Source organism: Pyrus communis, chromosome 11 (genome assembly GCF_963583255.1).
Source record: "Pyrus communis chromosome 11, drPyrComm1.1, whole genome shotgun sequence".
NCBI classification, from domain to species: Eukaryota; Viridiplantae; Streptophyta; class Magnoliopsida; order Rosales; family Rosaceae; genus Pyrus; species Pyrus communis.
Window position 1 is genome coordinate 23,231,022 of NC_084813.1, and position 140,840 is coordinate 23,371,861.

At 37.8% G+C, this 140,840-nt stretch overlaps 14 protein-coding genes and 4 pseudogenes across 23 annotated transcripts; 8 read left to right on the forward strand and 10 right to left on the reverse strand.

Annotated features, from left to right (window-relative positions):
• Positions 1–8,621: 8,621 nt before the first annotated feature.
• Positions 8,622–13,075, forward strand: LOC137707582 (probable galacturonosyltransferase 14). Of its 2 annotated transcripts, none has more exons than XM_068446483.1 (6): positions 8,622–9,301; positions 10,254–10,309; positions 10,455–10,613; positions 10,776–11,366; positions 11,522–11,824; positions 12,068–13,075. In XM_068446483.1, the coding sequence occupies exons 1-6, from the start codon at positions 9,091–9,093 to the stop codon at positions 12,350–12,352; spliced, it is 1,605 nt and encodes a 534-aa protein (XP_068302584.1). In that variant the 5' UTR covers positions 8,622–9,090; the 3' UTR covers positions 12,353–13,075. The 2 variants fall into 2 exon arrangements, with proteins under 2 accessions (XP_068302584.1, XP_068302585.1); XM_068446484.1 differs by having other exon boundaries at positions 8,623–9,301; positions 10,458–10,613.
• Positions 13,076–15,157: 2,082 nt separating this feature from the next.
• On the forward strand, positions 15,158–18,446 carry LOC137708373 (membrane-anchored ubiquitin-fold protein 1-like). 2 transcript variants are annotated; one of them, XM_068447431.1, is made up of 5 exons: positions 15,158–15,464; positions 15,923–16,139; positions 16,988–17,152; positions 17,772–17,866; positions 17,946–18,446. In XM_068447431.1, the coding sequence occupies exons 2-4, from the start codon at positions 16,007–16,009 to the stop codon at positions 17,825–17,827; spliced, it is 354 nt and encodes a 117-aa protein (XP_068303532.1). In that variant the 5' UTR covers positions 15,158–15,464; positions 15,923–16,006; the 3' UTR covers positions 17,828–17,866; positions 17,946–18,446. The 2 variants fall into 2 exon arrangements, with proteins under 2 accessions (XP_068303532.1, XP_068303533.1); XM_068447432.1 differs by having other exon boundaries at positions 18,026–18,446.
• A 2,148-nt stretch (positions 18,447–20,594) lies between these two features.
• Positions 20,595–25,632, forward strand: LOC137708037 (chaperone protein ClpB3, chloroplastic-like). Its single transcript, XM_068447005.1, has 10 exons — positions 20,595–21,075; positions 21,183–21,401; positions 21,799–22,036; positions 22,169–22,364; positions 22,589–22,643; positions 22,814–22,964; positions 23,210–23,518; positions 23,639–23,904; positions 24,161–25,087; positions 25,177–25,632. The coding sequence occupies exons 1-10, from the start codon at positions 20,815–20,817 to the stop codon at positions 25,504–25,506; spliced, it is 2,952 nt and encodes a 983-aa protein (XP_068303106.1). The 5' UTR covers positions 20,595–20,814; the 3' UTR covers positions 25,507–25,632.
• A 5,785-nt stretch (positions 25,633–31,417) lies between these two features.
• On the reverse strand, positions 31,418–33,834 carry LOC137707780 (EID1-like F-box protein 2). Of its 2 annotated transcripts, none has more exons than XM_068446704.1 (4): positions 33,644–33,834; positions 33,348–33,570; positions 32,005–32,779; positions 31,418–31,781 (listed from the first exon to the last, which is right to left on the reverse strand). In XM_068446704.1, the coding sequence occupies exon 3, from the start codon at positions 32,768–32,770 to the stop codon at positions 32,024–32,026; it is 747 nt and encodes a 248-aa protein (XP_068302805.1). In that variant the 5' UTR covers positions 32,771–32,779; positions 33,348–33,570; positions 33,644–33,834; the 3' UTR covers positions 31,418–31,781; positions 32,005–32,023. The 2 variants fall into 2 exon arrangements, with proteins under 2 accessions (XP_068302805.1, XP_068302804.1); XM_068446703.1 differs by having other exon boundaries at positions 33,450–33,570; positions 33,644–33,833.
• Positions 33,835–35,032: 1,198 nt separating this feature from the next.
• Positions 35,033–38,797, reverse strand: LOC137709316 (uncharacterized). Its single transcript, XM_068448401.1, has 2 exons — positions 38,589–38,797; positions 35,033–37,310 (listed from the first exon to the last, which is right to left on the reverse strand). The coding sequence occupies exon 2, from the start codon at positions 37,256–37,258 to the stop codon at positions 35,318–35,320; it is 1,941 nt and encodes a 646-aa protein (XP_068304502.1). The 5' UTR covers positions 37,259–37,310; positions 38,589–38,797; the 3' UTR covers positions 35,033–35,317.
• Positions 38,798–42,455: 3,658 nt separating this feature from the next.
• On the reverse strand, positions 42,456–47,490 carry LOC137708227 (uncharacterized). Its single transcript, XM_068447259.1, has 7 exons — positions 47,372–47,490; positions 44,791–45,209; positions 44,189–44,338; positions 43,798–44,056; positions 43,497–43,715; positions 43,218–43,360; positions 42,456–42,947 (listed from the first exon to the last, which is right to left on the reverse strand). Exons 2-7 carry the CDS (start codon positions 45,154–45,156, stop codon positions 42,648–42,650), a joined length of 1,437 nt encoding a protein of 478 aa, XP_068303360.1. The 5' UTR covers positions 45,157–45,209; positions 47,372–47,490; the 3' UTR covers positions 42,456–42,647.
• On the reverse strand, positions 45,628–47,508 carry LOC137708228 (uncharacterized). The gene is made up of 2 exons (XM_068447260.1): positions 47,372–47,508; positions 45,628–46,994 (listed from the first exon to the last, which is right to left on the reverse strand). The coding sequence occupies exon 2, from the start codon at positions 46,880–46,882 to the stop codon at positions 46,073–46,075; it is 810 nt and encodes a 269-aa protein (XP_068303361.1). The 5' UTR covers positions 46,883–46,994; positions 47,372–47,508; the 3' UTR covers positions 45,628–46,072.
• An 11,432-nt stretch (positions 47,509–58,940) lies between these two features.
• LOC137708621 (topless-related protein 1-like) lies at positions 58,941–61,413 on the reverse strand. Of its 5 annotated transcripts, none has more exons than XR_011064817.1 (7): positions 61,271–61,413; positions 60,933–61,159; positions 60,756–60,817; positions 60,467–60,621; positions 60,182–60,276; positions 59,752–59,817; positions 58,941–59,656 (listed from the first exon to the last, which is right to left on the reverse strand). XR_011064817.1 is itself a non-coding variant. In XM_068447740.1 (5 exons), exons 2-5 carry the CDS (start codon positions 61,067–61,069, stop codon positions 59,630–59,632), a joined length of 345 nt encoding a protein of 114 aa, XP_068303841.1. In that variant the 5' UTR covers positions 61,070–61,159; positions 61,271–61,413; the 3' UTR covers positions 58,941–59,629. The 5 variants fall into 5 exon arrangements, 1 of the variants encoding a protein (XP_068303841.1); XR_011064814.1 differs by having other exon boundaries at positions 60,162–60,276; XR_011064815.1 differs by lacking the exon at positions 60,756–60,817 and having other exon boundaries at positions 60,162–60,276.
• Positions 61,414–66,876: 5,463 nt separating this feature from the next.
• Positions 66,877–70,504, forward strand: LOC137707573 (cyclic nucleotide-gated ion channel 2-like). The gene is made up of 7 exons (XM_068446472.1): positions 66,877–67,004; positions 67,104–67,749; positions 68,343–68,558; positions 68,652–68,974; positions 69,065–69,176; positions 69,399–69,722; positions 69,799–70,504. The coding sequence occupies exons 1-7, from the start codon at positions 66,976–66,978 to the stop codon at positions 70,285–70,287; spliced, it is 2,139 nt and encodes a 712-aa protein (XP_068302573.1). The 5' UTR covers positions 66,877–66,975; the 3' UTR covers positions 70,288–70,504.
• A 3,633-nt stretch (positions 70,505–74,137) lies between these two features.
• On the forward strand, positions 74,138–76,894 carry LOC137749210 (phosphatidylinositol 3,4,5-trisphosphate 3-phosphatase and protein-tyrosine-phosphatase PTEN1-like). The gene is made up of 7 exons (XM_068489323.1): positions 74,138–74,347; positions 74,456–74,764; positions 74,871–75,047; positions 75,219–75,332; positions 75,521–75,709; positions 75,809–76,147; positions 76,658–76,894. The coding sequence occupies exons 2-7, from the start codon at positions 74,483–74,485 to the stop codon at positions 76,799–76,801; spliced, it is 1,245 nt and encodes a 414-aa protein (XP_068345424.1). The 5' UTR covers positions 74,138–74,347; positions 74,456–74,482; the 3' UTR covers positions 76,802–76,894.
• A 1,329-nt stretch (positions 76,895–78,223) lies between these two features.
• On the forward strand, positions 78,224–84,180 carry LOC137708383 (probable ubiquitin conjugation factor E4). The gene is made up of 16 exons (XM_068447441.1): positions 78,224–79,180; positions 79,709–79,913; positions 80,118–80,269; positions 80,350–80,602; positions 80,752–80,904; positions 81,247–81,450; positions 81,551–81,663; positions 81,750–81,864; positions 81,986–82,075; positions 82,198–82,401; positions 82,495–82,590; positions 82,750–82,872; positions 83,174–83,266; positions 83,355–83,519; positions 83,592–83,681; positions 83,776–84,180. The coding sequence occupies exons 1-16, from the start codon at positions 78,339–78,341 to the stop codon at positions 83,953–83,955; spliced, it is 3,078 nt and encodes a 1,025-aa protein (XP_068303542.1). The 5' UTR covers positions 78,224–78,338; the 3' UTR covers positions 83,956–84,180.
• A 933-nt stretch (positions 84,181–85,113) lies between these two features.
• On the reverse strand, positions 85,114–86,811 carry LOC137708384 (phenolic glucoside malonyltransferase 2-like; annotated as a pseudogene).
• A 1,458-nt stretch (positions 86,812–88,269) lies between these two features.
• LOC137708609 (uncharacterized) lies at positions 88,270–91,111 on the reverse strand. Of its 3 annotated transcripts, none has more exons than XM_068447728.1 (5): positions 90,914–91,111; positions 90,353–90,836; positions 89,985–90,123; positions 89,439–89,491; positions 88,270–89,108 (listed from the first exon to the last, which is right to left on the reverse strand). In XM_068447728.1, exons 2-5 carry the CDS (start codon positions 90,652–90,654, stop codon positions 89,039–89,041), a joined length of 564 nt encoding a protein of 187 aa, XP_068303829.1. In that variant the 5' UTR covers positions 90,655–90,836; positions 90,914–91,111; the 3' UTR covers positions 88,270–89,038. The 3 variants fall into 3 exon arrangements, with proteins under 3 accessions (XP_068303829.1, XP_068303828.1, XP_068303827.1); XM_068447727.1 differs by having other exon boundaries at positions 89,815–90,123; XM_068447726.1 differs by having other exon boundaries at positions 88,270–89,491; positions 89,815–90,123.
• On the forward strand, positions 90,881–92,047 carry LOC137709246 (UDP-glycosyltransferase 708C1-like; annotated as a pseudogene).
• Positions 92,048–99,465: 7,418 nt separating this feature from the next.
• LOC137709248 (UDP-glycosyltransferase 708G1-like) lies at positions 99,466–101,478 on the forward strand (annotated as a pseudogene).
• A 5,071-nt stretch (positions 101,479–106,549) lies between these two features.
• LOC137709249 (uncharacterized) lies at positions 106,550–107,107 on the reverse strand. The gene has a single exon (XM_068448342.1). It carries the CDS (start codon positions 107,105–107,107, stop codon positions 106,550–106,552), a length of 558 nt encoding a protein of 185 aa, XP_068304443.1.
• A 17,774-nt stretch (positions 107,108–124,881) lies between these two features.
• Positions 124,882–127,235, reverse strand: LOC137709250 (uncharacterized; annotated as a pseudogene).
• Positions 127,236–138,257: 11,022 nt separating this feature from the next.
• LOC137749283 (phenolic glucoside malonyltransferase 2-like) lies at positions 138,258–139,931 on the reverse strand. Its single transcript, XM_068489384.1, has 2 exons — positions 138,407–139,931; positions 138,258–138,304 (listed from the first exon to the last, which is right to left on the reverse strand). The coding sequence occupies exons 1-2, from the start codon at positions 139,929–139,931 to the stop codon at positions 138,258–138,260; spliced, it is 1,572 nt and encodes a 523-aa protein (XP_068345485.1).
• Positions 139,932–140,840: the final 909 nt, after the last annotated feature.

Genomic DNA, 140,840 nt, shown 5'->3' on the forward strand with positions numbered 1-140,840 from the left:
TCCTGTCACAAAAAATCATCTCCAACCGAGGGTCATAGAGCCAAATATAATTTTTATGTTGTTTAATGTTATTTAATGTTGTTTAATATTGTTTAATGTTGTTTCATGTTACTTAATGTTATGTAATTTTTAATGGTTTAGGAAGTTATAGAGAAAAAAAATTTACAATTTTTAAAACAAATTTTGTAATTAAAAAAAAAGTAAAAAAATATATAAAAAAAAAACGGCTACCTAACGTCAACTAGTTACCGTTGGTTTTCAAATTCTGGCCTGGCCCCGGGCCGGTTGGCCCTTTGGCTGTTTTTTTGTCCAGTGAGACCCATGAGCCCTTTGGCTTGACCCTCAGTTGGAGATAGTTTTCAGGTTATTTTTGACCCTCTGGACCCTTCGGTTGGAGATGGCCTTATATTACTTTTGTAGGCTTTGATTATCCGGATCTGTTTAATTATGAGAATTGTTTCAGTTCCGAGTTAGGTCAGTTGGTTGAGATTTGCGTCCAACTCTTTTTTCACAAGTTCAAAATCCTCTCATGTATTTGATTGTTCTAAAATATCACATGTATTTGTTTAATTATAAGATTTGTTTCAATTTAGATAAATTTTGAAATAGGTCCAATTTTATAGGCCACCTTTTGAAACATGTCCAAATTTTAGTGACTTTTGACTTTTGACATAGGTTCAATTTTTAATTACTTTGGACCCATATCAAAAGACCGTTAGATCAGTTGGCTTCTGCCTTTTTCTTCATGAGTTCAAATTCCTCGATAGATTTGATTGTTCTAAAATATCACATTTGTATCCAAATAAAATTGTAAGGATCGTTTTTCTTGTCCTTCCTTTTGGCATTGCTTCAAAATTCAAGACTATTCATTGACCTAAATCAAATTTTCAATTTAAGAATATTTAGAGCAAGTTTAAAGAAAAGGTGGTTGTAATTAATATTTAACGATGTGATTATCTAAATCTTAAGCAAAGATAAATTAAGAACTCTTCGGGATCTAGATGATCTTTTCTATTAAACTTTGTATTACTTGAAGAACAAGTTATTCTCTCATCCTGATTACTATAAATAGGTCACAACAAAGATAAACTAGTAAAAGCCACCATTTTTAGAAGATTTCAATCACGTCTCCAATGAATTCTACTATTGCAAATTCATTGATGCTTTTGAAATTCGAACTTCAAATCCTCACCAGAAGAAAGGTTATAAGATCATTCTTTATTGCAAAAAAAAAATGCAAACAGATATTCCTCTAGGGTACTCAAAATTCATAACTAATTACACCTTTAAACCGAAAAACTCAAACTTAAAGGCTTAAAATACAAATTCCTCTCATATATTTGCGTCCCACTCTTTTTTCACGTTCTGAGTTAAGTCAGTTGGCTGAGAATTGTTTCAGTTCCAAGTTAGGTCAGTTGGCTGAGATTTGCATCCAACTCTTTTTTTTTTCACAAGTTCAAATTCCTCTCATATATTTGATTGTTCTAAAATATCGCTTGTATGTCTTTAATTATGCCATTTGTTGCAGTTCTAGGTTAAATTGGTTGGCTTCGCCTTTCTTTTTTTATTGAGTTCAAATTCCTCCGATAGATTTGATTGTTCTAAAATATCACTAGTATCCAAATAAAATTGTAAGGATCGTTTTTCTTGTCCTTTTTTTTTGCATTGCTTCAAAATTCAAGATTATTCTTTGACCTAAACCGAATTTTCAATTTAAGAATATTTAGAGCAAGTTTAAAGAAAAGGTTGCTAGTAATTAATATTTAACAGTGTGCTTGTGTAAATCTTAAGCTTCTTTGGGATCTAGATGATTTTTTCTATTAAACTTTGTTTTACTTAGAGAGCAAGTTATTCTCTCATCCTTATTACCATAAATAAAGAAAGTGTAAATTACACAGAATTACCTTAATTATTGGGTCATTAACAGTTTCATACCTTGTTTTTTAAAAGTTTCAATGTCATACCTTATCTACGAATTTGTTACAATTTCATACCGTCCGTCAATTTCTCCGTTAAAATGCTGACATGGCATGAGGCGGGGCACACTTTATATTAAAAAAATTAAAAAAAAATTAAAAAAAAAAAAAGCCAAACCCAGATCCCATCACCCCCATCCCCTTCATCATCTTCATCTTCCCGTCCACCCCCCCCCCCCCCCCCCCCAAACCCCCTAAAAAAAAAAAACAGTTGAGGTGGTCTGGGGAAGGAAGGGTTGGGTGGGGTGCGACGATTTGGACAATTTGGGTTCAGATTTGTGAATTTTTTTTTTTTTTTTGGTTAGATTTTGAATGGGAGGGAAGGTGAAGAGAGTGGAGGAGAGGGAGGTGGGTGGAAGGCTCGGGAGGGAGAAAGGGAGGGGTTGCGGTTGGGGTTATGGGTTTGGAAGGAAGGTTTTTTTTGTTGGGGGAAGGGGGGGTGGACGGGAAGATGAAGATGATGAAGGGGATGGGGTTTCGGGGGTGAAGCGATCTGGGTTTCGTTTTTTATTTTATTTTTATAATTAATATTTTTAATATAAAGTGGGCCCTTCCTCATGCCATGTCATCATTTAACAGAGAAATTGACAAACACGGAAGGTATGACATTGCAACAAATTCAAAGATAAGGTATGATATTAAAACTTTTTAAAGACGAGGTATGAAAATGTTAATGACCAATAGTTGAGGTAATTCTGTGTAATTTATCCATAAAGAAATCATATTCCTGAATTCCTCAAGTCATTCTCCATCTTTCTCTTTCTCACCTGCCCCTCTCCAGTTGAGCTTTCTCTCCCTTCAGTAAAATTGGTCACAACAAAGGTAAACTAGTAAAAGCCACCATTTTCAGAAGATTTCAATCACATCTCCAATGATTTATACTATTGCATAATCATGATGTTTATGAAATTTGAACTTCAAATCCGCATCTGAAGAAAGGTTATAAATTTGTTCTTTATTGCAAAAAAATGCAAACAGATATTCCTCTAGGGTACTCAAAATTCATAACTAATTACACCTTTAAACCCAAAAACTCAAACTTAAAGGCTTAAAATACAAAGCTTAAGCCCCAGAAGTCCAATGAGCTACAGCATTACAAATGTTCCCTGAAATCGCTCGTCAACAGAAGTGAAAATTTCGCAAACCTGCACAAATCAAAGAATTGCAGCAACAATACGTCATGACTGCTACAAACATTCAAAGTATAAAAATTACGCTCATATAGAGAGATCCACAAGATATAAGTAGCCACCCATCAGGAGGTCACAAGGGGAACAAGTCTCAAATTGGGTTGGTCATGTGCAAAGAACAACAGTTATCAGTATTGAGAAACAGTTGGCTCAACCATACGCAGCAATGTGAGTTGAGAGTTGAGGTTTAAAGCTATATATAATCTCAATTATCAGAGTCTTGTCATGAGTCATGACTCATGACCACTGAATAGAACTTTTCTTTGCAAAATCAATGCTCGTTGTACAGTTTAGACAAATCACACAGCAGCATTCAGTCTGATATCAAAGTATCATGTTTTATGGTTAGAAGTTAAGAGCGTCTTAAGAAACCGGATTGTAAAATGGATTATAGATAGAACTAGTCTTTGCAAAACGTTGGCTCGTAAGGATCCTTCATTGAGTAATGTACTGAATATCTTAGAACTTATTTCGATGATTTTGTCATAAACAAAACTGGATTGTAAAAAGGCTTAAAGTTAGAACTTGTCTTTCCAGATGGCAAGGGTTTTTTTGGAGAGTAAGTGTACTGAACATCCCCGAACTTATTTCAATATAACTTGTCTTAACAAAACCGAATTGTAACGATACTTTGGAGTGTAAATGTACCGCACCTATTTGAACTTGTTTTTGAAAAACTGACTAACAGGGAGTACTGCTCAATCGCATTTGGGAGGACATGACATCTTTCTAAACATTGACCCAAATCAAACACCGAGAAACCAAATCACAAGAAGGAGAAAAACAAAGGCAAATAAGCCTTGAACATAATATTTTTGGATAGTTCCGGCCAAATCAAGAACTCACCTCACATTTCACAACCTCTAACTTCACTAAATAATTTATGATTCGATATCTATTTGTGCATTAAGTTTGATATATAATCTTTCATGACAAAAAACGAAACACTCTGAAATAAAATATGCTTAGGACCATTTGATAACCATTTCATTTACGGGTTTTGGTTTACAATTTTCGGTTTTTTTTTTATAAAAAAAGTAAAAACTGAAAACGAAATGGTTATCAAACAGCCGTAGATAAGTTAATCCAGTTTAAGCATTTTCACCATCAAAGAGGGAAAACACTACCTAACAATTTCGATTATCAAGATATAATCTTTTCATCAAAGAAGCAAAACAGTCAGTCACTCACATCATGCAGGATAAGTTGGAATTAAGAAATAAAGGAATTTTAGGATTCCCAGTAATTCCTATAGTGATTGAGACCTAAAGTTTCAATTTTTATTTCTTTACCCAAAATTACTCAGAAACAGAGAAAGCATCATTCATCCTCATTAATTAATAATTAAAGACCAAATTATGCATACAAACCCATTAATCAGACAACCAAAAACCCTAATAAAACCCAGACTAACAAAAACCCAACAAATTGAAGACCTGTGCGCACGCAAGTTCGAATTAGATTACAAACACCCAACAAAATTAAGGAAAAATAATCATATTTAGTGTAGATAAGAGTCGATTTTACCCCGGAAATGAATCAATTTCGGTGCTTGATTGGGTTCTGAACCTCCATGACGCTCTTGAGCTTGGGGGCGTAGAGAGAGTAAATAACAGCCTGCCGCTTGGCGACCTCCAGCTGAGCCTTGCCATCTGAGAACGCGGCGGATATGGCAGACGGGTCCGAAAGGTTCCGATTCTGACGAAACGCGTCGACGGCTCTGCGTTTCGTGTACTCCCTGATGTTGTAGTCGGTGAATTTGCGAGCCACTCGGAGAAAAGAGCGGAACATCGTGAGCACCTCCACCCGAGAAGGAACTCCGGCCGCTGCACTCATGGCGGTTGTTATGGCGCCTCCTCTGAGCTTTCTCGAGAGCAGAAGAAAGGGCGAGAGAGATTGAGAGGGTATGAGAGACACTTCGAACACGCTCTGAAGAAACGAAAGTTTGCGGCTTTTTGCTTATTAGCTTCCTATATTGGTGGAACAAGACGGTGCGTTTAATGGATACAGGATTATAAAGGTGGCGGACCGCGAATGTAGTATGCTTTCTTGTGGAGAGATTTTTTGTATGTTCAGAAGATAGTAATCATAGTATAAAAACGATATTCTTATACAATTAGAATGACATATGAAAAAAAAAATTTACCGTCTTGTATTTCGAATACATTAAAAAATCTATACTTCTTGTGGATGGGGCAAGAGGCGGTGAAGAACGACTTATCCATACACCTTTTGAAATGAAATATTGGCAATGCTTCTCTTCTCAACAGCTTATTCTATTCCAAATTCCTACTCAATGTATTCTTTGGCTTTGTGACTAAGTATAGGCTGTAGGGCTTTGATTGTTTCATTGTCTAATTTAGAAACATTAGGCAATTTACTTTAAATTCCCCACTAACTGACTATATAGGAGAGAGTACAAATGATCGAACAACCAATAATAGAACAACCTATTCTTGGACAAGATGGGATTGTGCGTGTTTATGGATTGAACCAAATTCAAGCTTATGGACACACGTTTTAACTTTATCACATGACGTTACATGATTAGTTTGGAACTTATCAACTTTGAGCCTTCATTTCATGCGAGTCCTTTTCATGGAGGTGTTTTTATGATACACGATATTGGTGTTGTAGAGATTGAGCACAATGTACGATGAACGGATATAATTGCGGAATCCCTAAGATCCCTAAAAAAAGAATCCGGCGAAGATCCTTTTTCTCACTCCTAGGCTCGATATCTGTCAATTGGAGATGTGGCCGCACTTCCTTGCGCCTCGGTGGTTTGTCATTGACGACATGCATATTTTTATGTATGTGTGCGGCGCATGGGCTTTGGGCATCAACGTCGTTAGCGGCGACTTTGGCCATTTGTAGGAAATTCGAAATGTTCAGCACATCAGTTCACAATTTCTTGTTCCTCTAACAATTGTTACCATCACACAGAACACAAGTGTGTACGTGGTTCATCCAACTCGACTTCAAATATGAGCTATGTACTGGTATTTATATGAAATGAATTATAATTCGAGTGGTATGTTTACCAGCTCGAGAGCTTAAAGCATTGAAAGAGTGAAAGCAGGTGGAGAGACGTTACAATGAGGAAGATTATCCCTTCCACACGGTATATATAATCCGCCCAAGGGTTCGTGAAAACCATATGAACATGTATGGGGTTTGAACCTAAAAATTTATCAGAATTTTAAGATACATTTAAGCTTCTTTCTGAAAATCCATGTAGGATTGATTCGGTGTAAAAAGTTAAAAAAATATCGAATCAGAATCGGAACTTCCAATCTAACTTACACGATTACTTAGAGCGTACGCTTGCAACTAATTTCATGCTCGCTATATCGTTGGACAATCCTTGTCGGTTATCACATCATCTTAAATTCTTCAGCACATAAATTAGGCGCAATAACAGCTAAAGTTTGCACTACTTTGCCCTAAAAAGAGCGAAACAGCATATAGTCCACAAACCACATACAGAAAGGTTCCATTCCATGGCCCAGTAAAGCATCTGCTCCCTCTATATCTATATCTCAACTTAATTAGAAGCTTCCATGCTAATTACCAAATTAATGGATTTACTACTGCTAATCACCTTTCTATTAGAGTGGCGTTATTCCCATCCAAATGTCTTATCTTCACATCCATTTTGTAATGAAAATTTTAATTACAAATTTGCTTATATGTAAAATGACCGATAAAGACCTTAAAAGATAGCTCTCGTTCACAAACTATTTATCTATCCTTAAAACCTCACCTAATAAAATTCCATTGCTACTCAACTTGAAATCGTTATGATTCCACACTATTTTCTACATTTTCTGCAAATTAATTCTCATAAAAATCTAAAATTATTTCTTACTGGTGCAATAATTTTAGAGACAAACTCGGAGTGGAGCGAGAGTGCTAATGAGGATATTTTAGGAGGAAAGAGCATTTTAATATTTTAACTTTTTATAGCGGATGAGATTATAATGTGGGTGGAGAAATAGGACAATGGGTGAGTCTAGTAGCTCTCTTCTATTATTGCTAATCAAATTTACTTAGTGCATGAGTCGGGACAAGGGTGAGAAATCAAATGCGTCATGGATTTGCAGCTACAGCATTCAGAAAGCACCATTTATATTAGTTTAACTACTTTTGTTAATTACTTTAATTAGCAAAGTTTATTTGCATAAGAAGCCGGCTACTTGCAGAATTCGAATCCCCGGCCGGCGGTCAAACCCGGCAACTGGATGCCAAAAACGACATAATCCCCTTAACAATGTGCCCAAAGTGTCGGCAAAGCGAAAACGGTATCGAACACAACACGAACAAAATGAAAAGTCCAACTTCTAGATCTAGATATTTGATTAAGAAATTGAACGAGAATTCGTTAGATTTAATTTAATAATCAATCATGACACGCGAATATACAATTTAATTCATAACCGCAAAAAAATAAAAATAAAAAAATCGAATTTCTTGACATCTCTCAAATTAAGAGCTAGTACGCAACAATTTGATATTCTGGAACAGGCAATGAGAGAAATGGTACTGCGCTTGATCCGGCCACACAATAGTAACTACGAGGCCCACTTTGAAGAGGGGTTTGATTTTGATTTTGGTTTGAATTTTCCTTTCTTGTTGTGCTAAAACGCCTAACAATCTCATTCAATTTCTTGGCAATCCGTGGTATATTAATTTGATTTGATTAATGACTTAGATCCTATCAATAAGTGACTTTTGTATCATTCTCTATTTTTCATCTTTATTTTCTTGAAAACAAAAGCAATAACTCAATAGTTGGTGGTGGTGTATGACCACGTCATTTATAAATAACTATTAATAAAAGCGTAAGATTTCCTTGTATTTTAATACCATTGACCCCATCCCACTCAGTGTAAAAGCTGCATAAACAGGCAGCCTTACTGAAGCTTCTCTTGTATAACCCATGTTAGACTCCAGTCGAAATATTTTGATTTGTGATGCTATCAATATATCATCCCAAATGTTACATCATCTTGAGTTACGCATAACAGTGGATGCTTTATTTCTATAGGCGAATAATGCGATTTTTTTTTTAACTTATACAAAATGATATACCTAGCCGTTCTAACATACTAATTGTAATTTATCTTCAATTTTAACCTAATTAAATTTGTTAACGCCCAACTAATTATCTTAATCAACCACAATCAACCATCAACCACATAACCACAATCCTCCCATCTTAAACATAGGAAGTTTAGGAACACCATTTCTCAATTTAGCCCCAAACTTATCCTCAAAGGTCAAACCTTCCCTCCCCAATTCTCTCTCTAAAGCCCAACACGGTTTTGTGTTTTGACTTTAAAAATAAAAAAATTGAAGAAAATCAAATATTAAATTAATTAACAAATTAATTATTAATTAGTGATTACTTTATTATTTTCCCGGAAAACGAAATTAGATCGGACTAATCGAGTCGATCAATCAAAGACGTCCTCACAAATTCGGAAGGAAAGCTTTTGCACAAAAACAAAAGCAAAACCCAAAAAACCAATTTTTTTTTTCCCTCTCTTCTTCCTTTCTCTCTCTTGATCCATGCTTCCCGACCCAGAAAACCACAATAGATTGTTTGGTTGAGATCTGAAATTAATTAATTAAAAAAGGGGGGAAGAGGAAGGAAAGATTGCCCATTTTTCGATTTCGTCGAATCTCCAATGCGGTCTTCGCGAAGGCCCAGAAGAAAGAGCAAAGATTTGAGCAGGAGGAGCGGCAGATCTGACTTGGGCAGCGTCGAATCTCGTTGTGGGTGGGGATTTGGAGTCGGGTTTGGTGGGTTTGGATCTAATGGTGAGGTGGGCATGGGCGGCGGTGGCATTGAGTGGCGGTAGGGCGGGCGGTGCTATTGAGTTGCAGAAGAATAAGAAGGAGGGGCTGCATAGACGACGATGCAGCTTCACTTCTCGCCTAGTATGAGAAGCATAACGATCTCGAGCAGCAATGGGTTTATTGACTTGATGAAGATCAAGGTCGGAGCTCGCCACATCTCTTATCGAACGGTTTTCCACACCATTCTAATCCTCGCTTTCTTATTGCCTTTCGTCTTCATTCTCACTGCTGTTGTTACTCTTGAAGGTGTCAACAAGTGCTCCTCATTTGGTACTCTTTTTATTTATGTATTCATTTTATTTATTTTTATTTATTTTGTCAATCCCAATTGATTTTTTTTTTCCTTCAGGTTTTGTTTGCGTTTAATTGCTTGTTTATGATAGTTATTGATGGATCTTGACTTGCCCATTTGATTGTTATTGTTAATGCTGGCTTGATTGGATCAATCCGATTGAATGGTTCTATTAACCGGGTCCATTTGATTCGCAACGAAATCTAAATCAAATCAAATCAAATCAAATCAAATCAAATCAAATTTTGATTGATGGGTCTCCTCGTATCGATTCCTGTGTTGGCAATCTGTTAGTTTAGGAATTCAATGCCATTGGGTTGGTTTGCTTATGCAGTTCTGCAGTTTATCATATATTTTTTGCGAGATTTGAGGTGGATCAAATTGTGCATTTCATTGTGATGATTGGTTCGATATGAATTAAGATTTGAGATGTTCTGTATAGGATGACTATTGTCAAATCAACTATTCATTTACGAATATCCATTGTTCATCTAAGCTAGCTATTTGTTTAATCTAAAAAGTCGAGATTGAAGAGTAATAAGATTTCCCACTTAGTTTACCAAGTCAAGTACACCCAGAAAGGATTGTATGCTTACTATTTTATTTAATGTGTTCAAGGATTATGGAATAGGCTAGGTGATCTCTGGTACTTAAACCTTAATTAGAATTGTAGGCGTAACACCGATTCTCTAAGTTTGTCCCTAAAGAGATCTATGTTCTTCCCTTATCTTGTGATACTGTAACCATCTATAACTCTTCATGATTGATCATCTGGTTTCTTAGATTTTCAACTTTTTTATTGTAACTTTGTGTTTGCTTTCTATGCCTGCTTTTATTATCTATATGTTTCTTAGGTTATGCACCGCAGCTTTTCTCTAACACTTTTGACATTGAATTTGTGACTATTGTTGCTTTACTCCTGTGCTTCAGACTGTTTAGGTAGGCGCTTGGGACCAAGGCTTCTGGGTAGGGTTGATGATTCAGCGGTAAATAACTTTTTTCTCCAGTTGCTATAATTTTTTTTTCCCTGAGGTTACATCAACCAATTCTGTATTTAAGTTTTGATTTCAGTCAGTAAGTTTAATGTATGATTATCTAATCTGGATCTTTGTGGTTGTGGTGACGACACAGCAGAGACTGGTTAGAGACTTTTACAAGGTTCTAAACCAAGTGAACACTGAAGAAATCCCGGCTGGTCTAAAGCTTCCAGATTCATTTAATCAACTTGTTTCCGAAATGAAGAACAACCAGTATGATGCAAGGACCTTTGCTTTCATGTTAAGAGCAATGGTACGTTGTGTTCTATAAAAATAAAAATAAAAATAAAACGTAATTTGGGTCATGTTTAGTATAGTGCATTAATAATTTTGGAGAAACCCTTGTTAACTGTTAGCACCCTAAAAATAATGTTGTTTTTTTTTTTTTTTTTTTTTTTTTTTTTTTTTTGTGTAGATGGAGAATTTTGAAAAGGAAGTCAGAGAGTCTAAGTTTTCAGAGTTGATGAACAAACACTATGCAGCAAGTTCTGTACCCAAAAGTATTCACTGTCTGTCTCTGCGTTTGACTGATGAATATTCATCCAATGCTCATGCACGCAAACAATTGCCTCCTCCAGAATTACTGCCATTGCTCTCTGACAACTCCTATCACCACTTTATTCTATCAACTGATAACATTCTGGCTGCTTCAGTTGTTGTTGCTTCTGCTGTCCAGTCATCTCTACAACCTGAAAAGATAGTCTTCCATGTCATTACTGACAAGAAAACCTACGCGGGTATGCACTCATGGTTTGCACTCAACCCTGTGTCCCCTGCTATTGTTGAAGTGAAAGGTGTGCACCAATTTGATTGGTTAACAAGAGAAAATGTTCCAGTCCTTGAAGCCGTAGAAAACCAATATGGAATCAGGAATTATTACCACGGGAATCATATTTCAGGGGCCAATCTTAGTGCTACAACTCCACGGACATTTGCATCAAAATTGCAGGCTAGAAGTCCAAAATACATATCCTTACTCAACCATCTCCGGATTTATATTCCTGAGGTAACCCTCTTCTTTAAGTTGGAGACTTTGAGTCGATTGCAGTTCTTTTATCTTTTTGGACAGGTGTTCTACATTTATTTGATAAATTTTATAAGATTTTCTTGTACTTGTATTATGTCGAAGTGTGTTTCCTGATCATCTGTATATTGTGACAGCTATTTCCCAACCTTGATAAGGTGGTTTTCCTAGACGATGATGTTGTGATTCAACAAGATTTATCACCACTTTGGGAAATTGACCTTGGAGGAAAGGTCAACGGAGCTGTTGAAACTTGTAGAGGTGAAGATGAGTGGGTGATGTCCAAGCGATTCCGGAACTACTTCAATTTTTCCCATCCCCTCGTATCAAAGAATTTGGACCCTGAAGAATGTGCATGGGCTTATGGGATGAATATTTTTGATCTCAATGCCTGGAGGAAAACAAATATTAGAGAGACTTACCATTCCTGGGTGAAAGAGGTAAAATCGAAGCAGTAGAGCTTCCCTTACTTAGGGTTCTGTTCATTTTTTTCATTTTCTGGTGGAATGATGAATGTGGTGATAATTGTGATGTAGAATACATATGCAGTCATGGTAATTCTTTTGTTAGTTTCATTTTCTTCGAAATCATCTTCAACTGCATTTTACTTTTCCTTGGAAGTCAGTTCTTAGCTCTTAACTTGTGCATTGTTTTAATTTACTGTAATTGGTTTTCCTGTGCAGAATCTGAAGTCGAATCTGACAATATGGAAGCTTGGGACCCTGCCACCCGCTTTAATTGCATTTAGAGGTCATGTTCACGCAATTGATCCAAAGTGGCACATGCTTGGGTTGGGTTATCAAAGTAAGACTGATATTGAATCTGTGTCAAGGGCTGCAGTTATACACTATAATGGTCAGTCAAAACCATGGTTGCAGATTGGCTTTGAGCATCTTCGGCCATTTTGGACCAAGTATATCAACTACTCGAATGACTTTGTAAGGAACTGCCACATCTTGGAGTCATAGCGGTTGTCTAGAGGTGCTCAAACAGGAGATAGAACAAGAAAAGACATGATTATATGGTATTCATGAAGTTTTTTTTGCAGCTCGAAATTTTTCGAGATATATTTGAGAAGACAAGCAGAAAATTCACCGTCGGGGTAGAACTTCCCAGTTCCGGAATCAATTTCATCCCCTGAAATTCTGCAGACAACAACCAGCATCCTCATTATAACAGCATGAGATTCATTCTTTCATTCTGTAACATAGCAATCTGTCCTCATTTTTTGGTTCGGAGAAAGGATAGTATTATTGGTCTTCCTGGCGGGGGGTTTTGCTTGATTTCTTTGCACACATGAGAATAAAGTGAAATTCAGACGACAAGGTGCCTTATGTCAATAGCATCATACTGGTTGGTGTAGGGAAGGGAAAGGCTAGGACAGGTCTTTTGTGAGGCTCTCCCATTAGCCCAGATATGTTTCTTTTCGCTCCATTTTTTTTCCTTCCGAAAATATTCTCTCGTATTCATTTTTGTTAGTAGCCATTTCTTTCCCCCCTGTTTATTTGATATCACGATGTTGAACTTTAGGAGTAGGACATGGAGATTGCTCTGTTACAGGTCCCATTGAATTGGGGAGCTGTTTTTAGGTACATCGATATCGGTATTTGTTTATGTACTGTTCACGATAGACATTTAAAATGTGCACATAAATTCTTTTTTCCCGGATTCTATTGTTCATGTTTATGGTATTTCTATATTCTTGCTTTACAAGTTTGGCATCCTTGATTAGTCATGTCATCTTGAAGATTGAGTGATGAGTATAAAACCCTAGAGGGTTGTTGGTTCAACTCAGGCAACCGTCGAAAATATTTCTAGACGGCCGACGACCGATGTTTTCTTGTCCCGCCACGGAAACGATGTCGTTTTCGTTGTCTTTGGCGTGGCGCTTTGGAATGCATCAAATTTTAAACCCATGATTATTTACTAATTAAGGATTCTTACAAGTGGAGTGTTCTAAGTTGGTGATGACAAGGAACTCATAATCTTCTTTAGCAATTTTGATATTTATTTTGCACTTTTCATTTACGAGAGATTTTCTAGTGAATTTTTTTTTCTAATTATATAATTACATGTGGCATATCGTCTCGAAAAAGAATCTCTCGCATTAGAGGGGGAAATGATTGTAGTTTCTGATATTTCAATGTCTACGTTTCTAATTAATTAATTTGGCCCACATTTGATTAGACCCTTTTGGCATTTTGCGTTTATATATAAATAAAAATCTATTTTTTAAGTGCATGATTAGCGATGTATTAGTGGCACTTAGTTGTTAATTGTATAAAAAATGAATTTGATTATTCCAAAGCCTAACAATTTAATTGGAAGAATCTGAAAACCTCTTGGACATACATGCATGCCATGATATCAACTACCCACCTACCCAAAAACCATACACAAATGTACATTGTATGTAATTCATGCGGCATTCACATCTTACTGTCGATCAAAAATCACTCATCTGTGAACGATTTATTTAAACTGACATCTTACTAATAATTAGAAATCTCCGACGTGTTTTTGACTCGTGTGAATCTCACATTTCATCAACAGTCAAAAATCATTTACGGACGTTCAGGCCAGCCATAACAAAATCCTCAATACATGACCAAAAAGCCAGAGGCCAAAAGGAGGAATGTTGATGTACCCAAAACCACATACAAATGTACACTGCATCTGTATGCAACACGTGCAGCTCAAAATTCGGATCCTTGCTTTGCTAAATGGGGAATTAACGTCTTATCATCAATCATAAATCATTTATTAAGCGTGGATGATTTATATTAAATTGACATCTTTTCACGTGCATGTTTGACTCGTATGAACCTCACATTTCATCAACGGTAAAAAATCACTCTACCGACGTTCAGGGGGCGGGGCCGTAGCTAAATCCTTATTACATGACCAAAAAGCCAGAGGCCAAAAGGAGGAATGTAAACATTAAAGACAGTAATGTCTTGTTCTCCATCATCTCAGCCATCAGCCATAATTCATCTACAGATTTTGAGATAACGACCTTTCTCCCACTACCTCCCTTTCAATTTTTGGGCCACCAATCCATTCTGCCCGGAACCTTACTATTTTTTTTTGTTTGTTGAACAAACGATATTAATTTTTTCTTATATTTTAAAATTATTTTACAATGCTAATTAGCATTTAATGAAAACGCATTAGATTGATAGACTCGTCGTTCTCTACTACTACGATATAAATTAATCACAAGTCGTTGAATTAATATCATCATTAACTGTGAGTCCCTTGTGAAAATGCAGACCTTATTTTGTGGTTATGGTTCGTGAACAAGACTAAAGGTAACATGTACATGAGAGAGAGAAACTTATGTTGAAGATGTTATCGTGACTGCATCATAGTCAATCAAGTATTGTCATGTATTTTCTTTTGAGTAAACTACTTGATCGGTGATCGTCTTATTTACTATATTATCAGGTATAATAAAAAATTTGAGATACCTGACAAGTGAAAATATAGTAAATCGAACAATCACAAACTTACCTTACCAAGAAAATATAGTAAATCAAACAGTGCCCAGCTCATCTTATGGAAAAAAAAAAAAAGTCAGTGTGTCGGGAATACGACTTAGTACACAAAATATTATAACACAAATGGTTGGATACTTAAAAAAAAAATTTCAAACACTAATTTTATAACACTTAATATACCGTGACATGTTTCCGACACAATAAAAATTTCTCCACCTTACCTTAAAAGAAAATTGAAATAAGACGTTGGAAGAAGTGGAAGAAGTGGAAGAAGTGGTAGGTCGCAAAAGCCAAAGGTGACTTCAAAAAGAGAGAAAAATGTGTCCAGTTCCATGGCTATAGGAGATTGCAAGGAGCAAGGAAATGGAGGCATTGACCACAGATTTGGAAGACTTTGAAAACTCCGAAACACCCTCGTTTGTTTCCAGGACCTTCTTATTTGATCTCTTCTTCCTCTCTGACTTCCCTCTCTTTTAATTAAATCCAATAAACTCCCATTCCATTTCTTCTACCGGATTTCTGAACCACCGCTCATCAGACTCTGCAGAAAGAGGAGAACCCAGATCAGTTTTGAAGCCAAGTAAGCAAAAACCCATCAAAGTTATTCCATATTTTCTACTGTTTTGCTTTGTTTTGTGGTTTTTTAAGACTTTGGAGACCACCCAGTTGGGAATTTTTTATTTTTATTTTTGGATTTAATCAGCGCCCATTTGATCAGTTTTTGAGCCAAGTGAGCAAAAACCCATCAAAGTTCATCCATTTTCTTTACTTTTTTGATCTGTTTTGTGATTTTTTTTTTTTTTTTGACTTTTGAGTATTTTTAAAGTTATTTGGATTTAATCGGCACCCATATGAAGCTTTTAGCTGGATTCGTGGATGCTGACAGCTAAACCACAGCTGTTAGTGATTTCCATGCTGTAAAATAGCAAGCCTTTTGGCTTACTTTCCATTTGAAGATTGCTGTAACTTGTTTAGTTTCCTTGTATATTTTCTTGCTGACCAATTTAAGAATCTGGTGTATTGATTGCTTGCTTGTAGAAAAAAACCAAGATACTTCTGGGATTTTCAATTCATTTGAACAAGTAGAAGAAAAAAGCCTTTGGAGTTGTGAGATTGTTGGAGATGGCAGGGGTGCAAGATCAATTGGAGATCAAGTTTCGGTTGACTGATGGATCAGATATCGGCCCCAAAAGCTTTCCTGCTGCTACCAGTGTTGTAAACTTGAAGGAAAGCATTCTTGCTCAATGGCCTAAAGGTTGGTTCTTCTTTTTCGTTAAAATCAAAAGAAAAATTAAGTCCTTTGCCGTTTTGGTATTTGATTGCAAAACAATCAGTCTCAGCAGTCAGAAAGATTGTATGGAAAAGTTGCGGGAGGGAATTCGAATTGGTTGATATCGGATCATAGTTCATAACCCTAATCTGTGTTTGAATTTTCTGTGAAGTGATACCTTAACCGGACCATCATCTGATTTACAATTGACTACAGTCTTAGGAACATACTGTGAACTTGTTATTTCATTTGAAAAAAATAATTGGCGATCAGCGTGCTTTTTTGTTATTTCACTCAAATTTTTAATGTCATGGGTTTAATTGATAATATCTTTGTTCTTTCTTGCTTCTCTTCCCCTCTTTTGGTCTTGAACTTTTTTTTCTGAATTGCGTAACCAAATACTATCGTACTCTCTTTGGGGAATTCGAGGGTGACAAGTTAAGGTTGTTTTAAATTTCGATTGCATTTTTGGTTCGTATGAACATGATTAAAAGCACCCTTGGGATGCTTATGTTACATGGGCGAGCGATTGATGACATATCCTGTTCCTTTTATAGGCAGCCTTTTCGAAGGTGCTTATGTGATTAAACTGATGATTTTTATTTCAGACAAGCTAGCTAGCTGTAATAAGGGGCACGACCTAGGAGCATTAGAAGATGAAGCAATGGCACTATGAAATCTTTGAATCTCACATGTTTTTCATGCTCTTTAACTGTTCTCATTTACCATCATAAGATCACTCTATTTTGTTATTTATTTCCATGCATGATGAACTTCGGTCGCTTGATTAATGTGTTTGACATATTTAACCACAATAAGATTGTTTTTACCAGAGAAGGATAATGGACCGAGGACTGTCAAAGATGTCAAGCTAATAAGTGCGGGACGAATACTGGAAAACAACAGAACAGTTGCAGAGTGCCGGAGTCCATTATGTGACGTCCCTGGTGGAGTTACAACTATGCATGTTGTCGTTCAACCACCTTCACAGGAGAAAGGTACACCATATTTATGAGATTTACAAAACTATAACCAAAGCTTTCTGTATAAAGAATTTCTTGTTTCGCTTGTAGCCAACATCTCAAAGAAGATAATCTCGATCACTTTTTTTCTTTTGGCAACAACTTAGAAGTGAAAAAGTAAACATGGTCCTTCTGTTTTGAACAGCACATGCTTCTTCTTTCCGGAAGCGGGGTGGGGAACATCTGTTTTCCAAACTAAGCAGTTTCTTTAATTTTTTTCACTTGCTATTTAATGGAATTCATGTTCATAACATAAAGAAGATACCATTTTGTCCATTAATATTCAGTTTATTTTCCCTTTTGTACGTGATTATCACTTTTCGATTGTGCCCAATTTTTCTCCTACCCATATTTGATTAAGAATGTATGTGGCGGAAATGGAAAAGACAAGATTTGATAGATTATTTCGATGTTTGCGAGTATATGTCATTCTCACTAAAGTTTGTTAAGCCTGCACTTTTGTTATTAGCCACCTTTTGAGTAGGAAAAACACCGAAAAAGTGCTGCATCATCTTAACCACCTGTCATGACTAGAAGAGATTGTTTTGCTTATATGCTTCCACATGATCTAAAATTTAATGTGTACCTTTAACAGAAAAGAAACCGATGAGCGAGCCAAAGCAGAACAAATGCGTTTGTGTTATATTATAACTTTTGCAGCTCAGATAGTGGGGATAACATCATTGTTAGGTGAGTGTTCATTGCTTCTCTTTCGTGCCTCCTCTAAATCTTATCGAATCCGCCTTCACATTGCCTCTCTTATCGCTAGGTGAAAGAGAGTTGGAGCTAATAAAAGAAAATGAAATGGATAAAATTGCTGATAGATTCAGCTCCATTGGAATTATGCAGGCTTCTTGTCATATGTCATGCGTTGGTGAGGTCCGTCATACTTTATTTGCTGTTAAGTCCGTCGGACTATGCTACATCACACATTCATATCTAAAATTTCTATGTAAAGAGTTCTTGTGCTGCATTTGTATTCACGTTTTACAATCGAATTTGTTTCATTCACCGTGTATAATTTTCAACCGTACCATCTTGGAAGTCATATTATGTCAAGGAATTGGCAAAGCTCTTGACGGGGTTGCCATGGTGCTGCGTTTTGCACTCCGTTGTGTGGTGCGACAAAATGCTATGCCTCCACAGCTTGGGCCATAAACAAGGGTTTTAGTTTAGGTATAGAGGTTGAGAACTACATAACTTTTGCCTTGTAATCAAACCACCCATGGAGGGTCAAGCTAAAAAATATGTGTTCTTCGTTTAGGTTGGATTTGATCTGGAAATTTATCGATCGATTCACAATGGAGGTTTTGGAATTGGGTAGTGATTTCAACATACTCTGTTTTACCTTGTGCACAACCCCTGTTAATCATGACCGTTGATTTTACTTTGTAATTTAAGGGCTACATAATCATAAGGGTGTGTATGAAGTGAGAAAGGGCATGTGGAAAGCATTATCCTTTGATATTTATCCTAACCCCGTTTGTATTCAAGATTATGAAGCAAAGCAACTTGCCTAGCTTAAATTTTTGACATGGTCTAGGCAGTCATTCACTAGGCTTAATTACCAAGAAATGATTTTTCCAGCTACCGAGCGGTACTTCATGTGTTATACCATTTGAATACCAAAAAATTTGAAAAGTTTCTCGTAGGTATGCTCTTCGGGAGTTGCCTCTTACTTTCTTGGACATTTTATAGTTAATTTCTAGTGATTAAGAGTATTTATCTATCCACGGATGAAGTTATTATGCTTGATAACTCTTTTCCTTCGTATCTTTTGTGTGTGTGTGTGTGTGTGTGTAAAAACGTACATGATTAAAAATAAAAAAGAAGAAGTTTTCGTGTTTTTGTGGAGACCCCAAAGTGCCCATGAAAAAGAGGAAATGTATGTTGGGATTGGATCATGTTCCTTCTTGTGGGTTTGGATTGAGCAACATGTTACACCTTAAACAACACATAATATCATATGACATTGTAGTATCCATTGTAGGCCTATTTTACTGAGAGAAACGAGAGGGAAAGGGACAGTGGTAGATAGAGAGAGAGAGAGAGAAAGAAGATCGTGAGAAATTATGTGTGTTATTTTTTCATGGCTTGTGCTTTTATTTATAGAAAAACTTGCTCTTTAAGTAATACAAATTGTACAAAGAAATATCTTCTTAAAGATATTGTAGAACACATAATTTACTAAAATTTGCACAATTACACTCCTAATAAAAATAAAATTGTGTTTCACAAGCATATATTACCTACTCTAGAAAAACATACACATCCATACATTTTGGTTAATCCGGCCCCCACCCGTGACAAACGTGGCAAATTTTAACAAGTCCAAACCAGTGGTGCTCTTACTGGAGGAGACGGACAATTACTTCACTACCATAGCGTCTCGCGTACCTTGTGCTTGTTGAGGCCGATCAAATGCTATACGGGATGCTAGAACGGCCTCATCCAGTACTAGTTACATAACACTAACATTAACTAGTTGATACCAAACGACATTGAGGTGCTACACTATGAGGGATTGTTCAATGTAACCGGAGCATAAGGCTATAGTCACATGTTATTTATATAATTAGGGGAATTTTTTTTCATGTATCTTTCTAATTGTATAATGATATGTGGTGTAACGCCGTGTGTTCGGTCTATAAATATCTTCTACACCAGTGCCACAAAAGTTATTATCGTACATATCTTCTCATTTGTTATAAGGTCGACGATATGTGTGCAGTAAAATAAAGTAAATAAGACACAATATTTACGAAGTTCGGCAAGTGTGCTTACGTTCTAGAGGCATTAGTAATACTTGCTTTCATCATCTGAAATAGTAAGAGTGCAAAATAATTCTCACTATTTTCTCTTTTATTTCTAGCTTAGTTCACTAGTAATTTCTTCTGCATTTCTTTTCTTTCCTCCTCTCTTCCTTTCCTCCATAAATCCTCTTTCTTTCCTCTATATGTTTTTCTCTCATCTCTTTCTTCTTCTTCTGACTTTTTCCTATATGCTCCCATTAGGCAAAAGATTATTATAACAACACTATTCACTTTACAAACTTTCCTCAAATGAATAATGAAATACTGTGTATGAATAGTAATCTATTCATTTTTCTTCATATGAATAATAATTCATCAGATTTTTCTTTAAATAAACAATAATAAAATATTCATGTGGGTCATTCATATATTATATTACAACATTATTCAATTTGTTAGTCCCCATATTCATCAGATCCAATGGTGCATTAAACAACGCCACGTGTACGATCCGCAGAAGTAGGCTTATCACCTACACTATAGATGCTACAGTACCAAATAATTCTCGACGATTCCAGACGTCTCTTCTCTTTCTTTTCGGTGACGAAATAATAATAATAATAATATAAATTAAATTCGAAATTTGCGCTTCGTTCGTTCGCTTCACTCTCACTGAGCCTCGCTTCACGGGAAGCTGCGAGAAAGCTCTCCACAGAGTCCGCGTCTTTTCTCAATTCCCACGCAAAGCCAAATCTCCTTCCTCCTTCCTCCTTCTTCCTCCCACCATTTCAAAGCAACCTCCCTTTTGCTCCTCCTCTGCAAAGCCGGAACCCACTTCCCACAACGCTCCCACAGCAATCACAACCTTTTCTTCGAGCTCCTCCAATGGCGTCGGCGACCTCCCTCGCTTCTGGGGTCGCTCTTGTTCATCTTCCCCAATCGGGTTTTCCCAAATGCTGCGATAAGGCTTCCGTCTTTGCCCGCCCCCACTACTCCCTCAGCTTCAATCCCCGAGCCGACTCCTTTCGGGCGTTAATTTCACGGCAATTGACTCCGAACGGTTCGTTCCGAACCGGGTTGTGGAGAACTAATCGGAATTCGAGGCCTTTCGTCGTGCGCTGTGAAGCTTCAACTGGAAGGGGAAGGGTATGGTTTATTATTTATGTTGTTTTGGCTTAAACGACGTGTTGGGTTTTTTATTTTTGTGTGGAAGGTGTGGACGTGACGGGGTTTTGGTATTTATGGAGTGACAGATTACACAGCAGGATTTTACAGAAATGGCGTGGCAAGCGATTGTTTCGTCGCCGGAAGTGGCGAAAGAGAACAAGCATCAGATAGTGGAGACTGAACATCTGTTGAAGGCACTCTTGGAGCAGAAGAATGGTCTTGCTCGTCGGATTTTTTCCAAGGTTGGGGTGGACAGTACCCGGCTTCTCGAGGCCACTGATAAGTATATTCAGCGCCAACCGAAGGTACCTTTCGGATTTTCGCTGTAATGATTCAGCACACGAATTTGGTTTTGTTTATGAACTTTGGGGTTGCTTGTTTCACTCTTGAATTTACGAATGCGTAATGGGATATTAGATTAATGACCGAGGATAGCTGTGAGCCCTGCAAACTTAGATTATGATCTGTCTGAGTATGCGGTTTCTAGATTGTTGTAATTAAAAATTACGGCTTTGGGAGGCCATTAAAGCGAAAGATGGCGTTGGAGTGAGGTTTCCATCATGGTTTTCAGGCGGTGTGTGAGATACTAGAAACACGTATTCAATTGACTGATAGGATGACATAGTACATACATTCGCTACTTTGGTATTTTTATGCTGAACCTGTGATTGACTTATGTCCGTTTCTGTCTAATTACAATAGGTTTTTGGTGAATCTGCGGGCTCAATGTTGGGACGTGATTTGGAAGCCTTGATTCAGCGAGCCAGGGATTACAAGAAAGAGTATGGGGACTCATTTGTGTCTGTCGAGCATTTGATACTTGGTTTTTCTCAAGATCAACGGTTTGGGAAGCAATTACTTCGGGATTTTCAAATATCCAAGGAAACTTTGAAATCAGCTATAGAATCCGTAAGGGGGCGCCAATCAGTTATTGACCAAGGTTGTACTGTATTTCATTACTTTTTCGTTGCAGTCTTCTCATGGTGCTTGATAGCCACTTCAGCGTTCTGTTTCTTATGCTATCCTTTAATATCTTGTTGTACGGGATTGTGACTCTCCATTTATGTTGCAGATCCTGAAGGGAAATATGAAGCACTTGAAAAGTACGGAAAAGATTTAACAGCTATGGCAAAAGTAGGAAAGCTTGACCCAGTAATAGGAAGAGATGATGAAATTCGCAGGTGCATCCAGATTCTCTCCAGAAGAACAAAGAACAACCCGGTGCTGATTGGTGAACCAGGTGTCGGAAAAACTGCAATTTCTGAAGGGTGAGTACCTAGTTGTTTGCCTGTGTATATGTGCATATAGATATATGAAAGCATTATTGGCTTCCCGCATAAAAAGCTATCCAGTTCTGGCATATCTTACGTTATCTGTAAACTTAGTTATTCCACAGCTTGCTCAAACCTTAATCTATGTTGACCTTCTTTGGAGGCCTTGTAGCGACTTAGTCTCTTTTGTGTACATCAATCTAACTCTAGCTCTTCAATAGGCTTGCTCAAAGAATCGTGCAAGGGGATGTCCCACAAGCTCTGATGAATCGTAAGGTGTGTGCTCTATCTTGAGATTGATTCCTCCTACCAGTAATATGTGCTTTCCCCTCACCGCCTTGTGCATATGCTCTGCTATTGATAAATTAGTTATGGGGAAAGTAGTAGCACAGTTCTGATAAATTGGTTGCAAAATCTGGATATTTACATGACCAATTCCTTTACAGTTAATATCCCTTGACATGGGCGCACTAATTGCTGGGGCAAAGTATCGGGGAGAATTTGAGGACAGGCTGAAGGCAGTACTCAGGGAAGTAACAGAATCAGAGGGCCAGATAATCCTTTTTATCGATGAGATCCACACAGTTGTTGGAGCAGGTATTAAGCCTTCTAATCTAAGGTTATTTTCATATATTTTGGTGGTATAAGCATTTAATGATCAATCTTTTAATATCTTTTTTTCTTCTGTTCCCGGTTGTCCTTTGTTATTGAGTTTGTTTGGTCCATTGAATTTAATCCATTAACGTATTTGAAATCTAGTAATAGTTCCATTCAGGGGGTTTGGTTCGTTGAAAAATAATGATATTGGCTTTAGGGAGATGATGATGTATTGTTACGATCAGGTGCTACAAACGGTGCAATGGATGCTGGTAATCTCTTAAAACCCATGCTTGGTCGAGGAGAGTTGCGGTGTATAGGTGCAACAACACTGGATGAGTATCGTAAATATATTGAGAAAGATCCGGCATTGGAGCGTCGGTTCCAGCAAGTTTATGTTGATCAACCTACAGTGGAAGATACCATTTCAATACTCCGAGGACTGCGTGAGAGATATGAGTTGCATCATGGAGTCCGCATTTCTGATGGTGCACTGGTGGAAGCTGCAATTCTTTCAGACCGTTACATCAGTGGGCGATTTTTACCTGACAAAGGTAATACTATCACAACAGATACAATAAACATATTGAACTACTGCTTGAACTAGAAATTTATCCATGCACTTGTGTGAGATGTCAGTGTTACATGGATCCTAATATTCTCTTTGATTGCAGCTATTGACTTAGTTGATGAAGCTGCTGCTAAATTGAAAATGGAGATTACATCAAAGCCCACAGCCCTTGATGAGATCAATCGTTCGGTGTTGAAACTTGAAATGGAGAGGTTATCTCTTACAAATGATACAGACAAAGCTTCAAAAGAGAGATTGAACCGCCTTGAAGCTGAGTTAGCTCTCTTAAAAGAAAAACAATCCGAGTTGACTGAGCAGTGGGAGCATGAAAAATCTGTCATGACTCGCATTCAGTCAATCAAGGAAGAGGTATGTACTTTTCACATGTTTTCCTCGTAGGTTTTGTTTTTTGAAATTCGTTAAGTCCTGTTTATGTATAATTCTGTTCTCTTAGACCAGTTAACATGACAATTATTTATATTTTTTCCAAAACGTATAAAGATATATAATTCTGAAAGAGAACGACTAATTATTAATTAACTGGGTTAATAAGTAAAAAATGGGAAGATAATTTGAAAGAATTTGGCTATTAAGTAATAACTGACAAGTCTGTGTAATATTACAGATTGACAGACTAAATCTTGAGATCCAGCAAGCCGAACGAGAGTATGATCTCAACCGTGCAGCTGAGTTGAAGTACGGGAGTCTGAATTCTTTGCAGCGCGAACTCGTTGATGCAGAAAAAGAGCTCGATGAGTATATGAGGTCTGGGAAGTCCATGCTGAGAGAGGAAGTTAATGGAAGTGATATTGCTGAAATAGTAAGTAAGTGGACTGGTATTCCTGTTTCCAAGCTTCAACAATCGGAGAGGGAGAAGCTCTTACATTTGGAGGATGAGCTGCATAAACGTGTTGTAGGTCAGGAGCCTGCAGTGAGATCAGTGGCTGAAGCTATTCAGCGGTCTCGGGCAGGTCTCTCAGATCCTCATCGCCCCATTGCTAGTTTCATGTTTATGGGTCCCACTGGTGTTGGGAAGACAGAACTAGCTAAGGCCCTCGCCTCCTACTTGTTCAACACGGAAGAAACACTTGTAAGAATCGATATGAGTGAGTACATGGAAAAGCATGCTGTTTCAAGATTGATAGGAGCTCCACCTGGTTATGTGGGGTATGAGGAGGGAGGACAGCTGACAGAGGTGGTTCGCCGGAGACCATATTCAGTTATTTTGTTCGACGAGATAGAGAAGGCACATTCTGATGTGTTCAATGTGTTCCTTCAAATTTTAGACGATGGGAGAATAACTGACTCGCAGGGTCGTACTGTGAGCTTCACCAACACTGTCATCATTATGACCTCAAATGTGGGTTCACAGTACATACTAAATGCTGACGATGACGACACTCCTAAAGAGTTGGCTTACGACACTATAAAGCACCGGGTACTGGAGGCTGCAAGATCAATATTTCGCCCCGAGTTCATGAACCGTGTTGATGAGTACATAGTTTTCCAGCCCCTGGACCGTGATCAGATAAGCCGTATTGTCAAGCTACAGGTAATTCGAAAGTGCTTTTGGCTGACTAACTCTCGTTGTTGACATATATATCATCAATCTTGCTCACATCTTTTACATTTTTATCGCAGTTGGACCGAGTGCAAAAGAGAATTGCAGACCGCAAGATGAAGATCAAGGTGAGCGATGCAGCTATCGAGCTTCTCGGAAGTCTTGGGTATGATCCAAACTACGGCGCCAGGCCAGTGAAGCGGGTGATACAGCAGTATATCGAAAACGAGCTTGCCAAGGGCATACTGAGAGGAGAGTTTAGGGAAGAAGACACAGTGGCCATAGACACAGAGGTGACGACATTTTCCAGTGGCCAGCTCCCCCAGCAAAAGCTAGTGTTCAGGAGGTTGAAAACTGACTCAGAATCTCCGGCTACACAGAACCAAGAGGCTTTCTCGGAGGCTCGGTAGACGATGACAAAGTTAGGCAGAAAATATAGTCGGAAGTTTTCTCTTGTACATGACCTTTTTTTTAATAGAAAATTATAAGCTTTAAAATACGCTTTAATCTTTTGGTTCCCAATAAATATTTCACATTCCCGACATCTTATTTTTCACGGATTTTGTTGCCTACCCTTTATCAAGGTTGAAGATTTGTGGTTTTTAACTCTCTTGAATGCCGATGTGTTATTTGACGTGAAAATTGATATAAAAGATGTAAATATTTGTGTATACTAATAAAAAAATCCGAAATCACTTGAGTAACATCATTTTGCGTCCTTTAGTAATCAATAACGGTTGGGGTAAGCATATACGAAGTTGAGGTATCTTCTTAAACTTTGACGTATTTACTCAACTTTATCAATAGAACTGGCATTAGACAACTATCATGCATGTAATAGAAGGAAGGAGAGGAGACTCATTAAGTGTGGCCTTTCTGGAAATAAATGTGGTTTTATATACGTATATTAATTTGAGCTTATCTTTATTTCAAAAGAAGTTTTACCGAAATTTCAGTAGATTTTATTAGTATTTTGTTTTCATGCACATCATGGCTTCGTTATTATCCGAATAATGACCGGCATGTCTCGGTTTCCGTGCACACTGGACATCGGGATGGAATTTGTTGGGCGACGGACACCGTTTGATTAATAAATACACACGTGACCTTTCTTGATTAATCACGTGACCATCTGCCAAGCGTAATGGTAAAAGACCCTTCTCGGAGAGCCGTTGGACAAATTCAATAGTGTCTGTACCGTTGGATTAAACAACAGTGGGACGGTGGTTGGATATTTGAGTGCAAATTTGCCGACGGGTAGTCAGAAGTACCGCGTCAACACTTAACGCTCTTGAGAAGGTGCAGAAAATTGAGGCGAAGGAGCCAAATTGAAATGGGTACTCCGTCCACCGAGCTCCAAGAACAAATGCGTAAATTCCCATTTTTTTAAATTTATTTGTTGTTAATTTTTGTTATTTTTTTTTCTTGGTGGCAGATGAAAGGGACGAGGAAGTGGTGGAGGAATCAGAAGGAGGTAACTTTGGAGAGGCGATGGAAGGAGTGGCCTCAATAGCACTTTTACCATGTGGGTCTCTCTCCGGCCACTTCATCCACCGTCAGGACGCCAGTAACGTCTGCTTCGGCCTTCAGGGAACCGGTAACTCCTTTATCTGTCGATTTACCCTCTTGCCACGGTAAATTTCGATGCTTGCTTGCTGCTGATGAAGTTTTATTCACCGCGGTGGTCAGAGTTGGCATGTGAAAAGGAGTGCAGCAGGGGCGAGGATTACCGTCTGATCAAGCTTGCAATCATAGATTACAACGTATGATGGATTTTACGTTGTTCTTTTACTCTGTAAAATTTACCCTTTTCATATTTTTCTAATCTTATGGGGATTTTTTTATATATTTACCGAGGAAGAAAGAAAGGGTTGTAGTTGTGGAGCAGAGGCCATGATGCTGCCCGGTTGCAGAGCATTGATCATGCTCACGGGTAAATCCTTTTTATATTTTCTTGCTGATTTTTCTTTGATAACAGATATTTTTACCCAATTTTTGTTAAAAGTTGCACGCAAGCTTTTGTTGAACAAGCCCGATTAATAACTTTTTTGTTTTCAGTTTTTATGTTCTTGTGCGCTCGAGAGTTTGATACAACTCAGTCGTTTTTTCTTTTACGAAGAATAACGTCTGCTTACTGCCTCGCTACAATTTCGTGTAGTTTCATTTTGTGATTTCTGCTTTCGTGTATAATTGCTGCTTTCGTGATTGACCATTGCTTGTAGATGACATGTTTTGTGTTTTGTTTGCGGTCGTTGGTAGGCAGTTGGGAGGAGGATGTTGTGGATCTGGTTGAAGAACAGCATGGGTAGAACAAGGTTTTGGTTTCCCTTAACAGTGAGACTGTTGGAGTGAAATTTCCTACGGAAAGAAATACCTCCACAGATTTGTTGACCGCAATCCTCACATTCGCCGAATCCTTCATAAGAGGCGTCTCTGAACAGTCTTTCTCCGTAGCTTGTCTGGACGGAGTACCTGCAAGAGATACTCCGACGCTTAAGTCAATCGATTGATTTTCTATTCTCTGGTTTCTCTCGAGCTCTGATTGCGTACCTTGCTCCTTGGCTTCTCTCCATATTTATAGGACTACATGTTAGGGGAACCAGTACCACGACTTGTCTTCCTCTCCCTCTTCCATGGTGGTCATCCGTAGCGGAGGTAGTTATATAGACACAGACTACATGCTTGGAAAACAAGTACCACAACTTGTCTTCCTCTCCCTCTTCCTTAGTGGTCCTTCGTAGTGGAGGTAGTTATCTAGACACGTTTCCCTTCTATTGCGTCTGTATATTTTGTGTGAGCTTTCCTCACAGTTTATCCTGCACAACATCATCTCTTTAGATGATTGGTATTGGCCCATGAGTCGAAATCAGATTTTATTCTGCCATAATGCCCCATTTTTTCGTTTTTTACGTATGCAAAATAAGAGAAAACTGAGTTTTTCGATCGCATGAGGCCTTGAAACTATTTTCTTTAAGTCAAATTAAAACTTCAAGCATTTCTTTCTAAAGCCCAATTTGTGGAAGCCATTTTTTCAAGGCCTAATTTACTACAGCCTTTGCCTAACTCTCGAATGCTCTAATATCTTCGTAAAATTTAGGAATTATCATCTTAAGCATAATTTACGAGAGTAAATTGACACCTAAACCATAATTCAAGAAAGTTGACTGTCACGTAACTTGCGATAATTAGCTGACTCATTCGTATAATTTACCGACATCATAGCTTAATTTATGAACTTGGAACACCTTTGCATAGTTTACGAACGTGGACTATCTTCGTATGACTTACTAAAGTGGTCTGACTCTTTTTGTAACTTTACGAATGTGGACTATCTTCGCATGATTTACAAAAGTGGACCGACTTTTTCCGTAACTTTATGAATGTGGACTATCTTTGCATACTTATGAAAGTGGACTGACACCTTCTGTAACTTGCGAACGTCTACATTGCATGTCTATAGGCTGCATACTTGCACCTATGTTGGTTTAGGTTTATACATATATATATATATATATATATATATATGTATATATAGAAGCAGGTGCACAATTGTCAATGTCGGTTTATGTATGTATGTATGTATGTGTGTGTGCGCACGCGCACCTACCTTTCTCTCTCTTTACACACACGCACACACACAGGCATATATTGGAACACCGACATACTTACACGCAACGTATATGTGCATATCTTCGCATACCGACATGCGAATCTCTGCACACATTTTTCATTTATATATATATATATATATATATATATATATATCTCTATGCACACATATATACATATTTATGTGTCATTACCTTGGGTTCAACGTGTTTCATAATTTTATGGCTAGTTAAATTCTATCGTCACGTACGCTTTTTCACCTTTGAACATGTGCTCCGAAACAAGCTCTCTTCTTTCAATATTCTTGTCAAATCGTCGTCTCTCGTCACTAGATTGTGACTACACACTGAAATATATATATATATATATATATATATATATGTCTTGTCCTATCTACTGGGTTGTCTATAGCTCCCGTCCCCTCAATTAGAGTTTCATCCATCCTCCATAGGGGTGGTTCGGTATGGAATACCATACCGAAACTAGTATCCCGAATTCCAAACCGAAATTTTTCGGGACGGGAATTTGAAGACCAATCCCAAACCAAATTTTCGGGAATCCCAAATTTCGGGAATCCCGAAATATTTTCGGGATTTTGGGACAAATCGGGAATCCCAAATTGAAATATGAAATTATGAATTGTTCTTCAAATATATAATTCAATAACACATTCATGAACTAGGAATTTCATTTCATTCACACTACCATTTAATTGAACACTGGCATGCTTGACTCTTTTTATCATAGTCAAAATTCAAATTAATTAAACTCTTTTTGCAATCTGTTGAGAGACAAAAGAATCAAGCCTTCTGAAATCATCAGCCATGGCAGCAGCAATAATAAAATCCACATGAATATCAAACAGAACATGAAAAATATGCAAGGTGTAGGGCATTCTAGGTTGCTGAGCATGAATTAGAAACTACTAGCATCAATTATAAAAGAATAATATATATATGTATAAATATATATATATAATAATTAATATTATATATTTTCGGTTTGGTATGGGATTCCCGAAATATCGAGAAGCCAATCCCGAATCCCATACCGAAATTTTGGGATTGGTTCGGGATAGCATCCCGAAAATTTCGGGAATTTCGGTTTGGGAAATTTTTTGTTTGGGATCGGGATTTTTTCGGTTCGGTTCGGAATTTTCGGGAATTTTTTCCACCCCTAATCCTCCATAAGGATAAAGATTTACGTCTAAACTCCTCATGCACTTATTTCTCTTTTTATAAATTAAGTTTCTTCTTTACCCACTTTTCTTCGCTTCATCCGCTCAGTTCTCCACCAAGTATGTGATTTCTCGTTTTAGAGTGGCCTCTTGGCTTACAGGTAATTTTTCGATTTCGAACTCCTCATGTGGGAATATTTCAAACAATCCATTTACGTTTACGGGTCCAAATTCCTCTTCTTATCCTTTCAAATCAATTTCGACCGGCAAGTTTCCCATCATGTTCCTCATGTCGAGACGTACATGTTGGTCTAAATATGATGGTACTCCACCACACTTTGAAATCATCAAGGCTCGTGACCAATGTCATGTTCCAGATGACGTACACCTCAGCCCACTTCCTGCTGGAGCTGACATGTATTCGGGTTCCGATATCCCAGCCGGATCTACTGTTTTGTCTCCAAACCACTTAAAGGGCATTATTTTCCCGCTTCACCCTATGATTTAGCTTATCTTATTCTTCACAAATACTCATCCTATGCAACTGAACCCGAACTCTTACTTGGTTATGTCATCTTTATCCCTATAAAAGATGGATGAAACTCCAATTGAGGGGATGAGGGCTATAGACAACCCGGTGCATAGGACAAGACATGTAAGGAAAGTATTCTTTTCTCATGTGTATTTCAGTGTATAGTCACAATCTAAGTGACGACAATCGACGATTTGACAAGAAGAGGGAAACAAGAGAGCTTGTTCCGAAGCACATGTTCAAAGGTGGAAAAACGTACGTGACGATAGAATTTAAGGGGGCATGAAATTATGAAACACGTCGAACCCAAGGTAATGACACATAAATATGTATATATGTATGTGCATAGAGAGAGATATATATATATATATATATATATATATATATATCTATACGAAAAGTGCGTGCAGAGATTCACATGTCGGTATGCAGAGATATGCACCTATATGTTGCGTGTAAGTAGGCCGTGTGCCTATATATCCACACACACACACACACATATATAAAGACAGAGAGAAAGGCAGGTGTGCAAGTGTCAGTGTCGGTAAGAATGTGCATATATATATATATATATATATATATACATACATACATATATACTAACATAGGTGCATGCAGTCTAGACATACAGAATAAGAACTAGGTGTGCAGAGATAACTTTGTCAGTCCACTTTCGTAAGTTATACAAAGGTGTCAATCAACTTTTGTAAACCATGCGAAGGTGTCAGCCCACTTTCGTAAATTATGCGTCGGTCCACGACGTTGTAAACTGTGTGAAGTGTTTCACATTCGTAAACTCCAAGTTCGTAAATTATGTTGTGATGTTTGTAAATTATGTGAAGGAGTCAGCTGACATTCGCAAGTTACGGAAAGAGTCAATCCACTTTCGTAAGTCATGCAAAGACAGTCCACATTTGTAAAGTTACAGAAAGAGTATGCCACTTTTGTAAGTCATGCGAAGATAGTCCATGTTCGTAAACTATGCGAAGGCGTTCCAAGTTCATAAATGAAGTTGTGATGTCTGTAAATTATACGAAGGAGTCAGCTAAGTATCGCAAGTTACGCGACATTCAACTTCCATAAATTATACGAAAACCATGAACGAATATGTAAATTGTTGCACAAACCAAACCAATAAGCGACTCACATTACACAAATGGAGCATACATAAATGTACATATCCAATTACATAGTTAAGTGACTACATTTGATTTGAAGTACATCTGAAAAAGAAATGGCTAACCCACTTACACAGTAGCTTCAATACCTCAATGGGATTGAATGCTTGCTTTCCCCTTCCACATACGCAAGCCAACAAGAGCTCATGATATGTCCGACCTTTCCAACCTACGCTACACGGAACCCGCCTGCCCAAAACACAAGGGAAAGGAAAAGATATAATCACGAGTCCAGCAAAAAGAAAGGACAAATAATCACTTGGGATCTTGGAGGCAAGTACTGAAACATAATCTCATGGTTTTCTTTCTTAATGAACAAGGTACATGGGTACGTAAATTTCACATATTGAAGCATACATATAACTTGATTTCCAAGAACGAAAATGTAGAAGTTCTAGGTGGAAAGGAGTACCTCTTTTTTATTTTGACTATTACTCCAACTCTGATGCCTCTTCTGAATCAGATATAGGTAGCAGGGTACAGATCCCGAGCATATGTCCGTTGAGGCAAACAAAATACTCAATGCAATCCTCATAGGCTCCCAATCTGCAGCTGGCACTCTGCGGTATCATTTTGGCTTGCAACATGCTCCATAACTTAGCCTTACAGTAAGGGCACACCTCTGTCGGATGAAGTTGGGCTGCCTTCTTAATCAACATCTTCCGAACCTTGGACATCGGGAAGGACTTGAAAACTCCGCGGAAAAAACCCACATCTCCCTCTTCACCTTGGTCAAGATGTTCACAGGGGTCAGACACATACAAAACATCTGTTCTGCATTGCGGTAAAAGAAAGCTCTTCCCTGACGTCCTAGAGAACCTGGTCCTGTAAACAGAGTGACCAGGGATTTGAATACTGTTAAAGAGGCCACCTTTCTTAGATCCTGTACAGTAAATAAGAAGCTTCCCGAGTGCGCTCCAGTTCCCATCTACACTGTGACTCCCACCATACTGAAGATCAAGCATCATCCTTGGTGCTCTTGTTCGGCAAAATTCCTTCCACAGCACACGCTTGGCGAGATCATCAAACCATTTGCAAACAAGGGAAAGTGTCGCAATCAACTTCGGGTTCCAATTCAACTGTCGGAATACAAGGAATAACACATCTTCACTTAGATGACCTTTTGTGCAACGACAGCTTGCTGAGTGGATGCAACGATACTGCTTTGTAAGAATCATTTCGTCCACCTATAAAGATTGAAAAACACAACAATCTCAAATCCCTGCGATTCATGAGCCTGTAAATACAATGCGCACGCTTCCAAACTACAGAATCTGAGAACCTAGAAGTATTTCGCAGCGCCAAACACTATCCAATTTAAAGTCTAACTGCTCTACAGAATACAACATCCGCCTAGTGAGATTGAAAACTCAAATCCCTGTATTTCATGAGGCTATAAAAATAACATATGCACGCTCAAACTATCGATATCAGCCAAATACCGGAATACACATTCAATTTTAACATTAAAATCTCAAAGATTTACATGCGTTTCGGAGTCTACACTAATCATCCAGTTTATAGGTCTATCCAGAAATCTTAGCAACAAGAATTCTGAATGCATGTCAATCGTTTCCAAATCGTTAAATCCGCAAGCCCCACCATATAAATATCAAAGCTTTTAAACAAAATCTACCACAAATTTAAGCAACTACTTAATCCAAACAAAAACCACATTAATCTTGTACGGAGTTTACAACTTTGGCGCAAAAAAAAAAAAAAAAAAAGAAGCAAAATTAAAGGAAAACTAAGAACCTGCAAAATCCTAGATCATATCAAAACCCGCTGCAGCGCAGGGAAAGCAGCTCAGAGTGGACTAGATCGCAATTAACATGAAATGAGGACCCAATTTCTCACCTCAGCCGTCACCTCATAAATGAATTGGATGCAGAAAGCTTCATCAGTCGCCGTACAGCAGACATCCGCAGATCAAAAATCCCCCTTCAACCATGGCTCCAAAACCCTAGAAATCACATCTCTGCAAATTCGAAAAGAAATTCGGGTTTTCACAAGTAACAGAAGAAAGATATAAGGAGATTGAAGAAATTTACATTTCGCAACCAAGGAAGCAGCGGGAAATTTGGGTCTGCTTCAGGGTCAAAATCGTCCAGAGAAAAAATACAGTGACGGAGGCACTGATGGCATGGCAAGCCCAAAATGGTATCTGGCAGAGAGAGAATCGAAAGACGAAAGCTTTGGCTTCCAAAACAGAAGAATTTGATTTGCTGTGGGGAAATTGTTTGAGCGACCCGCCGTTGCTTTATGGGCGACGACAACAAACAACTTCGCGCCACGTACTGCAGGCGGAGGTGGCGGCTTTGTGGATTGTGCAGTGGGGACCGCAGTGTCTTACTTGTCATTCAGCCGTGAAAAGACAAGCGACGCCCATTGTTTTACAGTCTTACCGCCGGTGGAAAGTTTAAAATTTCCCCGCAAAAAGCGCCAAAAAAAATATTCTTCCAGTACAAATTTCCTCTGGCAAGAAAGCTTTTTGCTTTGAACAATGCTAAGCGGCTCTTTGAAAGTGGACTCGTGAATTCTTTGTCATTTTACATTTTAACATTAATTCTCAAGTTAATATTATTTAAAAAGTTTCGTTTTTGAGTTATGAGATAGTCCCATGAGCATTTTTCTTTTGCTTTAGCTTCATTTTAGGAGTGCAAATTTGCTTATCTATTTTAAAGTGTTCTCTCATTGAACAGTTTGATATATTTATTTAAAACACGACTTTTGAAATTGAAAAGAAAAAAGTTTTCGCATGCTATTTTTCTCTTTAAAACATCACTCTTTTTTTCTCCAAATATAGCCTAAAGTAACTTAACGCGTTATCATACGTAGTTCAATTGGTATAACTTAACGCGTTACTACACCAACTACCTGACAATACCACCGACTAATTGGCTACTAATCATCACAATCTACAATTACTAATTAAGGTATTTTGATTAAATAAATTAATTGACACTAAAAATACGCAAGGGTGTGAAGAAAGAGAAATTTAGTGTGCATGAATAATTTATTTCATTTGTCTGATCATCTTATTTGACTTTCAATTTGGTTTTGAGTGCATATTCTTATCCCGTCGAATTGTAGGTTATTTTCTTTCATTTAAGTAGGAAAAACTAAATGAAGATGTGATAAATTGGCACTTGAGGACAAATTGACACATTTTGAAAGATTACGCGGGTTAAAATCAACTCAAAGTTGAGGGGAAAAATCGGAAGAGTGATAGGAGTCCATGGACATTGGCACACTATTAGCTTGATCTTCTCGAATACTAAAGTTAGCCGCCCATGCGTGTGTGAGTGGTGACTGTTGATGAGAAGTGAAAATCTAAATCCAGCAAACCAGTCTGTCAAACCCAACAACCAGAATTACAGTTAATAGTAACTTTAAGAACAAAGCTAAAGGATATTACAACTAATCAGCAAGCAGCTCTGCAATTTTTCTTCTCTCCTTCAATACATGATAGTCAATAGATTATACGTGGTTGTTTTATTCACAGTCAAACATGCATTTGGTATGAAACTCAAGAGAAAAAGGAAGAAAATGCGTACTCTCCACAAAAAACAATGGAGGTGTCTTAAGTTCTGAGCATGCTAGACTCGCATTCAAATCTGCGTCGAGGCCATCCAACGCTAATGGAAGCAATCTACCTTTACGGTTTTGCAGATCCATAAGTCTGTTTAACTCAGATTCTTGCACTCCATTACTCTTTTCCCAGCTCAAGCGACAGCGTTTGCAGAAGGCTTGTGCTCTTGGAGTGAGATCACTGTTTCAAAAGCACCAACCAAGGCCTTGACCTTACTCTTCCTGGTTTCAGCAAGTTTACTTGCTGTCTCTTCAATCACGTTGTTGAACAGCCCTTTTTCATCTCTCTTTCCCTGAACATCTTGATGTCTCAAAACAACCTGTTCTGCACCAGGTTCGGTACCAACTATATCAGCACCGACGCCTCTCTTCTTAAAGCTTCGCCTTAGGGAAACAGCTTTGACATTTTGGTTATCTCCCAACACTATTCCTCGCCTGAATTTGAGCCTCCTTGGATTGGAATTCTCAAATTTTACGTCGACAACCTTTCCCCTCCTGAATTTTAAAGTTTCGCCATCCTTGTCCTCAGAACAAACCATCCCGGATATTCTGGGTTTCCCTTTGCCATCCTCGCCCAGGATCTCTGCATTGTCAATATAGTCGACTTCATTGTCTTCTGAAAAAGAGCTAACCTCTGTTTCGCTCATTGTATATCCAGACCCTTGATCTTCTCCTTCATGGGATGAAAAGGACACAGAGTTTTGGACAGATACAGACTTGGGTGTTGACGACGCTGAACGCTGTGATGGTTTAACTTCACAATTTCTGTTTTGATCAGATTCCAGAGGTTTGCTATTCTCAGTTTCAACCTTAATGACATACAAGGTCTTCTCTTGTACCTCATCACTGTTGACTTGCTTAGGTTGAGCTTTTCTGGTCTTGTTCTGGTTCTTAAGAGGAGACACAACGTTCATGGGCCTGTTCTTCCGTGCTTTTAAGCTTGCAACTCTCCTGAGAGAAGGTTTGGGGGACAATGATGCTCTTGGAGACGACAATACTCTTTTCAAAGTCACTAAGGATGCTCCGGCCCTTTTGCCTATCTTGCCATCACTGTTTGATTTGCCTTTTAAACCCCCTGCAGATTCAGGAGAAGGCACTTGCTTCAAAGCTGAAGATTTTATCTTGAAAGAGGTCCCTGTCCTTTGGCCTATCGTTGAATTACGGTTTCTTGGAGCAGTTAAACCTCCTGAGGTATCAGGAGAGGGTAACCCTTTCACTGCCAAAGATTTGGGCTTCGCAGGAGTGACATGCTTTGCAGACAAGTTCTTTTCTTTAGGTCCTATCGAACCATTCTTTGAAGAGACTTCCAGCTTATCAGGAGATGGCAAAACTTCCTGCTTCATGATTTTAGGCGCAGCAGAGACATGGGGTTTGGAACATGAATCAGAAGAGGATGAAACTTCGTGCTTCATGATTTTAGGCTCAGCAGGGACATGGGTTTTGGAACATGAATCAGAAGAGGATGAAACATCCTGCTTCATGATTTTAGGCGCAACAGAGATATGGGGTTTGGAACATGAGTCAGAAGAGGATGAAACTTCCTGCTTCGTGGTTTTAGACGTAGCGTTGACATGGGGTTTCAAACAGGATGACAATTTCGGCTTGGTTGATGATGTCTTCTTACTCTCAGCCAGAGGCACGCTCCCAACAGAACTTTGGCTGTCAGTCGATTTTTTTGACACTTGCTGCTTGGTAACGTTACAGGTATCAGGTAAAAGGGTTTTCAAATCAGGCAAAAGAGTCTTCAAATCCGGCGAGGGTTTAATCTTGACCACCGAGACATTCTTCCTCTCTGGAATAACCATACTCTCTTCTGAATTTTGGGTGCCAGGTGATTTTGTTGGAAGCCTTCTTGGTACGGACTTTATAGGACATCTTGCCTTCACTTTCTCTTCATGCTTCCTCCCATATTTACAATTGTCATGACAGGACCCAGTAGAAGCTCTGAGATAACGAGGAATTTTTTCTCCAGTGTTTAACGAGAATATTTTCCCTGTAGAATTTCTTCTTGGATTACGCTCCTCTGGTTTTGTTATTTCACGGGTCACTGGCAAGTTGATACTCAAATCATCCATGGGAAGGAGTGAGATATTTCAGATGAATCTCAGAACAGATAATCCTGAAAACCTGCAAAAATACAAAATTAAAATGGTGTAGATTACAACTTTTTATTGCAATTAGCAGTTACAGATAGCTTCAAGAAGGAAGAAATTTTAACAAAGTGTCAACCTGGTGAAAGGTATAAAAGGTTACGCAGTTACACAGTCGCTAAGTGAGATCAATAATACGTATACATAAACTCAGTTTGGTATGATTTATTAAACATCGAGATCAAATTACAAACATCTGTAGTACCAAATTCTGCAGTGAAATAAACAGTAATCTGCCCAACAGTATATATAAAATTAGATATTCAAGTTGATTTTGCAATTTTTGAAGGTTTAAGACCAGAGCATTAGACTTTTTTTTTTAATTTAAAACCTACTATGCCATCTTAATCCACTTAAACACAGAAGACGGTAATATAATCACTTTGTTATCGCGTAATGAAGTAGCACTGTGTTATTGGAGAGTTAGCATTTTCTAATCGCTTTGAGCGGGGGAAGCAAGTAGGCTAATCTCAGGGTCTTGGTTCTTTCTAACCGCTTCGTGCAGGTTTAGAGAGTAAGGCTACTATTGTAGTAGACTTATGTGTCGTTCGATTCGCATACTCCATTGTCATCCTTTCATTAAAAAAAAGTACATTTAAAAGAATTGGCAAGATACTAATGGGAGAGGAAACCAAAAAAAGAAACATTAAGAGATCAAATCGGTAACAAAAATCTATTGGCATCTGAACTAACATCCTAATTATCAAACAATCCACTAACAACCAATTCCAATGCCAAAAACGACGATTCGGCTGAAGAAGAAATCCCAGAAAAGGCTGTCATTCAATTTTTTTTTTTACATGAGGAGAAGACAAACTAAAAAGCAGCAACTTTTGGGTTACATTCAAAGGGAAAAACCAATTGAAGTAGCAGAAAATTAGCTTGAACCTCCCAACTTACGACCAATAATAAATTACCCGTGATCATAACATTATGCAATCCCAAACCGATCGCCAGAAATTGAATTTATAAGTCGATTAAAAAAACAAAAACTTCATAACCAAGCAAGGCAATGGACAAAACCCAGAAACAATCCCCAAACCTCTAAGGATTAAGAAAACAAAGACGTACCCAGAAATGAGAGCTCAGTGGAAGCCTTGATTACACAAGACCCAATACCAAAATCACAAATTTAATAGAACCCAGTTCATGATTTCTGTCAAAGACTAAAACTCATCGTGCCAAAAAGTGATTGAAATAGGGTTCTCATAGATTCAGATACGACTAGAGAGAGAGAGAGAGAGAGAAAGCATACCTTTTTATCGTCTGCTACTCAACAGAAAGCGAAGAAAAAGGTTACGGATGAATGAATGAATGAGGCCTGCTCGAGGAGGAAGTAAAAGGAGAAGAGAGAGAGAGAGAGAGAGAGAGAGAGGAGAGTAAAGGTCACTCCTTGCTCTTTGCTTTTTTGGGTGTGAAGGATTTTGCTTCAGAGATCGTGCAAGCAACTGTTTCTAGTTTTCTTCTGGTTTTGGTTTGGTGGGGTTTTTTTCTCGGCGCTTTACGCGTTGGTTATAGAATCCAGGAAAATACAAGAGAGGGAAAAAAAGTGCGGGGAATTTGGTTTTGGTCCCACTCTCATTTTTTTGTTGAAACAAAGATGATATTTTTGGGGGAAAGTTCCAAAATCCAAAATTCCTAACTCAAATTGATTTGTGATTTTTTTTTTTTTTTTTTTTTTTTTTTTTTTTTTTTTGTGAAAGTTGTTTGCTTTGTATAATGGATTGCTTGTAGAAGCTTTGGACTTCGAATTTGGATCATCTCCGGACATTACTGTTCGGAGCCGAAGAACCAAAAAATTCGGGTCTTTAGTTTATGTGAAAGAGAGATCAGAGTCTTTAGTTTGTGTGATGTGAATGGTTTGGCTTCGAATAATAGGATCCAGAGAGGATCTTTGTCCTTGGACTTCTTGCCAAACAAAATTGAAGTTTGGATTTTTATTGCCTTCGTAGGGAGAATTAGGGTTTGTTTGGTATGAAAAGCATTGGATTTTGCACAATCAATTTTTGAAGATATCTTTACCATATATGTATATTATGGTTCTATTTACTTTACTTTGTTGCTAAGCTAACATATTTTGTTTCTATTTTATTTGAATTAAAATTTGTTTTGCTTTCTATAATTAATGAATCAAGATACCTTACCAATAAGAATGGTAACTTACTTACCCCAAAAAGAAGAAAAAAAAATGGTCACCTAACTAATTTGCCCACAAAAAAAATGAAAATGATAACACAACGTAACTACTTGCTCAAAAGAGATGAAAGATTACCCGTAACCATTTTTTGCTTTTAAATAATCAACCGTAACATATAACATTAACCGAATTTTACAAAATTCATGAGCAGTAAATGTTGGATAAAAAATCAAATTTAATTTACAAATTAAAAGATGATAAGTTTTAAAATGTGCGCAAATGTCACACCAATATAATTTTCCCTCATTGCTAATCATGTTGATATGATTAAACAATTTAATAATGTGATTGAGAATAAAGATGATGCTTAAAATCCAATTAAGGAATTTATGATTGCCATCTTCGTCCCTTTAATCGGATTGTACACATCAACTCATCATGGGAGTAAATTAATTAATTTTTTTCCACATCAAAATGGCTTTCATGATAAACAAATGGATTTATTATTGAAACTCTAACCCGTTTGTTGAATTCCTTTTTTGTACAAGCGATAGTTTAAACTATTTTAATTTATGACGAAGAATTTAAACTCAGATGCAAAAAAACCAAACTCTTTTAAATACCATACACATTCTAATGAGAAATTCAACATGCATTGCACCACGTCTACTTAGTTTTGTAGATTTCTACAAGAAAATCATGGGGTCTCCTTGAAAAGCTATGTATGTTTATAAATTGGGGATTCTACCTATTAAACTTTGAACAAGTAACCTTTTACTATAGTGATAGAAAAAAGTTGAGTCATTGCATGATGATGTGGGTTCGAACTCCGTCGGTAACTAATTCAATATCTAATCTAACAAAATGTATTGTTTGATAAAAAATAAAAAAATAAAAACTATTAAACTTTGTTTTTATTTAAGCATTAAGACCGATTTGCGTTGGCATGAAACGACAGAAGGAGAGGAAATGTCAAGAGAAAGAAAAAGAGGACTAAATATACTAATTTGAAAAAGAGGACTAAATATAATAATTTGGCATAATTTTTAGGGAAGTTGAATTGATCGAAGTTACATATTTCAATCATATCAAAGTTAAGTACGATTAAATCAAAGTTCTGGAATATATCTACTTCGACTAAATAACATTATATCAAGGTGTAGCAAGTGATATAATAATTTCTTTATTAATTTTTCCTTTTAAACAAATAAAAGGTCGGTTCTTAATTCTCAAAATTCAGAAACAAAATGTGGTTAGTGTTTTTATTTCATTAAGAGTTCACAGTCATTTACACGCGCATGTTTAAGTAAAATTCACTTCACCAACAGTTCAGAGTCATCTTGTGGATTCAAGACATTACGACTTTGTCCCCATGTTCTCCACAATAGAGGAAAAGTGTATGTTAAAGCTTGACGTAAAAGCAATACCCAAACTTGGAGCAAATATAAAAAAGGGCCAAGAGACAATAGAGTAATTAAGAAAAAGTCACCTTCGTTTCTCTCCCACTCTTTTGACTAAAAAATATGTATTACAAGTTAAAAGAGCTAGTTACAAAATTTTAATCAGGACTAAAAATGAAGGGATAATTTACGAATGATAAACCGTACATGAACCCTTATTTAGTGCCCCTTAATTGGCGTTTTAGCATTTATCCTGTTTCGCTTTTGATCAAAGTTTTGTAACTGGTTCAATTAGTGTTTTGTTTCCGAACTTTTTTTTCATCTTATAATAATTTGAGCTCATTTGAAAGTACTTTTAAAATGTCTTAAAATGCATTTAGAGACAATATTTTTAGGTTAAAAAAGAACTTGAAGTGCTTCTTGCAATCCTGTAAAAAGTATCAGTATATGCTATTTGTAGGAATTACTTCGAATGCTTTTCTATAATTCACTTTCGTTTTTATTAAGAAAGTTGAAAGTTGAAAGTTGAAACCTTGTGTGACACCTACATCAATCAACACCTAATAATCATTCTCCAGAACCTAAATACAGTTGGTGGAAGAATTTGGTTGCGGAGTTGACCTTCCAACAATAAAGTAGATTTGTTCTATATTCAAGTATCAATGTCGTAATCATAATTCATTAGTCTCTTTCAGATAATTAATTAGTCCTTAAGTTATCCATTTGAGGGAAATATTCCCATAATCTATTGAAACAACTGGCTTTATGATCAGCTGCTTTCCTTGAAGCTTTTGCCTGTTGAATATCATGGCAATTGACAAAATTACCAGGTCATATGTTCCTACATACATACCATTCTTCTATCTATAATTAATATGTCGTCAATGAGAAAATTAAGATAAAACACTTCATATCTAAAGTTGGCTCAGATTTTGATGTAGATTAAGTGGTTAAAATTAAAGAAAAGACAATGGTGGATGATTGACAAGAAATAACGTAAGAATAATATTCGCATTCAACAATAAAGTATTTTGTAATAAAATATAAAAAGACGCATCGTTAGAATATTCAGGTTGTTTGAATCGGTTTTGGAAAGTTTTAAGTTTTGAGTAAATTACTACTAGAATTAACGTCTATATGAAGGCTTATATTGGGGTTTTAATTCAAATTATTCATATTATTATCAATTAAACTTTAGAGTTTTCTCTATTTTATGGTAGATTCCGGAGTACTCATAAATTTCAGCTTATGCTCTTGAATTTGACGCTTGTCGATCCTTCTATTCTTGTACCCCGCTACGTCAGTTTTCAGCATCCTACTAATGAATTACAAAAATAGATGGCTATTAATACAAAGTATTACCAATAAACTTTTTTTTTTAAATTTTTTATTTTATTTCAAGAAATTTTTCAGTGTAACTATCACATAGCCACATAGTATTACTAATTCATTCATGTCATAACACGTGAATCTATTTATTAACATTATATCTTAAGTTTTTTACCTATCAACTATGTCGTTTACCCCTATTATAACACATAAATTAGTAGCACGCTATTATGGTGTGACGTATTCGAAGTAAAACACAAGAAGAAACTTTGTATTGCACCTTTTGCTTCTGTACTATAATATCATGCAATCTTCCACTACAAGTAATTGAATACAACTTTAGGATGTTAAATAACAAAAACATTATGATTCATAACCATTCATGAGTAAGTAAATTCAAGAGGTGAAATCTCCACCGGAAAATTTGCATGTTGCATAACATGTTATGTCATCGTTTGCGCCCTGAGACGGTCTTTTTCACAACTCCAACCGAGACCAAAAACTGATCGAGGGATGATAAAGTCTTCATGTCATCGGGAGGGAAATAGCTCGCAGCCTTTCCCAATAGTGATGTGAAGAGAAGAGAGAGTGATGGGCGAGTGACATAAGGCTCATCCAGAAGGTCATCCAGAAAGGCAAATGCAGCTAACAAATCAGACCTGCCTGCGTTGATTGGTGCTGCAAAATGAGCAGGGATTATTCTCTTGAACCTCCAGTCCCGCGCGATTCCATCAACCCAATCCCTGACCTGAATTATGAAAATGCTTTGAGACACAAATGGTCATAGTGCTGAAATGCATACAAGTTCCAACAATTTCTTGTCATCTTTGTTTGATAAATGAATACAAGCAGAGTGTTGGTCTGGTTATTACACACACACACACACCGAAAAAAGATGTCTGAATATCATTTAACCACGCCTTTGTCCCTTAGTTAGCAATAACATTTGGCGATTTCACTAACTAGTTTGCATACCGAAAGCGAGCTAAATTGAATACAATCAGAACGGTTCAACTACCTTTTCAGGAACTTTGTTGAAGACAAGAGTCTTTACAATGGGTGAAACAATCAGCTTCTGTGACATCTGAGCAAAGCTAGCATTCGGTTCCAACAGATTTGATGGACCAAGAAACAAAATTTGAAGAACCATTCGTTCCCAACCTACACCGAAAAGTTCATTTTATTTAAAACTTTTTTCAGCAAAACATACATGATAACTCTCCAATTGGATTACCATTTTACCAAAAATGACGCCATAATGAAATTTCGGATTGGAATGGAGGAATGGAGATTCTACCTTTTTGACGGTTCATCTTGTTGTCAACTACTGGTTCTTGAGATACTTTTTTTCCTTTGCTAAGAAGTTTTACCGCCAAGCCATTCTTTGCAGATGCCAACAAGGATTCTTTGCTGATACAATCAGGTGGCTGTCTTGGCACAAAAATTACAGCATCTGTTACCAGTAGAGTTCTGGAACGCTTATGATAGAAAGCTACCTCCACATATGGCCCGATACCTGAATATCCACAAAAAAATGAGTTTTTGCAGTTACTTTATAAAAATGAAGTCTCGGATGGCACTTTTGCACTTTGCATTACCAACTTCTGGTGAGCTGAGAACTTTCTGCTCAATCTCATCCGTCCATGGAGTGGAAAAATCCTCGTCTTGTAAGGTTTTAGCACGAAAGATCCCAAAAAACTCCAGCGGGAGATTCAAAGGCCAACTCCATTGCCTTGGTGCCACCCATACCTGAGCTCGAGGGAACTCTCTAGAGAACGGACCAACAAAAATTTTGTGCTCATAAGCAAATGTAGGAAGAACTATGTATTCTACGGGAGCCCCCAACTCTTTCAGAAGCTGGCAAGAGACAAGAACACTCATAACAAAAGTTGGATAACAAAAGCACGGATATGCAGAAATTCACGGATCCTCGGAGAAGATTCAGCAAGAAAAAGGTATAAATGGAAAGAATTGTAAGCAAAATATAACCTGAATACACTCTTTGGTTGGAGCGATGGGCGCATGGACCCACAATCCTCCGGATTTTAGTTTGATGACTGTCATTCTAATGTTGGTTGACACACTGCTGAAGCCTAATGCTTGCTCTTGCTCAAATAACCATATGCAGCCTTTCACAGCCTACGAACACGCGGAAAAGAGAGTAAACTTACTGCAAAAGCTACAATTCACATGAACATACAATCACTCGGGTCATCCAGGGTAAAAACTTGCTGTGCACTCAAAGATCATAGCTTTGTGTATCCTGGTTACTTGATCGATACATAACTTGTTCAACCAATAAGGCACCCCGAGAATCAAAATCTACAAGGCCGTCTTTGAAGTTTTGGACATTCAACGGTGAAAAGTTCTCTCTTCATTGATTTTTACCATCCGAAAAGCTCTAATAAACATGCTTCTACTAGGGTGAGAAAAAGGACATGAAAACCGAAAACATTGGAAGATCAGAATTTCAGTGCGAGCATAAACATATCATGTCATAAGCCAAAACCACCAAATTTTAAGCCATTATCTGCTGAAAACAACTACGAATATATTAATTGGAATAAAAGCAAAGAATAAAACGAGCTTACCTCAGTCCTAGTAGTGCTTCTATTGAGAAAAGGACCCAGTGGAAAAGGAAACCCGGTGAAGTTGATATAAAACCGGTCGCCACCGCGGCCTCTGCTGCCACTGATGGTGGTGGAGTTTGTGGCAGCAACCACCAAATTGATGCCATTTCTGCTCTTGTTTCCGGGTCTCAACTGAAAACAAAAACCCTTCAAGGACCCGCCAAAAAGACTGGAACTTGGCTCTCTGCGAGAGATTGGGTTCTGAAAAATGGAGGATTTTGGAGAAGAAACGGCAATGGCTGCCATTGTTTTTCTGAAACTTTTTGTTAGCACTTTGCCTTCGGCACCACTAGGAGAGGAGTGGTGCATAACATAATGCATAGTCATAGGTTGCAATACCAGGTTGTGCTTTTGACACGTGGAGGATCCAGTCCGATTGTCTGGCATGGATTTTATAAGAATTTTTAGAATTATTGTGGATGGTAGGGATAGACAGGCTAGATAAATAACTTCTTGAGGAGAAAAGGAGGAAGCATCGAGAAGTTTCGAACCAATTTCATCGATGGTATATTTCTTGAGCAAGATTATGAATTTCATTTGGTCAATGTATTTTAACGCTTGCGATTTTAAACCCAAAAGTTTACTGATTGTTGCAATTCGAGGACAATGACTAATTCCGTCCATTTCTTTTTACACAACGTTAGCATGTAGGCGTAAATCGCCTACATTTGCCCCTAATGTGTGTTTTTCGATGAAATTGCCTACATTTGCCCCTAACGTGTGTTTTTCGATGAAATTTTATCAAAACTATGCCGTCGTCCTACAATCTCAACAACTACAAACATAATATCGCGAAAATTGAAACAAACAAACAAGCATATACTAATGACTCGAGCCCGAGCGCTCTTACAAAAAATATGTACAACCAAAAATTCAAAACCCACTACTAATCACCTACAACTATGTTGCAGCAAAGGCAATAGAAACTACAAAACATATTTATTTCAACACAAATCTTCATACAAACAAGAACCCTGTAAAACCTAATCAAACTGTATTTCTAGCAAAAGCATTGCCATAGGCGGTGAAGTCGTTATCTTCGTGAAACAAAATCTCCGAAACTAACTTGCCCGACCCAACATCTATGAGAGCTGAAATGATTCCGGCAATAACAATGCATCTTAGAACCTGGTAAGTTGTCGAATTGCATACTAAAAGTACGGATAGAAGGCGCCACTGACGTGTAGGAGCAAAGTTGTATTCATAGTGCTTGTGAACAAAAAAGCCAACAGCGCCTCGGCCCTCAGGTGAGGATTTCCCTAACAAGCCAATCCAAACTAGGATATGCAAAGTACAGAAGAAGAAATGACGGGAGAGCAAACACAACAGTGATGACTATGTACAAAGCCAATATGGCGGCACAGGCAGGTATTACGTATAAGATGATCAGGAGAAATATGACAACCAGCGGGAACTTTGCTGTCAAATGAACGAAGAAAAACAGTGACTTCCGAATCGAAGAATGCAAGCGCTCCACACTAAGGTAATTATTGACAGGGCCATGATTGTGATTCGATCCAGATTGCTCGATATGGCGAATATGTTGCCCCCTCCTGTGGGTACCGTGGCTTGTTTGAGTTCCCACAGATACGTTTCCATTAGCCGGCCAGACTGACTGATTATCACCAGAGAAGGTAGAACTAGATTTCGGCCCCCTATCACCATTCATGCTCTCAACCATCCAGAGAAGAAAGTAGTTCTTGCGAGGGAATCTGAGATTTCCCCTGTAAACAAGCCGGAAGGACAATAGATTGCACCAAGGGCAGGATATAAAAAGCGGAAGCTGAACTGGTAAAGTGGGGAATTTCACAACCGCCCATTGCAATCCCAGAATGCAATTCTTACAGAGGGTATGGCCACACCATAAAACGTAGGGCACATTTTCAACAATGTTGAACGATTCCCAGCATATGGGGCACTCTAGTCCTTCCTCTCTGCCAACGATCGAAGAACTCTCGTCATCAGAACATTCGAGAGCTGCTTGGATCGGCTTTAGAGGGTCGTTTTTCAATCCAACACTTCCAGCTATGCAGCTGGATGCAAAATTCCACATTTTTTTACCACAACCACCGTCTCACTAACACATCATCACTAACTAAAATTACTTAGCAGTATCTCAAAGCAACCATGATGAAGCTACACTAAGGCATTAGTAAAACTCAGACCTGAAGAAAAACACACAGTAAATTTATCAGGAAACTGGACTTTTTTTAACCGCACTTGCTATTAAACTAATCACATTTTATGCTTTGGGATTAAACAAATCACAGATGCATCTACACATTACATCTATGAGTTCAAATAACCAGAACATTCAGACGAATCAGCGAAACATTACAAAATTACTGCACCCCCAAAACCCCAATTAAAAAATCAAACAATCCATAATTTAATAAAATTCGAAAAAGATCCAAACTTTAACAGCTAAAAAGAAACCCCATCAGAAATATTTAGCTCCAGGTCCGGAAAATCAACCCCGCAAGATCCAAATCAAAAGTCAAAGAATCAAACATGATAAAACAAAAGTGGGTTACGATCTTACCGATTGCAGGGGGCGATTTCGAATCGAATTTTTAAGTGAGAGATGGGGAGAGTCCTCAATCCTCTCTCTCTCTGAGCTGCGAAGAGGAGAGAGACAGAGAACTGAATCGAGATTTTTTTTCTTCTTTTGGGTTTTCGGGTATTTGGAAATTGGTTTTGAGCGGTGAGCGATGGAGTGGGTCACCTCACCTGCTGCTCGAAGCTCCGAATGTGGTCCAAGTGGCGTTTGGTTAAACGTGCTGCCGACGTCGTCACGTCGAAGTCGCTCTACTGGGCGGTTCAGAGTGGCAAAACGTTGCGTTTTGGTTATACTTCAGTTGGGCTTGAGATAGCATAGTCCATATCCAAATCTAGCAATTTTTGTGGATCTCATAATTCAAAGTTGGAGACTATATTATTGGGCTTCCAATTTGTGGCCCATTTATAATAGCCCAGAAACCAATCCCATTCCCAACAAAAACCTAAACTTTGTTAAGGTACTCATCTACCCAGAAATTCTCTCCTGCGCACGCGGGTTATGCACATGAATTGCGCATGGCCTGTATTAATAGTGGATTGATAACTTATCTATACTCTTCTATACGAATCCTCATTGTCAATTTTTTTCCTCTTTTTTTTTTTTCTATTTTGCCCTCATTTTTTATACACTATTGACAAAATAAGGGTAAAATAGTAATTTTGTACCTTTTGACAAAATGACAATCATATCTATATTTTTCCTATTTTACTTTCTTTTTTTTTTCTTTTTTTTTTTGAGAAAATGACAATCATATACTTATTTTTCTAATTTTACCCTCATTTTTGATACACAATATTTACATAAGGAGGACAAAACAGTAATTATATAATATTAAAAAAAATGTACTTATTAAGAGAAATTGTTCACACACATAAAGTGTGTGCTCTCTGCTAGTTTCTATTATATTGATAGTATATAAATATAAAACTATTATTGACACTTCAAAAATTTAATTATGCACTCCAAACTTTCTATATTTAAAAAGAAAATTACTCTGATAAGAAGTTCACAGTTAAATTTGTGGAGTGTCTATAATAATTTTCTATAAATACCGTACCATTGTTGTACTATCAATATGGTGGTGATATTAACTGGTGGTGATATTGACCGCTCATACCATGCGGACAACCTACGTGAAAAGTGAATTCATCCTCATCTACCTAGGTAACAAATTAATCTTTAAGTTCTTACAAACGAAAAATGAACATGACTCGGTGGGATTGAGATCATCTCTGATTCTCAAACTCTGGATCTTAAACTCTAAAGCTCACTGGCTTAGCAATCTGGATCATTCAAGAGAGAAATAAGGTGTGGTTTTGTGTGTAAGGTGGGCTAGTGAGATGGGACTAATGATGGCCGGATGATTTAAATTGAGTGGTCAGGATTGATGGGTCCGTCTTGAGATCCAAAGATGATGTCAATTTGACTATGTGAGAGCTTGTAGTTTTAAGTTTATTTTATGTTGGTTCGTTTAACTAAGCCTGTTGACTTATGTGCATATTTGCATTATTTTTGTGGTTGTTACTGGATGAATAACTTATTTTCTATTACGATGTTGATGCACTCTCTCTAGAAATTTACTGGTTATTTGCAGCAGGGGGATTATAACTGAACTGGTTATGAGCATTTACTTCTACGCATGTGTTTGCATTTTTAGTTTATTTTCAGTATAAACTTTTTTACTGACCTTAAGTACAAAGTGTTGTTGATGTACCCTCTCATGGAGTTGTGCTGGTTCTCTGTGACTGAATTTTAATGTAATTTGCAATTAATAAAATAATTATTAAATAAAGAAAGAATCTCTAAGTGGATAAACTATAGCAGATGTACATATTCATGATTGGGATCTACAACAAAATTAAGCCACACACATTGGTCTAACCTTCTTTACTATGTCGGGTGACACGGGGTTTATGCATTATCAACTTCAACTTTTGAGGTTGTGCATTTTGGAAAGAAAAGATTTTTCATTGTGTTCGAAATATAGAGTGGTATCACATGTTATTACATAAGTGGACGGATATTTAAAAAATAAAATTTTCCTTCAGTTATATAATTACATGTGGTATACCACCCTATGTTCTAGACACATTGAAAAATTTCTCTTTGGCAAGTTCCTCTCCAAATCCCCTCCCCTTTCCTTCCCTCTCTCATTTTCTTCTTTGTTTTTCTCTCTATATAAAAGTCAGAGTTTATGTGACTTAATCGTGACCGTTCAAAGTAGAAGCACAAACAGAAGTGTTTGTCAATCGTTCTTGTAATTGATTTAACTAATGGTTCACGCGATCATGCATGCCTCAACTATATATGTTGTATGGATACATATCATATCACATTTTATAGATTATTTAGATCGATGAATGAGATTTCATTGCGTCTATACATAAACTTGTCACGTGAATTTCACATGCATTCATCAACAGCTAAAATATGATCCAGTGTGTGGTCAATAATTGACAATCGTTGATGAATGTGAATCTATAAGCTCCATGCTTACATCCATCAACGAAGAACAATCACTCATAGGCGTACGAGCAGCTAGATTGCTAGAGCCGTAGTGTTCGCTAAACTAATACTATTGTATTACCGAATCTTGCTTAATGCTTACTCTAATTATTTTGTACTGTGGTCCCTAATCCATATATTAATGTTTGATTAGGGTTTGAAAGTAACGCCGGGAGACTTTTTAGTCCTTGAGTTTTGAAATGTAGTACGTACAGACTGTTGAATGTATTGACAACGAAGATTAATTAGCAATCGGAAAATGATTTATTCCTGTAATTTACAGGCCCTACGGCCTACGTGAGTAACGTTGTTGTCTTTTTCCATTATTTTTAAGCAAATTAGTGATGAGTATGCATGCCTAACTGTTTTGCTTTTAACACCAAAACTCCAAGAACCACTCCAGAACCAAGAATGTTGTTGTGATGCTAATAAATGAATGTCTTTTTTGTTATATGTGTGAGTCATCAAGGATCCACATGGACCATATCCATAACCATATCCACAAGGATTCACTGTAATTTGTTTCGTTAATTTAACATGGTAGTGATATCCATACATCTACTTTTTATTTTTCACACACTTCTCAATTTTTGGCTGTCGGATCCAATGAATCGAAGAAGATCAACAACAAAAAATTAATAAGGGTGTGTATGACTTAAAATAGGTATGTGAATAACACTATCCAATTAACAAAGTAGACTAGCTAGGTCATCTTAAGGGAAGGATAATATTTAGTTATTCATTAGTAAGCATGTATTCACTTTCTGATTTGGCTCAATAAAAAAATCATGTGTTCCTTGTTTTTTAAGTCCAAAAAAAATTAAATAGCATGTCTAACATAAAAAAGTGTTAGAATATCATTGGACAAAATCAAAAGGTGATACTCACTAATGAGTATCCAAGTATTATCCTTAAGAAAATGATAAACATCAATTTTGAGAGTAATAGAAAATTTTTGGACCAAAATAAAAAGAAGTGCAACTAATGGAATTACTAGGTAATTAAGAATAATGAACATTGGTAAGAATAAAGAATATTTACAAAATGAACATATATTAATTTCTAGTTTTATGTTTTTATACCCGATGATAGATTGAAACCTAGGTTCAATAGAGTGTATACCTTATTGCACTTATCTCTCTTTTCTTACATGATGGGAATGTCATATATACACTTTGTTGCACCAAGATCACAATGATTCCTTTAAAAAAACAAAGAGTTGCAAGTTAAGGACTTATGGATGCTAAGGGTTTATACTTCTTTGACAACTGCAGACCTTATGGATGGAGATTAAGAATCTTGATGGTCCCGAGCTTTGGTTCCAACTTGCTTCACTGCAAGCTGGGTAATCTCCAGTCTGAATCATACACATATGATGGTCTAAATTAGATCGATCACGATTCAGAAAAAAGGTTATGTGTCAAGTGGCACAAGTGAATATCAGAACTTTTAGAAGACAAAATTAATATATATATATATATATATGTATGATGTATATATGCCGATAAACATAGCTCTCACTTGATTAATATTGATCGATTATTCTGATTAATATCAGAATTTTAGAAGAATATCAATTGCTTCATTGGTTTTACATGGTCCAGGCCACAACCAGTGGCTTTCAAATATTTTACCCAAACTCACCAAATCTCAAAATTATTAATTATTTTGCATGTTATTTAAGCGTAAATAAATTAATTGAAAAGGAATCATTAACCATCAATTGTTTTTGTTACTTTTCAGAATTCCCATTTTCTAAACTTGTTATTTTCTATCCCAGTCAAGTCTCAACTTTGAATCTGATTAAAAATAAAATAAAAAAAAACCTCAACTTCTTTTATACTAAACTAGTAATAGCTGGCCCCGTGCACGGTGCACCACGTTTTGCAAAGAATAATGTGAACGATACGATATAGGACGAAAGTTTATACTGCTGAATATTTAATGCTCTCAGAATTAAGATTGATAAGGAATCTAAAAACAAGGGTCCTACCCTTCACAGTTCACAGGTCATGAGATAAGTTGATGAAAAATTGAGAATTGGATCCTCCATCCGGATCCTCTGAATTCTTCAATTTTGTTCATTCAACTGAAAATTGAACTTTCAGGAACTAATTAACTTTTTTTTTTTTACTATTCCTTTTCTTTCTCTATTTGAGAGGACTTGGTTCCAGTTTTGGGCAACCGGAGGCAAGAAGATGATGGTGTGGACGTGGTGGGTCGGCAATTGGATCCAGCACCCATCGAAGAATGCAGAAAATTGAAAGATCTGGAGAATTTGGATAGAAGGGATCCAGATAAAATCTTCTCAAGTTCCAAAAAGCAATAAAAATATTTGAATTTGTTTAAATTATTAGATTTGTTTGTCACTTAATTATAATATTGTAAACACGAAAATCATGTGACAAATGACAAGATAACACGTGTACAAAGAATATTTGTATTAATATAAATTTAGGGTTACAATCTCTTTACAACTTGATCCTCTCATTTGATCTCCGAAATGTAAGGTGTGTAGTGTTGTTGATCCAAGGGTCGCAATGACTTGATCTTGGCAATGGAAAAATGGGTATGTGTAGGGATGCTTGGTGGTTCGTCACGGGTTTGACGAAGGTTGCGGCGAGTTTTCCGAATCTTCTTGAGTGTTTGAGTGTTTGGGGGTTAGAGTACTTGAGAGCTTCAAAGTTTCAAAACTTCAGCGTTTGGGTGTGAATGATTTTTTTATCCCATCTTCTTTGTCTTGGAGCCTCGTATTTATAGATTATCTAAGCTTTGCCTACGAATGGATTTGGCCTTAATTGTGGGCTTGATTAATTGACGAAAAAATCAAGACTTGATTTGATATGACCGCATCAATTTATATTTGAGTTAATTAAATTAAAATCAAATAAATCAAATAATTCCTTTCTGCCAAGTGTTGACACGTGTCACTGTTGATGACTCGTCGGATTTGTGAGACATATGGTGTATGCCATGTATACCCTTGCATATCAAAACTTTAATGTGTTGTGAATATTTATTTCACCAAAATTTCAATGTCAACAATTATATCAGTTTGGAAGGTTATTCTTAATTATTTGACGAAACTACAAGATGTTTATCTCATCAAGTACAGGAAACTGGTAAAGTGACAAGTAGTGATGACCCCATTTCCTAATGTGAAGAATACGTGTTGGATTTGTAGTTATATGCAGTTTATGTACACACTTGTTTTAAGGAACCTTCCACTCAGAGGAAAAGAGTAAAATTACATAAACAAAAATGGCCATGAGAAAAGAAAACAATGCGGCCATCCACTCAGAGGAAAAGAGTAAAATTACATAAACAAAAATGGCCATGAGAAAAGAAAACAATGCGGCCACTTTCAGTTTTCAAGCGAATCCTATAAACATAGATGATGGGGCTGAAGAGTCGGATTTTCTGGGGTTTTACACTTTTTTATATATGATTTTGATAACACTAAAAGTATTGAGAAAATTCTCAAACGATGCTTAAGCCATACATATCAAAATTAATTTTAAGTATGACTTTCTTAAGATTGAGTTAATTAACATTGAGTGGTTTTGTCACTTGGTATTACAGTTTAATTATTAACTATATGCAATGTCACATCCCGGCCCAGGTCCCCACTATAATCCAGGCCCGCTCCATCATCGTAGCACTATATTGTCCGCTTTGGGGCCCGACCATGCCCTCACGGTTTTGTTTTTGGGAACTCACACGATAACTTCCCAGTGGGTCACCCATCATGGGAGTGACCTCGCGCACTACTCGCTTAACTTCAGAGTTCCGATGGAACTCGAAGCCAATGAGCTCCTAAAAGGCCTTGTGCTAGGTAGGGATGATAATATACATATAAAGATCACTCCCCTAGGTGATGTGGGATCTTACATACAAACTATATATCCATACTATAGAGAAAAAAAGAAGAAGATGAAGGTTTAGAAGGAATGAAAACTTCTATTGATATCTTGTGATTTGAATATACTAACAAAAATGAGAGAGTACTCACAAATTATATTCATAAAAGAGACAACACCGGTTGTCCAATTCTCAAGTTTACGAACTAACAAATTCTATAACCTTCTAACAAACTATTCTAACAACTCACATCAACTAGACCAATCTATGCCAATAACCAATCACCATCATACACATGTTAATACTAATGCCACTCTCCACTTGTAATTAAGTGGAAAATCTTAAGGTTTGACTCTCATTGTGCGTTCAATACTAAATTATTATAGCAAGTCCATAATGTAACTTAACCTAGTTAACAACCCCCTTTAAAGTAAATAATCTGTTTATATTTTGAGAAAAAAAAAATCTCTTTATATTAAGAAACATTGTATGCTTTTAAGGAGATCCTAATAAAGAGAAATTTCAGTAAGTGGTATTCACCTTATAATTAGTTGAAGAGAAATATTGTCTCCAATTTATTAACCTTAGTTGGAGAGGTGATTTTTTCGAATTGACGTATTCTAAAAAACAAAATGATCATAGGCATATGCCGAAGGATGAAATTATTTATCGACCTAAATCGAATTTCTTATAATTATTTTCACCTTTTAGGTTTAGGAACAAACCAAATTTTCTGATTGGTGGATTAAGGCAGATCAAATATGAAATATCCCGAAGGAGCCAACCAAAGTTGAGAGGCTGAGAGTAATCGATGGTGACAACAGGGAAGGCAAGTTCTTCCAACTACTGGGAAGATTCCAAGGTACGGCATATAATTGAGTACGGAAAATTATGATTAGATGGTGCCACATATGAGCAAAGTGCGTCTCTCTCTCTATATATATATATATATAGGTACGGCATATAATTGAGTACGAAAAATTATAATTAGATTGTGCCACATATGAGCAAAGTGTGTGTGTGTAGAGAGAGAGAGAGAGAGAGGGGCAAATATTTTTATAAACTTTTTTACACTTTTTTGTAGCCTTTATTATGGAAAAAAAATTAAAACTAAAATTAAAAAGAGAAGAAACCCTAGTTATAATTGTGAAAATAAAAAAAGGAGGTATGCAACCTCCATATCCCCACGTCTGCAACTTCCATGCCTTGAATCTTCATTAGGTAAGCAAAATAAAACCTTAAATTTTATATTATTGTTCATAATGTAGGATGGTAAATTTAGGTTTTGAAAAATCTTTTTATTTTTGTCAGGTCATATTTCATGATTTTTTTACTGTTAAATCATGGTTTTATTTTTTTTGTTACTATTAGGATTATTTTTTATAAAATGAAAGAAGAGAGGCACTACAGACCTCATCGGCAAAGGAAAGATTTCATGTTTTTGTGTTATTAGGATTCAAATGATTATTTTTTTTTCAATTTTATTCTATTAGAGATTTGTTTTTAATTTAGATTAGTATTTTCCTTAATAATTATAGTCTACATCATCATTCAAATTTTTTTTTTTTTTTTTTAGTCAAGCGATAGCATTAGTAAGTTAGATGTTAGATTAGCCACATACGAGGTTCGAACATACGCCGTTATGCAAGGGCACTACACAATTTCTATCACTGTGGTAAATGACCACTTGTCATCCAAATCATTTAATGTTTAAAATTCTTCACATCACTCTTAATCGATTTAGACTGTTAAATATTATAAAATCTAAAAATTACATAGAAGTGTAAAAGTGTTTGTAAAAATATTTGTCCCTTGATATATGTATGCTTACGATCTATTCAATTATTGATGAAAATACAAATATTATCATATTACATATCACTATTGATGTTGGCGTTTCTGGTCTCTATGGTTTCCTTGTACCCGTAGAATTCCAAACTCTGTAGGTCCCGAAATTAGGGTAAAAGGATGAGTGAAATCATCTTCTTTTTTTTTTTTTTTTTTTTTTTTTTTGTAAAAATATATGAGCTCGTTTGGAAGTGCTTTTAAAATAATTGAAATTATTTTTAAAGAAAAAATTTTTTAGGTTCCAAAAGCACTTGAAGTGTTTTCTGCAAGAAGCATTAGCACTCCAAGTGCTTTTCCAAGATTCACTTGTATACAAATTATTGGTTTCAAAAACATATTTACCAAAAATGCTTTTAGCTATTTTAAAAACCCTTCTAAACGTCATATAATGTCAAAGACAAAAAAACAGAGAAAAAAAAAATACACACACACACACACACAAGAGTTTTGGATAATGTAGCCCGAGGATTTGTCCATAGGCCACTCGATTTAGTTTCATACGGGTTCTGAAATGGTAATTTGATTTGAAAAGCTTTTCTGAAAATGAAAGTGAGGACAATATGTGTTGGAAAATGGCAGTTCTGTACATGTTGTTAGGAGATATAATGTGGAAATAGAGCCGTGTATGATAACAATAATAGAACTGCAGTTCTCTCTGTTTTCTCTCAAATTCCTCCCTCTCAATACATCTTCCTTATTCATCTTAACATATATATATATATCCCATCAGATAGTGGCTGCCCCGTTTGTGTATTTATAGGCATCTGCATGCCTGTTCTTACAGGCAACAAAATCCTTGGGTTTAACAGTTCCAACTCCTTTTTACCGAAACAGTATCGCAGCTTTTGGCTGAAACCAGTCAATTGAACTTCCCCAATTTTTACGCCATATGCATGAAGGAAAAGAAGTCTGAAGCTTTTCAACGAGGAGCCAAAATCATTGCATGCGAACCGAAGCAACCTCGCAATTCACAGTATTCTATACAACATTTGGCCAGTAGAGTTCTCAGAAAATATTATTAGAACTAATATTTCCATTTATCACTTCCACTTCAAACCAAACCGGTGGATCTCAATCTAACTTCCATTCAAAACAATAATTAATATTTAAACATCAAAATAAAATATTGTTGGGGATAAAAATGTAGAAAGAAATTAATGAGAGAAATTGGGAGGAGAAATCAAAGTGTGTCATTTCATTATCTTTAGACCCTTTTGTACAGGGTAAGAGTAATTTGGAGGAAAAGCCAAAATGTGTCTAATTTATATTAATGATCACTAAAGATTAAGTATCAATTGGTTACGAATATTGACACCCACGTAGACACAAATATTAACAACAAATATGAAATTTTTTAACAGTTGTGTTTCAAAAAAATTAGGCACAAAGTCCAAAGGAAAACGTTGCCTGCGTACAACCGATATAGCACTACTAGAAATTTGGCTATCAGCCACCCTTTTCATTTAGTGGTTATTGTCAAGTGTTGCCACTCACATTGGTGGCAAACCTCTATGCCCACCAAGCACCCACTAAACTAGAGAGTGTGGCCTATGTAGAGGACTCTATTGTAACAATGACTACCAATATTTCATTGGTGCCTTTCCTGCAGTGCCACCCATATTCACATCAGTGGCAAAATTGCAAAATAATATTAAAAAAAGAGGATGCCCTGTGTGGGCACCCAGATTTGAATAGGAATATTTCCTTTTTTTTTTTTTTTTTTTTTGTGAGGAAACAAATTGTAAGATCTTTGATATAAGAATATACTACAAATTTGCATAACTGATCTTTAATACAATTTTGAACAAATGTTGGGACTCAAACTTTGAAAAGTGTTTGAAGACTCTGTTTCCAAAGAGCTTAATCATGTCATGCCAATCTCTCTTTGGCGATCAAACCATTGTCTCTCCAGGTGGGATGTTTGAGCTAGGTTTCTTCAAACCAGGTCAGCTTTCAAACTACTATATAGGTATATGGTACTCCAAGCAAGTAGTATCTAAGAGCAAGTAGTATCTGAGAGGACTGTTGTTTGGGCAGCAAATAGGGAAATACCAGTCAAAGGCAGCAGCAGCAAGAGCAGATGATGATGATGATGCTGCGATGGGAGTTCAAACTAAACATCAAAATATTAGAGAGAATTGAAGCAAAGAAATACTCAAAAAATTACATTCACATATCCCAAAACAATATAAAAAATAAAAAAAAGAAAAAAGGAACAGAAATCTGGAAGAAGATGAAAAAATCGATGCAAAACTCTGCTGCACTAAAAAAAAATCAAAGGCAAGTCCTGATCGCCAAATTTCGAGCACAAAGAGCTGATCGCTAGAAAGAAATACAAAAACACATTGTTACTGAAGTTTTACTTGCAGCTCATTAGCATAGGACCATGCAGATGGCTCTAGATTTTTACACAAATCTGGAGGGCACCAAGACTACCAACCATATGCTTAAAGGAACTTTAATTTGTTTGCATAACTACCTGCTAACCAAATCTTGAGCATATTGATAAACCATAAATTTAAACACGTAAGCGGCCAGATTGCAAGCACGAGACTAATTCCATACCTCAAACCGAAGGCGACGCGCTGTCTAGCAGTCCAAACCTTGATCCTTGATAAATTGAACTTCCTTCTTTGATCTAGCAATCCAAAAATAGATAAATTAGGCAGCATGTCATATCAATATAACACACCTATACGTACACACACATACCAAAACAGCCTACATTCAGATTTGCATCATATCCTTGTTTCTAACTCTCTGGGGAATTTTCACAAACACCCAATAGGCAAGATTTGCTTCAATATAAAAGAAATCTGATTTAGTCAGTGATCTCAATTGCATGTATATCTGAACGACCATGCTTGTTAGTCAGTCATGTTATAGGATGTATTTAACACTTACCAAGCGATTCTAAAACAACATCCTACATACATATTATGTTGTCAAACTATGAATCAAGACAAAACTTTCCTACTTTGGTAATGTAATCTCCTAGTCTAGTTCAATTTGGTTCCTGTATTTTGACTTGAAAACAATTTTGGTCCCTTAGAAGTTGCCAATGGCTCCCGAATTGTAACTGGAAAAAAACTCAACACAGCTATGAAAAATTAAAACTCGAGGCACCAAAGCGTGAAAAAAAAGAAACCAAAATAGTTAAATTTACCCTTTTATATCATACATACCATTAAAAATTTGTTTAGAGATAAAAATGGTAGTCATAGTAAAGAATCCAACTTGACCAAAGAAAGTGGATTTCCTCACTTTCTAGTGCTAACTAGCAAGCTTGCCCGCGCGGTGCTGCGGGTTTTGAAACTGTATAAAACATGTAGAAAGAGGCAAAAAGGTAGGTGTTATTCATTTGATCTCACAAAGACTGATATTATTGCAACACATTCCAACTGGAATTTAAAAAAAAAACATAAACCTTTACTTTCTATGAACTATCACCAGAATTCTTCTCTGAACAATCATCAAGGGAACATCCTTTCTACTTTTTTCATAACTTCCTAACCATGCTCAGAAAGATTAGGATTCAACAATCATCAAAGGAACATCCTTCAGATGATACAAATATTTAAGCATGAGCACACACCTCAAAAGAAAGGCAGAAGCTTGATGCAGGCCCATAAATCAAAAGAAAGCAGAAATCAGAAAAAAAAAATTGCTAAAAAGCAATGTGAGTCACAAAATATATGAAACCTAGATCAAACTTCTTGATAAAACCTAAGAATAACTCCACAAATTTCTGAGTTGTAAAAAAAAATTCAGAATCCCAGATCAAATTTCTTGATAAACTTTAAAAACCCCAATTCAGATGCGGAAAATACATGAGGGACTAATTTTAGCCATATTAGTTGTTTGCATTAGGTTTTGAGAAACTCAAGTACGGAACAGAAAATGAAATCAGATAAGTAATGTTATATTCAAAAGATGAACACTAAACGTGTGATAAAGATGACAATGAAATTGAATTACGGGTTCTTACCGTGCCCTTTGTGAAGTGTCCTTAGTTGAGCAAAATATTCAGATATTTTCCTGATAGGCTTCCACCTAAAAAGGTAAAAGCAGAACATCAAAAATCATGCAAGCGTCCCTGTAGAACCTTTCCAACCTGATGAAAAATAAGGGAAGAGATCAAGACTGACCTGCTCAGCTAAAAACTTGATTTCAACAAAATCTATTAATTGCACATCTTTGTTCTTCTCAGCAACCTGTTAGTCGTAAATTCAAGGATGAACATAGTATAGTAAGACTGTTAATTCACAACACGAACCAATTGATGGTACAAAATATAATCACCTAAGCCTAATCATCTTATATTAAAAAGACATCATACAATAACAATGAATGTTTTACAGTGTGCAAGTGAAGCAGCTTTCATTTGCTAATTTCTTAAGTCATAATGCAAGCTCGATTGCTGGATAAAAAAAAATAGGGACCAAGAAGACATCAAATCCAATGCAGACAGCAGATAAAATTGAACCCAAAAGGCAAAAGCCTTCTCTAACAAATAGGTACATATAAAGAGTCATTTGGGATATAGATATTGGTGGACCTGGAAGAATAGAGACGCACTGAGTAGGAGAGAACAAAGAGAGATAGTGGAATTTTGGAGGAATACCGGATGACGATGAACTGTGTAGCCATAGCTGTTGGTGGCGGTGATTCCGCTGCGAGAGACAGTTCGAAAAAAGGTAATCAATAAATCTTACAGAACTGTAATAATTCAGTCATGAGCTTCAAATCATTGACATTTCAATTATAAGGATTCATAATTTAAATTTTAAGATAGTATTAACGGTTTACAAAATTAGAAAGGTTCAAAGCCATTAACAATTATGTAACTCGGACTCTTCATACCTAGACTTTGCTCACTACAATCTCTATTTTAATCTTAGCGGCAAAGTTCTCTTCATATCTCATTACTTCACTCTTCTTTCTTCTTCGTTACCAAAATCATTTTCTTCATGTACTATCTGATCTATTCAGATTCTCCTCAGACAACAAATTGATGGCTGGGAAGAAAGAAGAAAACATGCATCAATAAAATTTCGAATTTTTAACCAGCTCTAATTTATAATTAATCTAAGTAAATACACAGCAACCACAACAATAAGAACTTTCAAATAGAAAAGTATCTATTAACTACCATGCAGAGGATCTTCCTAGATCCAACTTCCCACAGCCCTATGTCCCCCACATTGGTACCAACTGAAGCATATACAGAGAACAATCAACAGTCAATTATGAGCAGCAAGCATCTAGGGAAAAACTGTAGAGCCAAAGGTATACAAATAAATATAAGTAGCTACTTAAAAAATACAACCCAAGAAGTAGAGTCTGCTGTGAAGGATGAAAATCCATGCTCATGGGAATTGAGCCCTGATTCAAAGTCCGTGTGACATTCTTAGGCAAGTCATCAGGTGCATTCAAAGCTTGCCCTGGACATGTTACTGGCCACATGTTAACAGGGAGATTAATCCTAATCCCTGATTTCTTGGTATTCCTGTACAAACTGATTATGGCCTGATTTTTTTAAAATCATTCCATAAGCTACAACCACAACACAACCACAGCAATAAGAACTTTCATGAGCTGAATCTAAGCTTGCAAAAAGCATTCCATGAGCTGCAAAACGCAAATGCAACTGACTACTATGCATACCTTTGAATTTTTCAGATGCTTCTTCGGATATAGTTCATTGGAATCCAGTGTAGGTGGTGGTGCTAAAAGCATACATGTTCTTTGCTTCTTCCAATTTCTACATAAACACAAATTAACAGATTAATCTCCCAATTACAATACGTAGCATGAAATAACAAAAACAACCAATATAATCTGGTGCATTAAATGCTTTGCCCTCCCTCATTTTATACATCGTGGGAAAATATCAAACCCAAACAGAAGTCCTCTGAAATTATACATCTAGCAACTGATAATACATGCATGCTCTAAAATTATAAAAAGAAAATTTAAACACAAAATCCATCTGTAAATCGAAAACAACCTATTTACAACAGCACTTACTTGATTTGTTGCGTGAGCGCTCTTAGGAGCTTTATCAGAGTGCTCCAACCCAAGGTACTGCTCCCATGCACCATCAACATCTCTTCTCTGAGGAAAACAAAGGCCATAACAACGGAATTAAAAAATTCAGACACACTAAGAAAGACGAAAAACTCACCAGGAGACTCTAGGTTATGTGGGTAAGAAATGGATTTCGATCAAATTAAGAAAAAAGGCAAAAAACTTCTAACAGCTCAACGATTTCCAAGGAAAAGTAAATTAATTTCTGAAAGAAAATAGAAAAAATAAAGTACATGCAGAAAATCAAACATATCAACTTCCACACTAATCCAAAGCACAATTAATTGCATGAATATTAAATTAAACATGCAAATAATGAGATTGAATGTGCGAACCTGAACAAAACAACGAAATTGACGGCGGCGCGAGCATGGCTGAGATCACAGGCGGTAATTACATAGAAGTACATGCTGACCTCGCCGGGTTCCATCGGCCTGCCGATCTGGAGAAAGATGGCAACGCTAAACAGCAAGTAAGACGGCGATGCGGGAGAGAAAAAAACCTAGGTTCCAAAATACCCAAAAGGTGAGAACGGCGAAAGAAGCGAAATTGGGAAGAAGTCGAACTGGAAGGGCCATCGATGATGGACGCGTGGGCTAGAAGGGAAACGTCGTCCATTCGCTATGACGGAATCAAACCACACAGACAAAGGATGATCAACGCGTGGCAATCAGGGGCATAACAGATATTTAACTGTGCAAAGCAGCAGCAAAACGGCTAAGCAAGCTAAAAAATCAGGGGCATTTCCGCCCTTTTACTATTGCTGAACAGTGCTGGAACCCAACTGGGTTTTAGTATATATAATGATATATTTACCGTGAGACTACAAAAGCTTTATAAAAGCAGTTGCTTCTTTTTTAATTTGTCCATCAAAAATATTGCAACTGCAGATCCTGGGAATTTAAAAAAAAATTCCAAGCAAGAGATAAAATGTGATAGTTGTGGTTAAGGAGAAAATCACCATGTTCAGCTTAATTTTTTTAGAAGAACCCTCTTCACCTTAGTTTCACCCACAACCTTCCAAGGCTTCCATTCTTCTCGGCCCAGGTTGGAAACAACCTTGATTCACCTTCCTTGTCCCCAATCTTCAACATGCATACAGAAAGTGGAATTAAAATTTGAAATCTAGAATTGATCCAAAAAAAATCACTTACACTAGGGAACACCCATGAGGAGAGGATCATTTTTACCTCTTGGTTGAGGTCCAATTCAGGCAGACTTTGCTGGAAATTGGCCGGAATACCTATGGTCACCGTTTCTTAGATCTGAAATTGAGAAAATTCGGCTACAAATTTGGAGAAACTAACTTGAGGGTTGGAAAGAGGAAGGGAAGAGGATTCTGAAGGTATAGTTTGACGCTCGTTGGTGACGGGAGGACGGAGCCACTGCTGCATGAAAGAGAAGAGTATATGGGAGGTAGGAGAGAGAGAATGAAAGGGGAAGCGAGCGGAGGGAATGAAGGGGTGGAGTTGGACTTTTGTGAAGGGGAGAGAGGTTTAATGGTTTTTTTTTATTTGTTTTATTGGTGTTCAATAAATTGTATTGGTGCCCAGTTAATCACAAATGCACAAAAAAGTATTTTTAAGAAATAAAGTTAGTTAACAGACACCAATATTGGTGGCTGATTTTTTTAGGCCACTGATATCAGTGGCATCTCATTGTAAAGCCACCAAATAATAGTAAGAGTAGCAACTTTATATCTATGACCACCAATTGCAAAGGGTGGGCAAAAAATGGTGTGTAATGGGCATAATTCTAGTAGTGTAGGAACAAAAATAAGAGAGAGAATCCATTGATGTGTTTAAGTTCCTTAAAGCTCTCCCTAGAGCGGGAGAAGGACACTCCTAAAGAACATTTACAATTTGATTTAATTTGGACGAGCTACTTTGCTAATATTGTGCTGTATAATTTTCGTTGGGTACTCATTATTGCCACCTTTTCTCCATGCCTTCATTGTACTTTCTACTTCTACAGGCCACAATCGTACGTGCATCACGTTTTGCTTTTATTTAGCAACGTGACAAAGCTAAACAGTTTCTACAACTTACACATCGATCCATTTTATACATTTGTTGTTTTTCGTTTCAGTTCAGACTGACAAAAGATGCATGTGATTTTGTAAGATCCTAAAATGTGGACTATTCTCTCCCCTTTTTTTTTTTATTCCCTCCTATTTGAACGGTCACGGTTAAGCTACGTCAACATCTTATATTAATTTCTTATAGAAAGAGAAAAACAAAATAGAGAATGTCAAAGGAGGGGATAAAAATGGATGTAAGGAGAAAAGGAGATAATCCTAATCCATTTTCTACATCCATCGATCCAATATTCATCTATATGTGAATCTCAAAAGGGGATGCACATAAGAAGCTACAGAAGTTTTCAATTTTTAATGTTCACAAATCGGGCATTTGCATAACTGCATTTCGTTTGGTTCAGTGGTACAAAACTGTTTGACGATCTCGTACGCTTGGCTTCATACAAGAACCTTCCACTCAGAAGCAGCGGGAAAGAGAGTTTGCAAGCTATCCATGCATGCACACAGAGGAAAAGGTTGGGAGAAGTTAGAAGCGAGCTAGCATGCAGTGCTTATTCGTACGTAAGCTTTGAGGTGAAAAAGAAAATAATTAAACAAAAAGGTCACAACGTAAGTAACTTTTGGAATACGTGCAGGAAAGAATATGTAATTAAAGGACAATACTTATGTCCACATGCAAAATAGTCAGCTTAAGCAATGAAAGATTGGGACGATATTCCAAAATCTTGTCACCTTGTTTATGTAAATATATAGTTAGCATATTTGAATAAAAAAATGTTATATGAATAATGTTATGTACTTCAAGCTAAAGGTTAGAACTTTTTTTCCTTAACTCACTACGTCCTGAGTTCAAACTTTCTTTCTTTTTTAGTTTACATTAGTCTAGAATATCGCTTATAACAAAAAAAATATATATATATTATGAATTTATATATGGTACTGTTAATTTGATGATCATATTGTAATTTTTTCTTGCTTGTAATTAAGATGTTAAATGTTAACACATTGTTGCAATATCGTTAAAGGTCATATATGAAGCCTAAAAGTAAATAACAAGGAGGAGTTATTCTAAGAAATTTCAGTGATTAATTAGTATTCAAATAGAGAAATTAAAGGTAAATATAATTTTTAACCTATTAATCTGGAAAATTATTAGGAAGGGATAATGAAAATTATTAACTTCTTAATTTGCAAATCAAACCATAATATACATACTTGCGAATGTGACACTTAATTACCACAACATACACTCGAGACGACGAGAAGCCAATGCACGACACCTTTTTACAGACATCAATCAAATCATGTTGAAATCATGTTGGGAAACAGTCCAAAAGAAAAGAAGATCTTGGGGCGTAGTTCTGATCGTGAAGTTTTTAGCACCTTAAACTTTATAATTTTTTTTTTTTTATTCTCATAAGAATAAGTAGATATCTTTTATTTCTTAGCCATACAAAAGGGAAATAGTTGATCAGATCGAAATCCAACATGAGGTTGAGATAATTAGATCATTGAAAAGGTGTGGTGGTGATGCCTTAGAAAATAAATTATTATTGTTTATATATTTATTTTTTTGGGCGGACCACGGATAATACTTTCAATTCAATTATGCATAGGGGGTATTGCGACTATCAAAACACTCAATGATTGAGCAGAACATCCTTCTGGGTTATCATATGCCCCTTGGTACGTTAGCCCTTTTTTCTTGGTGAAACACCAGAAAGAAAAGGCCACAAAAAGAACTTAGCTTTGAGAGTCTATACAATCGGTTCTCTGTCTCGAAACCTCAAAAAGATCATCTAACAAAATGAGTAGACATCACAGGAGAATGCTCGAATCAGCTCCGTGCATTCAAAGTCAAAAAAAAGATATTCGGTTTGCCAAACTATCGACTACCATACACATTAGCTTTTTTTTTTCTTTCTAACTTTTTACTCTAAAAAAAGTCATTTTACACTCCTTATAAATGTATATTTATTTCTAAATATAAAAAGATTGGTGTGTAAAATGATTTTTTAGAGTGTCAATAACAAGTCTCATTGAATACTACTAAATTATTGATTAATTTCACACAAATAAACAATGATACTTTCTATTTTATTAATGGCAAATGTTAGAAAAACTATGTTTTTAGGCCACATTTTATAGACCATGTGACGACATCTATTGATGGTTGAATTCAATCTTTAAAGATTTAAATAAAAAATTCAATCATCAACTGTCATATCATGTAGTCTACAAAACATGAAGTATATTGTTATTCATGAAAGTGCAGTTTTTTATTCTTTAATGCAAAATTATATTTTAATAGAAGTAGCCGGGAACTTGTTTGTCATGAGCCCATGCAGTTTGGTGAAAAACGATATTAACCCCTTGAAGTGTAGAAGTGCAGTAACTTATAAATGTCACGGTACTACGGTGAGCACGTATGATAAGAGGAGAAAGAGGGTGGCCTGCGGGCTGGTGGTCCTGTAAACATCCCCGGTGACAAGTAGTGGTCATTCGTGGTCCCCAAACTCGTTGAGAAAAGCCAGTTAACCACGTTGCCTTAGCTCACCAATTCTATGGACGTCCCCTCGCTTGCCCCTTCCTCTTCATCTTCATGTGCTACCTGACACAAAATATTATACATACAGTCCTACCTAGGAAAAAAACTAAAGGTCACACCGCTTGATGAGAATTGAGAGGGCTGGTCCGATTACCCAATAACATTATGTCGGATCGTCAATTTATTTTTCATGTAAATTCTCATCGGATAAGTATATCAATATGAGTTGTGAATATTGATAATATCAACTTTATAAACCTATTGGTAATGATCAATAACATATTAGATGATGACACGCCACATGATTAAAATGATTGGTCTGCCGATCTAATAAAATGATGTTATGTCGTTTGTCATTTTTACTTAAACCTTCATTGACAAGCATATCGAAAACAATATATCAACAATTACATAATCAACTCACCATTTTTGTTAACGAACATAACCATATTCAATAATTGATAACATATGGGATGATTAGATATGTCACGTAATTAGAAGACTTGCTAAAATGTTTCCCCTCCATAGCTAGTTATGGGTGACCCATTCTTTCTATACTCAATTATTTATCAGAATATTTCATCTACACATATATGTGTTTATATATCTTTGAGTCACTCTCACTGATATCACTCGCTCTCCCAAACACTCTCTCTTCCTCTCTCCCATGGTTGCCTTCTCCTCCTTATCATCACCATGTCCTCCTCCCATTTCTTCCTCCCAAGGTTACTACTAATTCCTAATATTAATTACGTACTTCTTCTTTAAATAATTAAATTATGTATAATTGCTTACTTTTGCATGGGTGTGCTGACATGCAACAGGTGGACCCGAGTTCTCCGGCGCCAGAACTCCCAGAGCGACGACACCAACAACACCCACAACTCCAACAACATCGAAGACATCATGAACACCCCAATCATCTCCAACTCCGTCGAATGCTACGCCTGCACTCAGGTGGGGGTCCCAGCCTTTCACTCCACCAGCTGCGACGCCGCCCACCAGCCCCAATGGGAGGCCTCCGCCGGCTCTTCCCTGATCCCCATCCAATCCCGCTCCGACCTCAAAAAGGGTCTCTCCCGCCACCGCCCAGCCAGCCCCTTCGGCCCGGTACTTGACCCCCGCAGCAAGCGCGTCCAGCGCTGGAACCGCGCGTTCCTCCTCGCGCGTGGGATGGCGCTGGCCGTCGACCCGCTCTTCTTCTACGCCCTCTCCATTGGAAGAAGCGGGACGCCCTGCCTATACATGGACGGCGGGCTGGCAGCAATTGTCACCGTGCTCCGCACGTGCGTGGACGCCGTGCACCTGTGCCACCTGTGGCTACAGTTCCGGCTGGCGTACGTGTCGAGGGAGTCTCTGGTGGTCGGCTGCGGGAAGCTCGTGTGGGACGCACGTGCGATCTCCTCCCACTACCTTCGATCTCTCAAAGGTTTCTGGTTCGACGCCTTCGTCATCCTCCCCGTTCCCCAGGTTAGTAGACTGGCTGGCTTTCATCCTCGTCAATCATATCTTTTGTTTAATTACTGCCCATGAGTTCGTATCTCTACGGGTCTCCACATGAAAAAACTTGGGTAAGAATGCCCGACCACGTGATCTCATCTCATATGAGAGCTGCTGTCAGTCCAACTAAAATTTTTCTCGCCTCACGTTCATATGATATAATTATCCAGATTTTTAGAAGGTAGCACTAACTTTCGAAATTTTTTTTAGTGTAATGATCACAATATACTATACGATATGAGAAATGGTATGGTTGATATTTCATGATATAAGGTACACATTACTATGACATAATTTAATAAAAAGTACTACTCACACACCTATTTTTACTTCCCACATACTTTTATTAATTTTTTGTTATTGATTGTCTTCAATTCATCGATCCAACCGTAAAATATGATAGGGATGTATGAGAAATAAAAATAGATGTGCTGATAGCTCTACCCAATTTAATTAGCCCACAATAAAATCTGTTTGTCAGAAACTGCATTTTTTGTCACCAATTTGCAGAGAAATTGCAGATTTTTGGCTGAGAAACACTTTCTGCATCTTTGTTTTTACAGGCAGTATTCTGGCTGGTTCTTCCAAAATTGATAAAAGAAGAGAAGATTAAGGTGATCATGACCATTCTTCTCTTAATTTTTTTGTTCCAATTCCTCCCAAAAGTCTACCACAGCATCTCCTTGATGAGAAGAATGCAAAAGGTCACAGGCTACATCTTTGGCACCATTTGGTGGGGTTTTGGCCTCAACCTCATCGCCTACTTCATTGCCTCTCACGTACGTAGAATCGTCAAATTACGTGATTACTATTCAAAATCTCTATTAATTGTAGTTCTTTATGCTTAATTAATTTTTGTTCCGTGATTTTAGGTTGCTGGGGGATGCTGGTATGTGCTCGCGATTCAGCGTGTAGCTTCGTGCCTAAGGCAACATTGTGACCAAAATGTCAACTGCAACCTCTCTTTGTCTTGCTCGGACGAAGTTTGCTACCAGCTTTTGTTACCGGCGGCCACGAGTGGAAGCACTTGTGGAGGCAACACAACAGCAAGCGTGGTGAGAAAGCCGCCACTCTGCCTCGATGTCAATGGCACGTTTAACTATGGAATCTATCAGTTGGCTCTTCCTGTCATATCTAGCAACTCCCTTGCTATTAAGATCCTTTATCCCATCTTTTGGGGTTTAATGACTCTCAGGTACCTTGTTAAGCAAGTAAACTTCGTGATTAACTAGTAATAATGCGAATATTAGACAATTTATATGATTAATTATATGATCAATTGCAGTACATTTGGGAATGATCTTGAACCTACAAGTCACTGGCTAGAAGTGATTTTCAGCATATGCGTTGTGCTTAGTGGCTTGCTGCTCTTCACTTTGTTGATTGGGAACATTCAGGTGACTTTTCGCATGCATAATAATGTATATTTTGCTTTTGGGTTTTTATTTTTTACCTTTTTTGGCCAAGCGACTTGACTACGAATAGACTTCACCGTAGCAAAATTAGCTAGAGCAATGTGTCTCGTAGTTTAAATTTGATTAGAATATATGCTCAAATAAAAATAAAAAAGAAAAGAAACAACTGATCTCACTATGCGTACTGAACAATGCTTGATGCAGGTATTTCTCCACGCCGTTATGGCAAAGAAAAGGAAGATGCAGCTGAGATGCAGAGACATGGAATGGTGGATGAAGCGGAGGCAGTTGCCTTCTGGATTGAGACGAAGAGTACGCCATTACGAAAGGCATAGATGGGTGACAATGGGGGGAGAAGATGAGATGGATTTGATCAAAGACTTGCCGGAAGGGCTCCGGAGGGAGATTAAGCGCCATTTATGCTTAGACCTCATCAAAAAGGTTCCCCTGTTCGACAACTTGGATGATCTTATTCTTGACAACATTTGTGATAGGGTTAGGCCTCTGGTCTTCTCCAAAGATGAAAAGGTAACAAATTGATCATCTGCAAAGTGATTTAATTACTCTATGATCACGTGATTTACATCCCAATTAATTTAAACAGATAATCAGAGAAGGAGATCCTGTGCCGAAGATGCTATTTATTGTGCGTGGACGCATTAAGCGCACGCAAGGCCTAAGCAAAGGCATGGTGGGAACGAATGTGCTTGAACCGGGAGGGTTTTTTGGCGATGAGCTGCTCTCCTGGTGCCTTCGCCGGCCATTCATAGACCGCCTTCCAGCCTCATCTGCGACATTCACCTGCATTGAATCAACAGAAGCATTTGGCCTCAATGCAGTCGATCTGAGATATATCACGGATCACTTCCGTTACAAATTTGCCAATGAGAGGCTTAAGCGAACTGCGAGATACTACTCTTCGAATTGGAGAACATGGGCAGCTGTGAACATACAATTCGCTTGGCGCAGCTACAGGTTGAGGACTAATCGAGGTCCGGTGATTCCTGTGATTCCAAATGGAGGCTCTGAGCGGAAGCTGTTGCAGTATGCTGCAATGTTCATGTCACTTAGGCCACACGATCACCTTGAATAAATAGCACTCAATTAATGTTTAATAAAATCTTCTTCATGTAGAAAATAAAACTATTTAGGCCACATTTTCAGACCACGTTCTAATCCACTTTCCCTAATTAACATATCAATTAAAATAATGGTCTGAATTCAATGAAGCATTAGTGTATGTAGAACTATTGTTCTATGATAATATCTTTTTCAATATTATTATTTTCATGAGAATACAATACTTTAAACTATTTTAATTTATAAGAGAATTTTCGAACTTGAGTTCAAGTGGGCAGACATATTATTGTGGTCAAATGGCCTAACCTACTGGAATGAAGATGATATTCTAAACTATTCTAATGTTAGCTTTATACTTAAAAAGGCATTGTCTAAATCATACATTAATCTCATCTAAACTCAATTCTCCGTTAAGATTAATTGCTTTGGGCAATCATATCCTTACGTTGAATTATGAATAAAAGAATACCAACGATATATCTACATATTCCATGTGTTAAACCACTCTAATTCTTTACATTGTTATGCGCCACCTCTTAAGTTTGGCACAGGAAAAAATTTCATCAAACACAGAGAAAATTTAACTAAGTAACGCGAAGCACAGTTCCGTTGGGATGTGAATTCATAGATAGGAAGGAACCATCCACATTTATACAATACTGGATACTCTGGATTACAACTAAAGCGACACGGTCATTAAATTTCCGTCGTCTTTTTCCTTCTCCGTTCGACATTATAGTGTCGCTCATAGTTCGACGACGTTCGACGTAAATCATTGCATCTTGCATGTCGTTTACTAACGAGCACGACGTTCAAATGTCGTCAGGCGAGTACAGCACTCCTTACATAACACATCATATGTTGTTTAGCTAGCTGTTTTGGAGGTTGAGGATAAAAACGATACATGCAACTTCCCTCTTGCGTCTCCACAAAACAACTGCAAAGTTTTATTGTTTCGGTCAATATATCATTTTACTCTCAATTTTCTTTTTGATTTATAGTCAAATTATCCAACCAAAAAAAAAAAAAAATTATGTAGTGAAATTGCTTATTTCTAATGATCTTTTTATTTTATTTTGTGTGTGTGTGTGTGTGTGTGTGTGTGTGTGGGATGATTAATTGCCAAAGTTTACTTTAGAGATTCTTCTGGAATTTGTTTGCGACTTTGCAGAATTTCATTTGCAAGTACACATTTTTCTTCCGTTTGATTTGGTGCTGGCCGATAATAGGGTTTCAATAGTAATTTAAAAGTTTATGACATGCTTAATGTGAATTTTTCGATAAATATTGATGAATAAATATACTCACATTTCCCACCTAATTCAGCCTCATTCATACTAACTACGAATCACAGATTCACAAGCCCATGCTACGAGGCTTGTGACTTAGCACATTTTAGAACTATAACAATTGCTATAACATCGTACTTTGTACATTTATATGAGGTTTGTTCACTGTATAGTTGCTAGATTCTTCTAATTGAAAATCTTTTTATTTTCTTTCACATTCAAAAATTTCTCTATTTCCCTTGAGACGCAAGATTGCACTGGATCTATTGAACTGTATATGACAACTTGTTCGAATATGGTTATCTAGGATTTACGTGTGTTCTCACAATTTTTCTTTTTCACATTTAACACAAAAAGGGGAAAAACAACAAATCACAAGTTCCCATCTCGCTTCTGCTGATCCCTTTCCTCTTTCTGCTCTTTCTCCTTCATGATCATCATCGTTTCATCTTCTGTTCTTCTTATCAATAAGTAAAAAGAAAGAAAAAGGATATCAATTTCATGTTCACACCCAAAACTCTATCTTTAAATATGGAAATCGTTGTGTGTGTATATATGTGTGTGTGTGTGTGTGTGTGTGTGTGTATTCTTTTGTGTTTCGCATTAGCTGATTTATAATTGATATGGTTCTGTGGGTAGTGCTGATTTATAATTGATATGGTTCTGTGGGTAGTTGGAGTTCGAAAGACTAAATAAATGCTAAAGGAGAAGAGTTAAAAAATGCCAGCCTTGTCGATTTAGGGTTTTAGGCGATACTTTATCTTCATATTTGGTTTAGCCTCTAGTATTTGTTTTGATTGTGGGTATTGTGATCCAATAAAACTAGATGCAAAGAAAAGCAAAGGAAGATGAAACGATGATGATGGAGATCAAAAGGAGGAGAGGCTAGAGAAGTGTGGCTTAATTACTTTTTAATTTTTCTTGAGAGGAAAATTTCCAATAAGAATGCCCATGTAACGTTAGCTACTTAACGATTTTGTTAACAACTTTAATGGGATAATGCAAACTAGGACACGAAACAAGAGCACAAGGGGTAAAGTCAGACACATTAGAGTGTAGAGGGTAAAATGAGCTTGGTGAAGGCTACAAGGGTCATTGCATTTTTGGTTGATAATATTAGGGTTGATCAGCTCAGCCATTCCTAATTAATTAAAAAAGCTTCCTTCTGTCCCAAGGCAGAAAAATACCCTAAGTTCTCGCCCAATTTTGCTCCCATTTTTTAATTTCTTGCCACAACAATTTTCGTCCAAATTAGGGGCAGAGATTGTTGTCCCCTCCTCCAAATTTGGCCTAGCTTCCTGTTTGGGCCCAAAATATTATTGTTGGGCCGAGCGGCAGGATGTGCTCGGCCCAAGGTGATGATAAATACTATGGGCCGAATAATAACTCCTAGGCAAGCTGGCAGGGTTGGCCAAATATTATCCCAAGTAGTCCGGGTGAATAGGAAAGGGTCGAAGAAATCCTAGTACAACCAGGATTCTCGACCGACAAGGAATGGAGTCCCGAAAAGAAGGAAAATTCAGAATCCCAGTGGGAGTAGGTTTGTTCGAGTTAGAATCGAAATGGGGCAGGGACTCCCAATCCAAATCGGAATCGGTTTCAAGGAATGGGGTACTATAAATACAAGAGAGTGTACAACAGAAAAGGACCTTCACAATCAGCATACAATTGCCCTGCGCAAAACCTCTCAAACACCTTGAGATTTTTCCTTTTCTTTTCCCCGCCGACATACCTTCAGTTTGGATAAACAGCACTGTGGAAGCACCCGGCGAGCATCTTCAGTTTGGATAAACAGCACTGCTGCCGTAGAATCAGCCGACCGAGAAGCACCTTCAGTTTGGATAAACAGCACTGCGTCGAGGTCGACCGGTTATCTATCTAAGTCTCGACCGAGAAGGGTTTTCGAACCTTTATTGGCAGAGGTCACCTTGCTAGCCTTTTCGGCATAGTCAGGTGTTACGAATCGCATTGCTCGGCGTACAGGACGCCGAGTTATTTTATGATTGGATACTCGCAAGTAGGTTTCAGGGTTCGGCATTCCGACGGCCGAACTACGTTTACCATCAAGACATACATCACGTTCGAGTACCTGTGCCCATACAGTTTGGTCTCGATTCGACGTGCTTATACTCTTACGAATATAATCACAGTGACCGAATCGGGCTCCGACGATTATTGAACTCCGCAGAATTAGTAGCCTTGTCTTCAGGCTGTAGAACTCAGAGACCGAGAGCGTTCCTTCCTCGGTCGCAATCGCAAGATAAAGAAGTCAACGACGCGCTCCAAGCGACATCAACAAATTTTACTCCTCGGCCGAGCTCGGCCGACGAGTTGGCACGTCCCGCATTCAACCGAAGGACGTAGTTAGCTTATTAGTTACTCGGCCTGCGCGCCACGTAGGTTTTGTAATTTTTAGGGTCAACACTTCCCAACCCCAATCAGCTCTCTCTTTTCTTCTCTCTCCCAACCAACGAAAAATGGAGGTCATCCTCGTCATGACCACCCGGCCACCCTAACCGCCCACAATTTTTTTTTTTTTTTTTCATTTACCAAAGCTCATTCTAGGGTTTCTTCCCCAAACCTTTTCAATTTGGGGTTTTAATTTTTTGCCCTAGAATTTGCTTCAACACATCAAGTTCCTTTCGCCCAATTCATCACAAATTAACTTCATGTTCAGCTCTGCAGGCACATTTTCTTTCTCCAAAAATGCTATATATGTAGGACATTCTTTTATCACATCGCAGATAAAGGAGGTCGTCCCCGTGAGTCACATGTATTAGAAAGGTGGTGAATAAATATGACACGAATAACTTGTGTTTAAATGTACTTTTTGATATATTTATCATTAATTTTGTTTAGTGGTTGTTGATGAATGGTGTTTTCTTGGGTTAGGTACCATAGAATTAGATCAGCCAAAAGATGGGGTTGAAGTTCTCAAGGCAAATGCCTGCAGGGAAGTTTGAAAGCTTAACCCTACAACACAAACTGATCAATTGTCTGAGTAAAAGCTTTTACATTCGTAACTTAGTGTCAAAGCAGCGGAGGCGAATGCTTGTTGCTGGCTATGATCTCGACATGACTTACATCACGGATCGCATTTTGGCAATGTCATTCCCTGCAGAACGAATGAGGGCAATGTATCGTAATCCTCTTTGGCAGGTCAAGTCTGTGCTTGATATGAGACATCAAGATCATTACAAGGTACTGCAGCTCCTTAATCCAATCAGTTCCTCCTCAATTTTTTCCTCTAATTTTGGTTTCCTTTTTATATATGCAATTTTTCGTTAATAAGGTGGTACTTTTTCAGATCTACAACCTTTGCATCGAAGAAAATTATGACCCGTCTCATTTTCATGGTCGTGTGGAGAGATTTCCTTTTGATGACAATCATGTTCCACATCTAGAAATGATCAAGCTCTTCTGTGAAAGTGTGGATTCATGGCTATCACAGGATCCGGAAAACATTGCCGTTATACACTGCATGGTAGTCATAAATAGCAAGCTAGCTGCTACAAATATAATTTCTTAAGCAAATATTGTTATTTGCTTAATTATCTGAATCCAAATATTTATGACACACTGATTAAGCTAAATTTACACCAGTGAGGATGTATTATAATGTTTGTGTTCTTTGATCGCTGCTATTTTGATGCAGGCAGGCAAAGGTCGCACGGGCTTAATGCTATGTGCTTACCTAGTCTACTGTGGGATGCCAGCAGAGGAAGCTCTTCAGTTGTATGCTCAAAGGCGGACCGTCAATAATGAAGGAGTAAGTCACATTAGTTATAATACAAATAATTTCCAGTAGAATATTAGTATATAACATAATCTGTATGAACAAAAATTTGAGATTATGTATTGCTTTCAATTTCGATTCTAAGTCATTTAAAAACTCTTTTAAGAAGGGCATGAAAAAAGCTTACACTAAGAAGCACGTTGTGTATCTGATCTAAACAGGTCTCAATACCAAGCCAACGCCGTTATGTAGAATACTGGTCGAACTGTCTCTCTTTTCCTCGTGGAGTTGAAGATGCGCCTCCCGATGTGAACTTGCCTCAGCAATGTAGCAGAGAATTGAGACGAATCCGATTTTATGACACGATTAACATTGAAAAAATCTTTTTTGTGGTCTCAGAGTTGCAAGAGGTATGCCCTTTTTGTACATTCTGATAGGATAGAACATTGATCAATTACAATATGCTTTTAAGCCAACTAATAAGAATTTTTTGAACTTTGTCTTAACAGATTTCCGGCCAGCTTTATCGTCCATCACTAGAAGTTTCTAGGAGTTCCTGCAAACAAATCCAGAAAGGATGTCAGAGGACTAGTAGTCCACGATACTATGTCTCATTCGTTGAAGGCGAAGAGGAAGACAAGAAAGCAGAATCGGATGAGCCTCATGTTGTAGTCCAAATGGATACAGAAAGCTCCGTACTTTACCAGAAGGCCTGTCTTGAATATTACTTCGATATGCCTGTGCAGATAACTGGAGATGTGCGAGTCATATTCTATCAAAAAATGTATGGAAGTCGCCTCTTCTATGCTTGCTTCAACACAGCTTTCATCAGGAACAGCTTGCTACAGGTCTTGACCTACTTTCTCTTTTCAGCACTTTATCAACGGTTCACTGAAAAAGCTTCTTTACAAAGCACTTATGAGCCCGGAGAAAATTTAGGCCTTGTTTGGGATTACTTCTAGAGAGGTCAAAATCGTTTCCGAACAACCAGAAGGGCATTTAGTGATGTATGGCAGACAAAGTTTAAGAGTGCTCACGGGTTTTGGAAGCACATGTAGTACTTCCTGGGAGAAGCATTGCTCAACTACTTCTTGAAAAAGTGCTTTCAAATGCATTTTCAGGAAGTACTTTGAATTTTTTTTTTTTAAATTTTTGCTGAAAGTGATTATGGGTCAATTTTGTTCTTTTGAGCATTAATGCTTCAGAGTGGTTTTACAACCCATAAACACTTAACTTTTTTTTGCTAAACTTTGTCAGGGATGATTATAGCCATTCTAAAAGCACATCCAAACAAGCTCCCGCATGCACAGTTAAAAATCTGATTCATGTTGATCTGTTGGTGTTTTGAATGGTTGCAGCTCACTGTTCAGGATTTGGATAAAGTTGGAAAAAAAGGAGGATCAGTATGCGGCCCTGCCTTCCGCTTAGAGCTACTATTTGGTCCTGCCAATGCAAGACCCTCATTCACAACTCCAATATCTGATCATCATGAATTGCTGTAAAGTCTTACCGGGAATTGTTTAAGGAGATTAAACCGGCGGTTTATGACTCCTATTCGAATGAATTTTGACTCTAATTTTCTCGACACAAATTGATCGACATGATAAACCTATGTATGTATGTATATATATATATATGTACACACAAAATCACGTTCCTCCTGCATTCTTGCCATCTAATTTTTCATTGGCAGAAAGCAGTGGGGCTATGAAAAAACAAGTTTTGTATCATGGTATGGTCCAGAGCGTTTTACGGATGTTGAGGTATTTACCTTGAAATTTTGTTGATTCAATGCGATTATTTTTTACTGCATAGCCACCTCCCGGAAAAGAACAAAAAAAATGGACAGCATAGACATGAAAACTTTTAAGTATGGTGCTATAGTGCACTTGCTAATTACGATCGTTAGAGAATTATAACTTGAGCGTTAGTCTTCACATCCTTCAGCTTTTCCTCGACGAATGCCCTGCAGTTTTCTTCCCAAGATGGATCCAAACGACGATTATGGTGGTGCACTGCTTCGGCCACTATGGCCTCCATCCACTCTCCTCCACCCCAATAGATTTTACCGAATGGGTTGCTGACCATCAACTCGAGCATTGTTGAATGTTTGATAATGCAAATGGCAAACTCTCTCTCGTATGCATTCCCTTGGAAGCCTTGAATCTTAACTATTTAGTCGGAGCAATGGACCTACAACAATCAGATCCCTGCAAATCGCTAAGGTCAAGCTTTCTAGGGAAACAAAAACAGACGATAAATGTGCCATTCGAGTTTTGTCGAAGAAAACATCTTTTAGATGCACAGTTTTTAGCTGCTTGAATCTGTCGAAATGAGTGGATAACTATAGTTTACCACTAATTGTCTCTCTTTTTAAGAAAGTAAAAAAATGCTTGTGTTGATATCTCAAGTCTGAAGGTAACCAGTTGGGAAAACATAGCCGCCATATATGTTCTTGATAAATTGAAGATCAAGCACTTCAACTCCCTTGGTAATTGCAAAACGAATCCATTCATTAAATGTCAGTAGATTTTTCATTCAGGGGAAAGCCATTCTGAAAGACTCTACCTTCTTGTCACGGCATAGTACGTACTACGCATGTGATCAAATATTCTAATGAATAAAATATTAAGTTTCAATTATGCATTTCTAAAATCGAAACTCTCTCTTTCTATTAATAATAATGAGCGATCATTCTAGTAATCGTTAATCTCTATTAGTAGTTACTAATCCAATTCTTATCGAATATGAGTTGGAAAGTTGGATTCAATAATCTGAATAGAATCCAAATTCCTTGATCTTCGATTTTGATTTGGATCAAGGCCGAATCGGGATCTAAATGTGCTAGGAAAGGAAAGAAAAAGAAAACCGGGCCGGACCGGAAGTGAACCGGAACCCGTTTTGGGAGCTACTCCAATTTCCTACGTTTTCTCCAGGTCCTTCTCCTGTGTTGTTCTACTCAGTCTCACAGACCATCAACGAACCTCTGCGTCGTTGTTTCTGCGGAAATTCTCATCACTGAGAGCCCAGATTCCATCCATGGCGACCCCGAAACCCCAGCGGTCCCTGGAGGAGCTGGAGGACATAGTCCTCCGCAAAATCTTTCTTGTATCGCTGATCGGTTCATCGGACTCCGATTCCCGAATTGTTTACTTGGAGATGACTGCGGCAGAGATGCTCAGCGAGGGGAAAGAGTTGAGGCTCACTCGCGACGTCATGGAATCGGTTCTAATCGATCGGCTCTCCGGCAGCGTCCCCGGTGCTGAACCCCCGTTCCAGTACCTGATCGGGTGCTACAAACGGGCCTACGACGAGGGTAAGAAAATTGCTTCCATGAAAGATAAGAACTTGAAGTCGGAATTGGAATCTGTGGTTAGGCAAGCGAAGAAGCTTTCGGTTTCGTATTGTAGGATTCATTTGGGAAATCCCGAATCGTTCCCGAACCCGAATTTCGATTCGACTAAGTCGAATGCGTCGCCTTTATTGCCATTGATTTTTTCAGAGGGCGGCGGTTCGGTTGATGGGTTCGGAGGAAGTGGGAGTAGTGGGGGAATTCAGTGCCCACCTGGGTTTTTGGAGGAGTTCTTCACTGACTCCGATTTGGATAGCTTGGACCCAATTTTGAAGGGGTTGTACGAGGAGCTTAGGGAGATTGTGCTTAAGGTTTCGGCCCTCGGAAACTTCCAGCAGCCATTGAGGGCTCTGTATTTGTTGGTTAAGTTTCCGGTTGGTGCAAGGTCACTTGTGAATCACCCGTGGTGGATTCCGAAAGGGGTGTACTTGAATGGGCGTGTCATTGAGAGGACTAGCATTTTGGGTCCTTTTTTTCATGTCAGTGCTCTGCCTGATCATCCTATTTTCAAGAGCCAGCCTGATGTTGGGTGAGTGAATTATTTTGTGTTTGTTGTTTGCCAATGATGCTTCTACTTCTCGTGTTGCTGTTATTTGCATTTGGTGTTGACATGTTCTTGTTCTTATGTTATTTCCTTTGGTTTGTGGTACTGATATGTTGATATAGAAAAGTATAGAATAAATTTTTGAATGCGGTGTTGTTTTCGGTTTCTAGACTCTAGAAGATTGAAGCTACACTTAACAGAAATGCGTATCTGTTTGGCTTGGTTAAACTTACCTTTCTCCTTTTGGAGAGAGAAACAAAAAAGTACAGGAGTCAATTTGCTTGGTTATCATATCCCCTTCTCAAACTTTGGAAACTCATAATTCTTGAGTCGACTAAAAGAAACTGAACCATGCATGAAACTGGTAGATAAATGTGCACATTGTTTTCTCGTTGCATTCTGTGCTCTCTTTCTTTTTGGGTTAACAGTCCACTTTCTTTTTCTCTTTAATGTTTAGAAGGAAAAAGGGGCTTCTTATTAATGCATTGTTTCTCTCTTGAACGACAACACCAGGCAACAGTGCTTTTCTGACGCTTCAACTCGTAGACCTGCTGATCTGCTATCTTCATTTGCCACAATTAAGACAGTCATGAGTAACTTATACGATGGCCTTACTGAAGTTCTTCTCTTACTACTGAAAAATGCTACCACTCGTGAGAATGTTCTTGAGTATCTTGCAGAGGTGATCAACAAAAACTCATCAAGGGCCCATATTCAGGTATTGTCTCTGATCAGATACCAACAGTGATGTTATTTTGTGACAAGATTGTAATCTTGGCCAGCAAAACTGTTGGAGAAACAATTATTGAGTTTAATCTTAATTGAAACCTTTTTTCTATTGATAACTGGTATCAACTTTTTAGTAAGGAATCTTTGGATTCTTATGTTATGAACATCCAGTGATTTGGTACTATGGTCATAGGTGGATCCTCTTTCATGTGCAAGTTCAGGCATGTTTGTCAATCTCAGTGCTGTCATGCTTCGGCTTTGTGAGCCGTTTTTGGATGCAAATTTAACAAAAAGGGACAAAATTGATCCAAAATATGTATTTTACAGTAACCGTTTGGAGTTAAGGTGAGGATTTTTTTATCAGTAGACATAAGTTTTCCTTCTTGAGTTCTGCGTGCTAACCATTGTTTCTTGACCTACATTAGAGGTTTGACTGCTTTACATGCATCATCTGAAGAAGTAACTGAATGGATTAATAAAGCTAATATGGGGAGTACTGATGGTGAAAATCGCCTTTTACAATCTCAAGAAGCCACCAGTTCCGGTAATAGTGTCAATGTGAAGCCAAGCAGTGAAAAAGCTAAATATTCATTTATTTGTGAATGCTTCTTCATGACTGCAAGGGTGCTCAATCTGGGGTTGCTGAAAGCATTTTCTGACTTTAAACATTTAGTACAGGTAACTGGGGTATCCTTTATTGGAAGACATCAAATACTACATGCATGTTATTTTTATGATTTAAGATTTTCATATACTTCATGAACTGTATAAATTGTTATCTGTAATTGAAGTGTGGAACATTTATATATGGAAAATACTCAATCCAGGACATTTCAAGGTCTGAAGATACTCTTTCCACACTTAAAGCCATGCAAGGCCAGACATCTTCTCCACAATTGGAGATGGATATAGCTCGCCTTGAGAAGGAAATAGAGTCATATTCGCAGGAAAAGCTTTGTTACGAAGCTCAGATATTAAGGGTATGTCCGAACTGTGTGTGTGCACGCGCTTGTGTGGTTATTTGCACTTAGTTGGGTCATGTATATTTTTGAATAGCTCTTATGAGGTTGGTATCATAACCTATTAGACTTGAGCTTGTATCTATTTTCGTATGGTTGTCGAGGGTCGAACTAAGTTGCTAGTCATATTGAAGCTGAATGATTTGTTAGGTGGCCATTCTAGTCTCTGGCATTTGCATCAACTTTGTAGGAAGTCTGTCTATGCCTATTCTATGGTTAGATATTTTTAACCATTCTTTCTTCAATGGGGTTCTTGTTTGGAGCCACTACTGGTCCTTATATTTGTTTTTTCTTTTCCTTCAGGATCCGACACTTATACAGAGTGCTCTTACTTTCTACCGTTTGATGGTGGTGTGGCTAGTTCGCTTGGTTGGTGGATTTAAAATGCCTCTGCCATCAACTTGCCCTACGGAGTTTGCTTCTATGCCGGAGCATTTTGTGGAAGATGCCATGGAGTTGCTCATATTTGCTTCCCGGATTCCAAAAGCCTTGGATGGGGTTTTGTTGGTAGAATTTTTATTAAATGACTTTTATCATAAATTATTCTCTTCATACTTCCTGTAGTCTTATCTTCATGTGTTATTAATTTTATATTTTTGCTTTGCAGGATGATTTTATGAACTTCATTATAATGTTTATGGCAAGTCCAGAATATATTACGAACCCTTATCTAAGGGCAAAGATGGTTGAAGTCCTAAACTGCTGGATGCCCCGTAGAAGGTGGTTTAACTTCGCCATTTTATATTACATCCTTTGATTTGATGATGAAAATTGGGAATTTATAAGATTTTGCATTGCATCTGCAGTGGATCATCTGCTACAGTGACCCTATTTGAAGGGCACCAACTATCTCTTGAGTATCTTGTGAGGAATCTCTTGAAGCTATATGTCGACATCGAGTTCACTGGCTCTCACACACAGGTGGGTGCTCTTATGAACATGTGTGTGTGATATCGAAGGACATTCATCTAACTATATTTTGCATTCTCAATTTTTTTTTTTTTTTTTTTTAAATTGGCGTGTTTGTTTCCCAATTGTGCAGTTCTATGACAAGTTTAATATTCGTCACAACATTGCTGAACTTCTTGAATATCTGTGGCATGTCCCTAGTCATCGAAATGCTTGGAAACAGGTACAGTACTTTAATGGAAATACGGTTGAACTTTCTGTGGTGATTCTAAATTCTGTAAATTCTGCACTGTGGTTTCTTTACGGCATGTGCCCTTGACTGCAATAACATTTATATTGCTCCAGATTGCTAAGGAAGAGGAGAAGGGTGTTTACTTGAATTTCTTAAACTTTTTGATCAATGATAGCATCTATCTTCTGGATGAAAGTCTTAACAAAATTCTTGAACTCAAAGAACTGGAAGCTGAGATGTCAAACAGTGCAGAATGGGAGCGCAGACCTGCTCAAGAAAGGGAGGAGAGAACCCGCCTATTCCATTCTCAAGAGAATGTCTGTTTCATCTTCCCCCCACTCAAACAAAACCCGTTAATAGTGTTTGTTTGGAAGTCAGTACCTAACCAAATGAATGCTTGGTACTTGCAGATTATCCGAATAGATATGAAATTAGCAAATGAAGACGTTAGTATGCTGGCATTTACTACAGAACAGATTACAGCTCCTTTTCTACTTCCTGAAATGGTATAAACATCTCTTTCAATCTCTCACACATGCACACGTTTGTGCAGATGCATGCTTATCGCTCTGAAGTGATAGTTTGGTTGCTAAATCCAAAAGTTTCCACATGGTTTATCTTCTTAGTATATTCTGAACAGCTTTGTTATTTGATTTTCTGTCCAGGTTGAAAGGGTGGCCAGCATGCTCAATTACTTTTTGTTGCAATTAGTAGGCCCTCAAAGAAGATCGCTTAGTTTGAAAGACCCTGAGAAATATGAATTCCGTCCAAAGCAATTGCTTAAGCAGGTTGGCATGCTATTGTGATTTTTGCTTGGTGGATGACATGCAGTTGAAATTATCTGTTTATATATAGTTATTTTTGTATGACTGAATCAAAATCTGCCTGTTAGTAAAGAAGGTTCAGTTGAACACGGCTCATGGTGCCACAGCTTAGCTGGCCCTGACCCACTCATTAGCATTTCTAGCCTATTTTCATGCACATTTATGAGTGTCTGATTTGTTGTTGGCGGAGATGTTTGCATTTATTTGATTGAAGAACGCTTGGACTGACTTCCTTTTTTTTTTTGTTTTTTTTTTTTGTTTAAAGATTGTATACATATATGTTCATTTGGCAAAGGGTGATTCAGAAAATATATTTCCAGCTGCCATCTCAAAGGATGGTCGGTCGTACAATGAACAGGTAATTCAGATGAGTCAAAGCGTTACTTTTAACTTCTATCTTTATGTTTGACTTGGACACTACCTGACACAATTCTACGTTGCTTCAGTTGTTTAGTGCTGCGGCGGATGTCCTAAGGAAAATTGGTGAAGATGGGAGGATCATACGAGAGTTTATCGAGTTAGGTGCGAAAGCAAAGGTTGCTGCTTCGGAGGCCATGGACACTGAAGCTACTCTTGGGGATATACCAGATGAATTCCTCGATCCAATTCAGGTACATTTTTGTGTAGTGGCTAAGTAGATATGTTGGGACCGTCTTATGTTACATGTATTTTCTTTCTTGCAGTACACTTTAATGAAGGATCCAGTCATCTTACCTTCTTCAAGAATCACGGTAGACCGGCCCGTCATTCAAAGGCATCTTCTTAGTGATAGCGTGCGTCATCAATCCTTATGTGATAATATATAGGGTAATCTTTATGAAACGCATCACCTGTCTTGCTAATTTATCTATTGCATGCGATTTGCAGTCTGATCCGTTCAACCGATCACATCTTACTGCGGACATGCTGATACCAGACAATGAATTAAAGGCAAGGATACAGGAATTCATTAGGTCCCAAGAATCGAAGAAGCACGCGGAAGACTTGAGCACGCAGAGCACCAAGGCGACAATACAAACTACAACTAGTGAAATGCTAATTGATTAGGACGTTGTTCATAGGACGATTAAGATTTATAGCATTGGGAAAGTGGCAGCGGGGAAATTCTCCAGAAGGGTTATTGTAACTATAATCTTTTAGCATATGATTACTATATGTTCTAGTAGACAAGCTATTACTCATCATGAAAGGGTGAGGGTTGTAAAGTGTAATTTCATTTTCGTTAATTAATAGACTTGTAAAATCGGTTGGAAATAATTCAATTGTCCAAAATATGTGATTGCTGTGCCGCTAGGGGGAAGCAGAGAAGGCCTTCCCGAAGGTCATATAACTCGCAAGCAGCTGCCGACCAAAAGGCTTTAGATTAAGCATGATGAAGACCATGATATTGATTTGTGACATTAGATGATGTGAAGCGAATTTTTGAGTTTTATAGAGTAAAATGACAATGTTTGAGCTTCATGGGACAAAATGGAATCAGATCGAGTTCTAAAGAGCAAAGTGGAGCAATTTTTGAGTTTTAAAGAGTAAAGTGACAACTTTTGAATTATAAGGACAAGGTAAAATTAAAATCGAATTTCAAGGAGTGTAACTAAAATAAGCTAACAATTACAAGTTTAAATCCCCAAATATAAACAATTATTGGCTATCAAATTATAGGGAAAATTTTGGTTATGACATTCGTCCGATTCTCCTTCTCGACTTTCAATTTGGCAAATTAATAGGTTTTAAGAGTCTATGAAAGTTCGATGAGTAATGCTAGGTAGACTAAATTTGAATGTCGTTTAGTTTACAAAATTTAATCTACAAATTTAGTCTCCCTAGCATTACCCAAATTCAATATATACCAATTTTTTTGCCAAGAGAAAAAATATATACCTAATTAAATGTTCAAAGAGAAAAATCCGAATCGACTCCTAAGTTTGAGAGACATTACAAATTTTCCCCATATCATAGTTTCAAGAATCAAGCATGCATGCAAAGCGCAATGCAAGCTGTTCTCACGTCAAGAGTTCAAGGCCCCGTTTGTTACGCTTTCTTAAAAGGGACTGTCTTAGCTGAGACTAGCCATATTTGGTACTGGCTGGACTAAGAATAAATGTGACTAAGAGACTAAGTTTCACTCGAGCCTCGCGGTACTAGTACTAAAGGAAGTAAAGACCACTGTCCTTGGTTTTGCGCAAAGTCTTCCGAAATTTTTTCTAACAACATTATTTATACCAATTCGTCCGAGAAACATAGAGCTTCCTGCTCCAAAAAAACATCACAAGATTAATCATGAAGAAGCATACAATTTTTCAGCTGACCAGAATATATATGAAATGAGACTTCAAACTTCATAGGGTTTCAAGACCTTTTGCAAATAGAGAAGCAAAAGCATCCATATGATGTTTTTTCAAAACCAACCCGATGTCAACAGCTCCGCCGCCGTTCTTACCATCTGCAAAAGTCATTGTTCCGACTATATGCATCCGAACCACTTCGGTGCTCCTTGGCCTTCCCCATCCAAAATCAGTATCATACATGTCAAACCGATGCGATCCAGCGGTTGTAAATATTCTCTGATGACCAGTACCACTACCAGTCTGTATCTGTTCATCAGAAGGGTACAAACTGGAAACGAGATTCTCTGCGCCATTCATCAGACTCCCGTCATCCAAACCCTTAATGGCTTCACTAATCGCATTTACCGCTACAACCAACCCGTCTTCTCCCAGAAGTCCTTTTCTTTCTGCAAGTGCTAGACGGGCCATTACGCAGTTTCCAAAATAGTTTGCAGGCAAAGGAGGGGTTAAGCGCGACCGGCAGTCCACGTTAATTACCATAGGTATTATTTTGTCCCCTTTTACTTCATCTTGCTCTTCTTGCTCTGCTTTTAGTAAGCAAATCCATGAGTAGGCGCACGTTAGAGAAAATGTTGACAAATGAACAGATCGATCATGTCCTTCCGGTTGTTTCCTGGCCATGACCCATTTCCGTAAAGCTTGTATCTTTGCGCTTGTGAATTCGAAGTTGCCTCGAGTTGAATTTGATATCACTCGAGATTTGTAGCGGGCTGCAACCATCAAGCTTCGATTATTTTGTTGTCGGTCCATGTTCAGAAACTGGTTCAAGTAAATCTCTTCCAGTTGGAGAAAGATGGGGTCTTTCATACCCCGTCTGTCGTAAAATGGTTTGAGCTGATCGGGCAAAACAACGTCATCGGATTGATGAACATGTCTGCATATGTGGGTCCATGATTTCAGAAACATGAAGAGAGTCTTGCCGTCAACAACTGCATGGTGCATGGATATTCCAATGGAAAAGCCGCCGCTGTTGGGAAAAGCCGCCGCTGTTGGGAAAGACGGTGATTTGGAACGCCATCACGGCGGCTTTTTCGTGAGATTTCGCCAGTTGGGGTACAAGAGGGTGGTATTCTTTGGCATCAATGTTAAAATCATTGCTTGAGAGATGGTGGAAATCGGCATCAGATTCGGCTACTGTGAGGGAAACGGTGTCGCCTTTGACATAATTGAGGGTGGGTTTGGGGGAGTTTTCGGGCCAAGTGATGTTTCCGGCTAGAGGCAGAAAATGTTGGAGGGTGAGAGAAAGAGAGGTTTTGAGTTTTGGAATAATTATTGAATGAAAGAAGAGTAGGGTATCTGCAGGGGAAGAGAAAGGCAATATGTCATAGAAGAAAAGGCGATGGAAGGGAGGATACCTTAGCCATAGGAGGTCAATGAAGGTTAGAGGAAGAGACAAGTAATCTTGTGCCGGCAGTGCGTGATTGACTTGGAATATTGCTTCTGACACACCGGCATCTCCATCGTAAGTAAGTTTCTCTCCTTGAGTTGGGATGGCCGCCGCCGACGAGCCGGGTTGTGGAGCTACCCTGCAAACTTGAATGACTTTCATTGCCATTGGATTATCGGATTGGAGTTTGGAAATGAAATGAACAACTTTTTAATGAAGTGTTTAATTATATAATATAGTTTAACACTACCTAATGACATGATCAAACCTATTTAATTCATTGGTTCATCCAAAATTGACGTCAGAGCAAAGTCGTCGATGGCTGCTGGCTTCATGGGTTCCAAGACAATTTATAATGTATGAATACAGCTAGTAAATGCAAAACTAAGGAAGCACGGACCGATGCTCAAATCAATAAATCATTTTTTAAGAAACGAGATTAAATATGCAGATTAAATTTTGTAAAGAAAAAAAAATATTAAGGAGATTTTCAAAATGTGATTCTCTGCTATATCACATTTTTGGTAACATAATTTATAATATTGACACATAAATTATATAAAAAATATAAATGATAAAGAGTCCATAAAGAGTTTCAATTTTGAGAAAATCTTTTTAAAAGCATCTTCAATAGAAATGTTAAATTTAAATTGTCAAATTTTGAAGGTAGATACTAAATGTCTTCAATTTTTTTTTAATCATATATTGGGAGTTCTATTGTTATAAAAATTGTAAAAAATTGTGCAAATTGCGTACATGATGTGATTGGTTGACTTTGAGGGGCATTTATTAAAAAATTCAAGGATTAGGATTCTCTTCTTTCCTTTTTTTTTTCATCTGAGAGATTTTTCAGTATGATTGTCACACGAGGTGATACATCACTTATCTCTATACAAATGATGACATATGTATGTTAAAAAGTTAGTAACTTAAAAAATAAAATTTCCCACTACTTACATAAAAATACGTAATGTACCATCTGTGTTCCCGTCACAATAAAAAATTTCTCCTATCTCCTCCTCTCACATTCTCTATTTTATCTTTCTCTTTTTATAAAAAAAAATTAATATAAGATGTTGACGTGACTTAACCGTAACCGTTCAAATAGAAGGAGAGGGAAGGGGAGGGAAAAAAAGGGAAGAGAATCATACTCTATAGTTCAAATGGTAGGGATTTGACGATTTGATCTATGTTGCCAAAACAAACGTCTTGGATGGTACGCGTAAATTTGTTCTTTTATCTTATTTGGCACTTTTGGTATCTCTTTTGAAAATAATCTTAGCATTTTTCGATTAATATATCGCTTACATATCTCGATCCTTGAGCATTTTGAATGATATCAAAAGATTTAGGTTCAAACAATTTTTAATCATGATCAAACATTTAATTCAGTAGTTCATCCAAAATTTACGTAAAGAGAAATGCTAAACAAACGCTCAAAATAAGACTCTATGAACCCTTTGTCATCTCACAGTCTAACATTAACTTATGTGCCAACATTATAACATATTGTGCAACATCACAATTTAACGTTAATTCTCGTCTTAACATTATAACATATCGTGTTATTGATATGACAGAAAGTCTATAGAAGACACTCCTTAGCATTTCTCTTACGTAAAAGAAAAAGTAGTTGATGGTTGCCGGCTTCATTGGCTCCAAGATAATATATATGAAATGAATACAACTAGTGAATACAAAACCAAAGGAAGCAACGACCGATGCTCAACTCAATTTATCAAATACCCGACCTTAAAAATAACCGGAGAAGAAGAACTACGTAAATTAATTTCATTGATTCAAGCTGTCCTATCTATCGCTAGAAAGTAAAGAATCATCAAGAGAATAGAAAACGAAAAGACTATTCTTGGCACGAATAACGCTTGTTTACCAAGGTAAGCTCTCATGCCGCCTTCTCTAGACCGAATAACGCTTGTTTATCAAGGTAAGCTTTCAACCGGACATGGCCGCTTTGTCCTCTTGGTTGGCTTCAGCGGATTCTTGTTATCTTCTGCTCTGTTTGTTGATTGCTTTCTTATGAGAATTTTGGAGGTCACGTTTGTTTAACATCATCCATGCTATCAGAAGTCAGAAAAGGGTCTTTCAAGTCTTTGATGGGAGCAGAGATGCCTTCTGCTTTACATACTCACGTGCAATGCTAATTGAACTCTTGCTATGCCACACAGAGAATTCAGCGAGTAGAATTTGGCTCAGAGAATTCAGCGAGTAGAATTTGGCTCTCTTCAGATGTCAGATCCCCATGGCTACCCTGTATATTTGAGGGCAACAGTTATTAACATCTAATGCTTGAAATTTAATTAAGCACGCAGCTGCTTTGTACGATTACCATTCCTTTTGCGAAAATCACAAAATACAGTGAAATTGAGCTGCAAATTATCTAGTGCCTGATACAAACTTTGACATGAATGTTGCTGTAGTCTTGACCCATAGTTGAAAGAATCCAACAACTTCAGGACCAACACAGGATTGTAGAAAAACGAGGGAAGAAAAGAGGGTTTAGAACTGATTCAGGCTTCACATTATGCAATGCAAAATGGAAGTTCAATTGCACACCAAAACAGTATCAATAGCCGGCAATAAATGTAGGGTTTATGATTGTCCTGTAATTTATTGTCAATGCCTTTTCCATTATAAAAATCCAATCAATGAAGATGATTAAACAGTCGTGAATGTAAATCTCTAAATAAAAAAGAAAACGATAAAATGCATAAAAAAGAAAACGTTAAAATGAGCAGATGCATTATTCAGTACAGAAAGAATAGCAGTATAGTCGTTACCAGGCGAGATGTTCTATCACAAACTGCATGGTGCATGAGAAGGCCTGCAGCAACTGAAACATTGAAAGAGTCAACCATGCCTTTCATTGAAATACTGCAATGCAAATCTGACAAAGCCAGGGCCTCATCACTTATTCCCGTAAATTAGACATTGCATTCAAATTAATATCGAAGAAGAACATATCTAAGATGTAATTTTCTTGATGTTATTAACTTTTTCTTGGTTCAATTTCTAAATTCTTCATCAGGTGCAAGTATCAGAAAATTTGATATTGGTCACAGAGACACAAGTGTATCAGCTTAAAACTGAACAAAGAACCAGCTTGGATGATATCGAAAAATGAAATGATCACTAAATAGGGAAAACGTATAATACCTATTTTCATTTCCGACTACAATCGCAGTTGGGCAACACCAATTCATGTCGTATATAGACACATTAAAAAACAAAATGGAAGAATAACTCAGATACATGCTTGAGATTAAACCTGTGGAACATCTTTTTAACGCAAACAAATTATACAGAAGAAGAAAGTGCATAATTACCGCATCCGTTCCCAAATGCGTTGTGGCAATTTGATAACCTCGCGATTTCAGAACTTCAAAGCACTCTGCAGTCGAGTTCCAAATTTCAATGTCCAACCATTTCTCGGCTCCCATACTGACATGGCGATTGTCTCTATATCTGAAACAAGATCAAGCTGAGGTTAACAAAGTTAATTCGACAACTACGAACAGAACAACTTCAATTAAACTTACTAACACAAATTAAACGAAGCCAACCCTGATTACCAATTCACTAAACAACCACATACCAACAAACAATTTAGAAAAAAAAGAAATCTTCTTTCTGGTTTTTTTTTTCGAAAGTTTAACCCAAAACCAGACCCTTTTCACCCCAAATGCCGTTGCACCTTTTGGAGTCGCAGGATACCACATGAACCGACTGAAACCCGAGCGCATCCGCAGACCAAAACGCCGCCGATACATTGCCGAAGTCTCCCAATCCTTCAACCACCAGACACACACCGTAGCTCCGATTCTTCACCACCTTCCTAAACTTCTCCTTCCTCACATCCATTATGTACGGATCCACCGCTTCAAGCACCTCTCCGCTGTAGAGAAAAGCACCTTCACCGCAGCTGAACTTGGCGAGATACAGGAACCACCGACCGCCGATTTGGTGCGTGGACTCGTGGCGGCGTTCCATTTTCATCAGGCGCGCGCCGTCGTTTTTCTTCCTCAGAAGCTCCTCCACGGTGTCCTGCGTCGGGTTCTCCGGCGGTTCTAGGGTTGAGTCCGCGGAGTGAGCTTCGTCTGTCAAATCGGCGGCGGCTGCTTCGGATGAAATTGAAGCGTACGGCCGCGAAGGAACATTGTACGGAGCAAGCCTGAGCGCTAATTTCAAATTCAAATCACAAAATTGAGTTAGAAATGTGCGTATGAGTGTCGAGAGAGAGAGAGATAGAGAGTACCTTGGCTGGGAGGAAGCGGAGGGAGGGGGAGTGGAGGAGAGAGACGGTGGGTCGATTGGTTAGAAGGGTCGATTGGTTAGTACGGCCGCCTCATCCCTGCCCGTCTCAGCTATATTTTCCGACTTTGCAGTGGCTTCTAGTATTGCCCCAGTCGCCGCTGACCTCGGCGTCCCCAACTACAGCATCTTTACCACCTCATGTAGATTTTCCTGCCTCATGGCCTACCTCCCAACCCTTCTATCAAACCCTTCCTGTTTTGCAAGCGATCTCAAAGAAGTCAACGTCCCCGGAATCACTCCATTGCCTATAGGAAGCATTCCTCCTCCATTTAAAATCCCTAATCATCTCTTCACATCACTAATCGCCACAAATTCTCGAGCTTTGTCCAAATCCAGAGGGATCCTAATGAACACTTTCGAAGATTTCGAACCGGAAGCTCTAGCAGCTATAAACAGTGGGAGAGTTTTAGAAAATCTCCCACCGATTCTGCCGATCGGACCGTTAGATACTTTCGAGGCCAAGAAAGAGCAGGAAGAAGACGGAAACTATCTCTCATAGTTTACGTGAGTTTCGGAAGCAGAACAGCCATGTCGAATGAGCAGATTAAAGAGCTCTCAGATGGGTTGGAGAGGAGTGGATATAGGTTTCTGTGGGTGCTCAAAACAAGTAAGGTCGACAAAGACGACAAGGAAGATCTGAAAGACCGGCTTGGGGAGCCCTTTTTGGACAGAACAAAAGGCAGGGGAGTAGTAGTGAAGGGGTGGGTGAGCCATCAGGACATTCTCGAGCACGTGGCTGTTGGCGGGTTTGTGAATTACTGCGGGTGGAATTCGGTTATGGAGGCGGCAAGAAAAGGGGTGCCGGTGCTGGCCTGGCCGCAGCATGGGGATCAGAGCGTGAATGCGGAGGTGGTGGAGAAGGCGGGGTTGGAAATATGGGAGAGGAGTTGGGGTTGTGGGGTTGGGGAAGAGATAGGGAGGAAGATTGTGGAGTTGATGGAGGATAAGAAGCTGAGGGGTTTGGCTAGGAAGGTGGGGGAAGATGCTAAAAAGGCTATTGCCCTCGGTGGGAAATCTGAGAAGGTGCTCAATCTAGTTTTGGAATATTTGACGCAGAAGAACTAATGTATCCTTGAAATTTATGTGCTTAAGTTGAAGTTTCATGTAACTTTTCAATCTCGAATTGGTTATACATATGTTGTAGTTTGGCTATGGAACAGGCTGTCATGTGTAATCGTCCTTTTAAATAACGAAAATTATAATTTCTGATCGTAAAATGGTGTCATGTAGACAATATGTGAAAATTACTTATACATTTGTCACATAGCTGGTGTGACGATTTTATTCATGAACATTGTGAAGCCAAAATGAGCCGTAAGAGTAGAAAGAATGTCCATACAAACCTAAAGTGCATCTCAATAATCACCATCCCCATTTCTTCTATCATACAAAGGAAAAGTTCTCATCTTTTCCCCGGTTATCTTCGCAGGGTTGCCATGCCATACAAATTTATAGTTTACATCTTTATATGGTCAATAACTACACTAATTCATGCCAATGTTGAAAGGTGTAGGGATTGTGGTACGGTAGCTGGAATCAAGGAGTTCATTTTGACCATTGGCCTGGGTGGTTTTAGGGAAGTTACTGAAGTGTTGCATAAACATGGCAAGTTTGCAGATGTTGATGATAGTGGGCAGTTGCGAGTAACCAATTTTAATGGCGGGAAGTTATGTTGTGAGGGCAGTTGTAGATGCGTTTTAATAAGCTGCTCAACTTCCTTTTGACGAGCTCCAGTTAGTTCCCAAGTAACAATTGCATAACTCAATCTTTCATGCACAATAAGTGTTTGATTTCAAATTTGATCTCCTTATTCCATGAATGCATGATGAACACCTTGCCCATTTCAGGACGTTTATATGCATTTCCATCTCAGCACCTACACATGATGCTTTCTAAAGAACTTAGCATCTGATGATTTATGCCTGTAAATTTTGGCGAACAACTTCAAATAATACATTAGCAAAGTCAACGTCTAGGTAACGCATGTCACAACAATAAATTTCCCATAAACACATGCCAAGACTATAGACATCCCATCTTTCATTATAAGGATCTAGAACCTCTGGGGCCATGTATACCAGTTTCACCAGTCATATGCCTTGGATTCTCAACTTCAATATGACCAACACCAATCAACTACTTTAAGATTTGTAGGAGATTTTCTGTTTTGACATCACAATGTACAATCTTTTGACATTAAAGGTTAAGTCGTGTTGTGCTTGTAGATGTTTATAAATCTATTTCTACAATTAATTTAGCACTTTTTGACACTTAAGATCAATTTGTGCGGAGACCATTTTCTTTGTGTAAATTTTCTATTAAAACTGCATCACGTCTTCAAGTAAAATATGAGCCTACAAGTATAGACGTTACTTAACAAAATTTTGGAAATTAAGATTACCTCCTAAAACTAAATTTTTTTACCTGACTATTGTTGCAAAAACATTTAAAGGTAATGCTAGGAGGACTAAATTTGGAGACAAAATTTGCAAACTAAATGATGTATTACCAATGGGAATGAGCACGTTTATCAACGCTTAAGTAGTATTTTAGTTTTTAAAATTTATTTTACAAGTTTAGTCTCTCTAACATTATCCAACATTTAAATACTCGAGATCAAGTAGCTCACTTTTCTAATTTACTAGCGTCCATGTATAATCCACATCCAAAAAATATATATTTTTCATCTTTTTGGATCTTGTCCTTACACAGCACAAATTTGAAAAAGGTATTTCTCGATTCCTCCAACTTGTATGAACTTGTCAATTTTCTCCTGAACTTTCTAGGTAATTACCCGCTATTAACCTTTATTTTAGTTGATTACTCCATATGCTTTTACAATTGGCTACCCCATCTTAGTCATGTGGACAACATATTATTTATTTCTTTTTATTCTATTTCACTAGCTCACTTCGTATACTTGTCCTTGGAATTTTATTCCTAATATGGACAACTATGAATCTTTTCCATGATCTTGTATTTTTAGCAACATTTTGGGGTCGGGACACCACATTAGCCTTCCTTGTGACTTGATTCGCATAAATGTCTCAATTCACATATTTCAATTCAAGACCCAAATTCAAATAATAAAGTAATTACTCATATCAACAAATTCACTACTAGAAATTGACAAATTATAGACGTTCATGAGAGTAATCAACTAAAATTAAAATTCAGAGTTAATTGGCCAATTATATATGTTGGCGGTGTCACTTTTTCTACAATTAATTTACCATTTTTTGACTTTGAAGATCAATTTGCGCTGAAACCTTCTCCTATGGGTATTTTTTGATATTATTTTCTATTAAAATTGCATCATGTTTTCAAGTAAAATCTGAGCCAACAAAGATGTTCACTTAGCAAAAATTTGGAAATTTAAGATTACCTCCTAAAATTACCTGACTATTGTTGCAAGAACATTTAAATAATCGAGATCGAGTAGGTCGCTTCTCTAATTTACTAGTTCGAAGTTTCTTGGCATCCAAGGAAACTTAGATATCTACTTGTCCTTACATGAGCACATGCACATTCAGTGCACCTGCCTCAGCCTTCATCAGTACAAATATGCCCTGCTCTAAAACTAATCCAGTTTCCCTTACCAAAACGTCATCTTCCATTAAAATGTCAGATTCCGGTGATCTACGAGTCACTCATGTAGCTCTCCTTCCGAGCGCCGGAATGGGTCATCTCATGCCTTTCCTGTTGGAAATTCAAATTAAAAGTCATGTGATCTGTCCATGTGATGCTAACCTTTCTTTACAGATTGTTTCCAGCAAGATATAATCATCATTGCTCCTTCATTATTCAGCCAAATGGTGATGAAAGACAGCAAGTGTGCTGCCATGTGATGTGCTAGCAGGAAGACAGCAGTGTTTCTCCATGTGTTAGCCGAAAGGAAGGTATTACAACCTGCCATGATGCAATGCATGTGTATGCCAACTATCAAAGTTGCTGCATGTGTTTGAAAGGGTGTAAAGATGTGGAACACCATCATACATTATATGTATTGTTGGATTGTTTAATTTTTCAGTTTTTGTATAAATAGGCCATCTTGCTAAGCCTTAGAGCATATCATCCAAATCCCATTTCCCATTCTCATTTTCAGCTTGTAAGCTATTGAGTTTGTAAACTCTCTTTTCATATATCAAAGTCCAAGTGTTTTTTTTCAAAGCTTGTTGCTTCCCTCCTTTCTCTATTTCTTTGTCCAATTTTATTGAGAGTGAAAGTGAGAGGTGTGATAGAGTTTGTAAACTTATCACCCACATATTTTGGTATTGAGTTAGTAAACTCTATTGAATACCAACAATTGGTATCAGAGCCAGAATACCATTCTGGCAGGTGCAGCAGTTATGGCGTCCAACTTAGTGCAACTCCAAGTTCCCACATTGAAGAAAGAAAATTATGAAAGATGGTGCATCCAATTCAAAGCATTGTTTGGATCACAGGAGCTATGGGAAGTTGTCAGTAGTGGGTATGTTGTACCCACTGCCGAGCAAGAAGCCGTATATACTGCGGATCAAAGGAACACTCTCAAGGACTTACGAAAGAAGGACCAAAAGGCGCTGTATCTTCTATACCAGGGTTTGGAAGATTCAACGTTCGAGAAGGTTGCAGAAGCAACAACGAGCAAGCAAGTATGGGACACACTCAGTACAATCTACAAAGGAGTAGATCGGGTCAAGAAAGTGAGATTACAGTCACTTCGAGCAGATTTTGAAACTACTCACATGAATGAAGGAGAGAGCATCTCCGACTATCACTTAAGGCTCATTGTGATAGTAAATCAAATGAGGAGAAATGGCGAGAGACTCGATGAAGTACGAGTTGTGGAGAAGATACTCCGGTCAATCACATCTAAGTTTGAGCATGTGGTGACTGCCATTGAGGAATCCAAGGATTTGGAGGTGATGAGCGCAGAGGAGCTACTAGGATCCCTCCTAGTTCACGAGCAACGCATTCAGAAGAATGCAAACCCCACAACGCTAGAGCAAGCTTTGGAGTCAAAGTTGAATATTGACAAACCAAATGGAGGTCGTGGGCAGTGGAACTCACGTCGTGGGAGTTCATCTAACCGTAGCCGAGGACGAGCTCGAGGAAGAGGTCGAGGCTATGCACAAAATCGAGGTCAGTCTCAAGAGTGGAGATCTACTCGAGGAAAGGCGCATATCCAATGTCACAATTGCAAGCAATATGGACATTATGCCAATGAATGTTCACATAAAAATGGTGAGCATGTCAACATGGCAGAATCAAGTGGAAATACTGATGAAGAACTTACAGTCTTGCTAGCACACCATGATTCCAGTAGCCAACAAGATGTTTGGTATTTGGACTCTGGTGCAAGCAATCACATGTGCGGAAAGAATGAGTTTTTTGCCGAACTCAAAGATGGGGCCTATGGATCTGTAAGTCTTAGTGACTCCTCAAAGTTGCCAGTTGAAGGCAAAGGGAAGATCAAGATCATCCAGAAGGATGGTAGAGAAGAATACATCTCCGACACCTACTACATACCAGGTATGAAGAGCAACATTCTGAGCATTGGTCAACTGCTCCAGAAAGGGTACATTATACATATGGAGAACATGCTTCTCACTCTCAGGAATGCAAGGAGAAAGCTTATTGCACGTGTTCGAATGTCAAAGAACCGGATGTTTCCGTTGAATTTGAACACAAAGATTGGAAGCTGCAACATCGGTGTAATGGAAGATGAGTCATGGAAATGGCATCTTCGATTTGGCCATCTTCATTTCAATGGCCTAAAGTTGCTGTCAAGTGGAGGAATGGTTCGTGGTCTACCCCAAATTGAAGCCACACGCCAAGTATGTGAAGGTTGTGTGCTTGGCAAGCAAGCACGACTATCGTTCCCTGTTGGTGATACATGGAGAGCAAAGGCACCACTGCAGTTGGTGCACACAGATATATGTGGTCCATTGGATCCCATGTCTTATGGAGGTAATAGGTATTTTATTACTTTCATTGATGATTTTAGTAGGAAGACTTGGGTTTATTTTCTCAAGGAGAAGTCGGCTGCCCTAAAAATCTTCAAGGAGTTCAAGGCACTCACAGAGGCTGAAAGCAACCACAAGCTTGTGGCTGTGAGATCATATAGAGGTGGAGAGTACACCTCCAATGCTTTCCAAGCCTACTGCAAGGAGCAAGGAATTAGGCATCAACTTACTGCTGCTTATACCCCACAGCAAAATGGGATAGCCGAAAGAAAGAATCGAACCATCCTTGACATGACAAGGTCCATGCTTAAGGAGAAGAATTTGCCAAAAGAGTTATGGGCAGAAGCTGTAGCTTGTTCGATTTATTTGTTGAATCGATGTCCAACAAAGAGTGTCAAGAGGATGACACCACAAGAGGTTTGGAGTGGATACAAGCCGAATGTTACACACCTAAGAATTTTTGGGTGTGTTGCATATGCTCAAGTTCCAGAAGCCAAGAGGAGGAAACTTGATGATAGAGGTGAGAAGTGTGTGTTTGTGGGCTATAGTGAAGAGTCCAAGGCATACAAGCTCTACAACCCACTAACTGGCAAACTAGTGGTTAGTAGAGATGTCATCTTCAGTGAGGAAGAGACATGGAAGTGGAACAACAAAGAAGTCAGTAAAGAGAAGATCGTCTCCACTGATTTTGAAGAACCAGAAGTTGTACCACCTATTGAGCAACAGCCTGCTCAAACAATCACAACAACTCCAATGCACAGAATTGCAAGGAGTGGTTCTACATCTAGTGAGGAAAGCAGCTCCTCAACTCCAGTGAGGTTAAGGAGTCTCACAGAGATTTATGGACAAGAAGAAGAAGAAACCAATTTTTTCTGCTTCTATGCAGACCATGAGCCTCTCTCATTCAATGAAGCTGTGGAAGAAGATTGTTGGAAGAAAGCCATGGAAGAAGAGATCCATGCCATCGAGAAGAATGACACTTGGGAGTTAACAAAGCTCCCACCAAATCAGAAGGCTATTGGTGTCAAGTGGGTTTACAAGATCAAACGCATTGCAGATGGAAGTGTGGATCGATAAAAATCAAGGTTTGTAGCAAAGGGCTACAAACAGAAGTATGGAGTGGACTATGATGAAGTCTATGCTCCAGTTGCAAGACTTGACACGGTAAGATTACTAATCTCTCTTGCCGCTCAGCATAAATGGAAAATTTATTAATTAGATGTCAAGTCAGCCTTCCTTAATGGAGTTCTTGAGGAAGAAGTGTACGTGGAACAACCGGAAGACTTCCAAGTACAAGGAGAAGAAGATAAGGTGTATCGTTTGAAGAAAGCTTTGTATGGCCTCAAGCAAGCACCACGAGCTTGGAACTCAAGGATTGACAACTACCTTCACCAAAATGGATTTCAGAAATGTCCATACGAGCATTCAGTTTACATGAAGAACGATGAAAAAGGGGAGTTCTTAATTATTTGTCTCTATGTAGATGACTTGTTGTTTACAGGAAACAATGAAGCAATGTTCTATGAGTTCAAGCAATTCATGTTCAGTGAATTCGAGATGACTGACAATGGATTAATGTCATACTTTCTTGGCATAGAGGTGAAGCAAGAAAGTGACGGTATCTATATCTCTCAACAAAAGTACATGAGAGATATATTGGAGAAATTCAATATGGACAAGTGCAATATTGTCAACACTCCAGTTGCAACTGGATTGAAGCTGTCCAAGGAAGGAGAAGGTGAGTTTGTAAACTCAACCGTGTACAAAAGCTTGGTTGGAAGCCTAAGGTACCTTACAATCACAAGACCTGATATAGTTTATGGTGTTGGACTCGTGAGTCGATACATGGAAACACCAAGGGAGTCTCATTGGCTGGCCGCCAAGAGAATTTTGAGGTACATAAGAGGTACTCTAAACTATGGTCTATTTTATAATTTTGGTGAAGATGCAAAATTATTTGGTTATTCAGATAGTGATTGGGGAGGTGACCAAGATGAAAGGAAAAGCACAACTGGCTATGTGTTTTTTCTAGGATCAACAACTTTCTCATGGACTTCAAAGAAGCAATCAATTGTTGCTTTGTCATCGTGTGAAGCCGAGTACGTTGCTGTAGCCTCAACCGTGTGTGAGGCAATTTGGTTAAGAAATCTGTCGAAGTCAGTGTGTCATCCACAAGTGGAATCGACTGTGATTCATGTGGATAACATCTCAGCTATCAAGCTTGCTAGGAATCCAGTTCAACATGGAAGGAGCAAGCACATTGATACCAGGTTCCATTTTCTAAGGGACCATGTGAAGCAAAAGACAATTGAGCTTGTCTACTGTCACACGAAGGAACAAGTGGCAGACATCTTCACTAAGCCATTACCAGTTGAATCATTCCGGCTGTTACGTGAAATGCTAGGCATGAAGGCGTTTTAATTTGAGGGGGCATGTTGGAAATTCAAATTAAAAGTCATGTGATATGTCCATGTGATGCTAACCTTTCTTTACAGATTGTTTCCAGCAAGATATAATCATCATTGCTCCTTCATTATTCAGCCAAATGGTGATGAAAGACAGCAAGTGTGCTGCCATGTGATGTGCTAGCAGGAAGACAGCAGTGTTTCTCCATGTGTTAGCCGAAAGGAAGGTATTACAACCTGCCATGATGCAATGCATGTGTATGCCAACTATCAAAGTTGCTGCATGTGTTTGAAAGGGTGTAAAGATGTGGAACACCATCATTCATTATATGTATTGTTGGATTGTTTAATTTTTCAGTTTTTGTATAAATAGGCCATCTTGCTAAGCCTTAGAGCATATCATCCAAATCCCATTTCCCATTCTCATTTTCAGCTTGTAAGCTATTGAGTTTGTAAACTCTCTTTTCATATATCAAAGTCCAAGTGTTTTTTTTCAAAGCTTGTTGCTTCCCTCCTTTCTCTATTTCTTTGTCCAATTTTATTGAGAGTGAAAGTGAGAGGTGTGATAGAGTTTGTAAACTTATCACCCACATATTTTGGTATTGAGTTAGTAAACTCTATTGAATACCAACATTTCCTTCGGCTTTCAGCGTCACTCGCATCACATAATGTTCGTGTCACTTTCATCACTCCAAATCCAACTGTCTCATTTGCAGAGTGAGAGAGTTCGTCTCACTTCTTCACGGCCTTCCCACAAATTACTCAAAAGCAGTTTCATCTCCTTCCGCTCAACGAGCCCTGTACCAATTCCGAAGACCCTTTTTACTACCATTTTGAATTGATTCGGCGCTCTTCTCAACTGCTCTTTCCTCTTCTATCTTCACTCTCTCCACCTCTCTCTGCTATGATCACTGACATGAGCTTCGCCTCCACGGTTATTCCTGTAACTGATTCTCTTGGACTTCCAAACTACATTTTCTTCACATCATCTGCCAAAATGTTGACACTTAATGTGTCTTTCCACACCATGCTTGGCCCTAGTCACACGATAAAAGATGATCTCCAAGTTCCGGGTTTGGGGCCAATACCAAAATCACGATGCCTCCACCACTTTTGCAGGACAGTAACAATCTGCTGAAGACCTTTTTCATAGAGAATGGTAAGAAAATGACAGAATAAAGTGGAATTTTGGTAAACACATATGAAAGAGTATTAAGTATAGAGTGAGAAACTTTGGCAGCACTAAATGAAGGCAAAGTATTGAGAAAACTACTGTCAGTAATTTCCATTGGACTGCTAGCGCCGTGTTTCTTCAAGACAAGCCAACAACTGCAATGGCTAGATGATCAAGCAACTGGGTCAGTGCTCTATGTCAGCTTTGGGAGCAGGACTGCCATGTCAAGGGAGCAAATTAGAGAGCTGGGTGATGGCTTGGTGAGGAGCGGTTGCAGGTTTCTGTGGGCTGTGAATGATAAGAAAGTTGACGTGGAAGACGACGAGAAACTGACTGAGGTGCTCGGAGAGGGATTACTGGAGAGGGTGAAGAAAAATGGATTGGCAGTGAAGAATTGGCTGAACCAGGAGGAGATATTGAGCCATCCAGCCATCGGTGGGTTTTTAAGTCACTGTGGTTGGAACTCCTTGTCTGAGGCTCTCTGGAACGGTGTGCACGTATTAGCATGGCCGCAACATGGGGATCAGAAAATCAATGCAGATTTGGTAGAGAAAATTGGACTTGGAACATGGGATAAGAGTTGGGGTTGGGGTGATAGGGAGACGGTGGTGAAAGCAGAGGACATTGTGAGATAATGGGAAACGATTTGTTGAAGTTGCAAGCATTGCACATTAGAGACGAGGCTAGAAGGGCGGTTGGAGATGACGGTAGTTCTACAAAGAGTCCCGCTGCTCTCATCGACGCATGGAAGAAGTTTCATGTACACCATAGTTAAACATTCATATCAAAGATCAGATTAGAGGCAAAGATGCATTCAGTTGAGACAAATCAGATGCACAGCAAGCCGTAATCTCATAAATTTGTTACTGCTGTTATAAGGTACATCAAACATAATGAGAAATAGCTTTATTCAAGATGACATCAAAAGAAATCCCAAAAGACAAATACATAAACAACTCCAACTGAAAATCCTACGTTTGTCAATGTCGAAAAGCAGCCAAACATTTGGAGAGAGAGAAGCAGAGGAGAGAGAGTGAGAGAGACTACCTTCGTTGGGAGGAAGCGGAGAGAATCGGAGGGAGGGGGAGTGGAGGAGAGAGACGGTGGATCGATTGGTTCGTCGGGTGGAGGTGACTAAGGAGAGAGATGTACGGACTAGGGTTTTGCAGGCGTTCATTTTTTATTTTATTTTTTGCAGCGATTTTGTCGCCAAGGCAGCGGATGACGGAGGGCGACGAGCTCAGCAGAACCAGTGGAGCTGAAGGGGCTTTGTTTTCTCGTTTCGAACAGTGTTTCGATGATAGAACTTCATGGATACGACATCGTTTTTTGCACCAAGTGTCAGAACTACCGACGATTTGGGCCTTGGTTTCAGCCACTTCCGGGGCCCACTGGGCTCATTTGTAAAACCCGATACGTTCACCTGGTCAGGTCCTTGTGGTTTTATTTTTCATTTGAATGGGTCAAGTGATAGATTTATTTAGTCAATAATGTACACTAATCTAATCTGTAGATAAAATTAATTTATAAGTCTCTTTGATGTGACGACGTTAGGAAACGGCATCTTATTACATGTAAAATTTTCTTTGAAATAATTTTTTATATGTTGACATCGTGTGAACTAGTAGATGTGCATTATAAGTTTATATAGTATCAAATGAAGAGATTGCAAATGTACATTAAGTCAGTTAGCTAGTTTAAAATAAAACATTGTTGAAAAAATTGAAGCATTCCATCATCTAAAGTCTTTATAGTTGACAAAACCAGGCTATGGATTTTCCAAGTACTGACTAAAAAATAATAACAACACTATCAAGTGATCAGATGTCACAGGTGTTTCATTTTTTTTTGATAGATTTAAGGATACATTGTTAATCTACTCTTCTGGCATCCTTACTTTTGCACAACCATGTCAAACCCCACAGTTCCTCTTCATCCTCCTCACATAGCCCTATTGCCTAGCTAGTGCCGGAATGGGGCACTTGACACCCTTCCTCCGCATTGCCGCCATGCTCTCCTCTCAAAACTGCACCGTCCGCTTAATCATCGCTCATCCTTCTGTCTCGGCCGCTGAGTCAGCCCACATTTCCTTCTTCCTATCCCAACATCCAAAAGTCATCCACATTGAGTTCCAAGCCATTACCTCCCCCGATGCCACCACCGACGATCCTTTCTTCCTCCAATTCGAAGCCACTACCCGCTCCATCCACCTTCTCTACCCTTCGCTTGCCGCCTCATCCCCGCCCGTCCCAACTACATCATCTTTACCGGCTCATGTAGATTTTCCTGCCTCATGGCCTACCTCCCAACCCTTCTATCGAACCCTTCCTGTTTTGCAACCGAGATGAAAGAAGTCAACGTCCCCAGAATCACTCCATTGCCTATGGGAAGCATTCCTCCTTCATATAAAAACCCTTATCATCTTTTCACATCAGTACTAGACACAAATTCCCGAGCTTTGTCCAAATCCAGAAGGATCCTAATGAACACTTTCGAAGATTTCGAACTGGAAACTCTAGCACCTATAAACAGTGGGAGAGTTTTAGAAAATCTCCCACCGATTCTGCCGATCGGACCGTTAGATACCTTCGAGGCCAAGAAAGAGCAGGACGAAGATATTAGCAATTCAAAGATCGTAACCATCAAACCCTAGATTGTGCATGGACATTAAATTGCCATGCAAGAACCCTAATGACATATATATCGACTCAGTAACCCTAACCTGCATTGGATGCCATGATGTTCACGTTGAGTGACTGATCTTCTCTTCTCTTGTGTACGGAAAGGTTACTCAACTCTCAACGGGACGAGTCTACGATAGCGGTAACCAAAATAACACCGAGAGGAGGGACCATATCACATTATCCATATATATACTTGTGGTAGTTCCTTCCTCCCATCAAGGAAGGAGTTACCATCAGTTACAACTTCATTGTAACTGCCTGATTCAAATCAGTTTGAATCTCATTTGTTTCCCTCCAACACTTTAACTCCGGAAACTGTATTATTGCATCAGTTAGGCTATATTCACATATAACTCACTTAGCTTATAATACTACACTTGTTATATGTTTGATGAAACTCACATTAAGTTTCTTACATTCTCCCACATAAGTGAGATCAAACATTAACCCATTATTGTAATGTCATAAGAAAGTATGATCATTGAGTTATAATCTGTAAAGCCTTTGCTTAATACGTACCAGTTTTAATGCACCAGATGAATCTTGGGAACTTGATATCAGAATTTGTATCAGTTCACCAAGACTACTACCATACTGCAATAAATCGTAAGTATAAATATCAAGGAAACATTACTTTACAGAGAGAAACATAATGTACACTTTGTTTTCTCCCACATTTCTTTGGTTCTGAGATACATCATTTAAGACATCTCCTTTAATATGTTAACTTTGCAAAAATTAACATTCAAATAGTGAACTTCTTTATATATGTATATTGCACTTTCTTAATGAACAAAATAATTAGTTCAATACATTCATACTATTACTTGAAACAACAAGGATTACAAGCATGCTATCCTTACTCCCACATTCGAAACTCATCTATTGAATTTTGCAGGCCCATGCTTGTTACATGCTTGTTAAAACTTGTAACATGTATGGCTTTAGTTAATGGATCAACCACCATATCCAGGGTACTGATATGCTTAATCTCAATAATGCCTTCCCTTACTTGATCTTGAACTTTTAAATACTTTATGTCCATTAGTCTCGATGCTTTAGACCTTTTATTGTTCTTGGCAAAGAACACTGCTGAAGTATTATCACAAAAGATTTTCACTGGTCTCTGAATGCTCCTCACTACCTTCATATGATGAATTAAATTCCTCAGCCAATTTGCTTGTCTCATTGCCTCAAAATATCCAATATACTCAAATTCCATTGTTGACACAAACCTTGTTTGTTGCTTTTTGCTTCTCCACGAAACTGCACCCCCAACCAACATGAATATGTAACCACTAGTTGACATTCTATTGTCAACACATCCTCCAAGATCGGCATCAGTGTAACATGTCAATTCAAGATTGTCAACATAGTAGTAAGTCAACACATAGTTTTGTGTCATTTTCAAATATCTGAGTACTTTCTTTGCACCATTCCAACGTGACAACCCTGGATTCGATTGAAATCTTCCTAAAACACTAAGTGCAAAAGCTAAATTTGGTCTACTACACACCTGAGCATACATCACGTTGTCTACCAATGAAGCATAAGGCTTATCCTTCATCTGTTGAACCTCGAACTCAGTTATAGGACACTGCTTGGGTGAAAGCTTGTCTCCTTTCCCAATTGGTACTTCTTCACCACTACAATTTTCCATATTAAACCTTTTCAAGACCCTACTTATGTAGTTTTTTTGAGCTAGCCTAATGATCTTTGTTGCCATTTTTTGACTATTTCAATCCCTAACACATAATGAGCTTCTCCCAAATCCTTCATATCAAAATGACTTTTGAGCATAGTTTTAGTTTCTGTCAGTAATTGAGAACTAGTGCTTGCTAACAAGGTATCATCCACATAAAGAACCATGGAAATGAAATTTGACCTTACCATTCTCATGTATATGCAGTTGTCTATCTTGTTTTTAGTGAAACTAAAACCTATCACAATAGTATCAAACTTCTTATACCATTGTCTTGAAGCTTGTTTAAGACCATAAATGGACTTGTTAAGTTTGCACACCAATTCTCCTTCCCACTTTCAACGAATCCAAGTGGTTGTTGCATGTAAATGTGTTCATCCAATCCTCCATTCAAGAAGGCTGTTTTCACATCCATTTGATGACAAAGCGTAAAGTTGAACTCAAATATGGAATTTCAGATTCTATAACCTCTTCTAGGGTCTCATTAGCATATAGCGTATGGAAGATCATAGGTATACTCAAAGGTAACACCTTTAGGGTATAGTTCGACTAGTAGATCAAAATACCGTCAGAACAACACTTGAACTTTAGGTCAAGGCATAGATGAATTTTCATAAGATTCTTTATCTCAAACCTCGTGGCTAGTGTTTTCGCTATGACTTAAAAAAAATTAGTAATAAAAAATTTACTAGTGTGAAAAAAAAAATGTATAGAACGCTCATAATGGCATGGTTAGGGTTTTCAAAAACCCTAAATTGCTTCTATTTTATTTCGATTCTTTGACTCACAAATTCCACATAGCAAATTTATATATAAATGTATGACCATATATATATATATTGACAAATATATAAAATATAGAATATATAAATAGGAAGGTAAATATAAATGTAAGAGGTTATTGCATTATGAGGAATGTTTTCATACTTCATGGTCATTAAAAATATCTAACTGAATTTTAGAAGAACCTGATTGGTAGAAAACAATTAAGCCTTTGAATTTGTTAAAGATCAATCTCAGGTAGCCAGAATTTCATCTCATATGCGTTGTATTCTGTTCAATACAAAAAAAAAAAAATAAATAAATAAATTGAATCAGTAGCCCAATCCTTAGAGCAAGTCCAACGGGGCCTTTAGCTCGATGGACCATGTACAAAATAGGAGCAAATCACCCTAGCGATCAACTTCAGCCCATGCAGGCTTCAGCATAGGAGGGGACCCGAACGACAGGCCCGACACGAATCGATGACCTGAGAGCCCGAGGTGGAGGTGATGCACCCCTCTTGACAGCTTGCAAAGTGTTTTTTCTTTGCACTTCGTGGACGTGGCAATGTTTTGAAAAACGATGACCACCTTGGGTAAATGCCGTCTGTTAGGTAGTATGGCCCGTGGTACTTATGTCCGTTGACCCAGTATGTGACTCTTCGTGCTTTTCCTTGCAGGACATCGTTGAACACTGGGGATTGGGCAAGGACATTGAGGTCATTTCAAGCTCCTGGTACACCGAAAAAAGCATGCCAAATCCATCTATCAAATGATGCCACCACCTCCAAAATGATACTTTTTGCTTATTTTTTTGTCCCCATAAGCTCCTTACCATGCACTTGGATAGTTTTTCCAAGTCCGGTGCATACAGTCTATACTTCCAATCATCCCAGGAAAATATCACATTTCGCCTTTCTTCAGAAGCCTTTGCAAGTCCATCTGAGCAGGTCTCCAGAAGTACTCTGTGGTGTAGATAAATTCGATTACGGAGCAAAACCTCATCAAGGACTTAAGAATGGTTGATTTCTCCATCTTCGCTATCTCATCCACTTGGTCTGCAAACGCTCCATATCCAAGCATCCGCAAGGCAACAATAATTTTTTGCTCAGGAATGAGACTCATAACACCAAAAGCATCATTCTTTTGCACAAAGTAAGAATCATGGTTGCAAACAGCAATCATGATTTTGTTGAACAAATGTCGTTCCATTCTAAAACGACGTCTAAAATACGTATCAGGGAATGCATTGTTACGGACAAAATAATCGTCTAAGAGATCCTTACCTCGTCGTTGTCTGCTTCTATCAGTGTTTGCAGAACGGCTAGGCCTGTGAGCCACAACTTGGATGACTCGACGAGAATGTGAGGCTCTTGCCATTCTTGCTTCATCATCTCTCCTTCTACGCTTCTTATCTTCTTCCTCTTCCATCTCATTTTGGGCCACCTGGAGATTGAACATTTATTTCCCTTGCTTAAACAATTTTTTCTCTTACTCATTGATTTTCCACATCATCCTTGAAGAATAAGACATTGTAAGAAGGAAGTAGAAACTATGAATAATGATAAAGATTTTGTTTTGGTGAAGAAGGAAGCAGAAACTATAAATAATGATAGAGATTTTGATTTTAGTGTGTGATTTCTTATGATGGATGGTGGGTTATATGGAGGATTCAGAAAAGATTAGATTGTAGATAATGTCACGTGGCATACCGTCATTCATTAAAAATTAGATCCAAATCTATCCTCAAAGATTGTAAACAAATTGCGACACGTGGCGCAACGTGATTGGTTAAAAATCTTATCGGAAATCTATCCTCAACGATTCTAAAAAGGTAACGACACATGGCATGACGGCATTGGATAAAAATCTTGTCAAAATCTATCCTCAATGATTCTGAAAAGGTAATGGCACATGACACGACGACATTGGATAAAAATCTTATATTTATCACCAATAATTGTCTTTTCGAATAATGACACGCGGCGCAACGAGAACGATTAAAAATCATATCCGAAATTACAAATAAAATTATGTTGTATTATTTTATAAAATAAAAAATACTAATATTTTATTGCCTATTGCCAAGGCTATTCAGTTTAGGAGTAGAGATGCAAAAGACAGTTACTGTTTATTATAGGCAGTTATTGTTCACTGGGTGAATTCAATAGTGAGTAGCCCTATAGGGCCTTTGCAACGCTAGAGTTGCTCTTAGTGCCGTCAATTCAACTTCATATGGGTAGCACAGTCAAAGGGTAAAAGTGTCCTCCCATAAAACCTTTGTTTGACAAAATATCTTTCCCAGTCCTTTGTCGAAGATCCTTTGCCACTCGGATTTGTCAGATTCAAGAACCCAATCTTTAGAAAATTTCTTTTTAAAATTATTTAATTCTTAAATAACCATTTAGTACTACTATCTTGTAGTATTTTTCTTCACTTATAAGGTGAGATGTCTTAAATTTCACCAAAGATAAATTTAAACCATGTTATTGCTAACTCATTATGAAAAGTAGCCTACTTTTCCATCTTTTTAGTGTAGATAATATCGTTTATTAAAAAAAAAAACATAATAGTGAATGTAGAGAGAGGAGGACCGGATCTACACTAAGCTTGGTTGGGCTCTTTTGTTATGAACCGTTCAGATCAAAATCCAATGGCTTAAAATGGTCCGTACTTAGGATCCCCACATAAGGTCCTCGGCTTAGAAAAGCCGAAACAGTTAAAAGGGTGAAAGTCTCCTCCCATAAAAACACAGTGGCCCACTACTCCCAGCACCAGAATATAGTGGCAGTCCCTCGTTTGCCCTCCATTTCCTTTGCTACAGAAATGATCTGCTACAAATGATAGTTGATAGTCCCGCCCTCCACTTCCTTTGCTACGGAAATGATCCCGCCCTCCATTTCCTTTGCTACAGAAATGATCTGCTACAAATAATGATAGTGACATGATCTACCGTCCATTTCCTTTGCTACAGAAATGATCTGCTACAAACAATGATAGTGACATGATCTACTAGAAATAATGATAGTGACATGATCTACCGTCCATTTCCTTTGCTAAAGAAATGATCTGCTACAAACAATGATAGTGACATGATCTACTAGAAATAATGATAGTGACATGATCTACTACAAACATGATCTGCCCTCCATTTCCTAGCACTCCATTTCCTTTGCTAGCAATGATAGTGACATGAACTGCGCATTTCCTTTGCCAACAATGATAGTGACATGATCTGCCGCCCTCCATTTCCTTTGCTAACAATGATAGTGACATGATCTGCTACAAATAATGATAGTGACATAGAAATGATCTGCTACAAATAATGATAGTGCCAGTCCCTCGTTTGCCTTGCTATATACAAACGCTTCTAAGTGAATCTATTTGTCAGAAGAAGGGGTTTTGGCTTGAACAACACTATGAATATGATGATTGAAGCAGCTGGAGCTGGCAACCTTCCTGTGACAGGGAGCAGTAGTACCCCATCATCTCCATCTCATCATCCGTAAGTACTTCCTATCTAGCTAGTTTCTTAGCTGCTCTATATATACTTTAAACTACTCCAACTTTTGCTCATGAACAGGTATTTTTGCCCGATCACCCTTTTAGTAGTTGTTGTCGAAGAACGTAGCCACAAATCTATCTAGCTTCTTAGATGCTCTGATATAATTGAAACTACTATTACTTTTGTTCATGAACAAGTGTTTTTTTTTCCTAAGACTTGTAGTTGTTGTTGTTGCATAAAGTAGCCTTTGTGACCATGAAAATTTCAATAACATTAATTGGATCTGCGATTATTTTTATTACAAAAATAATTGTCCATTACACTTTAACATATTTATTATCAATCAAATCGGAAATCTTGAAATGATGCATATAAATGATAAAATAATCTCTAGTTTATTTATTTATTTTATATAGATGATCCTTAAATGATAATTAAAAAAAATAAACGATTTTAATTATAAAATTTGTGGTAAAAATATGTTAATCTCAAAAGATAGATAAGATGATACAGCACTCATACTTTGTAAACCCCACATATTAGATGTGTGGCAGAGTACATAGGCGTAACCAAGCTTTCACTCACACTTTATCACTGCATCGAACTAAGATTTTTGTCTGAGAATGGCTTGAAAAGTGGAATTACAAAATATTTTCAACAAAAGAAAATGTTTAATTATAAAGAATAAGTACAACTTTTTTCTTTCTCGAAAATAATCGGAAAGTTCCAAACTTTGAGGCATTTGCTTTCTTCAGTCAATATTATTTTAACATACAATGTTAACGCACAACTTAAGTACGTTCCCACGTATAATAATAGTATGACTTTACCTCTATTTTTGTACAAGGGAGGCCATCACCATATCCAAGCTGCAGGCATACTTTAATTATTAGTTGTTTCTATTATTTAAATTTATTTGTCAAAGTCTCAAATTGGAAAAGATCTCACTTCTAATATCTCCGATGCCTATAATGTTATGATAAAACATAATACTTAGTAATATGTGCTTAAGTTAGAATAATGTCGATGACGTTAGTGGTGAACTATGTTGCACCTAAAATGTTTATCACCATATACCTAGAAGGAAAATGCTTACAACCCAATATAATTTTCTAACCATATATTTATAATATAGCACAAGCGTAGCTGGGGAACATTATCGTCAAAGTTCTTCAAAGGCATTGCACAAGCGTATTATCTTTGCCATCCCCACGCTAGCCGGGTTTATCCAGCTTAGGTACGGAGCTGGAGCTGCAGTATATCTGTTGTCCACGGAATACGACACGTTATTGGCTTTGATTGTTGCTATTCTGGTTTACATCAGTTCATGGGCACTGGCAGTCAAGATATTCCCAGCTCGTGAAAATCCAGATTTGTCTGAGTTCATGGATAATATTAGCCTCTCGTCTGGAACACTTGCCATAACCTTAGAATTGTTGATCATCGTTCCAGCTTTGGGGTGGTTCGCCATCGCAGTATGGAGCATTTGCCTTGTGATTGCAGTAACAAAGTCCTACCATGAAATTGCAGATGTTTTGAAAAGTTTGTATCAGACAGCACTTGAACAGCTTCTTCAGGTGTTTGACAAACTGAAAGAGTTGTTCATGAATATTGGTGCAAGTGCAAAAGTTATTGCATCCGGAATGTATGACAAATTGAAAGAGTTGGTTATGGGATCCAATCAGCCGAATGGTGGAGATGTTGAAATAACATCCGCAGCAGTCTAGGAGAAGATAAGTGAGCTACCTTTGCACTTTCCATGCAGGGACCCACTCCTTAAAAAAAAATAAAAAGCAAGTGTTCGTGAAAGCAACATGGAAGACAAAACACCTTCCTTGTATTATCTCATCAGACTTTTCTTTATCATTTCATGTCAAATTTCACTTTTCTTTACCAATTGAGGCCCTCATTTACTTTTGTAATATATGTATAATGTATTTATTACTTGGCGAGTTCCTTTCAAATAAATTTTTTTTTTTTTTCACTGATATCAAAATGGAGATGCCAAAGTCTCGAAACTGGCTATAGTGGATGTTGATACCAAAGTATAAGTTTTGAGGTAAAATTGCCACTTACAATTAAAGAGTAGTAATTTACATGAAATGAATTTACCGTCACATAACTTCTTGAGTCACTAAACCAATGAGATGTGTTGAAAAAGAGTACATATGTCATTCTTTTATTAGAACAAAACATCATGGTACCAATAAACTAGTTCCATATAACTTATTTACACTTGAATTTTGAGTGTGCTCTAGTTTATTCTTTTACAACTTGCTTTCTATATTTCATATACCAGACAACTTGAACTTAAATTTCTTTTGCTGAGATGAAAACAAAAATAAAAATGAGCAACCTACCATGATTTGCATTCTGTACGAAATATCCACCAATACCATTAGTCAATTGAAAGAAAGCAATGTCACTTCAGTCGGTTTTAGTCTTACATCAACACGTTGTAATTATTTTTTGAGACAGAATGAATTTTATATCATATCCTTCGTTTTGTCAAATTTTGTCACGTACATAACCAACAACTGCACAGAGTCTTCTTAGGGTTTGGTAGGACTATTCACAGTTATCGCAAAATATACGGACCAACATGCGGAAGTAAACCACGCAAAATCTTAAATGAGGATAAGCACCAATAGAATCAATGCCAGAGGCTGAATTTGTTCAACAATTCATGTATATATTATTGGAAGCTTGACAGTTACCAATACCCGTGCGTAAGCGACTAAATCAGCAATCAACATTACAATGGTGTTGTGGTATGTGACAAATGGAGACGGAAAATCTCTTGTCGCATGCTTCACCTAGAGGAGTATTATAACCACCATATAGGATATGAAAATTACATGGAAATAAGTGGCATTGTACTAATATTAATGAAGAGGTATTTGTTTATTTGCTCCTTGAATTTGTATACACCTACCAATTTCCCTCCTGGACTTTAATTTTAGCCGATTACCCCTTTGAACTTTTATAATTATCTATTTTTCCCCTTGAACTTTAATTTTAGCTGATTACCTCCTAAACTTTTATAAATAGCCAATTCCTCCCGTGACGTTAGATTTTAAAACTTTCATTCAATTTTTCATCCATCCAAATTTTCATCATTTTTGCCTTCATACAATTATCATGTGTTGTTTCCATCATCAAGATGGATGGAAAATTAGATGAATTTTTTTAAAATCTAAACGTCCGGTGGGAATTTGCTATTTATAAAGTTCAGAGGTAATTGGCTAAACATAAAGTTCAAGGAGGGAATTGGCTAACTATAAAAGTTCAAAGGGGTAATTGACTAAACCTCTTCTCTCCCCTGTTGGTGAGAGTCCTTCTTTCCCACTGAGAGATTTTCTCACTGTTTTTGTGAGTTTGCCCTTCTTTCTTCCTGATTTTAGTTCTGCTGCCGACCCTAGCTCCTGCTGGGGTCGGCAGTAACCTTTTCCTTCCTTTTGTTTTCCCCTTCCTTTCCTTCTGCTACTGTTTTTCCATTGTTCTCCTTTCTGTTATTCTTGACCTTTCCACCTCATAAGCCATCGAACCTAATTTATCCTCAGTTCAGTTGTTCTATCTTCTGTTCTACTTACATATTCACATCTCTCATCCATCATCAATCTATGTTTTCTTTCGATTCTTCCTTTCTGACTTCACTCCATCCTTCTCAATTTCTCTCCTATTCCGGTTTGCAATCACTATTGACCATATTTTGTTGTGGTTCATCGGGAAGGTGTGTAGAGTTTCGATGTTCACACCGGCTCAGGTGTTCGCATCACCTCCTTCCCTTGGTCTGCCTTTCATGGCAGTGTTACTTGTGGGAATCCCATTGGCTTCCTTGATTTATTCTACTTGGTGGCTGCAATTGGAGGGGGATTGGTTGTGAAATCTCATTCTCGGATTTCACTGTTATAATCTACGTATTTGTATTATTGAGATTTTATATTATTTTTTGAGAATTTATAGTAGTTTATTTGAAATTAGATTTCAATTAAACTAGGTACGAAGGGTGAAGTTTGAAAAATTATTATTTACTCGTTGTCCTTTTGAGGTCACAAGTAACGTTTTTGAATAGGTCTCGAAGCCACGAGCGCATAGGCGAAAGCCGTTTGCGAGTCCGAGTTATGACGGTATAGTTACGGACATTTGAAGTTGTGAAACTTTAGGTTGTGAAAATTATTTAATTTCCACTAGGGGTAAAAGGTCCAAATATATATTTGGGTTAAGGGAACCGGTTAAGGGGTTTAGAAACTAACCAAGAAGGAGGAGAGGAAAAAAAAAAAAAAAGGAAGAAGGAAAAGGGCTGCTGCTAACCCGTTTTGGGGTTGAATTGGACCCGTTAACCCACAAACTTGACCCGCTTGTATCTTCTTCATCCGAACTCCGTTTTGAGTGATTTTGGTGTCCATGGAAAGCTCTTGATGAGTCCTACATCTTTGTAGTGTTAGATAGCCCAATTTCTTTCTCATTTTTCCAGTTCGAAGCCACAAACCCACGGGTGTTCCGACGGCTTTATCCCTTTTTCCGGTGGCTCCGGCAAGTTTCACCGTCCATGACCACCACCAAAAGATTCCCCTCAACCCCAGGAACAAAACCCAAGTGGTGTTTGAGGCGTCGGAGTTCGATTGGAAGCCGAATTCGAAGCACACCCACCTTAGGGTTCCGGCGGTTCGTGGCCAATTTGGGGTGTTTTCCGGAAAAATTGGCCTTGGCCACAGGTATAAAGTTTACTCTACTCATTGATATATTCATTTCTGTAAATTTTGGTAATTTTTGGAAATAGTTGGATTTTCTGGCGAGTTAGGGCGGCCGACCGCCACCCGCGGCGGCGTGTGGCCTGTGGGCCGATGATGTCTTTTTAAGCACTTTTAGATGCCATGAGTTCATGTTTGATATCCGTACGACGTAAATTGATTGTCTGGACTTAGCTTCATTTCGATACGTGAATAGGTCAAAATATAAACCGTTGATTCGACCGTTGGATCATTACCAAACTTTACGACATTATAATAAGTAATATTTGAGGATGTTAGGAACTTATGGATCGGGAATCCGACGTACGGATCATCCCGAATTGGATTTCTAAGTTTGTAAAATAAATTGTTGATCGCCACCTAACTTTAGTAATTGGCGGAGATCCGACTGTCGGATTGTGATGAGATTTTAGTATGTTGTTTTTTGAGAATAATGTGGACCTTAGGAAGTTACGGATCTAGATTATGATGTGCGGATCTTCTAGATCAAATTTTGTAGCGTTGTGGATCCTACTGTAAACCGAGAATTGACTTTTGATCAACATGTCTCGAAACGTTTTAAATACTAAAATTAATACTACATGGGACTAATTGAAGTCTAGTGTGCTTACATTAATTAGAGAGTGACTTGAGTATATGAGATATGGATATTAACTTATTTTCTTTTATTAATATCGTATGTGAATATGTCTTGGTCTTATAAATGGGATTTGTATTGAAATGTGATTTTATATATTAGCCATAGACTATGTTATTAAACATGAATTGGCTTGTGTACTGATGATGGTTGGGATATATCTGAGTTTAATTATCTTTTAGTACTGTGATTGATGTGTATGATTATTTTTTTATGATAAGGTTATCCTAGAATCCTATTTGAAGTATGTTGTAGCACCTATATGCTTGTGTGACATATTAGTGATGGCCTTGAGAAGTTGATGGTGTAGATGACTACGTTGAAACTCATAGAGGTTAAGATGTGGTTAAGTTGTGTGTTGAAGTTATTGCACCATGTAGCAAAGGTACGTGGATGGTCCTGCTTGGTATATCCGCGATGGGGGACCCTACGTATGCAGGGGTGATCATGCCTGGTATATTCACGTTGGGTGATCACCGTCTGCACGATTATGTTGAAACATAATGATGTATATGATGGATGAAATAGAAACCTTGACTATCATGTGGGTTATTATGTAGCTTGAATTGAATAATTCATGCTTGTCAAGTCCAAATGTTTGATTGAGGAATGTTATGACTTTTTGGCTTGAACGAATCGTGTTATATGTCGAGTTATAGTGAAGTTGAACTACGAATGGCTTGATCCCTAATAAGGGTACATAGGTAGTCTAACGAAAAAGTTAGATGCAGCTATAAAGTATACGAAAAATTATTATGCATCTGGATCTTGAATGATACTTTATATATATTCAGAAGGCGGGGTATGTTAGATATATGGGTATTTGGTGACGTCATGTGTCAATCTTGGACGTATGTCGGGATCGGGGCATGATAACTTTAACGGTATCAGAGCAATTGATCCTACTCTATGATATGCAACCTTCTCGAGTCTTGTTGGCGTGAATTATGATAGGCATTGTGGTACATGATTTCACAATTTTTTTTTTATGCATAAAGATGCATTCATGTGATATATGTTTATATATACGGGAATTATGATTTGCATTGGTATTACTTTGGTCAACGGGTCTTGAACCAATTGAATTACTAAAATTAGTATTACTAGAGACTTAGTGAAGCTTTGCGGACTTGCCTCGGTGAGTGACTTTAATTTATGTGATATTGGTGATTACCCTATTTTCGTAATTGTGGATATGACTTGATTTTATGAATGTGTTTTCTGTTAAAATGTGATTCTTTTATAATTGGCCATCGATCTATGATTATTAAATGTGATTTGATTCATGGATTGGTAATATTTGGGAAAAGTGATTCGAATTGCATATTGAAATGTTTTGTAAATTGATGGCTAGTAGTGCACTATGACCCTGCTTGGTTAATCTGCATTGGGGGGTCACTAGTGGTCCTGCTTGGTTAATCTGCATTGGGGGACCATACTATATACATGGATCGCGCTTGGTTAATCCGCATTGGGCGATCCTTATGGCCATGTATGCTTAGGAGTGATCATGCTTGGTTAATCCGCGTTGGGCACTTCCTAATAGCTGTGGGAGTGACTCTGCTTGGTTAATCCGCATTGGGGGTTCACTGCCTGCTTGGTTACTTTCTCAAGGGTGGCTCTGCTTGGTTAATCCGTTTTGGGGGGCCACTTCCTGTTTGGTTACTTATGCAGGCTTCGGCCAAATTGCAACCCTCTAGGCCTACTTTTCATTGTGTTGTATGAGATTATGGTTGTGAGATATTGTGATTTGTTTCAGACGAACTGTTGGATGTCTAGGTGACTCCTTTAGAGTTTTCAAAGGTTTGGCATTGATTTCTTATGAATGATTTATATTCAAGGTTTATAAATTGTATTGATGGCTGGTTTTATTAATTGTATTACATACTTGGATTATTGTCCCTCACCTGAGCTTTGCAGTTATCCAAGTTTTGGTTGGCCAGTGCACCATTCTCATGATGTAGGCATGGATTATACATGTGATAGATTTGGGTAGATTACGAGAAACCACTGGATATTTTGGATTTCGTTGAGTTGTTCGAAATCCTTGCTCTTGCTTATTTTCATAAGGTTAGTCTGACCCTAGATTTGAGTGAATGGGGAGTAATCACAATAGAACTTGTGAATATAAATGAATTCACCATGTTATTACTTACAATCCAAGTGGGGATTTATGTAGAGTTCTTTAATTAAATTCGTGAAATGATATGTTATTTCATTGATAGATTGATGTAGTTAGACGTTAATGTTGTGCATCTTTGATTCATGGAGATGAGTAATTGGAGTGATTGTGGAATGACGTTGGATGAGATTGTTATTATTATGAATAGATTAGTGGATAAATGTGGCTTGAGAATAAGACTATGCTTCGTTGGTTCTTTGATATGTTACATGCTATGAATTATGGTATTATGTTGAACCATAGTGATTTATTTGATTGATGAAATCGTTGTTTCGCCAATGATGATTATGGTTAGACATTTTCAAATCTTATGGCCATGAAATTATGATTGAAAATTTTAATATTTATGAAAGTCATGATGATTTTATGAGCGGGAATGAAATCGCAACCCGAGACTATGATTGGTTTAATATATAGAGTGGTGAATAATTGTGATTTGGAATTCCAATGAATGTGGCTGGAATTTTTTATATGTGTTTGTCAATTCTGATGGTTTGGCTTGAAATTCTAATATTTATTTGACCAATGAGGGTTACGGCTGGAATTTATGATGTTTGTTTTGCTAATGATGAGTATGGTGAAAATTTTCTAATGTTGGTATCACCAGTGGGTGTAGCTAGAAATTTTGAGGAAGAATCGTGGTAACGGCTATGTATAGTCAATAATGGTAAGTGGTTTTACCAATGCTTGTGGTCATTATGCTAGTATTTATCTAGCCAATGGTAGATGTGGTTTGATAATATGGTATTTATTTAGCCAATTCGGATTGCGGCTTGATGTTTAATACATATTTTGCCAATGTGTATGACTAGACTTTCTAATAATTATTCTGTCAATAAATGTTGCTGAGAATCTAAGTATATGGGTGAGGATCACGATGATTTTCGTTGATTTATTTATTTTGAGCTTGAATAAACTCGTAGACTGAGGTTATGATTTTATTCACTATAAATGGAATGATAGGGAAAGTTGTAATTATAAATTTGGTTGGTTTGGTTGCCAGAATCATGAGTATATTGATGAATTCTTATTAAATGTGGCATTCTTTGTGCTTGTACCAAGATTTGGTGTTGAGATCGTCTTGAAACGAAGATAATTGAAATTGTGAGTTGTGGCTCGATGTTGTTGAACTTGATGATAGTCAAATTCAAGTATAATGAAAGTGTGAATGTCATTCTGGCATCGTTATCTGTTAAATATGTGGCATTGGTGAATATGGAATTGATATTGAAATTTCGAGGATGAAATTTTATAAGGGGGAAAGAATGTGAAATCCCGTTCTCGGATTTCACTGTTATAATCTAGGTATTTGTATTATTGAGATTTTATATTATTTTTCGAGAATTTATATTAGTTTATTTGAAATTAGATTTCAATTAAACTAGGTACGAAGGGTGAAGTTTGGAAAATTATTATTTACTCGTTGACCTTTTAAGGTCAAAACTAAAGTTTTCAAATAGGTCTCGAAGCCACGAGCGCATAGGCGAAAACCGTTTGCGAGTCCGAGTTATGAGGGTATAGTTACGAACATTTGAAGTTGTGAAACTTTAGGTTGTGAAAATTATTTAATTTTCACTAGAGGTAAAGGTCCAAATATATATTTGGGTTAAGGGAACCGGTTAAGGGGTTTAGAAAAGAACCAAGAAGGAGGAGAAGGAAAAAAAAAAAAAAAGAGGAAGAAGGAAAAAGGTTGCTGTTAACCCGTTTTGGGGTTGAATTGGACCCGTTAACCCACAAACTTGACCCGCTTGATTGATCTTGGTGTCCATGGAAAGCTCTTGATGAGCCCTACATCTTTGTAGTGTTAGATTTCCCAATTTCTTTCCCATTTTTCCAGTAGCCACAAACCCACGGGTGTTCCGGCGGCTTTATCCCTTTTTTTCGGTGGCTCCAGTAAGTTTCACCATCCATGACCACCACCAAAAGACTCCCCTCAACCCCAGGAACAAAGCTGAAGTGGTGTTGGAGGCGTCGGAGTTCGATTGGAAGCCAAATTCGAAGCACACCCACCTCAGGGTTCTGGTGGTTCGTGGCCAGTTTGGGGTGTTTTCAGGCAAAATTGGCCTTCGCCGCAAGTTTAAAGTTTACTCTACTCATTGAGATCTTTATTCTTGTAAATTTTGGTAATTTTTGGAAATAGTTAGATTTTCCGACGAGTCGGGGTAGCCGACCACCACCTGCTGCGGCGAGTGGCCTGTGGGCCGATGATGTCTTTTTAAGCACTTTTAGATGCCATGAGTTCATGTTTGATATCCGTACGACGTCAATTGATTGTCTGGACTTAGCTTCATTTCGATACGTGAATAGGTCAAAATATAAACCGATGATCCGACCGTTGGATCGTCACCAAACTTTAAGGCATTATAATAAGTAATATTTGAGGATGTTAGGAACTTACGGATCGGGAATCCGACATACGGATCTTCCCGAATTGAATTTCTAAGTTTGTAAAATAAATTGTTGATAGCCACTTGACTTTAGTAATTGGCGGAGATCCGAATGTCGGATCGCGATGAGATTTTAGTATGTTGTTCTTTGAGAATAATGTGGATCTTCTGGATCAATTTTGTAGCGTTGTGGATCCTACTGTTAACTGAGAATTGATTTTTGGTCAACATGTCTTGAAACGTTTTAAATACTAAAATTAATACTACGGGGCACTAATTGAAGTCTAGTGTGCTTACATTAGTTAGAGAGTGACTTGAGTATATGAGATATGGATATTAACTTATTTTCTTTTATTAATATCGTATGTGAATATGTCTTGGCCTTATAAATGGGATTTGTATTGAAATGTGATTTTATATATTAGCCATAGACTATGTTATTAAACATGAATTGGCTTGTGTACTAATGATGGTTGGGATATACCTGTGTTTAATTATCTTTTAGTACTGTGATTGATGTGTATGATTATTTTTTTATGATAAGGTTATCCTAGAATCCTATTTGAAGTATGTTGTAGCACCTATATGCTTGTGTGACATATTAGTGATGGCCTTGAGAAGTTGATGGTGTAGATGACTACGTTGAAACTCATAGAGTTTGAGATGTGGTTAAGTTGTGTGTTGAAGTTATTGCACCATGTGGTGCAAAGGTACATGTATGGTCCTGCTTGGTATATCCGCGATGGGGGACCCTACGTATTCGGGGGTGATCATGCCTGATATATCCACGTTGGGTGATCACCATCTACACGATTATGTTGAAACATAATAATGTATATGATGGATGAAATAGAAACCTTGATTATCATGTGGGTTATTATGTAGCTTGAAATGAATAATTCATGCTTGTCAAGTCCAAATGTTTGATTGAGGAATGTTATGACTTTTTGGCTTGAACGAATCGTGTTATATGTTGAGTTATAGTGAAGTTGAACAACGAATGGTTTGATCCCTAATGAGGGTACGTAGGCAGTCTAACGAAAAAGTTAGATGCAGCCATAAAGTATACCAAAAATTATTATGCATCTGGTTCTTGAATGATACTTTGTATACATTCAGGAGGCGGGGTATGTTAGATATACGGGTATTTGGTGACGTCACGTGTCGATCCTGGACGTATGTCGGGATCGGAGCGTGACACTAGTTGTTGGAAGATGGAGTTTTCTTTCCTACCTTCTTTGAGGCGTTGTTAGCTTCGAAAGTTGGCGTTCGTCTGGGTAGATGGGTCAAGCTGTTCAAGAGGAGCTGAAGCGGTGTTAGTGGCAGAAGGACTAGGGTTTCTTTCGGTTTGTGTGTGTTTTTGGGCCTAATGACTTGGTTGGACACTTGTCGTTTTGTTTGGAAGGTCCCATTTTACTTTGTGTACATGTTTTGGATCTTTGTTGTAAATTTGTTCCGTTAAGAATAAAAGTTTCACCATATTCTGGTATGGTATTTTACCCAAAAAAAAAAAAACAAAACAAAAAGCAAGCGAAAATGTATTAACAGTTATTAAAGTTAATACTCTGCTTGTATGTCTAGTTCGGTAAATTGAATTTTGATTTAAACTCTAATCTATTGTCACAGATATGGCAGAGATGAATTGTATTGTTGATGAACTTTTGTCTTGTTAAGCTGTCCTATGTAGTGGGAATAATTATCCAATAGGAAATATAGAAAGCGGGCGCACTTCTTTTTTATCCATGTCTTGTTCGGTTGAGTTAATAATTTACGGATGTACGACATTATCACGAAGTCGTGCGGCCTTGTATGAAATTGAAAAACGTATAAATTTAAAATTGACAAAAAATTGGGAAAAGAAAGTGTATTGCAATCTTATAAGATTAAGTATGTGATTGTATAAATTTTATCAGACCTTAGGATATTTTTATGTGATTCTACCACATCTTTTAGACTAGATATTATCATATTAGAGTTGTCATTGTATCGAGCTAAAAAGCTTACATTCCCTACTAATATAAATAAAGGCATAATGAGTGGAATAACACACAACTCGCAATTACATATCTCTCTCTTTTCTCTTATTGCCACCACACTCTCTCTCATTATATATTATTCAGTAAATTAGACCTACAACAAAATGTAATTTAGCGAACAATTTTCTATGACCAAGCCCCTATCTTCAACTTCTTGACGTCAGCAATATTCTATGACTAACCCCCAACTTCGGCAAGTTGCTTTTAAGACAAGTCTTGATTGGTTCATTAAATGTATCTTGATTTTAACATGTCGTATATAGAGGCTTCAATCCACCAATCTTGTAAGCGTGTGAGATAATGACTTTAAGCGCATGGAGCGCAATCGTAGAAAAAAACCAACACTGAATAGTATCAGGTTTGGTTTTTTAGTGTAAAAATGTGGTTTTTTATTAAAGTGAACAATACCGCAGACTTTTCGTTAAAACTCTTTTAATCTAAATGGTCAAACAATAGGCACTCTTGCTGAAAATGTTTTACCAACATATTTACAGCTGCGAGAAGAGGAGTCATTCCAAGGATTGCAATGTAGGTTAATTAAGCTAATTGAGCTAGAAAAAGAGAGATTGCCTCCTCACATGTGCTCAAGGATTTGCTTGATAAACTTCTCTCAGTATAACAATTGACTTTTTGCCGAAGTAGCTCTTCAATCCTCAAGAAAATCAAACTCAAAAATGTATTTGAACTAAACACTCCTAAAATTACCGTAGAAATGGTATACAGAATTAAAAATCCGAATGAAGTGAATGAATGAATATTGCACGACATTAAAGCTACTAATCAAAAAAGACACTCGTAAAGTGTGTCTTTTCAAACCAACTAGTGCTTGTTTTCACATTGAACAATTACAAATCTTCAACTTAAACAAAACAACTCTTCATCCATCTGTTCGATGAAACCGTTCCAATATCTATTAGTTGATCATGACCTTTCCAAAATCCATCAACCAAACCAATTATATATGTTTGATCAGCCTTTCCAAAATTCCACTAAACTTATACCAAACCAATGATGTAATATGGATTTGTAACTCTGCTAAGGTTGCGTACCAGAATGGATGGTACCATATATCCAGCTGAGAAACGGGTTCAAATAAAATCTCATAATTTCCATTCAAGAAAATTTTATTTGAACCCGATTTATGTTTCTCTACACCCAATTAATAATTTTATTACAAACGATATTATTATTCTATACTAGATTAAGGAGAGGAATAATGTGAATCCGAGATTTAACAGATTGAAAAAGAATGCCGGAACCGTCAGGTCAATATTAGCGTTTCTACATGTTAGAGGGTCAATGCTAACGTTTGTAATTACATTTATACATGTTAGAGGGTCAATATTAACGTTTGTATCCATTATACAAATGACGCTTTTTTCTTGTACTATAAGTAGTATAAAGAAAGAGAATTGATGGGAAGGTGTGCGTTATAGAATATCAGGAAAGACCGGAAACAAAATTTAGCTTATGAATGCACCGGAAAAGTTAAAATCATAAACTGCTTCATCAGATGGGTTGCACATAACATCAATGGCCGCCTTTCCTTTAATTAACCATGCAGGTGCCGTCATGCAAGGGAATGTATGCCCTTTTTTTTTCATGGGGCCAAAGAAGTTGTACTTGGCACTCTTGCTGAAAATGTTTTAAGTATGTGAGGTGTATTAAAATAAAGAGAAAATTAAAATTTCTTGCAATTTTTGTATATCTTTTAGACTAAACATTTGTGTCTTTTCAAAATTTGATTAAAGTGGTTTGACCAATAAACACCTACATTTTCAGTTAATTTAAATTACATATCATTATGTATTTTTTAAAAATAAAATGTTAATTATTAATTTCTGAATTTATCCTCAAAGTTGTTGGATGTGATTTTTTCTTCCTTATTTAGTGGGATATTAGTTATTAACTCTATTATCTCTTTTTCGAATTATATTCTTTCGATCAAAATAAATTGTTTTGTCCTACAAACATTAAATATTCTCTTTTTTCCAAATGGTTTGTTTTTATGGATTTTTTTTTTCCAAATCTTTGTTGATCCACAGTAATTTTTTCATATTTTTTGTCAGACTATTTTTCTTCGCTTTTTTTTTTTTTTTTATTTTTTTACTTATAGTTGTTAACAAACTATTATCAGGTACAACATATTATGTGTATATTATCACTGAGTACGTTTGACTTTGTAAAAAACGTTGATTGGTACGTTTATTTGCGATTTTGGTACGTTTGATTTGGTATATATTGTTGATATTGGTACATTATTTTCAGTTTTGGTACGTTTGATTTTGTACACATTATTTATTGGTACGTTTATACGGTTGTCAGTCCTATTTTTAGTACGTTTGATTTCGTTGGATTTAAAAATATTTTAAATCGTCTTGAAAAAAAAAATAAACATTATATATATATATATATATATATATATATATATATATTAAATTGCAGATAATCATTGCTAAATTGTAGGAAGTATTGTGAAAAAATATTGTATTTAACTACTTTTTATTTATTTATTTTTATTTTACAATTATCTCCAAAGAGGGAGAGAGTCATCAAAATGCTAGATTATAGGGAATTTTGGCGTGAGGTTTTAAGAACTAAGGAGCAATGGCAGGTTATGTAATTTTGGTAACAAAAAAATATTAATTCTGGCACCAAAATTATGAGAAGAGTTTAATCAAATCTCTAAAAGGCATGGATGTTTAATTTAAAAAATTCAAAATTGAGGCACCTATTTCAAAACGTCGCTAATTTATGGTAGGGAATTGACGTTTTGATCTATGTGTCAAAACAAATATCTGAGTTCGACAAAAAAAAGACACAAAAAACAAACAAACAAACGTCTGGGATGGTAGGCGTAAATTTTTTTTTTTTTTTAAATCTTATTTGACACTTTTGACATTTTTTTAGAGATGGTCTTAGCATTTCTCGATTAATATATCTCTTACCGTATCTCGATTCTTGAGCATTTTGAATGATATCCAAAGATTTAGGGTCAAATAGTTTTTAATCATGATCAAACATATTTAATTTATTAGTTCATCCAAAATATACGTAAAGAAAAATGCTAAGAAGACTCTCAAAATAAGACTCTATGAGCTCTCTATCACCTTATAGTTTAACATTAATTTCCGTGCCAACATTATAATATATTATGCGACATCGTAGTTTAACATTAGTTATCATGCTAACATTATAACATATTGTGTTATTGATATGACAGAGAGTCCATAAAAAACACTCAACATTTCTCTTGCGTAAAAGAAAAAGTCGTTGAGGGTTGCCGGCTTCATTGGTTCCAAGATAATCTATATGAATACAACTAGTGAATACAAAACTAAAGGAAGCAATGACCGATGCTCAACTCAATTTTATCAAATACCCGACCTTAAAAATAACCGGAGAAGAAGAACTAGGTAAATTAATTTCATTGATTCAAGCTGTCCTATGTATCGCTAGAAAGTCAAGAATCATCAAGAGAATAGAAAAGGACTATTCTTGGCACGATTAACACTTGTTTACCAAGGTAGGCTCTCATGCCGCCTTCTCTAGACCGAATAAATGCTTGTTTACCAAGGTAAGCTTTCAACCGGACGTGGCCACTTTGTCCTCTTGGTTGGCTTCAGAGGATTCTTGTTATCTTCTGCTCCGTTTGTTGATTGCTTTCTTATGAGAAATTTGGAGATCAAGTTTGTTTAACATCATCGTGCTACCAGAAATCAGAAAAGTTTCTTTCAAATCTTTGGTGAGAGCAGAGAACCCTTCCACCTTACATACTCACGTGCAATGCTAATTGAACTCTTGCTATGCCGCAGAGGGAATTCAGCGAGTAGAATTTGGCTCTCTTCAAATGTCAGATCACCATGGCTACCCTGTATATTTGTGTGCAAAACTTGTTAATATCTAATGCTTGAAATTTAAGTACGCACGCAACTGCTTTGTACGATTACTATTCCTTTGCGAAAAACAGAACGTCACAAAATACAGTGAAATTGAGTTGCAAATTATCTAGTGCCTGATACAAACTTTGACATGAATGTTGCCGTAGTCTTGACCCATAGTAGAAAGAATCCAGCAACTTCAGGACCAACACACGATTGTGGAAGAACAAGGGAGAAAAAAGGGTTTGAAAACTGATTCTGGGTTCACATTATGCAATGCAAAATGGAAGTCCAATTGCACACATATAAAGTTCAGAATAAATTTCCAAAACGACATCAATAGCCGGCATAAAATATAGGGTTTTATGGTTGTCTAGTATTTATTGCCGTTACCAGGCGAGATGTTCTGTCACAAACTGCATGGTGTATGAGAAGGCCTGCAGCAACTGAAACATTGAAAGAGTCGACCATGCCTTTCATTGGAATACTGCAATGCAAATCTGACAAAGCCAGGGCCTCATCACTTATCCCCATAAATTAGACATTGACTTGAAATTAATATCGATGAAGAACATATCAGCAATGATTAACAAGGGGTGAAGTTATTATTAACATTTTCTGCAAAATCGTAATCCAGCAGAAATATATGTATATGTATATGAATATATGTGTGTGTGTCTATATATTAATGGATCTCAGTCCACAAATATAAAAGTGTGTAGTACACTGAACATGACTTCAAACTTTCTTCTTTTTGAAGAGGGCCATATCTAAGATGTAATTTTCTTCACGTTACTAACTTTTTCTCGGTTGAATTTCTAAATTCTTCATCAGAGGTGCAAGTACATCAGGTCACAGAGACACACAAGAGTATCAGCTTAAAACTGAACAGAGAACTAGCTGGGCTGATATCGAAAAGTATAATGATCACTAACTACGAAAAGGTATAATACCTATTTTCATTTCCGACTATAATCGCAGTTGGGCAAGACCAATCCATGTCGTATATAGACACCCGAAAAAATAAAATGGAAGAATCACTCAGGTACATGCTTGAGATTAAAACTGTGGAACATCTTTTTAGTGCAAACAAATTATACAGAAGAAGAAAGTGGATAATTACCGCATCCGTTCCCAAATGCGTTGTGGCAATTCGATAACCTCGCGATTTCAGAACTTCCAAAGCACTCAGCAGTAGAGTTCCAAATTTCAATGTCCAACCATTTCTCTGCTCCCATACTGACATGGCGATTGTCTCTATATCTGAAACAAGATCAAGCTGAGGTTAACAAAAGTTAATTCGACAACTAAGAACACAACAACTTCAATTAAACTAAATACTAATACTAATTAAACAAAGCCAACCCTGATTACCAATTCACTAAACAACCACATACCAACAAACAATTTAGAAAAAAAAAAAAAAAAATCTTCTTTCTGGTTTTTTTTTTTTTCGAAATTCTAACCCAAAACCAGACCCCTTTCACCTCAAGTGCCGTTGCACCTTTTGGAGTCGCAGGATACCACATGAACCGACTGAAACCCGAGCGCATCCGCAGACCGAAACGCCGCCGATACATTGCCGAAATCTCCCAATCCTTCAACCACCAGACACACCCCGTAGCTCCGATTCTTCACCACTTTCCTAAACTTCTCCTTCCTCACATCCATTATGTACGGATCCACCGCTTCAAGCACCTCACCGCTGTTGAGAAAAGCACCTTCACCGCAGCTGAACTTGTCGAGATACGGGAACCACAGACCGCCGATTTGGTGCGCGGACTTGTGGCGGCGTTTCATTTTCATGAGGCGCGCGACGTCGTTTTTCTTCCTCAGAAGCTCCTCCACGGTGTCCTGCGTCGGGTTCTCCGGCGGTTCTAGGGTTGAGTTTGCGGAGTGAGCTTCGTCTGTGAAATCTGCGGCGGCGGCTTCGGATGAAATTGAAGCGTACGACCGCGAAGGAACATTGTAAGGAGCAAGCCTGAGCGCTAGTTTCAAATTCAAATCACAAAATTGAGTTAGAGATGTCCGTATGAGTAGAGAGAGAGAGAGAGAGAGAGAGAGAGAGAGAGAGTACCTTGCTTGGGAGGAAGCGGAGAGAAGCGGAGGGAGGGGGAGAGGAGGAGAGAGACGGTGGGTCGATTGGTTCGGAGGGTGGAGGTGATTGAGGAGAGAGAAGTACGGACTAGGGTTTTGCAGGCGCTCATTTTGTATTTTTTATTTTGCAGTGATTTTGGCGCCAAGGTGGCGGATGACGGAGAGGGAGGGGCTCAGCAGCACCAGAGGAGCTGAAGGGGCTATCTTTTCTCCTTTCGGATAGCGTTCCGATGATAGAACTTCATGGATACGACGTCGTTGGGCACCACGTATTTGAAGTACCGACGGTATCCTCCGGGGTCACCGGGCTAATTGGTAGAACCCGATTGCACGCACCGACCATCAACGACGAAGAAAGAGCCAAAGAGAGACGAGTTGATTGGGGAAAGGGCACAACCGACTTTCCACCGTAGAAAATTGTGGAATTGGTTGGTTAATCGCCTTTTCCTGGTGAACTCCCCATTCTGCAACCGTTCGGGAATTCCACTTTGAACGAAGAATCTGCTTTAGTATTATGTATAATATAGCTAGCTTCTTCGCTCATAGTCTATCTTCTAAGAATTTTGCAATACTTTGGAAGAATTTGGTTTTGGCTTGAACAACACTATGAATATGAATCATCAAGCAGCTGCAGCTGCATCTGGCAACCTTCTTGTGAGAGGGAGGAGTAGTAACCCTTCATCTCCATCTCATCATCCGTAAGTACTTCCTATCTAGCTAGCTTCTTAGCCGCTCTTATATACTTTAAACTACTACTTTTGCTCATGACAAGTATTTTTGCCCAAGATCACCAATTTAGTAGTTGTTGTCGAAGAATGTAGCCACAATCTATCTAGCTTCTTAGATGCATGCTCTTATATACTTGAAACTACTATTACTTTTGTTCATGAACAAGTATTTTTTTTCCCAAGATCTTGTAGTTGTTGTTGTTGCGGAAAGTAGCCTTCATGACGAACTAATTAGCCCATATTCCCTGCTTCGTCATCTAGAATTAGAATTCATAACAAATATGAGGCAATACTTTGGTTAATCACATTTCATTGATCAATAAATTAAGTTACATCCAATACATACACCAAGTGTATATCCCAAAAGCTAACATAAGCATCCTAACACCTCTAAACATATTGAGATACTAACAAGATTCTAAAGGCATTGAGTCAGTAACAAAACAGGTATACCGTGTGCATTGTTGAAACAAACAACAAAATACATAATATAAGTCATCAACCATATCATGGTCTTTAGTTCAACACAAGTATCATTGTCATTTGAAAGATCACTATCACTACCTTAGGTGCTTCTTGAATACTTTCTCCTTTAACTCCATCATTCTTTTTCTACATCTTATCCTTACATAATAAAAGAGAAGAAAATAAACATTGGTGTCTAGACAATGGCAGGTGCATTGAGAATTTGAATAACAACAAAAGAGAAGAAAATAAGAATTGAAGAAATAGTTACAGTAAGAAGAACGAAACATAACAAACGAGCCTATCTAAATTACACAATGAGTTTTATATGTACTTTAATTTCATTACCTTGTGAGCCTTCCTTGCATGTTGGATGAAATGGTTTTGCCACTCCCTTGTGGTAATACTTTTGTTCCGTACGATTATATGAATTTTGCTTAAAAACATCCTACATTAAATGGCCATTAATTAACAAGAAAAACATATCTAGTCTCATACCATAAACTACCTATTCACTGTAATTTCAAAACATTCAACTTTTATAAAGATCAAATTGATATCACTACTAATGAAGGCTAAATTGATGTCACTACCTTTGGAGATGTTGTTGGTTTGCCCTTGGCTTGCAACCCTTCAGTTGTGCTATCATATCTTCATTTTCCTTTTACGTATCTGATTTCACTAATTTATCATAGCCTAGTAAGTTATCAAGACTCCAAATGTCAAGACTAGATAATCTACTAACAAAAGATAAAATTACCAAAAAACTACTTAAATTATAATTAAACTTCTAAACCAATCTGCGATTGCAAGAATATGAAGATCTGCCAAAATTTAATAAAAACCCAACTCCAACATACCATTCCTAAAAAACAATAAGACCAAAATCTAACTTAGTATAGAAAAAAAAAAAAAAAAACCGGTAAATAACATATTAGTTTTCCAAATTCAATATCCTTCAAAATGTGAGTTTTGGAAGTTGTGGTTATCACTTAAGTTACCAAGTATGTTGATAAAGTGAGATTAAGATGAAAATATTGAAACCAGAACAACCCAAAAACTTGCAGAGTATATAAAATCTATACCGACAACATCTTGGTTTAAAAACACAAACAAGAGAATTACCCTTATCAAAATCCATGACCAACCTGCAAACAACACAATCACAACCACAAGGAAGTTCTAAATCAGTCTACCATTTTCGCATGTAGATAAAGTTTTCAATAATTAAAATTTTACGCTGATTGTGCTCTTACTAAACAACCCAATTGATCTCATACAACCAAAACGAAACCAACTTTGGTATTACAAAGGTGGTTGTGCTCTTACTAAACAATCCAATTGATATATTTGTTGGAAATTCAAATCAAAACAGGTTGTAAAATGTTGCTGCTAGCTGTTTGTTTCTTTCCAGCTACAAAGAACAAAGTCTCCTCCATGTGCTAGCCGAAAGGTGTTGAAAGACAGCAAGGAATGATGCAGAGCATGTGTGTAAAAGTGTCTAGCAGCTGGTGCATATGTGAAAGGGTGTAAAGATGGTAATCACCATCTGTCGCTGCATGTGTGTGTGCGCCAGATTGTTCTAAGTTCATTTGATCTGTTTGAATGGTTGTATGTGTTGTTGTATTTTTTTATTTAAAGCACTTGAGTGGTTCTTTGCTGTTTGGATTGTATAAATAGGCCTTTCATGCTAGGCTTTAGGCATCATCCGAATCCCATTTTCTGATTGTATTCTCTCAGGTTCATAAGCTTGTAAGCTTCTGTTTTCTGTTTTTTTTTCATCAGTTTGTAAACTGCCTTTTATTTCATATATCAAGAGAGTGTGGTTCGTGGAAGCTTGTTATTTCCTATCCCTTCTCCATTTGTTAGTCCAATTTTATTGAGAGTGAAAGTGAGAGGTGTGATAGAGTTTGTAAACTTATCACCCACATATTTTGGTATTGAGTTAGTAAACTCTTGTGAATACCAACAATTGGTATCAGAGCCAGAATACCATTCTGGCAAGTGCAGTAGCTATGGCATCCAATTTAGTGCAACTCCAAGTTCCCACATTGAAGAAAGAAAATTATGAAAGATGGTGCATCCAATTCAAAGCATTGTTTGGATCACAGGAGCTATGGGAAGTTGTCAGTAGTGGGTATGTTGTACCCACTGCCGAGCAAGAAGCCGTATATACTGCGGATCAAAGGAACACTCTCAAGGACTTACGAAAGAAGGACCAAAAGGCGCTGTATCTTCTATACCAGGGTTTGGAAGATTCAACGTTCGAGAAGGTTGCAGAAGCAACAACGAGCAAGCAAGTATGGGATACACTCAGTACAATCTACAAAGGCGTAGATCGAGTCAAGAAAGTGAGGTTACAGTCACTTCGAGTAGATTTTGAAACTGCTCACATGAATGAAGGGGAGAGCATCTCCGACTATCACTCAAGGCTCATTGTGATAGTAAATCAGATGAGGAGAAATGGCGAGAGACTCGATGAAGTACGAGTTGTGGAGAAGATACTCCGGTCACTCACATCTAAGTTTGAGCATGTGGTGACTGCCATTGAGGAATCCAAGGATTTGGAGGTGATGAGCGCAGAGGAGCTACTAGGATCCCTCCTAGTTCACGAGCAACGCATTCAGAAGAATGCAAACCCCACAACGCTAGAGCAAGCTTTGGAGTCAAAGTTGAATATTGACAAACCAAATGGAGGTCGTGGGCAGTGGAACTCACGTCGTGGGAGTTCATCTAACCGTAGCCGAGGACGAGCTCGAGGAAGAGGTCGAGGCTATGCACAAAATCGAGGTCAGTCTCAGGAGTGGAGATCTACTCGAGGAAAGGCACATATCCAGTGTCACAACTGTAAGCAATATGGACATTATGCCAATGAATGTTCACATAAAAATGGTGAGCATGTCAACATGGCAGAATCAAGTGGAAATACTGATGAAGAACTTACAGTCTTGCTAGCACACCATGATTCCAGTAGCCAACAAGATGTTTGGTATTTGGACTCTGGTGCAAGCAATCACATGTGTGGAAAGAAGGAGTTTTTTGCCGAACTCAAAGATGGGGCCTATGGATCTGTAAGTCTTGGTGACTCCTCAAAGTTGCCAGTTGAAGGCAAAGGGAAGATCAAGATCATCCAGAAGGATGGTAAAGAAGAATACATCTCCGATACCTACTACATACCAGGTATGAAGAGCAACATTCTAAGCATTGGTCAACTGCTCCAAAAAGGGTACATTATACATATGGAGAACATGCTTCTCACTCTCAGGAATGCAAGGAGAAAGCTTATTGCACGTGTTCGAATGTCAAAGAACCGGATGTTTCCGTTGAATTTGAACACAAAGATTGGAAGCTGCAACATCGGTGTAATGGAAGATGAGTCATGGAAATGGCATCTTCGATTTGGCCATCTTCATTTCAATGGCCTAAAGTTGCTGTCAAGTGGAGGAATGGTTCGTGGTCTACCCCAAATTGAAGCCACACGCTAAGTATGTGAAGGTTGTGTGCTTGGCAAGCAAGCACGACTATCGTTCCCTGTTGGTGATACATGGAGAGCAAAGGCACCACTGCAGTTGGTGCACACAGATATATGTGGTCCATTGGATCCCATGTCTTATGGAGGTAATAGGTATTTTATTACCTTCATTGATGATTTCAGTAGAAAGACTTGGGTCTATTTTCTCAAGGAGAAGTCAGCTGCCCTAAAAAATTTCAAGGAGTTCAAGGCACTCACAGAGGCTGAAAGTAACCACAAGCTTGTGGCTGTGAGATCAGATAGAGGTGGAGAGTACACCTCCAATGCTTTCCAAGCATACTGCAAGGAGCAAAGAATTAGGCATCAACTTACTGCTGCCTATACCCCACAGCAAAATGGGATAGCCGAAAGAAAGAATCGAACCATCCTTGACATGACAAGGTCCATGCTTAAGGAGAAGAATTTGCCAAAAGAGTTATGGGCAGAAGCTGTAGCTTGTTCGATTTATTTGTTGAATCGATGTCCAACAAAGAGTGTCAAGAGGATGACACCACAAGAGGCTTGGAGTGGATACAAGCCGAATGTTACACACCTAAGAATTTTTGGGTGTGTTGCATATGCTCAAGTTCCAGAAGCCAAGAGGAGGAAACTTGATGATAGAGGTGAGAATTGTGTGTTTGTGGGCTATAGTGAAGAGTCCAAGGCATACAAGCTCTACAACCCACTAACTGGCAAACTAGTGGTTAGTAGAGATGTCATCTTCAGTGAGGAAGAGACATGGAAGTGGAACAACAAAGAAGTCAGTAAAGAGAAGATCATCTCCACTAATTTTGAAGAACCAGAAGTTGTACCACCGATTGAGCAACAGCCTGCTCAAACAATCACAACAACTCCAGTGCACAGAATTGCAAGGAGTGGTCCTACATCTAGTGAGGAAAGCAGCTCCTCAACTCCAGTAAGGTTAAGGAGTCTCACAGAGATTTATGGACAAGAAGAAGAAGAAGAAACCAACCTTTTCTGCTTGTATGCAGACCACGAATCTCTCTCATTCAATGAAGCTGTGGAAGAAGATTGTTGGAAGAAAGCCATGGAAGAAGAGATCCATGCCATCGAGAAGAATGACACTTGGGAGCTGACAAAGCTCCCACCAAATCAGAAGGCTATTGGTGTCAAGTGGGTTTACAAGATCAAACGCACTGCAGATGGGAGTGTGGATCGATACAAATCAAGGCTTGTAGCAAAGGGCTACAAACAGAAGTATGGAGTGGACTATGATGAAGTCTATGCTCCAGTTGCAAGACTTGACACGGTAAGATTACTAATCTCTCTTGCCGCTCATCATAAATGGAAAATTTATCAACTAGATGTCAAGTCAGCCTTCCTTAATGGAGTTCTTGAGGAAGAAGTGTACGTGGAACAACCAGAAGGCTTCCGAGTACAGGGAAAAGAAGATAAGGTGTATCGTTTGAAGAAGGCTTTGTATGGCCTCAAGCAAGCACCACGAGCTTGGAACTCAAGGATTGACAACTACCTTCACCAAAATGGATTTCAGAAATGTCCATACGAGCATTCAGTTTACATGAAGAATGGTGCAAAAGGGGAGTTCTTAATTATTTGTCTCTATGTAGATGACTTGTTGTTTACAGGAAACAATGAAGCAATGTTCTGTGAGTTCAAGCAATCCATGTTCAGTGAATTCGAGATGACTGACAATGGATTAATGTCATACTTTCTTGGCATAGAAGTGAAGCAAGGAAGTGATGGTATCTACATTTCTCAACAAAAGTACATGAGAGATATATTGGAGAAATTCAATATGGACAAGTGCAATATTGTCAACACTCCAGTTGCAACTGGATTGAAGCTGTCTAAGGAAGGAGAAGGTGAGTTTGTAAACTCAACCGTGTACAAAAGCTTGGTTGGAAGCCTAAGGTACCTCACAATCACAAGACCAGACATAGTTTATGGTGTTGGACTTGTAAGTCGATACATGGAAACACCAAGGGAGTCTCATTGGCTTGCTGTCAAGAGAATTCTAAGGTACATAAAAGGTACTCTAAACTTTGGTCTATTTTATAATTTTGGTGAAGATACAAAATTATATGGCTATTCGGATAGTGATTGGGGAGGCGACCAAGATGAAAGGAAAAGCACAACTGGCTATGCCTTTTTTCTAGGTTCAACAGCTTTCTCGTGGACTTCAAAGAAGCAGTCAATCGTTGCCTTGTCATCATGTGAAGCCGAGTATGTAGCTGTAGCCTCAACCGTGTGTGAGGCAATTTGGTTAAGGAATTTGTTGAAATCAGTGTGTCATTCACAAGAAGAATCGACCTTGATTCATGTGGATAACATTTCAGCCATCAAGCTTGCTAAGAATCCAGTCCAACATGGAAGGAGCAAGCACATCGATACCAGGTTCCATTTTCTGAGGGACCATGTGAAGCAAAAGACAATTGAACTTGTCTACTGTCACACCAAGGAACAAGTGGCAGACATCTTCACAAAGCCATTGCCAATTGAATCATTCCGGCTACTGCGTGAAATGCTAGGAATGAAGGCGTTTTGATTTGAGGAGGTGTGTTGGAAATTCAAATCAAAACAGGTTGTAAAATGTTGCTGCTAGCTGTTTGTTTCTTTCCAGCTACAAAGAACAAAGTCTCCTCCATGTGCTAGCTGAAAGGTGTTGAAAGACAGCAAGGAATGATTCAGAGCATGTGTGTAAAAGTGTCTAGCAGCTGGTGCATATGTGAAAGGGTGTAAAGATGGTAATCACCATCTGTCGCTGCATGTGTGTGTGCCAGATTGTTCTAAGTTCATTTGATCTGTTTGAATGGTTGTATGTGTTGTTGTATTTTTTTATTTAAAGCACTTGAGTGGTTCTTTGCTGTTTGGATTGTATAAATAGGCCTTTCATGCTAGGCTTTAGGCATCATCCGAATCCCATTTTCTGATTGTATTCTCTCAGGTTCATAAGCTTGTAAGCTTCTGTTTTCTGTTTTTTTTTCATCAGTTTGTAAACTGCCTTTTATTTCATATATCAAGAGAGTGTGGTTCGTGGAAGCTTGTTATTTCCTATCCCTTCTCCATTTGTTAGTCCAATTTTATTGAGAGTGAAAGTGAGAGGTGTGATAGAGTTTGTAAACTTATCACCCACATATTTTGGTATTGAGTTAGTAAACTCTTGTGAATACCAACAATATTCACCTGAGGTAATGGCCTCCAGCCAATAGAAGAACAGAAAAAACACATTGGATGAATTTTGAGCAAGTCATATGGTCACTAGTTGGAAGAACTACATTAAGATCAGTGCACAGTCATAGTAATCAAACCATGACATAAGCTTTCAACTATTTGGTATCTAACTTAAAAGGAAGTAAAAGCCAATACTTAAACAGAACTGAGCAGCTGAAAATATATATAGGAGAAAGATATATGTGTTTCTCAAATCCTTCTTTATATAGTTTTTCATGGTTTTCTAGGACTCCAAATAATAACACCAATAAACAGAAAAGACATTGCTTAACACTAATTAGAAGAAGAAAAAAAATCATCCATGATGGGGGAAATCATTCTGCTTGCCTATAGAGACCATTTTCAATCTTTTTCAAATGCAGAGCAATTCAAAGCCAAATCAAACAACTTTCCTTTTCAATAAATGGTATCAACAACTCCAAATTTTTTACATTCAATCACCATGAAAACCAATAAGCCCAGAAAAAAATACCAACATGCATGTTCATAACAAACAAAAAACTGAAATAGAAAGACCAAATAAAACAACTTATTAAAGCCTCCATATGTGCAAATAAATCATTTGAATAATTCCCAACGATTACCCAGAATAAAATAGGCAGGGACAAATACATATAATCTAAAAAATAAAAACCAAAATTACCTAATTAGAGGCCTCAGAGGATGGTTGTGGAGGTGAAGGGCTGCTAGCTTGCTTGATTTTGGAAGTAATTACCTGTAAATCCAAAAGCAAAGTTAAAAAGACTGACAAGAAATTGAATTGTTTTAACCTTGAAGCGTTGAGTGACATTGTAGTCTTATAGATGTGGGAGATTTTAGCCGTGGATTTGAGTCTTTGATGGCTCTAGGGTTCTTGGGTTTTCAATGGTGGAGTAAGAAACTGGAAGTAGGTGGTAGGGCCGTGGATTTGAGTCTTTGGTGGCTCTAGGGTCCTCCATATCTTTCTCCTCCTCCATATTAATTGTTAATATTAAATATTTTTTAATTAGTGGTTTGGCCATGTGGCATAGGATGACAACCACGTCAACAGCCATGGAAGCTTCTTAGATGCTCTTATTGTAGTTGTTGTTGCAGAAAGTAGCCACAAATCTATCTAGCTTCATAGATGCTCTTATAAATACGCTTGAAACTACTGTTACTTTTGGTCATGAACAAGTATTTTTGTTGAAAACCTTGTGGTTGTTTTCCTAGCAAAATAGCCTTAGTGGTTATGAACTTTTCTAACTTTGGATCTGCAACTATTTTGATTACAAAAATACTCGCATGCAATCTATTAGGAAAATACTTGCAATTAACATATTTAACACCGTATAAATTTCAAAATCAGAACAATTTATTTATTTTTGATGATTATAAATGATCAAAAACAATCTCCAGAGATGTCCTTAAATAATAATTAAGAAGATGAACTGATTTCAATATAATTTTCTAACCATATATTTATAATATAGCAGAAGCGAGGCTGAGGAACATTATCGTCAAAGTTCTTCAAAGGAATTGCACTGGTGTATTTTCTCTGCCATCACCGTTCTAGCCAGGTTTATCCAGCTTAGGTACGGAGCTGGAGCTGCAGTATCTCTGTTTTCCACGGAATACGACACGTTAGTGGCGTTTCTGGTTGTTCTCATGGTTTACCTCGGTTCATTGGCAGTCAAGATACTCCATGCTCGTAAAAATCCAGATTTGTCTGAGTTCATGGATAAAATTAGCCTCTCGTCAGGAACACTTGCCATAACCTTAGAATTGTTCCAGCTTTGGGGTGGTTCGCCATCGCAGCATGGAGCATTTGCCTTGTGATTGCAGTAACAAAGTCGTACCGTGAAATTGCAGATGTTTTGAAAAGTTTGTATCATGAAGCACGTGAACAACTTCTTCAGGTGTTTAACAAATTGAAAGAGTTCTTCATGAATATTGGTGCAAGTGCAGGAGTTATTGCAGCCGGAATGTTTGACAAATTGAAAAAGTTGGCTATGGGATCCGATCAGCCGAATGGTGCAAGTGCAAGTGCAGGAGATGTTGAAATAATTGTTGAGCCTTAAAAATACTTTAGTACTTTGGAGATGTTTATCTTACAAAGAAGAATGTAATGCAGCGGAATTGATAGGCAATAGAAATAAAGAATACTCAAAGTATTACACAAGATTTTTATTCACTCATGAACTTAGTACAAGAGGAAACACTCAAACACTCTCACTTCTCACTTGGCACTCTCACTTCTCACTACTTGCTCTCTTGGTTGTTACTTTCTTCTTAATTGATACAAATGGTGTGGATGCCTTCTCCTTTTATAGGCATGGATGGAACCTTGGAGAAGCATGGAAACATCATGCTAGAGATATCTAGATAATTCCACTATCTTCCTAAGCTAGAATTATCTACACTAATCTTGCATGTTGGTGGAATCCTCACCATTCTTCTAGACTCTTCCACCAACTTGAACTTTGCTAGAACTCTCTAGCATGTGCATGGATCTTTCTTTGTGTATGGGCCGGATCAATTGTCTTGGGCCAAGACAAGATTACAATTCAACAATAATATCGGCAGCAGTCTAGGAGAAGATAAGTAAAGCTACCTCAGAGCCCTTTGTCTCTTTATCTTCCATTAAGCCTTCCGTGTGGAAAGCTTTGAGATTGTTTCCTGTGGCCAATGATCGTGGATCTCAAGAACCTAATCTTTGGTTACTTTGAGATTGAGGTTATTATATGTAATTTACCCATAATTATATGTTCCAGTAGACAAACTATTACTCATCTTGAAAGGTGAGAAGGTGAGGTGGAAATAATTCAATGGTCCCAAATATGTTTGTGAATTGCTTGTAACGACTGACAACCTTACCTTAATTTTGACTGGCGCTAGGGCCGGCTGCCAGTGAGAAGGCCGCCGGTGGATAGCAGAGACGGCCTTCCTGTAGGTCATGTAACTCCCTATAGAGACGGCCTTCCCGTAGGTCATGTAACTCCCTATGCATGGTGGTGACACTAAGATTTTATTTTTATTTTTTTTCTTAATAGAAGGGAGCTCATATCACAAGCAGCTGCCCTCCAAACCCCAGACGATCTCACGTCAAGAGTGTTTGGTGCTGTCTGGACTAAGAATAAATAGACCAAGGGGGACTAAGTTTCACTCGCGCCCCACTGAACGCAGTACTAGTACTAAAGGAAGTAAAGACCACTGCCCTTGGTTTTGTGCAAAGTGCAAAGTCTTCCGAAATTTTTTTATGCAACATTATTTATACCAATTCGTCCGAGAAACATAGAGCTTCCTGCTCCAGAAAACATCACAAGATTAATCATAAAGCATACAATTTTTCAGCTGACCAGAATACATATAAAATGAGACTTCAAACTTCAAAGGGTTTCAAGACCTTTAGCAAATAGTGAAGCAAAAGCCTCCATATGATGTTTTTTCAAAACCAACCCGATGTCAACAGCTCCGCCACCATTCTTGCCATCTGCAAAAGTGATTATTCCGATTGTATGTATCCGAACTACTTCGGTGCTCCTTGGCCTTCCCCATCCAAAATCAGTATCGTACATGTCAAACCGATGCGATCCAGCGGTCGTAAATACTCTCCGATGACCAGCACCACTACTAGTCTGTTCATCAGAAGGGTAAAATATGGAAACCAAATTCTCCGCGCCATTCGTCAAAGTCCCGCCATCCAAACCCTTAATGGCTTCACTAATCGCATTTACCGCTACAACCAACCCGTCTTCTCCTAGAAGTCCCTTTCTTTCTGCAAGTGCTACAGAGCCCGTTACACAGTTTCCAAAATAGTTTCCAGGCAAAGGAGGGGTTAAGCGCGACCGGCAGTCCACGCTAAATGCCATAGGTATTATTTGGCCCCCGTTTACTTCTTCTTGCTCTTCTTTCTCTGCTTTTAGTAAGCAAACCCATGTGTAGGCACACGTTAGAGAAAATGTCGACAAATGAACGGATCCATCATCTCCTTCCTGTTGTTTCCTGGTCCTGACCCATTTCCGTAAAGCTTGAATCTTTGCGCTCGTGAATTCGAAGTTGCCCCGAGTTGAATTTGATATCACTAGAGATTCATAGCCGGCTGCAACCATCAAGCTTCGATTATTTTGTCGTCTGTCCATGTTCAGAAACTGATTCAAGTAAATCTCTTCCAGTTGGAGACAGATGGGGTCTTTCAGACCCCGTCTGTCGTAAAATGGTTTGAGCTGATCAGGCAAAACAATGTCATCAGATTTATGAACATGTTTGCATATGTGGGTCCATGATTTCAGAAACATGAAGAGAGTCTTGCCGTCAACAACTGCATGGTGCATGGATATTCCAATGGAAAAGCCGCGGCTGTTGGGAAAGACGGTGATTTGAAACACCATCACGGCGGCTTTTTCGTGAGATTTCGCCAGTTGGGGTACAAGAGGGTGGTATTCTTTGGCATCAATGTTAAAGTCATTGCTTGAGAGATGGTGGAAATCGGCATCAGATTCGGCTACTGTGAGGGAAACGGTGTCGCCTTTGACATAATTTAGGGTGGGTTTGGGGGAGCTTTCGGGCCAAGTGATGTTTCCGGCTAGAGGTAGAAAATGTTGGAGGGCGATAGAGAGAGAGGTTTTGAGTTTTGGAATAATTATTGAATGAAAGAAGAGTAGGGTATCTGCCGGGGAAGAGCAAGGCAATATGTCATAGAAGAAAAGGCGATGGAAGGGTGGATACCTTAGCCATACGAGGTCTATGAAGGTTAGAGGAAGAGACAAGTCCTCTTGAGCCGGTAGAGTGTGATTGACTTGAGATATTGCTTCTGACGTAACGGCATCTACATCGTACGTAAGTTTCTCAACTTGAGCTGGGATGGCCAAGGCGGCCGACGAGCCTGGTTGTGGAGCTACCCTGCAAACTTGAATGAATTTCAATGCCATTGGATTATTGGATCAGAGTTTGGATATAAAATGAAGAAGATTTTAATTAATGAAGTGTTTATGTGATGATGGTTAGATTGGGGACTTGATGTATCAAGTTTGACATTGCGTAATGACATGATCAAACATATTTAATTCATTGGTTCATCCAAAATTTACGTGCCTAATCACTTGATTAAACATATTTAATTCACTTGTTCATCCAAAATTTACGTCAAAGCAAAAGTCCCTAGGGATGCTGCCTTCATTGGTTCCAAGACAATATCGATTAATATATATATATATATATATATATAGAAAATTATGAATACAACTAGAAAATAAAGGAAGCAACTACCGATGCTCGTTAATTTTTCATCCATCAAGAGTTTCACTTTACAAAAAATCTTCGAAAATTACTAGCCGAATTCGCTAGACACATTCCATTTTCATTCCTTCTTTTTTTTGCTAAAAAAAATGGTAGTAGTGGGTTATCACTTCGAGCCGGATCGCTGTTTTTATGGAAAACTCTCTTCAAAAGGTTCCTTTACAAACGGATGATCGAACCCCTGACATTCCTAAAGATGGTACTAAAAAAAACCGCCCAACTTGTGGCATAGCCAGCTTTTATCCACTAGACCAAACCCAATTGGGTTTTATTTTCATTTATTCTTCAATACAAGCCGGAGCCCACTTCATTAAAAAGTAGAAAAATAAAATAAAAATGTCGAAGAAAAAAAAAACTCAAATTGCAGGTTTGACAAAAAAAATAAAAATAAATAAAATTCAAATAGCAGACTTCATTACAAGCTGGACCAATTCATTAAAAATATAACAATCGGATCATGTTTATGAGGATCCGAGAATTTTTTTAATTATATTCATTTTATCGTATATCGTGGATCAGTTTTTATGTGTTTAATTTTAAAT

Excerpts from the sequence above, each read along its gene's own strand:
- LOC137707582 (XM_068446483.1), top strand. The coding sequence starts at position 9,091 with ATGCAGCTTCACTTCTCGCCTAGTATGAGAAGCATAACGATCTCGAGC. Across the intron at positions 9,302-10,253 it reads CAACAAGTGCTCCTCATTTG|ACTGTTTAGGTAGGCGCTTG; the intron begins GTACTCTTTTTA and ends CCTGTGCTTCAG. Across the intron at positions 11,367-11,521 it reads TCCGGATTTATATTCCTGAG|CTATTTCCCAACCTTGATAA; the intron begins GTAACCCTCTTC and ends ATATTGTGACAG.
- LOC137708373 (XM_068447431.1), top strand. The coding sequence starts at position 16,007 with ATGGCAGGGGTGCAAGATCAATTGGAGATCAAGTTTCGGTTGACTGAT. Across the intron at positions 16,140-16,987 it reads TCTTGCTCAATGGCCTAAAG|AGAAGGATAATGGACCGAGG; the intron begins GTTGGTTCTTCT and ends TGTTTTTACCAG. Across the intron at positions 17,153-17,771 it reads ACCACCTTCACAGGAGAAAG|AAAAGAAACCGATGAGCGAG; the intron begins GTACACCATATT and ends TACCTTTAACAG.
- LOC137708037 (XM_068447005.1), top strand. The coding sequence starts at position 20,815 with ATGGCGTCGGCGACCTCCCTCGCTTCTGGGGTCGCTCTTGTTCATCTT. Across the intron at positions 22,965-23,209 it reads CCACACAGTTGTTGGAGCAG|GTGCTACAAACGGTGCAATG; the intron begins GTATTAAGCCTT and ends TGTTACGATCAG. Across the intron at positions 23,519-23,638 it reads GCGATTTTTACCTGACAAAG|CTATTGACTTAGTTGATGAA; the intron begins GTAATACTATCA and ends CTTTGATTGCAG.
- LOC137707780 (XM_068446704.1), bottom strand. The coding sequence starts at position 32,770 with ATGATTCTTACAAAGCAGTATCGTTGCATCCACTCAGCAAGCTGTCGT.
- LOC137709316 (XM_068448401.1), bottom strand. The coding sequence starts at position 37,258 with ATGGATGATTTGAGTATCAACTTGCCAGTGACCCGTGAAATAACAAAA.
- LOC137708227 (XM_068447259.1), bottom strand. The coding sequence starts at position 45,156 with ATGACTATGCATTATGTTATGCACCACTCCTCTCCTAGTGGTGCCGAA. Across the intron at positions 44,057-44,188 it reads CAACCAAAGAGTGTATTCAG|CTTCTGAAAGAGTTGGGGGC; the intron begins GTTATATTTTGC and ends GTCTCTTGCCAG. Across the intron at positions 43,361-43,496 it reads CAAGATGAACCGTCAAAAAG|GTTGGGAACGAATGGTTCTT; the intron begins GTAGAATCTCCA and ends TTTTCGGTGTAG.
- LOC137708228 (XM_068447260.1), bottom strand. The coding sequence starts at position 46,882 with ATGTGGAATTTTGCATCCAGCTGCATAGCTGGAAGTGTTGGATTGAAA.
- LOC137708621 (XM_068447740.1), bottom strand. The coding sequence starts at position 61,069 with ATGTGGCCAGTAACATGTCCAGGGCAAGCTTTGAATGCACCTGATGAC. Across the intron at positions 60,277-60,932 it reads CAGCAGACTCTACTTCTTGG|CGGAATCACCGCCACCAACA; the intron begins GTTGTATTTTTT and ends TGTCTCTCGCAG. Across the intron at positions 59,818-60,161 it reads GTGCGTCTCTATTCTTCCAG|GTTGCTGAGAAGAACAAAGA; the intron begins GTCCACCAATAT and ends TACGACTAACAG.
- LOC137707573 (XM_068446472.1), top strand. The coding sequence starts at position 66,976 with ATGTCCTCCTCCCATTTCTTCCTCCCAAG. Across the intron at positions 67,005-67,103 it reads TCCCATTTCTTCCTCCCAAG|GTGGACCCGAGTTCTCCGGC; the intron begins GTTACTACTAAT and ends GACATGCAACAG. Across the intron at positions 67,750-68,342 it reads TCATCCTCCCCGTTCCCCAG|GCAGTATTCTGGCTGGTTCT; the intron begins GTTAGTAGACTG and ends TTGTTTTTACAG.
- LOC137749210 (XM_068489323.1), top strand. The coding sequence starts at position 74,483 with ATGGGGTTGAAGTTCTCAAGGCAAATGCCTGCAGGGAAGTTTGAAAGC. Across the intron at positions 75,333-75,520 it reads GGACCGTCAATAATGAAGGA|GTCTCAATACCAAGCCAACG; the intron begins GTAAGTCACATT and ends TGATCTAAACAG. Across the intron at positions 76,148-76,657 it reads TCAGGAACAGCTTGCTACAG|CTCACTGTTCAGGATTTGGA; the intron begins GTCTTGACCTAC and ends GAATGGTTGCAG.
- LOC137708383 (XM_068447441.1), top strand. The coding sequence starts at position 78,339 with ATGGCGACCCCGAAACCCCAGCGGTCCCTGGAGGAGCTGGAGGACATA. Across the intron at positions 83,520-83,591 it reads AATTCCTCGATCCAATTCAG|TACACTTTAATGAAGGATCC; the intron begins GTACATTTTTGT and ends TCTTTCTTGCAG. Across the intron at positions 83,682-83,775 it reads GGCATCTTCTTAGTGATAGC|TCTGATCCGTTCAACCGATC; the intron begins GTGCGTCATCAA and ends TGCGATTTGCAG.
- LOC137708609 (XM_068447727.1), bottom strand. The coding sequence starts at position 90,654 with ATGAAAATGGAACGCCGCCACGAGTCCACGCACCAAATCGGCGGTCGG. Across the intron at positions 90,124-90,352 it reads GTATCCTGCGACTCCAAAAG|ATATAGAGACAATCGCCATG; the intron begins GTGCAACGGCAT and ends ATCTTGTTTCAG. Across the intron at positions 89,492-89,814 it reads GTAGTCGGAAATGAAAATAG|TTGCTGCAGGCCTTCTCATG; the intron begins GTATTATACGTT and ends TCAATGTTTCAG.
- LOC137709249 (XM_068448342.1), bottom strand. The coding sequence starts at position 107,107 with ATGTTCAATCTCCAGGTGGCCCAAAATGAGATGGAAGAGGAAGAAGAT.
- LOC137749283 (XM_068489384.1), bottom strand. The coding sequence starts at position 139,931 with ATGGCATTGAAATTCATTCAAGTTTGCAGGGTAGCTCCACAACCAGGC. Across the intron at positions 138,305-138,406 it reads TGCTTCACTATTTGCTAAAG|GAAGCTCTATGTTTCTCGGA; the intron begins GTCTTGAAACCC and ends TTTCTGGAGCAG.